General features: G+C 36.9%; 1 long non-coding RNA gene across 1 annotated transcript; it reads left to right on the top strand.

Annotated features, from left to right (window-relative positions):
* The first annotated feature begins 64,929 nt into the window (after positions 1-64,929).
* On the top strand, positions 64,930-136,349 carry LOC129046416 (uncharacterized). Its single transcript, XR_008507638.1, has 4 exons — positions 64,930-65,012; positions 68,553-68,688; positions 134,073-134,187; positions 136,332-136,349. It is a non-coding gene; the product is annotated as an uncharacterized LOC129046416 (long non-coding RNA).
* The last annotated feature ends 7,830 nt before the right edge of the window (positions 136,350-144,179 follow it).

The following is a 144,179-nucleotide window of genomic DNA, read 5'->3' as shown; positions in this document are numbered from 1 at the left end:
AAAGAAGACATACAGATGGCCAACAGACACATGAAAAGATGCTCTGCATCACTAATCATCAGGGAAATGCAAATCGAAACAACAATGAGATATCGCCTCACAACTGTCAAAATGGCTAAAATCAAAAACACAAGAAATTACAAGTGTTGGTGAGGATGTAGAAAAATGCACCATTGGTGGCAATGTAAACTGGTGTAGCCAGTGTGGAAATCAGTATGGAGGTTCTTCAAAAAATTAAAAATATAATGACCATATGATCAAGTAATTCCACTACTTTTTATTTACCCAAGAATAAGAAAACACTAATGGTTTATTACAGCATTATTCATAATAGGCAAATTATGAAAACAGCCCAGATGTCTATCAATAGATGAATAGATAAAGAAGATGTGGTACACACACACACAATGGAATATTACTCAGCTATAAAAAAAGAATGAAATCTTGCCATTTGCAACAACATGGATGGATATAGAGAGTATAATTTAACTGAAATAAATCAGACAAAGACAAATAGCATGTGATTTCACTCATATGTGGAATTTAAGAAACAAAACAGAGAAAAAGAGATAAAACCAAAAAACAAACTTCTACTATAGAGAATAAACTGATGGTTGCCAAAGGGGAGGTGGGTGGGAGGATGGGTGAAATAGGTGAAGGGGATTAAGAGTATATTTCTCATGATGAGCACTGAATAATATATAGAATCGTTGAATCACTATATTGTACACCTGAAACTAACGTAATACTGCATGTTAACTATATTAGCATTAAAATTAAAAAAATATATTCTCTTGATACTCATCTATGACAAAGTTGCCATTGGAGTATTTTGTGAATAGCCTGATTGTTGAAATATTATAATTATATGTATCCATACATTTTTCATTCTGTCCTTAACCATCATAATTTAAGAAGTTATTTCTAAAAGTGCTAGTAAGCATGGCTGGGAAGTGGAGGTTCATAAAATGTACTTTGCCCCTCAATAAACCATGGAGCTGTTTTTTTGGTTTGTTATCATTCTGTCTCATCAGAAGAAAAAATGTTTTGCTCAGTTCAGCTGTAGGCAGTAAACATGCAGATACTTATATCTACAATCTGATTATTAACTCTGCTCCCGATCATAATGCCATTGACTTTGGAGGAGTCCTTCCTCTTCTGTTATGATATTTTTCTGGCCCTTTGAGGTAGGAACCTTTCTTCTTGGTCAAATTGGGGATTAATTAAAGACCCAAAACATCTTTCTTCTGAAATTAGTGGAATTTATCTGAGAGAAGTCCCACAGTAAACAAGATACTAACCAAACATAATATCCGAATAAGAACATTTAATTATGTTTAAGTGCTATTTCTTGAACTTAATTGATAAGGGATCTATTTTTCTGTTGCATACCTAATATCATTCCAAAACTACTTCCTAAAGAACACATGCACTTTAGGAAATACACTTTGGCATAGCGTACAGATAGCACACCTAGGCAATGATCACTCAAGGAGTAATCCAAAGCTTAAAGATGAGGGCAGAAAAAACTAGGAGTTTTTCTGCTGTAGGATAATTGAATTATCCATTCATAAAACAGTAAAAGATGGTGTGATAAAATTGTATTTATTTTGTATGTATTTTGTAATAAATACAAAAAAAATGGTGTAAATAAAATTGTATTTAAGTAAAACCTAAACATTCTTGGCATTTAAACAACCACAAAAATATTATCCTGTGGGGTAGCCATATTGAAATAGCCTACATTATAACATTTAATGCAAACTTATTCTAATGATACTTCAATGGTTTGAAATTTTTTAATTGCCTTCCTTTAAGAATGTTGTATTCCCAAAGAGTAGCAAAGAAAGGAGAGATGCTATATTATTGTCTTCTATTGATTTATATTTTTTTTCCTGGCAGCATGAAGATATTTAAATAATTGAAAAATTCAGGATTTACTTTAATTCACTTGGCACTGAAGACATTTCCCAGTTTGTTGGAATGTGAACGAAGACAATAATACCAGTGGGCATTCTATAATACTGTCAAATGCCTATGAATGGAAAAGAAAGCTAACCCTATGAGCTAATTCCATAAAATGGATGAGTGGATACTCTGCAATTCTGAATGGAGAAGATTTTGGTTATTAGGATGCATACATAAGTAAAACATGAAAAAGTAGTTAAGAATCAAAATAAAGTCTGTTTTCCTCCAATATGTTGTGTTTTACTCTACTTTTGTAAATAAATGAAAATATCTCCCATGTTCCTAGCACATAGTAAATAATCAATATTAACTATTACCTTTATCATCATTATCATGAGATATTTGTTGTACTTTTTGTAATAACAGATAGAACCTGAATGACCATGAAAGAAAAGTTGAATTTGTAACACTTTGAACCGAATCTTAAACTGATGGAACCCTGATGCTCTCCTGCTGGTGCCACATAACGTTCACTATATTTATTGAGCACTGGGTTTGTGCTTTAAGGAAGCGGCTGCCATTGGTCTCTGCTGTGTTATCTAGAGCTTTCCAACATGTCACCAGGCACTGACCTATCGATGTACAAAACTTGTTCTCTATGTGTGAAAAAGCTGCTCAGAATATCTGGGAATGTTCCACACCAATCACACATGACATGAAGCCTTTCTTCATAGCTTCATTCCATCATTTCACATGTGATTCCTTCATGTCAAACAAGCTTAGTTTACTTTTAATAAAGTAAGCTAGCAATCAAGATTGATGCAAAACCTTCTAACAATGTAATTACTGTTATGAAAGTCAATCAAGGGATCAGGGACTGAGTGACAAGGTGTTCTGACAGAAGGATATTTCAGTATTTAACAATGCCTCTCTGCTTCATTCAAGAAGTTATCTCCCTGCTGAAAGTGTTGCGAAAATGTCAAGTGAAAAAGTGCAAAGGAAAGATGACTCGTCCCAACATAAGAAGTTTAGAAACAGGATCAGACACCTGTTGGGGAGTGACTGAAATGTATTCTCTACCACTCTGTCTTATATTAATGTCCTCTCCGAAACCATTTTATAAATATGAATGAAATTGTCCATAGATTCTTCTAGAATATCTGAACCTAACTTTTTTAAAACAAGTCCCATGAAAGGAAATGGGAAAACAGCATTCCAATATCAATATATGAGCCCTAAGAGGACAATTTAAATATGAGAAATATTGTGTGGGAAAGTTAAATATCCTTATATATTTATTAAAAACTGCTTGAATTCAGAAATGAATACTAAAAGAAACAAGGTAGAAAAGAATTGTTAGACTTTATATTTTAAAAAAATAATGCAAAAAACCCAAGTCCGGATTATTTTACTATGTCCAAGATTTTATCATTTACGCTATTCTTTGTAACATAAAAAGTTTAAAACAAATTTTTTCTGAGTTTGTAATAAATTATTCTGCAGTATATTTAATATTTATTATAGACTACACTGAAAAAAAAATGAATCTCACCAAAATCTCAAGTCAGGACAAAAATGAGCTGCTTAAAGAAATTACTTCTGGAGAAGTGTAAGAGGCAAATGACCAAAAATTGCAAGATTTTCTAACACCCTAAATAAAGCTATAGGTTAGATAAAAATCTAGATACGTTGGACTGAAATAAGTGGCCTTTTTAAAAAACATAATAACTTTAGCGCCTGCCTCACTAAGTCTGACCTTATCTATTAATCCCCCTAATTACTTTTCGTCTTTTCTTCTCTGAGAGCAAAAGCTAGAGATGGTTTTCTCTTCAGTTTGGGCTTGAGCTAACCCAGGAAGCTGAGGGATGCAGGAGGATTCTATGCTGTTTACTAGCTTTTTCTAATGAAGTCTTCGAAAATATCCTTTGTATTCAGATCCCTGGTTAAATATGTACTCGGGGCCAAAGCACCTGCTGCCCGATTCTCTAATTCACATTATAGCATTCGAATCAATTCTGTAGCCTTCCTGCTTGCCCTTAAAGTCCTGCTCCAGGTTATTTGCTCTGACTCTGTTTTCACAGCATGCTTAATAGGACAGGCACAGAAGCTTTCAACGGCCTTATTTAATCCTTTGCTGGTGCAATTCCCAAACAAAAAGTATTGTACACAACTTGAGACCAAATTAAATTTGCCCTTCAGTTTGTAAAGGCCCTAATGGTTCTGAGATGGAAAGTTGGAGCGAAATTGAGTGCCTCTACTTTTATGTCATATATTATAAGCTACTGGAGTTATAGTTTCTCCATATTCTGGTCTTTGTAGAACTGGTAGGAGAAAATTCAGTTTCTGATGCAGGATCTATTTTGTCCATTCCTGACCTCTCCAAGAACTTCCAGAGAAGAGAGATGAGTAGGAAACGCTGGTGCTCTGATCATTTGTGTGTGGACCTGAGGTCATTTTCTGAGTACGAGCTGTTGTTCACTCCTCAGAGATGTAGCCAGCAAGGTATAGAAAGGCTCTTTCTTTTTGCCAGAAAGATAGATTTCTTGCGCCATCTTCCCTAACCAAAAAAAAAAAAAAAAGACAGAGCTAGCTGATTCTATTTATCGAAAACTTGAAAAGCATGAACAGCTATATATCCTTGACCTAGATTTACCAACTAACTTCTTGCCAATTTATACTATCTACCTAGATATTTACACATACACTTTTTTTCTGAATTATTTGTAAATGTTATGAACATCACGAGCTTCACTCAAGAACATTTCAGCATGCACTACCTAAGAATAAGGACATTCTTCATATAGTCACATACTCTTAGATCCAAAAAATTTTAAATAGACACAATATTATTTAATATACATATTCCATACTCAAATTTCCCCAATGTCCCAAATTTTTCTAATTGAGGATCCACTCAGGATTATGGGTTGCATTTGATTGCCATATCTTTTGTCTCCAACTTCCATAACACTGAACATTTTCAAGAATCTTGGCAAGTTGGTAAGTAAAACAACTTACAGTCTGTCCAACTGCTTCCTCAGGATTAAATAATTTTCCATGGAGTGTGCTTGGGTGGCTCAGTTGGTTAAGCAACTGCCTTCGGCTCAGGTCATGATCCTGGAGTCCCAGGATCGAGTCCCATATCAGGCTCCCCACTTGGCAGGGAGTCTGCTTCTCCCTCTGACCCTCTCCCCCTCTCATGTTCTCTCTCTTTCTCATTCTCTCTTACTCTCTTCTCTCTCTCTCCTCTCTCTCTTGCTCTCTCAGCAAAGATTAAATAAATAAAATCTTTAAAAAAATAATTTCCCATGGATACTATGTAAATAATGTTGTATATTTCCCATTACATCATCTTAGGAAGCACATATTGCCAATTGTCCCATTATTGATGATGCTAAATTTGGTCACTTGGTTGAAGCCATATCAACCAGATCTTTCCATTGTAAAAGAACTTTTCTCTCTTTGTGTGTAATTAGTAAGTAATCTGTGGGGTGATACTATGAAATCATGTGAATATTCTTTCCTAGCAACAATGTGCTCAATGGTTTCACCATCCATTGATAATCTCTGCCTCAGTTAATTATTAAAATGGTTATTTTTGAATTTTGCCATTCTTCCTACATTTATAAGCTAGTATATTTCTGTAAAAAAAAAATGCCATTCTTTTTCCCTTCTTTTCCTAGCATAACACTACGGATGCAGGAATCAGTTTTTATTCAATAGATTATAACACTGAATATATATAAAATATATGTGACTACACACAAAGATGATTTTTATATATTAAAATTATCAATTCTGAAATCCACACCTGAGTTCCTTTTTAATTATTTTAAAATTAGTGGTCAGAACCAATATGGAAGTCCTAAAATATTTACTCCATACTAGTAGAGTTGTAAGATTTTCAAAACAGACATGAAGAGAAATGAGGTCTTTGTTTCTTGGAACTCAGTATACTAATCAGATGGCCAGTTGGTTATGGGAATTTTCACTTATGGAGAAAACAGAACTAAGCATAGAATTTGGCAATTTGGACCATGACAATTCCCTGCATTTTCAAGAAAACAAAAGTCTTCCATATTGAGAAGTCGAGTTCTCTGGGAAGATAAAAATAAGAAACTGATTAACTGAATTGAAGACAGAAAAAAAATTCAAAGAACCAGCCAACACACTAATAAAAGAAACCCAGAAGCAATCAAAATACATAATTTGACTTGTACAATCTTATAAGAATGCTGATGGTGAACGGTGCATTTTTAATAAGAAAACCAGATGTGACATATATATTATCCCTGGCCTTCTTGGCCTGTTGCAAGTGCATAGTTCCCAACCCAACTGCTCTATCAAGATGGCAGTCTTCCTCTGTATCATTTTAGGTAAGTCCTGAAGGAGGAAAAAGCAAAAGGGGGTAGCTTTTCTCAATTAACGAACTTACACATTTTTCACAGAACAATTCACCTGCTTTTAGAGTCCAAATCATTTCCAAAATAATCTTTCTCTCTTAAAAATACTACAAAAGTTCTAAAGTAATGCCCTTAGTTATGATTTTTTGCTTTGACTTTCATGTACCAGAAATGATTCTATCATTTTCTCACTGTGAAATAGTATTTGAACCATAAGTGTAAAAACTTGTTTAAAAAAAATGCCAAAAAAGAAAGAAAAAAGGAAGGAACGGAGGGAGAAAGGGAAAGAAAACCATCCTTCTGTCTCAAGGTACCTACAAAGTCAAATCAAAATGACAAAGTCAAACAACCTTACTGGGTAGGTTCAAGTCATTGCAGTGAAAGGCAATGCAGGCGTGATTTCTTTCACACCAGGGAAATGGTATAAACCATTTTTGAAATTCGCAGAAAGGGAAGGATACAAAGTAAGCAAGAAAGCTTAACTATGTACAAGGCAGGCACAGATGGAAGAGTTCTAGAGCAGTAAATGAGTAAATTCTGGAGAACAAACTAAGATAAAAGGTCATGAAAAAGAAAAGGTTATGTGAATGTGAATCACTCGGAATTGAACAAAGAACAATTTGAGGCAAGAATAACCAAAAATATAATTTATTGGGTCCATACCTTGCACCAGCACTTCACACAGTTATCTTATTTAATCCTCATAGCAGTTCTGCAAAATAGTTGTTATCAGTCCCATTTTACGAGTTAGGAAACTGAGGTTTGTAGAGATTCTCATATTTGCTTAATTTTCTAGATGAGGAATGTGTGTCTCACAGAAGATAGTTCTCTCGCTGAGTAACATTCCCGTGGAGAATGATGGGAGCTTGGGTTCTGATTCCAGCACATCCCTTCATCTAAGCCCAGCTGCATCAACCAAGTTGACAATATGGAAACATGGCTGATGAGTGGGGTTCAACCTAGAGATAAGGCTAAGGAGAAGAATGGAATTTCACAGTGGATCCACAGCCAAACCACATAGAGAGCTGGACAAGAATAGCATGGCTACTAGCGTATTCAGCTGGCTTCCCGAGAAAAAGAAGTCTACTATATCCAGAAATGAGGCCCCAAAGCACAATCTTTAAAAATTGCTTAATACAGGCATACCACCTTATCAATAGGGAAAATGATGTAATGTAATGCAGTTCAAATTTAATTAGTAAAAATCATGCATCATCAGGTTCCTTTTTGAAAGATGCTTTGACATTGCACATTCTGATTCCTACTTCCTTTCCTGGGCTGTAACTGCTGTGTCCTTGTTTAAACAAATAGCAATGAATGCCATGCATTCAGGGAAATGTTTGCAGTGAATTAGGGTTTAGGATTGTTCTTTGCATTGGTCCCATTCCAGGAAGCAACTGACTCGTTTCATAATGGAACCGTCCTAAAAGGATAAATCAGGGTGACCCACTTGGAGGCTTTCTAAAACAATGGCTACATCTGCATTTCTAAAAAGAAAAACAACCCCGAACCTACCAAATCAGAACCATGCCCAGAAACAAAAATATCTGCCTCAGAAAAAAGGGTGAGTCCTGGGAGGCATTTTAGTAGCCTGTCACATCAAGCTGATGATAATTGGTTTTAACTGGCACTCCCACCAAAGCCATATCATTCATTACCTTGTCAGAATAAATCTACCTGCTGTGTCACAGGTTCGATTAAGAAGCCCTTACCCTTTTGTAACAGCATCATAATCTGAATTTGTGTACACTCCTTCATACACAATGGTTGTTTTCAGATTACATATTGCTGGGACGGGCCGTTCTTATTGTAAACAGTAGTCTTAAGGAACTTAGGCTGGCATCAGGATTTATCCCCCCTCCCCCATAGCAATGTCTTCAAATTAATCCCAGAGGGTTTGGTATCCTCGCCCACAAGAGAGATAAGTTGTTTAGGATTGCTAGCATAGTGACTATTGTTTTAATCATGCCCTGTCACCATTCCCCCAGATTTTTACAGTCTAATTATTTTTTTTTCCCCTTTGGATTTTTAAGACTTCAAAATGTGTTATATCAAGGCTTCAGGATGCTTTGCTCCACATGGCAATGAAAGTGTTTACTGAGTTTGGGTTGTTTGTGCCCATAAAATGCAGTAGAAATCTGAACTCTGCCTCAATTCCAGAGCATGGCCACCAACTGGCCTCTGCAGGAGTCCATGTGGTTGGAAACAAACACTAAAGTTATTTGGACTTGGAAGCTCCTGGAAAGGGTTTTAACTACTCCAGAGGGTGGGCGGTTTGTTTGGCAGATAAGGCCACTGGATAAGAGGCTCTCTGATGAAATTCCGTCTGCACCAAGATGTGGGAAGAGGGCTAGTACTTAGTGAGGGTGTCCTCTCTGCCAGGCATGGCCCATAATAATTGTTAAAGACAGCCACCACCTCCTGCCACGTGTGTGTGCCATGTACTTCACAGTCGGCCGACACAGTTCTCCAACTGATGTAGGGACGGTTATTCCCATTTTTTCTTTCTTTTTCTTTTTTTTTTTCCAGTGAGGGAACAGAGGCTGAGAGGGTTAGGTAAGTTATAGAAGATGACAGACTTAATCAACTGGGAAAGGGTTTCAAATTTAGGTCTATCTGAATGCAAGTGTCCTTTGTAATACACTATGCTGCCACCCAAATGAGTCATTTTTCATAACCCTTCCACACTCAGAAGAAAGTTGAGGGGGAAAAGATGAGGCTAGTACAGGGCAAAGCTTTGGAAACATAAGTGGCTGGGAGCAGTAGGACTTGGAGGTGTTCCAGAAGGCCTCTGTGTCACAAGAGCCTGCTGAGACATTCGGCTGTAGATAGTCAAGGATCCCCGTCATGTTTGAAGCAGCCCTGGGCAGATGCAGAATGGAGAGCGGATCAGAGCATGAATGACAGGGGACTCTGCGACCAGCGGGTCAAGAGAAGGAGATCCCCAATAAGAAAATTCTGGGAGAGTTGGCAGGAGGGTAGAGTTGATAAATGTTTGACATGAAGTCAGACGGTAGGGCAGCACTTTGAACCACAAACCCTGCCTGCACCTGTGAATGCATGGTCAAACGTTCACATGAAAAACAAAACACAACAAAACAAAAAACCCGCTAGAGAAAATATGATCTTTTAGTTTGAGATTTCCATAAGGATGCTGGTTCTTACATTCTAGATGGAACATCTTGTTCTTTAACAAATAACACAGGTCTGAAGGTTACTTTTCAAGTGAGTGGAAAGAGTTTAGGAATACAAGCTAACTCTCTCTAGCCAGTCAACAAGGATAGGATATTTATCTAAGAAAGAATGATTGATCTACGGTTCTACCTTGAAGCAAATGAGAATGATTTAAACAACCAAAGCTTTCATTCAAACAGAGTCATGCTTTGTTTAGGACCTATCATTTTTAGACATTCTGTCAACTTTTATTTCTCTTATTTTACTAAGTCCCATGATTGAGTACCAACATAGAGAATTTTTCTGTATTGATTCGTTGGTTTTATTATGAAAGCTCCTTATGAAAATGCTTTTGCATCTCTTATAACAAACATTGTGTTTATTAACTTTGAAAGATACTCTTTTGGTTAAAACTGTGACACACACTGATCACTTTAAGTTATGAATAGCCGAAAGTAGTGCATAAATTTCAGACAAGTACACATAAAGTTATTTTCTAAGTAAACATTCATTTTTTGATTCAAAATACTTATTGAGCAATTGTTACATGGGTAACTCAGCACAAAGAAGTGGGAATACAGCAGTGACAGACCAAAGACTTAGCTTCATGGAGACTGCCTGCTAGATGGGAGACAGATGGTAAAGATTTTTTTAAAAGCACTCTAAGTAATAGTCTGAATAAAAACAGAAAAGGGAATAGAGTATGATGCTAGTCATTGCTTTACTTGGAGTGGTTGAGAATGGCTTATTTATTATCATTTTTAAATTGTAATTTTTAATTAATTAATTAATTAAAATAGGCTCCATGCTCAGCATGGTGCCCAATGTGGGGCTTGAACTCATGAGCCTGAGATCAAGACCTGAGCTGAGATCAAGAGTCAGATGCTTAACTGACCGAGCCAACCCGGTGCCCCGAGAATGGTTTCCTTAAATAAAGCACCTAAATGGACTGAGGATGCCAGCCTTAAAGAGTGAGAAAGAGGAATTCCAGGGGATGAAGAATAAGTGCAAAGGTCTTGGGGTAAGTATAATTTTGTAGGGAATGAAATGAGGGAGGAGAAGAGTGGTAGAAAATAAGGACAGAATTACTCTGTGATATGGAAATCACAGAGTAAAGCCTTTCGATTTTGTTCTAGATGTGGTGGGCAGCTTTAGGAGGGTTTTGAGCTGGGAAGTGACAGGGTCCAAATTGTGTTTCAGAAGGAACAGTCTGGTTGCTCTGTGGTCAATAGATTTTAGGGACACAGGAGTTGGTATACTCATTAGGAGACAATTGCAGTTTGTGTGGAAGAGAGGTAGGAGGTGATGACAGAAGTGATAAAAATTTATCAGACTGGTGACACATTCAGAGAACGGAACTGAGATAAAAGCCTTTTCCTACAATAATTGTTGTTGATTCCTTCATGTCAAAGGAGAAGAAAATGGAGAGGGGAGAAAGAGAACACATTATCTAGAAGTTTCAGTTATTTATTTTAGATAGTATTTTCTTCTTATAGGATAAGATCTTATAATAAGGACACTCAAATCAGTTTTTGACTCTCTGTAAGGCTGACACTCCACTGATTATGTCTCAGGCTAATGTGATACACTTATTTTTCAGTATAAGATTTATTTATTTATTTGAGAGAGAGAGTGCACTCCCATATGTGAGTGGAAGGAGGGGCAGAGGGATGAGAGAGAGAGAATCCTCAAGCAGACTCCGCACTGAGCATGGAGCCCAACACCGGGCTTGATCTCAGGACCCTGAAATCATCACCTCAGCCAAAATCAAGAGTTAGACACTTAACCAACTGGGCCACCCAGGTGCTCCTTATTTTTCAATATAAAAAAAAAAGCTGCTTGAATAAGAGTTAATAATGATAATACCAAATTACATTTATTGAGCACTTCACCATGTGCTGAACACCATGTTAATAGCTTTCTAGAATTTATTCACTCTTCACAATAATCCAAAGGCATAGTTATCTCCATATTAGAGATGAGTAAACTGAGGCCCAAAGAGGTTAAATATTTGCCCAAAGCCACAGAGCTAGAGAATGACACACCTACGAATCAAAGCCAGGTCTGCTTGACACTGAACCCAGTCTAACAGCTAAGCTGCTCTGTGTATAAATGTATTAAAACACACACAATAATGACAACAACTGAAAATCCTCAAGTGTTCAGCTATTCCAAAGGACATTTTCAACTGACATACACCATATTCTTTTGACCATTTGACAGCATATAAACACAGTCATCTTTGTCTATATGAATTTTTAAAAAAGACTTATTTTTATTTTAGAGAGGGGGGAGGGCCAAAGGAGGGAGAGAGAGAGAGAGAGGGAATATTAAGCAGACTCCCCGCACAGCTCAGAGCCCAACGCAGGACTCCATGTGGGGGCTCCACACTGGGGCTCCACGCGGGCACCGACTGAGCCACCCAGGCGCCCCTAACTATACGGATTTTTACTCAGCAGGTATTAATTAGGGAAGTTGATTTTTCATAGAAAAGAAGGTAACTCATCAGATGTGAGGAATGCTGAACTTTTTTTCACTTGGTTATATTCAGCACTCCATGGATTTGATTTTTCTTCACTAACTAACTAATGATCAGGTTAATGGTAGATGAAACTTTGAAATGCATAAGCTTCTTAAATACACACAGGAAAAGAGATAATATCTTTTGAACTTTATGTTACAGTTGGCAACAGGAAACACAAACGACATACTTTACAAAAGCAAAGCAAAATAAATATATAAATAAGTGAAAGGAAACTTATATGTAATTCTCAAAGAAAGGTGTTGAATCATGAGAAGCTAAAGCTTCATTTGAAACCTTAGAACTGAGTTTTCTATTTGTGTCTCTCAAATGATCTTCCAGGGAAATACACTGTATGAAGAGTCTAATTTGTTGTGCAGGCACAAGATCATTCCAGCATTCAATTATAATATTTTTAAAAACTGTAATTAGAGAGGTCAATTTTTTCCAAGGGAAGTGGGTGAGAGAGATTAGAACACTAGTGCTCCCTGTTCCCTCCCTGCCGGGTATAAACTTGGTGGGGCTGCTTTTCCTACCACCCTGTAGCCATAGCTCTCTCTGAGCTTCAGTACCTCTGCTTCCTCTCCTGGTTCCTCCATGCTAAAGAGTGGTAAAGACGTCACTGTTGCTGGTATGTCCTTATCCTTGCTGGTTTCCTTAAAGCTGCCTACACCCCTGGAAATCATACCTTCATTCAACTCCCTTTAATTCAGCCATTTGAGTGGGCTCTCCCTTCCCTGACTCATATGCTGGTCTGCTGAGGCATATGCCAGGCTTGTCTCTTACAAACCCAAACCACTGTTCCCCAAGTCTAGCCACGCTCCTCTTCTTCCTGTCCTTTGAACGCATCAGCACTTCCATCACTTCGTGTGCCCATGTGTGTTCTTTCCTCATCTCAGATGTCTCTTTACTCCTGTTTCTATCAAACCCCTATTCATCCTGTAAGAGTGATTCAAATACCATTTTCTCCATAAGACCTTTCCAAACCCCACAAAGCCAAACAATCTGACTGAACAAAACTACACTCTTTTGGCTCACAGAAATTGCTCTATGGATCCTAACAGAGAATGCTGGAGGGTCTCACCATGGCAGTTAAATGCAACACCTGGGGCATGTCACACACCACTTGTGTTCACAACCCATAGACCAGAATTAGTTGTGTAACCTTGCCTTACGCCAAGAGGCTGGCAAGTAAAGTCTTCCCAGGCGGCAGGAAGAAGAGGTGACCGAGATATGGGAGAGTGCTGGAAGCCTTTACTACTTATCTAGACTTTGAAAAAAAAAATTTTTTTTAACCAACTATTTTTTTTTTACTTAAATGAATGTATTTAAACAGCAAATTGCCTCTGTTCATGAAAAGCTTCTATTAGTTCAGTTATATTTATATATTAAAATAAAAGAACTGTATTACATAGTTCTTTTATTATCTTATTATATCTATTATCTATTATATCTATTATCTTATTGTATTTTATCTATTATCTATTATATATATTATTATATCTATTATGTCTATATTATTATATGTATAGTATCCTCTATCGTGTGTATATATATATGTAGTTATAACCATAGTGAAACAAAAGAATAATAATTACAAGGGCGCCTGGGTGGCTCAGTTGGTTAAGCGACTGCCTTCGGCTCAGGTCATGATCCTGGAGTCCCGGGATCGAGTCCCGCATCGGGCTCCCTGCTCGGCAGGGAGTCTGCTTCTCCCTCTGACCCCCCTCCCTCTCATGCTCTCTGTCTCAAATAAATAAATAAAATCTTAAAAAAAAAAGAATAATAATTACAAGACTAATATCCTGTATATCACTTAAATAACATCCCGTGTGCCATCCTTTGAAAAGCACCATTCTTGTGTCAAAAAGCTAATATTCACTGAGCACCTGGCACCTGGCGGCAAGTGTTCTAAGTATTTCCTATGTATCCATTCACTTGATTTTCCTAACAACCTGCAAGTGGTAAATGCTCTTTCTTATCCTCACTGTACAGACGGAGAGTGTGAAGTCCAGTAATTTTCCCAAGGTCACATTGGTAGCAAGTGGCAGAAGCAGAACGTGAACCCTGACAGCCTGATCCCAGGGGGTTCATTTCCACTTAATCTCCATAACCTGTGTGAGCCACAGTAGTGGTTAACTCCCCTTGCGTCCTCATCACTGGCCGCACTGGATGGGACAAATTATGAGCCGGATTCCTTTTGGCTTGCTTGCTGAATGAATCAGGAATAGTCCCCTTCCTTCTAGTTTCTGACAAAATACACTACTGCTTTGATTTTTAAGGTTAGTAACAGGAAGGAACTTAACAAAAAATAAAAACAGGACTAAATAAAACAAAGGGAAAGTTACAAAGTTTCAAAGTTCAGAAGTTCTCACCAAAAGTGTTTTCACTAGCAGTGAACCGTAAAGTCTTATTTCTTTGATTTCTTCCTAATTCTACCATTATAGCTTATATTTGAGAATCCTGGAAGGCCCCTCTGTATACTTGAACACGAAGCCAAAGCTATGTTCTGTTTTCCCTTCAAGTCTTTATTTCTTTGTCCCCCACCCCCACCTTCAGTTAGAAATTTTAGAGAAAGGCAAAGGACTTGTGTAAGTAATAATAATAATGGCTAACATTTATTAAGTGCTCACTGTGTACCACCGAATTAATCACTTAAGTTTCTACTTAGATCAAATAAGATTCATTCACATTTCAAATAAAAGCCATCCTTTTTTTCCCCCACACAAAAAAAGGTATTACGAAGCATTTCATTAAGACAAAAAAAAGAATCCAGAGAAATGAGCTGGAAAGTAGCCAGGAATAGTGGTCAGCACTTGGACTAGAAGCCCTAAGAAAGAGTATTATCGGATGTCTGTTGTGGAGGTGGGAGGTACACATGACTTAGCCTCAACTAACAGAATAAAGTGAGAAGTAAGGTAGGACCAGGACATAAAGGAGTGTTAAGCAGAAAGGTGGAGGGATAATGGGAAGGAAATCCCAAGGTCTAAAATGTGTATGTTAAGGCATTCTTTCAATTGAGTAATATTTAAAAGAGTCTCATGGTAGCCACTAGCCATTGCCACTAGCAATACAAAATAAATCTTTCTTTTATCTTAAATAGTAGGATTTGATTCTTCATATGTTTTATGACTTCTGATAAGAAAGATTATGTTTTCATGTAAGCATGTCATAAAGAATTGAAAATGTGCACGTTTTAACAAGATGCTCAAAAATCTGAAAACTGGAGTTTTAGTAGGTGTTTTGCAAGTAATATACTGGAACCCTCTATCAGAGAGTTGGAGACAGCACATGAAAATAACAAGGTTCATGGGTATGTAGCTCGTGAAGCTTGTCTTCAGAGAAACTAGCCAGTGATTGATAACTGGGCATATTCTTTAGCAGACTCAATATGAGTTTCAATAAATTTAAGAATTAAGAGTCTCAAGTTACAAAATTATGTTTGATAAAATTAAGTCCTTTGAGAACTAAGCCAAGTTTTGACTCACACAGTACTAAAATGAATTTTTCCTTAGCAGCCAGGGGGCAGGGTGTACTGGGGGTGTGTGAGATAGTTGTCCATGAAAGTATTTGATAAAGCTAATCTTTAAGGCCTAAGTGAAGCCTCTTAGATCATACATATTTAAAGTCATGTTTGAAATCATGGAAAGAATCAGCAATAGCTGATATTGTATTTCTCAGTTTAAAAAAATGGCTAAAATGCAAGGATTATTTAATTAAAATAAAAACAAAAGACTAAAACTCAGAGAATTTCCAAATCGAAAATATTGTCACAATTAGCTACACAACAAAACCCCAAAAATATTTTGAAGGGACAAAGTTTAGTCATGGTAAGACAGCCCAATTAAATTTCTGGGAAGAGTGGGAGGCCCTCTACTCTGTGCACTTTTTACTCCACATTTAGAAAATGTTAGAAGTGTGGTCATTTGCTAGTGGTAAGTGATATGCAGGAATCAGGCATTACAAAGCAGGTGTTTATGATGGATGGCACTAAAATCTTGTTCTTTCGTAATTTATTCATGGCCCCAGTATGGAAATCACTGGTCCAGCAAAGCAAGTCCATTCTCCAAAATTTGAGGACTTACTCAAGTCATAATTCTATCATGGTGTCCATTAGAAGAAAGCCAACATGTGGAACTTGTTCTAACAGTGTTGGAGCAGATTGCAAACATGAATCAATGCGGCAACCCTGGCATTAACAAAAGGAGGAAGAAGATTCCCTGACAGGGTGAGAGCATACTGTGTAACCAAAGCCAGGAGTCAGACTGCCTGGTCCAAGCTAGGATCTTGGAGGAGAAATAACACAGTGAGAGATGCTGTCAAAGAGAAGAAAGGGTGACAATATCCTCTTTCTCTCCTCCTTCAGCTCTCTTGACGTGATCTGACAAAATCGATCCTAAAGCCAATTGGCAAGGGAACCTGGGAAATACAATTTTTAGAGGTCAGATCCTACACTAGAGAAGAATTCAGAGGAAGGGCAAATGGGCAATGATGGACATATCTTCCTCTCCATGTGTTTTTGTTGCTGCATATATTCTCATTATCCTCAAAAGGTGTTTTTTTAAACTAGAGGTTTTGGGTTATTTTTATTGAGATATAATTGACATATAACATTATATTAGTTTCGGGTGTACAACATGGTTATTCAGTATTTGTAAATACTGTGAGATGATCACCACAGTAAGTCTAGCTAGCATCCTTCACTACACAGAGTTACAATTTTTTTTCTTGTGATGGGCACTTTTAAGATATATTCACTTAGTGATTTTCAAGTATACAACACAGTATTATTAGCTGTCATCACCATGCTATATGTTACATCCCCGTGACTTATTTACTTGATAACTGGAAGTTTGTACCTTTTGACCCCCTTTGCCCAGTTTGGTGACAGAAGCTTCATATGGAGACAACCTCAATGTTATTCTGCAAAGTGAGAATTCTAATGGAAAATGGTGCCAGAACTCAAATGGGAACCATTAGACATCTTCAAAAACTTTAACACTAAATGTGGAGGAAATCAAGTATCCTAATGAAAAAGACTTGCTGAGGATTAGGACCGAATGGAAAAGATCACCAGGACTTATGTTCCCAAGAATTCTCTTTAGGCTTTTCTCTTCTACTCTTTTCTGGGAGTTGGAATAGATATGTGAAAATGAGACTCTTCTAATATGTTGAAAAAAAGCCCCACCATTTTTAAAAAAGAATGAGCACTTAACAATATGTCAAGCATGTAAAGTGAGTTTGTAAACATTAGTTCATTTAATATTTACAATACATTTGGCTGAAAAAGCCCTCATTGACCACTTTACAGATGGTAAAACTGAGTCTTAGAGCTTTAAGGATCTTGCCTAAGGTCACACATCTGATAAATGCTAAAGCCAGAATACAATACAAATCCAAGTCTCAAAGACCTACAAAGTCTATACACTCAACAGTTAGCTGTAGTGCTAATACATGTGTGAAAAATTGGTAAATTGTTATTGGATAGAAATGATTTTTTCCAAGTATATGTGACCTGTGTGAGCAGAGGTAGCATGCTTACTTTTTATCCTCTACAACAGCCTCAGGTTCCTTATCTTTTCGTGAAGACACTACCTTTTTTAGTTGTAGATGTAGAACTTTGTTAGAAGATCCTCAAATTTTATATTTAAGAGTATATAGAAAAATCATTCTTCCCTTAGCAACTAGAACGATGTTGAAAAGAGCCATCAAGCTTCTCACTTGGATTCATATTACACATTCAAGAGCCTAGATGTGTAAATCAACAGCAGTATTTGAGTATATGCAATCAGATTGAGCCCTTAGCTTTCATAGGAAAAAAATTGCTTTCTTATTTAATACTTAATAAAGGCTAGTTTAGTATAATCTCTATGGATATGGTAAAAGTGATTACTTCACTAAAAAAAATTTGGCTAAAAACTAGAAAAAAATGAAGTATTATTTTCTTCATACATTATATTTGTTAAAACAACGTTCTTTAATACTTCAGGAAAATTAATCTAAATATTTTAAGTTCTAAAGGTAAAACTGATATTTCCCAATAGTAGTCTTTCTTAGAGTAGTTCCTTTCTTTTTGGTCATTGTCTTCAGTTGAGTATATTGCAACATATTTTAATGCCCCAAATGATATCCATACTAAGAATGATGTATAAAGGTGACTTCCCATCTCTGTTAAAATTTCCTTTAGCAATCAAGTATTTGACATATCTGAAAAACTGATTCTTCTCTGGCTGTTCAGTTTTTATTACCATCTTTCCTTTATTCTTTAACAAGGTTTCAATTATACTTGTAACATTCCCTACTGTGACATATAATAGAAAAGCAATTGGCCTTTCATTTTGTCTTTCCAGTCTTTCTTACCATAGTTTAATAGTCAAATAATAATTTTAGCTATCATTAAATTGTGTTTTGAATTTATAAGCTGATATTTTGCTTACTCCTTCCCTAGAGTTGTTCATCTACAGTAGACATCTAAATACTTTTAAAACAAGCCTAATAATTCCTTAAAGAAATCAAATTGGAACCAAAGCAGACAAATCACTAGGAAAACTATGTAGGTGTGGTTCATGTCTAACCTACAGTCATTATATTAAATCATGATGTCTTGGGCAGCTGGTTGAATTTATATATTAAACATAAATTTTCTAAGTGACACTTCTTCTAATGCACTGTGATTTTACTTCTCTGAAATTCAAGTCCTATTTCATTAGAATGTCTCAAATAACTATACTATAAACTCACACAAATTTTTATCAAATTTAAGGTTTATGGAACATGTCATCTAGAAGATGTAAAAGCTGTATTGTTCTCATTTCTTTTTTTGTGTGTGTGCCTGCTATTTAAAATCCAAAGACCTATACTTGGTAGAAATGGAGGGTAAAGGACTGGATGTGAACATATTAGAAATCTAAATATGAACAAAATTACCTTGTATTCCACTCAAATGACTGCATCGTGTTTTTATTAAACTATTGAGAGAGATGAATGTATTTCAGGATGTGACTAATCTTTCTGTGAATACAGAATATAGAATAATTTATATATTTTCTCTTTAAACTAATATTAATTCAGAGGCTATACTACATATATTATTTTCCACATAATACTTTTACAAGTGATTGAAATTCAATAGGAAAATGCAATTTTTTATTGAGGTATAATTGACATAACTATAGTTTCAGGTATACAACATAATGGTACAATATTTGTATGCACTGCAAAATGATCACCACAATAATTCTAGTACCATTTATCGCCAAAGTTACAAAAATATTCTTTTTTTTTGTGATGAGAACTTTTACAATTTACCCTCTTGGGAACTTTCAAGTAAACATTATAGTATTATTGACTATAGTCAGTATGCTGTACATTACATCCCCATTACTTTTTAATTCTATAATTGGATGTTTGTACTTCTTGACTCCCTTCACCTTTTTTGCCTACCGTCCAACCTCCATCCCCTCGAGTAACCACCATTTTGTTCTCTGTATCTATGAGTTTTGTTTTTTTGTTTTTTAGATTCCACATATAGGTGAAATCATATCATATTTGTCTTTCTCTGCCCAACTTATTTCACTTAGCTAATTCTCTCAAGGTCCACTCTTGTGCTTGTAAATGACAAGATTTAATTTTTTTTTATGGCTGAGTAGTTTGCATTGTATATATATTTGCCACATCTTCTTTATCCATTCATCCATCAATAGACACTCAGGTTGGTTCCATATCTTGGCTACTGTAAATAATACTGCAACAACATGGAGGTGCACCTATCTTTCAGAATTAGTGTTTTTGTTTTCTTTGGGTAAATATCTAGCAGTGGAATTACTGGATCATATGGTAGTTCTATTTCTCATTTTTTGATGAAACTCCGTATTGTTTTCCATGGTGGCTTCATGAATTTACATTGCCACTTACAGTGCGCAATGGTCCCCTTTTCTCCACATCTTCACCAACACTTGTTATTTCTTGTTATTTTGACAATAGCCATTCTAACAGGTGTGAGGTGGTATCTATTGTGATTTTGATCTTGCATTTTCCTGATAACTGGTGATGTTGTGCATCTTTTCATGTGCCTGTTGGCCATCTGTATGTCTTCTTTGAAAAAATGTCTATTCAGGTACTCTACCCATCTTTTAGTTGGACTTTTGTTTTTGTTTGCTATTTAGCTTATGAGTTCTGTACATACAGCAGATATTAACCCTATACAGGATATATGATTTGCAAATATTTTCTCCCATTCAGTAGACTGTCATTTTGTTGATATTTTCCTTTGCTGTGCAGAAGCTTTTCAGTTTGATGTAGTTCCATTTATTTTTGCTTTTGTTGCCTTTGCTTTTGGAGTCAAGTCCAAAAAATCATTGCTGAGACCAATATCAAGGAGCTTACCACCCATATTTTCCTCTAGGAGTTTTATGCTTTCATTTTACATTCAAGTCTTTAATACATTTTGAATTGATTTTTGCATGTAACAAGATAGTAGTTTAGTGTCATTCTCTTGCATGTAGCAGTCCAGATTTCCCAGTATTACTTATGGATGAGGTTGTTCTTTTCCTGTTGTATATTCTCACCTTATTTGTCATAAATTAATGGTGGATTTATTTCTGAGCTCTCTATTCTGTTATATTGATCTATGTGTTTTTATGCCAATACCATAGTGTTTTGATTACTATTGCTTTGTAATATATTTGAAATCAGGAAGCATGGTGCCTCTAGATTTGTTTTTATTTCTCAAGATTGCTTTGCCTATTCAGGGTCTTGTGGTTCCATACACATTTTAGGATCATTTGTTCTATTTCTGGGAAAAATGCTGTTGGAAATTTGATAGAGATTGCACTATATCTGTAGATTGTTTTGGGTAGTAGGGACATTTTAACAATATTAATTTTTCTAATCAATGATCATGCCATTATCTTTCCATTTATTTGTATATTCTTTAATTTCTTTCATCACTATCTTATAGTTTTCAGTGTACAGGTCTTTTACCTCCTTGGTTAAATTTATTCCTAAGCATTTTATTATTTTTGATGAAATTATAAATGTGACTGTTTTCTTAATTTCTCTTTCTGATAGTTTGTTGTTAGTGTATAGAAATGCAAGTTTTGTTTTGTTTTTGTATATTGATTTTGTACTTGGAACTTTACTAAATGCATTTATTAGTTCTAATAGTTTTTTGGGGGGAAGTCTAGGGTTTTGTACATATAAAATCATGTCATCTGCAAATAGTGCCAGTTTTATTTCTTCCTTTCTAATTTGGATGATGCTTTTTGTTTCTTTTTCTTACTTAATTTAAACTCTGGCTAGGACTTCCAATACTATGTTGAATAAAAGTGTTGAAAGTGAGCATTCTGTCTTATTTCTGATTTTAAACGAAAAGCTTTCAGCTTTTCACCATTGAGGATATTAGCTGTGAGCTTGTCCTAAATGCCCTTCATTACGTTCAGGTATGCTCCTTCTATAACCACTTGGTTGAGAGTTTTTATCATAAATGGATGTTGAATTTTGTCAAATGCTTTTCTGTACCTATTGAGATAATTATATAATTTTTATCCTTCATTTCATTCATGTGTATCACACTGATTGATTTGTAAATGTTCAACGTCCTTACATCCCTGGAAGAAATCCCACTTGGTCATGATGTATGATCTATTTAATGTATTTCTGAATCTGGTTTACTAATATTTTGTTGAGGATTTTGGCATCTATGTTCATCAGGGGTATTAGCTATAATTTCCTCTTTTTGTGGTGTCCTTGTCTGGTTGTGGTAACAGCATAATGCAGGACTCATAAAATAAGTTTGGAAGCATTCCCTCCTCTTCAGTTTTTTGGAAGTGTTTAAGAAGGCTATTCAATCTTCTTTAAAAGTTCAGTAGAATTCACCAATGAAGGCATCTGGTCCTGGGCTTTTGTTGCAAGGTTTTGTATTACAGATTCAATCTCCTTACTAGTAATTGGTCTATTCAAATTTACTATATTTCCATGATTCAGTCTTGGAAGATTGTATGTTTCTAGGAATGTATTCCTTCCTTCTACGTTGTCCAAATTGTTGGCATACATTGTTCATAGTAGTCTCTTATGATCTTCTGTATTTCTGTTGTGTCGGTTGTAACTCCTCTTTCATTTTTTATTTTATTTATTTTTATTTATTTGAGACCTCTTGGTGAGTCTGGCTAAAGGTTTGGCATTTTTTTTTTATCCTTTCAAAGAACCAACTTTTAATTTTATTTTTTCTATTTTATTTTTAGTAACTATTTCATTTATTCTGCTCAGATCTTTGTTATTTCTTTCCATCTACTAACTTAGTGCTTCCTTTGTTCTTCTTTCTCTAGTTTCTTCGGGTGTAAAACTAGATTGTTTACTTGAGATTTTTCTTGTTTTTTGATGTACACCTGTGTCATTACAAACTTCTCTCTTAAAACTAATTTTGCTGCATTCCATAGATTTTGGTTTTTTATATTTCCATTTTCATCTGTCTCAAGGTATTTTTAAATTTCTCCTTTGATTTGTTGACCCATTAGTCATTCAGTAGCATGTTCTTTAATCTCCACATATTTGTGACTTTTGCCACATATTTTTTGAGTTTTCTTCTTGTAACTGATTTCTAGTTTCATTTCATTGTGCTCAGAAAAAATGACTGATATGATTTCAATCTTCTTAAATTTGTTGGGACTTGCTTTGTGGCCTAACATATCTATTCTGGAGAATGTTCTGCATGCAGTTGAGAAGGATGTGTATTCTGTTCTTATCGGATACAATTATATAAATATATATATAATTTATATAAGCCCATCTGTTTTAATGTGTCATTTAAGGCTGATGCTTCTTCATTAAATTTCTGTTTGGATGATCTAGCCACTGATTCAAGTTGGGTATTAAAATATTTTATTATTATTATATTGCTGTGAATTTCTCCCTTTAGTTCTGTTAATATTTGCTCTGTATATTTGGATGCTCCTATATTGGGCACATAAATATTTACAATGTTATATTCTCTTATGGGATTGACCCCTTTATCATTATGTAATGTCTCTATTTTTTATTACATTCTTTGTTTCAAATTCTATTTTGTCTGATAAAAGTATTGCCACTCTCATCTTTTTCTATCCCCTCATTTTCAATCAGTGCATGTTCTTAAATCTGTAGTGAGTCTCTTGCAGGCAACAAATGGATGGGACTTGTTTTTTTAATTGATTCAACCACTATATGTCTTTTGATTGGAGAATTTAATCTATTTACATTTAAGTAATTATTTTTAAAAAGATTTTATTTATTTATTTTAGTGAGAGATAGAGAAAGAGCGCACATGAGCAGGGGGAGGGATGGGGGAGAGGAGAAAATCTCAAGCAGACTTCATGCTGAGCACGGAGCTGGGTGCAGGGCTCAATCTCAGGACACCGAGATCATGACTTGAGCTAAAATCAAGAGTCAGACAAAACCAACTGAGTCACTCAGGTGCCCCCATTTAAGTAATTATTGATAGGTACATATTTATTGCAAATTAATTAATTTTTTATTGGGTATTTTGTAGTTGCTCTCTGTTTCTTCTTCTCTTGCTCTCTTCCCTTGTGGTATGATGACTTTCTCTAGTGTCATGTTTAGATTCCTTTCTCATTTTCTTTTTGTGTATCTACTGTAGGTTTTTGCTTTGTGGTTACTATGAGGCTCACATACAGTATCATATATATATATATAGCAGCCTATTTTAAATTGATAGCAACTTAAATTTGAACACATTTTAAAACTCTACATTTTCCCCACCCCTCAGGTTCTATGTTTTTGTTGTCACATTTTACATATTTTTATTTTGTGTATTCCTTAATGAATTATTGTAGTTAAAGTTATTTTTAGTCTTTTGTCTTTTACCCTACATACTAGCTTTATAGGTGACTAATCGACTACCTTTACCATATATTTTCCTTTACCAGTGTGAATTTATACTTTCATATTTTCTTGTTACTAATTAGTGCACTTTCTTTTCAGCTTTAAGAAGATACTTTGTCATTTCTTGAAAGGCTAGTTAAGTGGTGATAAACACTTCAGCTTTTGCTTGTCTAGAAAACTCTTTATCTCCTCTTCAATTGGGAATGATAACCTTATTGTGTAGAATATTCTTCGTTCAAAGTTTTCTCCTTTTGGCACTTTGAACATATCATGCCATTCTCTTCTGGCATGCAAAGTTTCTGCTAATATTCTTATGAAGCTTCCTTTTTATATAACAAGTTGTTTTCCTCTGGCTACTTTTAAGATTCTCTCTTTATCTTTAACTTTTGACATCTTAGTTATAATAGATCTGGTGTAGATCACTTGGGGTTCATCTTTTTTTTAAGAAGCCTCCATGCCTAGTGTGGAGCCCAATGTGGGGCTTGAACTCATGACCCTGAGATTGACCTGAGCTGAGATCAAGAGTCAGATGCTTCACTGACTGAGCCACCCAGGCACCCCAGGGTTCATCTTATTTGGAACTTTCTAGCCTTCCTAGATCTTGAAGTCTGTTTCCTTCCATAGACTAGGAAAGTTTTCAACAATTACTTCTTCAAATATGTTTTCTGCCTCTTGTACTCTTCTGGGACCACCCTGATGTGAATGTTAATCCACTTGATGTTGTTTTCCCTTAAGCTATCTTCACTCTTTTCCATTCCCTTTTCTTTTTGCTGCTCTGATTGAGTTCCATTGCCTTATCTTCTAGCATACTGATCCTTCCTTCTGCTTCATCTAGTCTGCTGTTGAACACCTCTAGTATAGTTGCAGTTCAATTATTTTATTATTCAGTTCTGTGATTTCTGTTTGGTATTTTCTCATATGTTTTATCTCTTTGTTGAAGTTCTCACTGTGTTCATTCATTCTTGTCTCAAGTTCTGTGAGTTCAATTATTTTGAACTCTTTATCAGGTAAATTACCCATCTCTTCATTATGGCTCTTTTTTTTTCCCCCTTGTGGTTTTATCTTGCTATTTTATTTTCAGCATATTCCTGTTTCCTCATTTTATTTGACTCTCTGTTTCTGTGTATCAGATAAAATAGCTACCTCTTCCAGCCTTGAAGGAGTGGCCTATGTAGGAATGAACTCTGTTGTTGAATCTTGCTCTAGCTCTTGGTTGTCTCTTGAATCTTTGTGATTGTTCAAGCAGCCTAGTTTATTCTTGATAGGTCCCAGTTGTTGAGGGTGTGTCAGATCTCTTCCACAGGTAGGGATCTCAGTCAGCTCTTAGTTTCAGGCTGACTATGAGCCAGACCCTTAGGCTGCAGCTTTTAAAGTACACAAATATAAATAGCCCTGTGGGACCACAGTCATAAACCATGCTGGCCTCCAGACCAGGCAATCTGTCCCCTGTGTGACAGTTGCAAAAATCAGGGCTCCAGACAAAAGTATAAGCTCCTTTCAGGGAGGTACTGGTGAGCTGAAGTAAGTCTTAGGGAGAACACAAAGATGGTACCCCCAGCCTATGTTCACTGAAAGCCTTTAGATGTGTGGCAAACCTGAACCTGCCCCTCATTCTGAAGCTCCAGGACAAGTAAATAGGCCTTTTTTAAGGAAGACTGGGAGTGTGTTTCAGTCTTTTATCTCTATGACGATAACTACCTCCCTGGTTGTTACAGTCCTGTGGGACTTAGAAATGCAAGCCCTCCCACCCTCCACTGGCCCCAGAGCCAGGTGAGCAAGGAGAGTCCCTTGTATGGTCTGCACATGCCTGGCAGCTTTAGCAAGTCAGCTGGTGTGTGCAGGAAGCACGCAAGTTTGTTAACTTTAACAGGCAATGGGAGACTGGAGGAAATGTGTGTGTCTGCAAGCACAAGCAAGGTAGAGGAAGAGTGCAAAAATGGTGCCCACCAGTGCCTCCATTTGGGAGAGGGTCTTTGTAGGTCCCTGTCGCTCCAGTAGACTCTTTAAGATTAGCAAATAGATCTCCTTCACAATTAGCCTAGGCATTTTTCAAACTGCTGCTTTCGCACTGGGACTTGGGGCAGTAAGTCTGTGTGAGAGCCCTTTCAAAGTACTATCTCAGTTCCCTACAGCCCCTTTGAGTCCACTGGATATAAGCCCTGTTGTTTTTCTATTCTTTTTTTCTCTCTTTTTTTAAATTGAAGTACAATTAACATACAATATCCTATTAGTTTCAGGTGTATGTCATAGTGATTTAATATTTTTAGACATTACGAGATGATCCCCGTGATAAGTCTAATTACTATCTGTCACCATACAAAGTTATTATAATACCACTGACCACATTCCCTATGCTATAGATTATATCCCCATGACTTATTTATTTTACAACTGGAAGTTTGTACCTCTTAAAGCTAGATGCTTTAGGGGCTCATCTCTCCAGTGTAGGTTCCAAGAGCTTGAGTGCCTGCTGTAAGGCATAAACCTCTCATTTGTCAGGGAGATGCTCCTACTTTGGGAGACCCCTCCCACTTGTAGGTCCCTGTGCTGCACAGGTGGGGTTTTTGGCAAGAGCACACCTCTCCCTCTCCTACCTGTCTTGATGTGGCCCTTTTGTCCTTTGTTGTGGAGGAGCTGTTCAGATAGTTTTCAGGTCTTTTTCAGAGGGAACTGTTCCATATGTAGCTGTCTATTTAGTGTGTCCATGAGAGGAGGTGAGTTTAGGATCTTCCTTTACTACTAGCTTGTACTGCTCCTGGAGAATGCAATATTGAAGTCAGGAAGCAGCACAGTGTAGAGGAGTGGGATGGGAACTGTGGGAAGCATGGCAATATGTGTAACAGAATGTCCATCATCATCCTTATTTTTGCTTTTTACTTATTATTAATACGCTTTTGTTATCCCAACTTCCTTCTAAGGATAATGCTTTTAAGTGGAGGGCCCTTTTTAAGCTGAACACCTTAATAGGTTTGGTTGTGCAATCCTGAAGCTAGGAGTCAGAAGAGATACATTTGTCTGTATAGTACAGGAAAAAAGAGGTAAAGAGAAGAGAATGACCTACATAGTGTAATGACCTACAAATGTGACCACTTGTTTTGACTCCAAATCTGCTGTAAATTCTACTTAACTTATGAAAGCTTCATAGGCATGAATCTAGGCAGAGACGACTGAGGGGACTGAGTTTTATGTCTGGACTGGATGTAGGATATAGAGGCTGAGGAAGCCATGAAAACATAATCCCCTAGAAATGAGAAGAATCATGGGCCACGTCATAGAATATCAAGGTTTTAAAAATCATGCTATCTAAAGACCTTAAAGGAAGGGATTGCTAATACCTTGTGAGTTTCCAACAGGTGTGGAACTTTGTCTACCTTGTCAGCATAGCATTCTTTGTGCTGCCTGCATAGAAAGTAATCAGTATGTATTTGTTACATGAATATTCCTCCTTCAATTCAAACTGTATACTTAAGAGTAAATTTCAAAAGTAACCAGTAACCATTTCTCCCTTTCTCTTTACTAATTTTCTATGCCTGTCAATCTGTGGTATTTCTTTCCTCATCTTAAGCATGTAATGACATCTTGCCAAATTACCCAGATGAAAAATAAAGAATTCAGTCAACCATAGATTTACTATGCTATAAATTAAAATAAGAAGAATGCAGTGGTTTGAAAAGTATAAAGTATTTATTGTTATTAATCAATCATCAACATAGATCTGTATACAATAAAACCCATTTTTAATAATTTGCCTCTCACTGATTTTCCAGTCCTTTGTCTCCTCTCCTGACGTCAATACTAAAAGCATCAGTCAGGCTGTTCAAATCAGTGGAGATTTAAAGCAATGTAGAAAAATCCATAAAAAGGAAACTAAAAACTCCATACTCGCCCACCTGTGTTTCAGCTGCAAAGCTTCCAAGAAGAAAATCACAGAGGAAAAAGAGACAAAGAGATAGAAATGGAAAAAGAAGAAAGGTAGTCTATGGAATTGTCCCTTGAATCAGAAATGGAATATCCCCCAACTCTTTATCAAAGTTCTGCTCCAAAATTATATTATTTCCTGGTGCAGTTTTCTTAAATGAATCAGACTGCATAATCCTAAATGAAATCACACTGGGAAAAATTAAAGATTTTAAAAGTTTATCATCTCACTAGAAAACCACTGATGATCAAGATTAAGCCATTGGTAACTTCTACCAATATAAAGATTGTTTTACATTACCTTTGTCAAATCAGTGGACTTTCTAGTCTGTTAGACCATACACCTCTTCAAAATGAATTATAATGAAATAATACCACGGGAAAGAATATTAACATTTCAGCAATGCAATTTCTTAACCCAGATGGGAAACCACTTGAGCTTAAAATATAATGAATAAGGAAAAAAAGACGTAAAACTCTGCGCATTTCATTTAATTCATAACCCAAATTTCCTGATGTGCTTCCTTAGAATGTTTCCAAATCTCAGGGTTTTCTTAAGATATATTTTAGAACTATGTGGACGTTCATTAGTTTACATGCAAATCACAGGTCATAGAGCCATGAAGTTATTTCTTAAATCTTCTGTGTGGAAGAAACAGAGCATGCAAGAATACTCTAATTTGTCCTAAAAATTAAAGTCCTCAGTTCTCCCAATATGCTGATTATCTACTTTGTCCTTCAAGTTCTTTAAGAACATTGATTTCACAAGCTCTTGACCACCTATTCAATGTTCATTCTGCCTTGCTGTTTAGAATTCTTTTCTAACATACTTTAAATGATCATACCTTAAATTGGACTATTACCCTGTACCCATTCCTTAGGTGGCTGGCAACCCAGAAGAATCTATCCCTGGATTTATAAATTGTCTGCTCATATCCATATCTGTTTTTTCACAAAGTGAATGTTAACTTAAAAAATATTGGGTTTTAGCGATAATGAGATAATTTTAGACTTTCTTTTTAGACTTATAGAAAGTTGCCAAAATAGTATGGAAAATTCCCATATACCCTTCACCCAGCTGTTCCTTTTGCAGTAACTTACATAACCACAGAATATTAATAAAAACTAAGAAATTAACCTTGGTACAAATATAGTAACTAAAGTACAGAATTTATTTGGATTTCATGACTTTTTCCACTAATGTTCTTTTTCTGTTCTATAATCTAATTTAAGATTCCACATTATATTTAGTTTTGTAACTTATATGCCTCCATTCCTTGACGGACTTTTAGTCCTGCTTTCATAACCTTGATATATTTGCTGAGTATTGGTCAGTTATTTTGCATAATGTCCTTCAATTTAGATGGGGCTGGGGTTGGTTTTATCTTGATTATATTATACTCACTCTCAGGACATCACATCAGGGGGTCTATATCTATAACTGGTGAGGTTAACCTCGATCACTTGGTTAATGATTTCAGCCACAAGTCTCTATTATAAAATTACTATTTTACCCTTTGTAAATACTCAGTGCTTTGGGATAGATAATTTGAGACTGCAGATACTTTGTTTCTGCTTAAATTTTAGCATTTATCAGTGGACCTTGCCTATAGAAATTATTATTGTAGCTTTTTAAAATTGAAGTATAGTTGACACACAATGTCACATTAGTTTCAGGTGTACAACATGGTGATTCAACAAGTTGATACGTTATGCTATGTAAGTTCACCACAAGTGTAACTGCCATCTGTCACCATCAACACCATTATAATACCATCGACTATATTCCTAGGCTGTACCTTTTACCCCGTGACTTATTCATCTCATAACTGGAAGTCTGTGTCTCCCACTCCCTTTCACCCACTTTCCCATTGCCCCTCACCCTCCCGTCTGGCAACCACCAGTTTTATCTGTATTTATGGGTCTGTTTCTGCTGTCTGTTTATTCGTTTTGTTTTTTAGATTCTGCATATAAATGAAATCTTATGGTAGTTATCTCTCTCTGTCTGACTTATTTCACAGCATAATACCCTCTAGCTCTATTGTGGCATTTTCAATGGTGATTTTCTATTTCCCTCATCTTTCCATGTCCATCAAATTCTTCTGTAAGAGAGTATAATCTCTTCTTGTTTGTTTCAGTATGGATCTTTGTTTTATTCTTTGCTATAAACCAATATCATTATTTATATTTTTGCTAAACTTGTTCTTTGTCTGTTGGAAGTGCTTTTAGATTGGCCTCTGCCCTTTTGACATACTTCCATCCTTTATACCTTCCTCCCTTGTTCTCCCTCCTTTCTCTCCTGTCCTCTCCCCTCCCCTCCCTCTCTCCCTTCTTCTTTGGTTTTGCACTTCCATATTTAATGGCACCACAAGATACTCTAGACTTATTTTCCCCAGCCCAAATCTGGAATCAACCCATTCTCCAAAGAACCCTGACTTCTTTTACTTGAGAATGTCATTTACAAACCAAGATTTGGATACTAGATAAGGCTCACTACTAGTGGGTGTCACTACTTCTCATCTCCCTCAGTGATTAGAGCTAAATCCAAAGGATTAAAATAAATCCATGACTCCATATTGGTACAATTCTGGTTCAGAAACACAGATCATTCTAGTCTTCATCCTTCCCTTATGAAACTTCTTTCTCCAAAAGTCAGTGATCTGGTTTTTATTATCAAAAATATATTTACTAATTCTTAAGTCCTAGGATATATATAATTTTAGAATTGCTAGCCCATACCCCTGTGAGCAACAAATTTACCAACTATAATATAGGATTTGTGTATAATAGTACTTTTGGTTTTCAGCCTTGTATTTTCTAATCAAAATGCTCTTTTCCAAAGCAACTTTGGTCAGGTCCATTCTTCCCCATCCCCTCAATATGGCTGTACTTTTTTTTTTTAATACAATTAGGTTCATTTGTCAGACCTCTGTTAATCATTCTGCCTCTACCTAAGAATTAACCTTGTTGGTTATTTTTTTATTTGCATAAAGTAAAATACCGTCTTTGTAGTATAGAATTATATAGTGTTATGGGCTGAATTGTGTCCCCCACCCCCATCCATATATTGCAGACCTAATACACAGTACCTCAGAATGTGACTGCTTTTGGAGATGAGACCTTTAAAGAGGTGATTAAGTTAAAATGAGGTCATTAGGGTGGGGCCTAATGCAATCTCCCTAGTATCCTTATAAGAAGAGGGAATTAGGACACACAAAAGGCAGTAGGGGTGTGTGTGCAGGGGAAAGACCATGTGAAGACACAGGGGAAATGTGGCATTCTGCAAACCAAAGAAAGAGGCCTCAGAAGAAAACAAACCTTCTAACACCTTGATCTTGGACTTCTAGCCCTCCAGACTGTGAAAAATAAAGTTCTCATGTTTAAGCCACCCAGCCTGTGGTATTTTGTTACCCCTAGCCGACTAACATGTATGCATTTTGACAAAATAGAGTCATCTAGTCATTACTACAGTTCCACACAGAACAACAGTTCTGTGACCTCAAATTTCCTTTATGCTGACCCTTTATAGTTAAATTCTCTATGCATCTCAAAATCCCTGGCAACCATTTTTCATTTCCATAATTTTTCTTGTTCTAAAGTGTCACATAAGTAGAATCACATATTATGTAGCCTTTCACTTACCAAAATGCACTAAAATTCATCCACATTCCTGCCAAAATAGTTTGTTCCTTTTTATTGCTGAGTTTAGCTCCATTTTACAAATGTATTGCTATTGTTAAATCCATTCACTAGTGAAGTACATTTTGATTGAGTCCAAAGACTAGAAATAAAGTGGCTACACACATTCACATACAATATATATTTTTTTGTGAACATAAGTTTTCATTTCCCTTGAGTAGATATCTAGAAGTGGAATTGATGCATCATGTAGCCTATGGATATTTAACATTTGAAGAAACTGTCAAACTGGAGTGCCTGTGTGGTTCAGTCAGTTAAGCATCCAACTCTTGGTTTCAGTTCAGGTTATGATCTCAGGGTCCTGAGACTGAGCCCTGTGTCAGCCACCATGCTCAGTGGTGGCGGTCTGCTTGGGATTCTCTCCCTTCACCCCTCCTCCCACTCTCTCTCTCGAATAAATAAATCTTAAAAACAAAACAAAACAGTCAAACTGTTTTCCAAATTGCATATACCATTTTGTACTTCCACCAATAATGTGTGGAAATGCCACTTGCTTAATGTACCTATCAGCACTTAATGTCAATTTTTCTTGTCTTTTTCTTTTTGCCATTCTATTAGAGTTATTTGTGGTATTCTTTAATATCCTTTTAACACCTGTGGTGAGATCCCCTCTTTTGGTCCTGATATTGTTAATTTGTGTCTTGTCCCTTTTTTCTTGGTCAGTCTGGCTAGAGGTTTTAAATTTTATTGATCTTTTCAAAGAATCAGCTTTTGGTCTCACAGATTTTTTTTCCTATTATTGTCCTGTCTTAATTTCATTTATTTCTACTCTTACCTCTATTACTTACTTCTGCTTGTTTTGGGTTTAGTTTGCTCTTCCTTTTCAAGAGTCTAAAGGTAGATGCTTACATTAATGATTTGAAATCTTTCTTCCTCTCTAATATAAGAAATTTATGTATATTTCCTTCTAAGCACTGTTTTAGCTACACCTACAAATTTTGATATGTTGTGCTTCCATTTTCCTTTAGTACAATATGTTTTTCAATTTCCTTTAAGACTGCCTCTTTGATCCATGAGTTATTTAAAAGTGTGCCATTTAATTTTCAAATATTTGAGGATTTACCAACTATTTTTCTGTTCTTGATTTCTAGTTAAATTCCATTATGGCCCAAAAACATACTTCTCATGTTTTTATCTTCTTTTAACTTTTTGATGTTTTTATAGCTTAGAAAATGCCCTCTCTTGATAAATGATTCATTTATAATTGAAAAGAATCTGAATTATGTGTCTTGGGTGGAGTGTTCTATAAATGTTACAAAAGTTTATAGTTTTCTCCAGGCCTTCCAGATTCTTATTGATTACTTGTTCTACTGATTACTAAGAAAAGAGAGTTGAAATTTCCAACTATTTTTGTAGAGTTCTCTATTTTTCCTTTCAATTCAAAGAGTTTTTGCCTCATTATTTTGATGTTCTGTTGTTCGTTGCATATACATTGAGGATGCTATGTATTACTGGAGAATTGACTCATTCTCATTATGTAACATCCTCTTTGTGATAATATTCCGTCTTCTAAAGACTATATTTATCTCATATTAATACAGCTACTCCAACTTTCTTTTGTTTATATGGTATACCTTTCTGCATCCTTTATTCTGTATCTTTTATTTGAAGTAGGTTTCTTGTAGATAAAATTTAGTTGGGTATTGCTTTTTCATCCAGTCCTGACAATCTTTTGTCTTTTTTTTTTTTTAAAGATTTTATTTGAGAGAGAGAGAATGAGAGACAGAGAGCAGGAGAGGGGGAGGGTCAGAAGGAGAAGCAGACTCCCCACTGAGCAGGGAGCCCGATGTGGGACTCGATCCCAGGACCCCGAGATCGTGACCTGAGCCAAAGGCAGACGCTTAACCCACTGAGCCAATCAGGCATCCTCTTAAGAAGATATCTACCCTTCATTTTGGAAAGATATTTTTTTCAGAATATAGAACCCCAACTTGTTAATTTTTTCTTTCACCACTTTAAATCATTCAATTGTCTTCTGACCATGAGTCTGCCCTAATTCTTACTCTTCTACATGTTATGTTTGTTTCTTCTCTGTCTGCCTTCAAGATTGCTCTTTGCTTTTTGTTAACAATTTACATATGATATGCCAAGGGATTTTTTTTGCCTTCTTTTTGGATGTGTGATTTGTTGTCTGTCATTAACTTTGGGAAATTCTCTTTTATTCTTCATGTATTTCTTCTGCTTTATTCTCTTTCTCTCCTACTTCTGGGATTCCAATTACACATATGTTAGAACATTTGATATGACTACTTTTAGATGTTCTATTTTTGTTTTGTTTTGTTTTTTTCTTCCTCTAACTCTGTTTTCTTTGTATGTTTCAGTTTGGGTTATTTCTTTTTTTTTTTTTTTTTTTTTTTAAGATTTTATTTATTTATTTGAGAGAGAGAGAATGAGAGAGAGCACATGAGAGGGGGGAGGGTCAGAGGGAGAAGCAGACTCCCTGCAGAGCAGGGAGCCCGATGGGGGACTCGATCCGGGGACTCCAGGATCATGACCTGAGCCAAAGGCAGTCACTTAACCAACTGAGCCACCCAGGCGCCCCAGTTTGGGTTATTTCTTTTGACTAATCTTCAAGTTTACTTTCTTCTTTCATTTTGCAGAGTCTAAAGGTGAGTCCATTCAAGGTATTCTTCATTCATTTACTTCTTTTAAACTTTGTTTTCACTTTTCAACATTTCCATTTCATTTATTTTTATAGTTTCCATCTCTATGGTGAAAGTATTCACCCTGTTATCTGCCTTTTACATTAGAAACTTTGACCTTTTGGGGCGCCTGGGTGGCTCAGTCGTTAAGCGTCTGCCTTCGGCTCAGGTCATGATCCCAGGGTCCTGGGATTGAGCCCCGTATCAGGCTCCCTGCTCGGCCAGGAGCCTGTTTCTCCCTCTCCCACTTCCCCTGCTTGTGTTCCCTCTCTAGCTGTCTCTCTCTCTGTCAAATAAATAAAATAAAATCTTAAAAAAAAAAAAAAAAGAAAGAAATTTTGACCTTTTATGTATAGTTATTTAAAATTCCCAGAGAGATATTTCTAATGAATGTGTCATATCTAAATCTGATTCTGATCCATGCTTTGATTCTTGGGAGTATGTATTTTCTTCTCTTTTTTATGACTTATAATTTTTTTTTTGAGAAGTCAGTCATTGTGTGAAGGACATTAGAGAATAAAATTGATTGATTTTATTTCTGAAAATGAGAGGACACCTTTCCTTGTTCAAGGTCTGTAGTATATGGGTTTGTGTTAATCTAGCTTTGAGGACTATTATTGCTAGAATTACACTCATTGCACTTCAGACTTCAGGTTTCTGTAGTGATATTCAGTGTTTATAGTGGGAATTGGTTTGCCACGCAATATATACACTGCCCTCTGCTTTAGGCCTTCCTTTTGCAGTGTGCCTCGGAGAGGATTTCTTTGCATGATTTTGTTCCTCCTTTTCCTCTCCCAGCAGTACTTGACAGTTACTTGATATTCAAAATTTGTTAGCTTGGTGTTGTAGGATGGTGATGGGGAGGTAAGGAAACCTTCTCATTTTCTGATTAAAATCAGCCTTACTCAGGCAGCCTTGTTCCAAGTTTCAGGTTATGGTCTTCTTGTTGTGCCAGGTCCCCAACTCCACATAGTTCTGAGCCCAGTATTTATTCCTGTCCCTCTTCCGGGGTGAGGTTGCTTTTTCTGTTCCCTTTTCCTGACTGTAATGAGTTTTTACCAGTGTCCTAAGGATGAGGTTGCTTGTTGCTCTTCTAATTAAAGAATAGGCATCTTATTTCATAAGTGAGGCAGGAAAGAAGAGTCTTACGGGGTTTCTTGCCTTTCCTGCATGACTGTTGTTCTTATCTCTGACTTTTACACCACAATGAAAACTTTCTTAGGTCTCTTTCGATATTTTCTGTGAGCTCTTATGGGTTTATGGGGAAAGAGCCTGTAAAAAGGCATGGCCTCCACCAATTTCTGAAGTATCCAGAGGTTTCACACTCTAGTAAGTCCACAGTCAGCCTCTGTCAAATATCCGATTGTATCGACCCTAGGTATATATATGCAAGGACTTGTCTGTCCTTAGATTTTGGTCTAGTTGTTTGCTTGCCACCTCAGCTCTCTGATGGGATCAAAAAGAGTTGTGAATTTGAGGTTAATCTGGCTCTTACTCATTATAAAGTTGGGAATGACACTGTTCCAGCTTATTACATCCTGGAGTAGAACTGCTCCTTTTAGTAAATAATCACACATTAATATACTTTTAATTGATTTTTCTTTAATTAGAAAAATCACTTACATTTACTTTGAAATCAAAGAGTACATACTGACATTTTTTAAAAATGAAAGAAAAACAGTTACAGATGCTAAAGCTCAGTAATTCTGCACATCTGGGTGAAAAAATCAATTTATTTTGGCTTAATCTGGACTTAACTGTAATTTAAGTATAAAGCAGAGTGAGAAGAATACTCATAATGGTAGAACTAGAGCTAAGAATGAGATAAGGGTGATTTTAGAATGAGGGTGAGCAGATGCTATTTTGTCATATGGGACTAAGACTGAATTCCCAATAGCTTCTCAGTCCTTACTATATTGTCTTTAGTAACATGCGATGGCTGGGGATTGGCAAGAAATTTTATTATTCCCAAGTATCCTCTCTTTTCTCTTTAGGAGAGTACATTTTCCAGACCATATATTCATTTAATTTTTTAAAGAACATTTGCTTTCTACCTAATGACACATACTATATTTAATGTTGGGAATACATAATGAAAAATAGAGCCTCCTAAAGCAGCTCAGAGAATAGAATTAAGGAGAACATAAACATAAGTTATGTGATAAGTGATATAATAGAGTTGTGTGCAACAAGATTTAATATCCCAAAGAGAAGTGACATAATGGGTAAGAGAATGGATGCCGGAGTTAGACTCTGTCACTCACTAACTGTATACCTTGAGCAAGTTAATTAACTTCCTCAGTCCTCTGTTCAAAATGGGACTAAATGTAGTATCACCTGATAGAGATGTTGTGAAAACTCAATGTGTTAATACTGGATTGAACCATATGAAATTGTCAAATATCAGCTCTCTTTGATATGTAAAAATGGCATTTTCATATGGTTTGACTTAGAAGTGCTGGGTACAATGCTAAAAGGTGGTGTAGTGTGTTTGTGTTCCCTCCCCTACACTAAATATATATATTTAAGTCTGGACCCCTGATTCCTGTGCATGAAGCCATATTTGGAAATAGGGTCTTTGCAGATGTAATCAATTCAAGACCAGATCATACTGGATTATCATGGGACCTAAATGCAATGGCTATTATCTTTATAAAAGAAAAGAGAGGGAGATATGGATGTAGAAACACAGAAGAGACACACAGGGAAGAAAGCCATGTGAAAGTGGAGGCAGAAATTGAAGTGATGCATCTATAAGACTAGGAACAACAAGGATTGCTAGCAACCACCAGAAGTTTCCAAGAAGAAAGGAAAGATTCTTCTCTAGAGCCTCAGGGGGAGTATGTCCCTGCTGACACCTAACTGCAAACTCCTAGACTCCAGAAGTATGACAGAATAAATTTCTGTTGTGTGAAGCCTTCAAGTTTGTGGTAATTTGTTTCATCAGCCCTAGGAAACTAATATAGGGAGCAACTGCTCAGTAAATGTTATCTACAGTTTATCATTGAAACACAGAAGTGAAATAATTCATTTCGTCAGAGGAGGAGCTGCTAAAGAAAGTCTTCAGTGGTGATTATTTAAGAAGAAGAAGGGAATGGCAATTTAGATGAGGAAATGTCATAAGCAAATGTATTTAGAAATAAATGTCTACCTCTACAAATTTGATTGGAATGTTCAAGAGTAATAGAGCAAGGTGATTGTAGACATGAATGGTCTTTGATGGACTTCTTATGCTATGCTAGAAATATAGTGTCCATGCTACTGGTAATAAAGTTTCAGAATCATTTTTTTAATATGAGAGTTATGTGATATAACTAGTATGTTATAAATATAAATCTGAAAGTTTCAGAAGGCTATTGAAATTGTCATGGCTTACTTAGGATGATGCAATCCTATAAGGAGAACAGGCGAAGAAGAAGAATGATTTACGTGTGGAATTTATATAATTATAGGCTAATTGGAGTGACTTAGAAGACTGAAACTATGATTATTTCCAGATTTCTGGTTTAGAATATGAGTAAAGTAACATTTACAAAGAGATGGAATTCAACAGAAAGAATTGTTTTCATGAGAATAGTTAGAGAAAAACAAGTTGAAGAAAATATCCAGTTGAAAAGGTCTAAATAGCCTTTGGACATGTGGATCTGAATATGTAGGGAGAAGACTTCATTGAAGTTACAGACATTAGTTATTAAGTTTAGATAGAAGTTGAAGAATTGATAATAGTTGTGCTGACCCTGGAAGATTTAACAAAAGGAAAAAAATAAGAAGGTTGAACAGAAAAAGAGGAACCTATTTGAAAACTAAGAATTAGGAGTCAAATTTACAGCCTGAGGATAGGGAGATGATGGAATGGTAAAACTCAAAGGAGAAAATTTCAAGGAAAGGACTATATGAACTTCTACAAAGTGTCTGTATCAGTTAGGATGGGCTGAATTATGCTGTGGTAACAAACAAATCCAAACTCTTAATGACTTAACACAGCAAAGATTGGTTTCTTCTTCATAAAAAGCACAGATCACTGGGGGAACAGAAATTATCTACGTTCCTCAGGGACTGAGCTTATGAAGGCTCCATCCTGACACGTGCTTTAGGGAAAACGAGGGAAAGGATATGTGGTGAACCACACACTGGCTCTTCAACCTGCCGTATATAGTGACATGTTACTTCTACTCACTTCATTGACCAACCAAGTCACACCCTAATGTCTCAATGGCAAACTTACCAAGAGGATGGCAAAGGACAATTTTACCACAGTCCAAGAAGAAGAAATAGAATATTTGTGGAAAAAGTCCTAAGGAAGGGGACTTGAAAGAAAAAAAAGATATGGAAGAGTTACTCGAGGAAATAAGAGGCACTGGTGATGAGATACAAGCAAATAAATTACTGGATGAAATGGTGCGACGAGATGGGAAACATCCATTTCTAGTGGATCAGGGCAACATATTTATGAGATTTTCTTAGACATTTTCAGTGGCTCTGTCAGAGGAAGAAATGAGACAGGAAGTTGGATTGACACAGGGTTGTAATTGATTCACAGGGTCAGTCAGTTAGGGAAGTAGGTTTGCCTATGACACAATAATTAACAGAAAGACCACAAGTTCTAGTTTGATTGGAGAAGGAATAAAGATATAATGGGACAGATAAACTTGAAAAATAGAGAGAGACCAAGGAGCTAGAGATCATGATGACATTGGAGTGCAGATTAAGAGATCGTGCAGGATCGAGAAAGATACAAAACTTTTTGTAGTTTTTGTAGTTTGAGAGGTAGGCTAATGAAGTGCTCTGCCAAGGGCAAACAAAGAAATTAAATTAAAGGAATTAAAGCTGGAGTGGTGGGGGGTGGGAGGGATGAGGTGGCTGGGTGATAGACATTGAGGAGGGTATGTGCTATGGTGAGCACTGTGAATTGTGTAAGACTGTTGAATCACAGATCTGTACCTCTGAAACATATAATACATTATATGTTAAAAAAAAAAAAAAAGAAGATAGCAGAAGAGGGGAATAATGAGGGGGGGAATCAGAGTGGGAGATGAACCATGAGAGACTATGGTCTCTGAGAATAAAACTGAGGGTTCTAGAGGGAAGGGGAGGAGGGGGATGGGTTAGCCTGGTGATGGGTATTAAAGAGGGCACGTTCTGCATGGAGCACTGGGTGTTATATGCAAACAATGAACCATGGAACACTACATCAAAAACTAATGATGTAATGTATGGTGATTAACATAACATAATAATAAAAAAATAATAAATATACCTTTAATGTACTGATTTTAATGAATAAACTTTGCCAAAAGTGGGGGAAAAAAAAAAGAAGGAAAATAAAAAGCTATGTGGCTAGTTTCCTTGAATTTCTTGACTCTATTTGAGAATCTCCCCTTTGCTCAGACCTTGGATTTCGCTTCCTTTTAGGGTGGTATGGTCAACTGTATCATTAGACCTTATTGAAAATCAGTGTACCTCAATAAACACAGTTCAGCATTGGGACAAGAGCAATCTGAGTTTGACGGTTGCTCTAACGATTATTACTGAATTCACTTGGGCAAGTTATTTCACCTCTCTGACCTCTTCTATAAGGCCTCTTGTATTCTTCATGTATAAGTTATGATTTATTCAACAAATATATATTAATTATCCAGCTAATAATCCTAATATGTGCCAGGCATTCTGCTTAGCCTAAAATAGAGTGAACTTGCAAATACAATAATTTTGCCTTTTATCATTGAAGGCCCAGCTGAAAAATAACCCTTGGATCTCTGATCATATTCAATGTGGCAAACAGTCCTTTTTTGCTTCCAGAATCCTTATTATGTTTAGGCAGCAAAGACCCCAGACTCAAAAGCTCAATTTTGATTGATCTCAATCAATACTGGCCAATTAGTTTTCCTTTGTCAGTGTTTGATCTAGAGAGGAGTATGTGGCCCAGCTCAGGCCAATTAGATGTAATAGGTACCAGCTAGAGGGCTTGTAGGAAAAATTTTCCTAACTAAAAGAAAAGGCCAATGAGAATGGGGCTTCTTTTCTCCTCCCCATCCCCATTCTTCTTAGCTGAGGTTCTGTCATGTGAGAATATGACGTTAGAGCTACTGCAGCCATTTTGAAACCATGAAGGAAAAGCCAAAAAAAAGTACCAGTTGACTTTTCTGATATTATTTAGTGGCTGGACTAAAAATGTACATCCAGATTTCATGCAACATGCAATAATCAAGTGCATTTGATATCTACATCATTGCAAATTAGGTATACTGAAACATACAGTCAAACATATGAAATGATTCACTCAGTGATAATTAATGGCTCCCTCCTCTGTATTCTTTCAGTGTCTTATTATTTATTTAACTACTTCTTAACTTGCCTTCAGCACAATGTGTGTATATGTGTGTGTTCTTTGCTAGACTGTAAACTTTCTTTAACGAATTATTTTTGGCTTTTCCACAACTAAACCAGTTTCTCTCTTAGTTGGGAGTCTCTCCCATCTCATAAAATGACCACTCATCCACCCAGAGCTACAACTTCAAAACATCAGAATGATTCTTGATTACTCAGTTTCCCTCCCATCCACAGCCAATCTATCTGCAAAACCTGTCAGTGTCTAATATCTATTTCCATGGTCACTCAGCCCAAACCACCATCATCTCTGGCCTTGGTTATGGGCAATCAACTCCTAATGATGGTTAGGTCTAACTATCCCCCTCTGTGAGTCTTTCTCAACAAGGCGGTCAGAGTAACTTTTGAAATAATAAATTAAATCATATACCCTTTTACTCCTAAAATCTCTCTGATAGATTCCCATTGTATTTAACATAAAATGCAAAGTCCTTGCCTAAGGAACAAGGCTCTAATATTCTCTCATTACCACATTCCACATCCTCTAGTCACATGGGCCTCCTTCTTGTTCCTCAAACCACAGAGCCTTTTCCTGTCACAGTGAGTTTGAACTTGCTCTTCTGTCTGAACCACTTTCCGCAGTGGCTTCTCAAATAGCTGTCTCTTCATTACACAAGTCTCACCTCAAGTGGCACCTTTTCAGAACATTGTCCCTTGGTCAGCCCATGTATAATAGGAATCCCTATTCCTCTCTAACCATGACTTTACCTTATTTATTTTATAGCTCTAGATGCAGATGATCTAATATTACATTGTTTCCTTTTGCTTTTATTTGTTGTTTTCTGTCTCGCCCAATTAGAATGAAAGATCCATGAGATAAGAAAGTTTTCCTGTCTCATTCATAATACCATATCCCAGCACTTAAAATGGTACATAATAGCTGCTTACCAAACACTAGTTGAATGAATAAAACTTTGTGTGCTTTTTCTCCTCCTTGTCTACTCCAGTGCTCAACATACTTATATTTCATGGCTACTCAATAAATATCTATTTGCTCAAGATAGATATATTGAACATTTTGTATGCAAAGCTTTGTGTAAGGCACTGAGTATATAGTGGTGAAGAAGAAAGAGAATTAGAATTCTTGTTTCCTTCCAGTTGTGCTGCAAAATATTTAGGAAAATTCTTTGCCTACCCTCTGTAAGTTGAAGGACCTTGATTTCTGCTGATTTCCAAGGTGTGAATGTAGTTCAAGCCCAGAACAGCCTTAATTTTTATGCTTAAAATACATGTACTTTTTTTTTCAATGTCAAATGAATCACTACATTTTCAACACTTGATGATCCTTATTATCGTGAAATATTCTGCAATTAACAAAAATATTTAGACAACATTCATTTGTAGAATCATAATATAAAGTATTCTCTGTTTGAAAATGAAATCTTGCCTAAGGCTAGTTCTTACCAGGAGTTCTGTGCTTCCACATTACATATGCATTAATAGTTTGTCTGAACTCAACAACAATTTTTAATTTTTCCTTGGCAATGCAAGTGTTTCTCTTACATTCATAAATCTCAATGATCTTTTCTGGTTGCTGATCTCAAGTCCACAGACTTTCATCTCTTTTTTTTTTTTTTTTAATTTATTTGACAGAGACAGTGAGAACAGGAACACAAGCAAGGGGCATGGGAAAGGGAGAATCAGGCCCCCCGCGGAGCGGGGAGCCCGATGCGGGGCTCGATCCCAGGAACCCGGGGATCATGACCTGAGCCGAAGGCAGACGCTTAACGACTGAGCCACCCAGGCACCCCGACTCTCATCTCTTTTTAACACTGCTTTTTGTTACAACTCCTATTAACTCCTTACTTCTAAGAGAGTTGTTGCTTTCAACTAACTGCTCTTTTCCAATAAAGATCACTTTCCTCTGAGAAAAGTAGGAACTGTATATGAAATGAGCAATAGTGCTAATTTCTTTTCAAATAATCCAATGATTGAGCTATGACTATAAATGATAGTAGAAAACCCAAGAAATATACAAAGAAAGGGAAGCAATCTCATTTTATTATTCTTATCCCTCAGATTCAGTATTATCTACAGTTCAGTATTTTAAAAAAAGCTGACTACACTGAATTAAAAGTTTCATCTGTAAATCAATTCAGAGGATTCTTGAAAAGTCAACTTAAGATGATTTATATTCAAGGGTGGAGAGAGATTAGGGTAATGCATAAATAAAATAAATATATTTATAATATAAAAAGCAAGAAGAGAACAGATTTATAGTGGTGATTAATAATGAAAAAGTGGCAGAAGTATCATAAAAAAACCCATCACAGCCATCCAAGAAAAAAATCAACAAATACTGGGACACTAGTTGTTCTGAATATCTGAAAATAATGGGAGAGAAAGTTGGAAAGCTACAGATATAGGCATTAGAAACAGCAGTCTCAAAGGCACCAGTAGTCCTTGCAGACAGTGAATAAAACCTATGGACAACAGGAAGGAAGCTTATGTAGAGCTTAACCAATGTCAGAGGTTAGGTAAGTAAATTTGACAATGAAACTGAGGATGAACAAGTTTCAGATAGTTGTGGAATGTGGTTATTTGAAAAGCATAAAGCAATCACACATTTTCCAAACTAAATAACTTGAAGTTGTAGGAAGAATAGCAGAGCAGGATATTGGATTTGGATTCAGTGTAGACTTGTATTAGTAAACTCCTACTCATCCTTCAAAACCCAGCTCAGATACATCATCTCCTTTGAAACTTTTTGTGATAGATTAGACTGTTGCTCCTAGATCTTTAATCATACATCCATTATAGAATTTCCGTCCCTGGATTGCTCATGTGACTTGGCAATACTTCTCACAGGCATGGGTGGGGTAATTTCCTTGCCCCATCAATGTGGAGCTTGGCCATTGGATTTCCTTTGGCCAGTGGAATGGGATGGGAGCAGCATCTTTAAACATACTTTTATGATTTGGCTTAGCCTCTTGCATGAGTGTGATTTGCCATGAAAAGAGCACACCTCAGTCATCACTCTTCAGCCAGGTCTAAGATGAAGATACATGGGGCAGACATGACCCTGATGGGAAGCCTGGAGTCCAGCCTGGCCCAAACATAGCAAGCCAAGATCAGCTGAACTTGCAGAACTATGAGCAGGAAAGTTACTCTTTGCTTCTGTAAGTCACTAAAATTTTAAAATTTTTTAGTAGGTCGAAAAATTAACTACTTCATCTTTCCAACACTCTCACATATAGAATTTTTATTCCCTGTAATGTGTTCCTGCGGGACTCTGAATCTACATCCATTACAGTATCTACCACACAGTGATAAACTCTTGTGTTCAAATATCTGTGTCTCCTAAAACACTGTAAGCGACCTTACTCTAAGGACCTACCTTTTTGGTGTTTTTATTTCATTGCTCTCAAACTAATTAGCCAAAGCAGACAACTGTGTGTTTGCAATAGAGCTGATTTCTACTTGTGAATATTCAAAGAACAGCAAACATATTTGTAAGACAAATCCAGTCTGAGATGTTCTGAAGCATCCGTATCTTATCTATCACATATTACTTTATTTCAAGCTTTTTAAAATCTCCATTTCAAAGAAAAAAAAAAAACACAGAGAAGAGTTAAATAAATCATGTGGTATTGCAAAAAAAATATTTGCATGGCATTCATAAAATTAGTACTGTCAGTTTAAATGCTAAGTCAATCCTAACTCATTCTCATTTATTGGAACCTATTAAAAAGCTAACAATTACTCTATTCCGGCTCTATTTTGGCATAACATATTTTTATGTTGCTGAATAAATTCTATTTAGACATTAGTTCATATGAGCTATTTTTGAATAGATAAAAAGCAATGAAACCAGTTCTCAACTGAGAAGCTTAAATTACCCACACAACTGAGTAGCTGTGGATGTAAATACATGTTTAGATGAAAATGTGAAATTTGTCTATATCATTTAGGAACCCAATTTTAGACTGAATTCTGAACGTATGGTTTAAAAAATTATAATAGAATTTGATTTATAACAAAGTGAATAAACTGAAAGTCACAAAACTCTTAAGCCCCAAATTGTCAAGTATGATAATTTCTAGTTTTAAACATGACTCCATTAGGCTATCAGATAGGACTCCTGTTTGTTAGCATTGTAAGACAATATAATATTTATATACATAGGACAGTTCCAATACATCATCCAATGAGGCACCCTTACTTTTTGTTAAATAGTAATGGGCACTGTGCTATACCAAGATGTCCCCCTTAGAACTGTAGGCTTTTCGTCTGGGAGTTGCCCTTAGCTGAAGAGGACCTCCTCATTCAAGATCACATACCCCTTCTCTGTGGCAACCTACATCCAATGACTGCCTGATGCTGGCATATAAAATTAGACCCCAAAACCTCAAACTGGGACAACTCTGAAGGACTATCTTTAAAGTTTAGAGTTCCAGTGGAGTCAGTTGGAAATCTCCGTTGAGATTGTATCAGAGCTCAACCTCTCCCTCTGCCTAGTGGTGCTATCTTCACTCTCCCATAGTTGCTGATCCCAAGTACACTTCCTAATAAACTTCTCAGTGTCTCTGTCCTGGGAACCTGGACTACAACACAAACTGTGTCTAATAAATGCAACTCAACAACATTCACAGAAGTGAATTGAATCAACCTTAATTGAACTTGGAGTTAGAAAAAAGCCCTCCAGGAACTCATAGTTTTAATGAAGAAACAGATATGTAAACACATAGCTATCATATAATGAGGAAAGAGCTAGAAAAGAGATGAACTAATCACTACCCCATTTTAATTATTACCTATGGAAGCACTATCGACTGCCCCATATATGATGTGTCAGTTAAAGCCATAGTACAAGTTCTGGCTAATGAAATGAAAGCAGAAATGACATGTTCCAGGTCTAGGTAGAAGCAATTTTGAAGTAGAGGTTCATTTCCCACCTCTCTTTCTCTGTAACGGCAAATTGGAAGGCCCAAATTGAGATTTTGGCATTATGAGATAGAAGTAGCCTGATCATTGGAGTCACCAGCACTGCCTCACGGTGGCCTTTTGGTAGAAGGAAAAACAGAAAACTCTCTGATGTGTAAAGCCTCAGGTTCAGCGAATTTGATAGTGTAGCATAACCGAGCCCATTCCGAATAACACATGGCTGTTTATCTGTGCCCATTTGACAAGGAAGATAAGAATTAGAGGAAATTTCCCAGATCTATGATAATTAAACTGAGCACTGAATACTCGGTAATTCGTTTCTATGTGAGGAAAAGTTTTGTTTTTTTTTTTTTCCTTTAGAAAGAGGAAATAGACCGAAGACCTAATCAGAACTGGTGGGTCAGGAAGCAACAAGTTGCCATGAGTTTTTAAGAGTTTGAACTCTTAACCCAGGCTGGAAGACTTCCATCTGTCAAAACTGTGAAAATGTATGCAGTTTTTGTGTGTAGGCACACTTTTCTGGAATAAGTAAGCAGAGCTTAGAGCACAGTTTAGGTGAAATCCAAAGGCAAGGAATGGGAGGGTGGATGGGGAGAGAGAAAAATGGCTGAAATGAGGCCAGGAGGCTGAAATTTATAAGGGACTTCACAAGTCCACTAAAGGAGTTTGGATTTATTTTAACCTCAGCAGTTTATTAAACTGAAGGTAGTACTGTGCAATTTCTTCTTATCCAATTCATTTTCTTAATTTACTGATCAGTCCAAAGTAGGGAAAATATCTCCTATGACTCTTAGGACAAAGTCTAATTTTAACTTGGACCTTGAGGCTCTCTAGGATCTGGGTCTTGCTAACTTCTCCAATTACAGTAGTTGGTGCCTGAACCTTAAAGATGTACTAAATGAATTTGAATACTTACTCTACCAATAGCTGGCTGTGCATCACTGTCATTATCTGCAAAATAAGGATAATACTACTACTTACTTGGAAAGTTGGTAAGGAAAATTAAATGAACAAATCGATGTAAACTATTTGTATTTTAAAAAGTGCTTGCCACATAGTACAATCTCAAAATGTTGAGTGTTTTCTATGTTGATCCCTCCCCCAACCATCCAGTCTCTGGGATAATGCCTATTCATCCTTCAGATTCATAGGGTGGATGTTACTTTCTTCCCAGAAGGTTACAGTGGTCCTCCAAAACTAAGTTAGGTGATTGCCTGTGCCTTTCCACAATACCTTAGACTTTTGAACAGACTGTCCTATAATGTAATCATATCTTTACTTATGTATATCTGTACACGAACTCTGAGAAAAGGGACATTACTGAAGAATTTTTAGTAGAGGAATGACAGGGTATGCATGTGTCTAAGGAATCAGTCTGGCTGCTATACTGAGAGTAGATTCCCTGGGAGTAAGTCCCTAGAGCTGGCATGACCTGTCAGGAAGCAGCTGCAGAGATCTAGGTGAGAGACGATGAAGACGTGGACTGGGGTAGCTGTGGTGGTAATTGTGATATATGGTTGGCTTCTGGATATATTTTGAAAGTGAAGCCACAGTTTTCTGATAGATTGGATGTGCTAGGTGAGATAAGTAGGAGTCAAAAGCAATTCCGTGTTTTTATCCTGGACATCTGGAAGGATGGAGTTGCCATCTACTGATATAGGGAAGACTATGGTGGAACAGCTTTTAGGAAAAAGAAAAAAACAGAAATAAGAGCTTAGTTATAGACTGTTGTATCTGGGACATTTATTAGACATTTAGCTGGAGATGATGGGTAGTCAGTTAGATATGTGAGAATGGATTTCAATAGAGAAGTAGCTGGGAGATGTAAATTTGAGGGAAGTTATCACTACATAGATGATCTTTAAAGTTTTCAGATCAGATGAGTGAGTGTAGGACACAAGAGGACCAAAGCCCAAGCATTGTAGACCTCTGACATTTAAGAGATCAGGGAGACAGAGAATGATCTAGACTGTAATAGAGCAATAAGCAAGGTGAGGAAACAGCATATGGTGGTCTCAAAATCAAGTAAAGAGAGAATTTTGAGGAAGAGCCTGTTTCTTTCTTTCTTCTTCTTTTTTTTTTTTTTAAGATGGGAGAATCAGGGATGACCCAATAAAGAGCAAGGATTGATGATGTCAGAAAGAGGGTGAGAGTTGTTGCAGTGCTTTCCATGGGTAGGCAAGAGAAGATAAACTCTGACACATAAGTGGCATGACTGAATTTAGGCAGGAGTATGGGAAGTTCACCTCTGGTGATAAAACAGGAAAGCCCAATCAGGGATATGAGGCTGGCAGGTGGGAAAAGTTGGCGGCGGGGGGGAAGGGAGCACAGGGGGGTGGAATCTGAAGTTTCCCCTCCTTCTTTCTTTCAGGTTTTTAGTCATCAGCCGAGCCTCAGTTTCACACTATATAAAACTAAGATATTAGATTTCAGCATATTTCCGTGATTCTGTAAATGGGTAATAATTTCAAAAGCACACACTCAAAAAGATTCAAGAGCTCACTATCAACTCTGCGTATTTGATTAGCAGGAATGAGCTTATAAAGCACAGTTATTACTATTATTATATTCTGAGAAAAAGAAAAATGTCCCATGTTTTATTATATTTTGCTAGCATGATATCCCCACAGTTTCTGGCACATTTATGATTTCTAGAGGAACAAGTGCAGAAACTGTCTTGGAGACTGACATAGCCCATCTGCTTTAAAAGAGCTTGTATATAAAATGCCATATTTTCTCTGAACATCCTCTTACACTGAAGCAGATTTTAAAAGTTAGTAGTATTAAGAAATGATCTTTTGAAGTATTCACCTATGTAGAATCATGAGAAGCTTTCTTTAAACAAAATTAGTTTGATTGTAGAAAGCTGGTTAGTTCAAATTTTCTCCCCTAATGCAGGATCATTAGTGCTTAGCTAATGACGCATACCTATTTTGCCTTTAATAATGAGCTAAAAAGTTAATTTATAGTAACACAAGAAAATAGAAAGGAATGCAACCTCTATTCCAAGAGGATATGCTTTCCATTTCAAAATGCTGGTGTTCCAGACACAGGCTCCAATTAGGAACTGAAGCAACTAGAGACAAATACAAGGGATTTTCAAAAATTATCATACAAGTATAGTGTATGAGGAAAAAAACTGCTGCTTTAAAATGTAATGGGTTTTTGTAGTTCTTGAAATTTTGATATTCAGTGTTTTTAATATTCCAGGTAAGAGAGTCTCATGACTTCTATGCAGATGAACTGTCTGCATTTCAATTTAAAGTAATGATGTGAGCAATTTCACTTCATTACTTCCAGCTCCGATATGTTCATAGTGTCCATGTTAATGTCTACCAACAAAACATGAAAAGAACAAAGGCTTCTAATTTGTGTAATGGGCTTGAGTGAGATGGTAGCTTTCACTTCATGGATGAACACATTAAGTGAAAAAAAAAAAATTGGAACCCAGAGTCATATGGTATGTCAACATCACATGCCATTCTCAAGCAAATATACTGAAGAGAAGTAAAATCCTTTTCATTATACAAAGAGTGTCTTGTCAATATGCAGTTACTAGGAAAACCCATTCATGTTGCATATTTGCTATGTCAATAGGTCACATATTTCTATCTTACTGAGTCTCACTATTTTTTCATATGAATGTACTGTGCAGAAGCACAGTAAAGTTGAAATTTCTAATCTTTCAAACCCAATTTGTGGTCCTTTTCTAAATAATACCAATTGAATCTGCTCAGGCTAAATGCTATAATGAGTTGTGTGAAGGGAGCTAAGTAGACCAAATGCCTGCAATTGGTAGAGTAGTATATAGATTCATACAGTGTAATCTGCTAAGGCATTTTACTAAGTATTGGGTACAGTTTTCAGGCACTTCAAAGCTTAACACCCAATGTGCATTCCAGCAGATAAACAAAACACAGATGACTGCCCATCTTGTCTTCTGATCTCACTGTGTATTTTTTCCATGATGATAAGTCAGCTATTTGAATTTGTAGTATATTTGTATTTGTTCTTTTCTATCAAAAGTATGTTCTCTTTCCAGATTCAGAAATTGCAGCATGTATTGTAAATTACTTTAAAACAGGATGATTCAAGGTTTGTTGTAGGTAATTTCAGCCATCACCTAAAACATAGCAAGTATATCTGAATATAATAACAACAGCAAGATGATAGAAAGCTGGTTCAGGTAAATATTTCTTTCAGTAACTTTCATGCTAAACAGATCATGTTTCCAAATATTTCCTTTGTTTGAAGAATGTAATAGACATGACTTAAATATTTTGTATACCATATTAAATAAGTTGTGTCTTTATGAACACACATACAAAGATATAAAAAGGAAAGTTCTGTCTAAGCCTATAGTCTTTTTTTTTTTTTTAAGATTTTATTTATTTACTTGAGAGAGAGAAAGCATGAAGGGGCAGGGTCAGAGGGAGAGGGAGAAGCAGACTCCCCACTGAGCAGTGAGCCCTATGCGGGGCTCAATCCCAGGACCCTGAGATCATGACCTGAGCTGAAGGCAGATACGTAAGCAACTGAGTCACCCAGGGCCCCTAAGCCCATAGTCTTAAATTGCATAGTTAAATTAGATTCATTGGGCATTGCCTATTTATTTATTTATTTGAGAACACCAGCGCATGAGTGGGGGCAGGCAGAGGGAGAGGGAGAATCTCAAGCAGGCTCAAGGCCCAGCACAGAGGTCAATGCGGGGCTCAATCCCACAATTCCAAGATCATGACCTGAGCTGAAATCAGAGTCTGATGTTCTACTAACTGGGCCACTCGGGAGCCCCAAGGCACTGCCTATTTAAAACCAATACTGTCTGAGATTTCATTTTTTTGATGGATGCATAATATTCCATTATATGAAATCTTACCATTTGCAACAATGTGATGGAACTAGAGGGTGTTACGCTAAGTGAAATAAGTCAATCAGAGAAAGACAATTAACATATGATCTCACTGATATATGGAATTTGAGAAACAAGGCAGAGGATCATAGGGGAAGGGAGGAAAAAATGAAACAAGAAGAAACCAGAGAGGGAGACAAACTATAAGAGACTTGATTTCAGGAAACAAACTGAGGGTTGCTGGAGTGGAGGGGGTTGGGAGGGATGGGGTGGCTGGGTGATGGACACTGGGGAGGGTATGTGCTATGGTGAGCGCTGTGGATTGTGTAAGACTGTTGAATCACAGACCTGTACCCCTGAAACAAATAATACATTATATGTTAATAATAAAAAATAAATAAATAAATACAACCAATACTGTCCTTTAAATCCCTTAAATAGTATGTGTGTACTTGGAAACAGATAATCGGATAAGTTGCTGGTGGTGGTGTTTCTATAGGATGTCAGAACATCTGCATATAAGTGAAAAAAAATTGGTGAATATGTCAAACTATTTCTCCACTCGACTCATGCAATCACTATTTCATTTTCAGATTCATTCATTCATTCAAACAACATTTACTGAGTGATTATCATTCTCCATGACTAAAACTAGAGAGTGCAACAAAATAAAGTCTGGCTTCATGGAGTTTACATGAAAGGAGACTGGAGGAAGACAGCACAAAGTTTCAATATCAAAGGTATTTATGATTGCAATGGGCATTAACCAAAACACTAAGGTAGTGTTTGAGTGGTACAATTGACAAAATCACAAATCATCCTTTTGTATACACTAACACAGAAAGCTAATGATTTGATCAGTACATTTTACTTTTTAGTAAGCTTCCTTTTTAAATATATTATGTAAAAGTATTTTTAAAACAAACGCACAAAGAACTCTACAGTTCAATAATAAGTAAACATGCAGCGCAGAAGGGGGAAATGGGCAAAATATCTGAACTGACATTTTATCAAAAGAAGATATATAAATGGCAAATAAGCATATGAAAAGATTTGCAATATTATTTGTCATTATAAGTGAAAACTTACTTTATTTCTTTTTAAATATTTTATTTATTTGACAGAGAGAAAGAAAGAGAGAGAGGGAACACAAGCAGGGGGCGTGGGAGAGGGAGAAGCAGGCTTCCCGCGGAGCAGGGAGCCCGATGTGGGGCTCGATCCTGGGACTCCAGGATCATGACCTAAGCTGAAGGCAGACGCTCAATGACTGAGCCACCCAGGTGCCCGTAGATATGAAAATTTCAACAAGATACAAGTACACCCCTATCCGAATGACTAAAATCTAAGAAAAAGTGACTATGCCAATTGCTGGTGAGGAGGTAGAGCAACAGAAACTCTCACTGAGTGAATGCACAATGGTACAGTCACTTTGGAAGACAGGCAGCTTTTTACACATTGAACATAGTCTTACTGTGCAATCTGGCAAACTGCAACACTAGGTATTTATCAAAGTGATTTGAAAACCTCTATCCACATAAGAGCCTTCATGAGGATATTGAGAGCAGTTTTATTCATAACCACAAAAAAACTGGACAATCGAGATGTCCTTGAATAGGTGAATGGATAAACAAATTTGTATATCCTGACAACGGAATATTTTTCTGTGATAAATAAGGAAAGACCCATCTAGTCATTTAAAAATACGGATAATCTTAAATGTATATTGCTAAGTGAAAGAAGCCAGTCTGAGAAGGCTACATATGATTCTACATGATATTCTGGCAAGGCCAAATTAGAAATATGATAAAAAAAGATCAGTGGTTGCAAGGCATTCAGTAAGTGGAGAGAAACTTGACCACGTAAGGCACAAGGGATTTTTGTCAAGGCAATAAAACCATTCTGTATGATCCTGTATCCATTTGTCGAAATCTGGAGATCTTTACAGCACAAAGAGTGAACCTTAATGTATGCAAATTAAAAACATATAATTGAGGAGGTTGGGGGATTCAAAAATAGAATGCAGAATGTGGCAAGATAAACCAACTGTATTACAAATGAATGAAAAGATCTCTTTGAAGGGTGTGATACAAAGAGGTCCTGACCTAAATAACTTCAGAACTGAGTGGAATAAAACTCAAGTGGCTAAATCTGTGTCCCAGTGGAGTATGAGTTTCAAAATTCTGAAAACACTACAAATGTATATTGGAACTGAACCATGAAGCAGACGGACGACAGATAGTGGGAGCCAGGTTTTTCACTGTTGTGAGTGGGGAGGGAGTTACAGATATATGAGGGGAGAAGGCTGGAATGATCCCTTTGGTGATGGATTAGAGTTGGAGACATCAGTGTGAAATACATGTTTAACTTTAGATACAGATGGCTACATATGGAATATTTATAAATGTGTGTACATACACAGGTTATAATGCTCCCATATATTATGTTGCTCTTTCAACTGAGAGGGCCTTGTACCAAGAATATCTCAATAGTAAGGAGCACACCTATTGCTCAGATCTTAGTTTCTAATACCATTCTCAAACAAAAGGAACCAAGGATTCTTGGAGAAATAACTGCTTCTAGGACTGATATAGGAAGTATTCAAGTATTTGTATGACCAGAACTTAAGGAAGTACTCAAAATTTTTTTCTCTTAATTAATAAAGCTATGTCAAAGGGATAGAGCCTTGTAAAAGAGTTCTCAATGGCCAGAGCTGGAAAAATTTAAGCAACAATATAAATAAAATAATACTGGATTATAAATTGAAGTATTAAATAAATAAATAATACATAATACATAAATAAACAATAACCAAGAGTCCATGATGATATGTCACTGAATAAATAAACAAAAGGGAGAATAGACAAATATTCCTTATAGAATAATTCCAAATAATTTATGTAGGTACCCCATCCTTAAGAAGTAGAATATGACTTGGCTCTCCTTATATGTGGGCTACAAATAGTAACTTCCTTCCAAAGAGTAAAATATGGAAAGGAGGAAATAAAAATTTAAAAATGGAGAAATCTGACAAATACTATCCCAGCCAGGTGATCAAGATGAACAGTAGTGATTTTAGATTGATAGTGTGTTCCTTTGATATGGTCTGATGAGAATGGCACCTTATCTCTGTGGTTTTCCTCCCCAAATCCCCTAACTATAGTCTAATTGTAAGGAAAACATTAGACCAATTCCAAAAGGGGGTACACTACAAAATACCTGATCAGTACTCCTCAAAACTGTCAAGGTCATCAAAAACAAAGAAAGTCTGAATGACTGTCATAGTCAAGAGGACCCTAAGGATAATATGACAGATACATGTGGTGTAATATTCTGGATAGGCTCCTGGAACAGAAAAAGGACGTTAGGTAAAAACTAAGGAAATCAGAGTAAAGTACGGTCTTCAGTTAACAATAATAAAAAAATTTTTTTCCACTTTACTTTCAATGGATTCATCTCTACCCTTCCTTCTCCCATCTCTCTTACGTCCCAAGAATACAAATAGCTGTATAATCACAGATACCAGAACTCCCAGCGAACTGAGATTTTTCAGGAAATTGATTATTCTTCAGAGGATGAGTTCTTAATGATAATACTAAAAAAATTCCCTACCCTTTCAACATGATTTAATCTTCTCTTGATGGTTCAGAGTCTTTAGGGATAACAATTGTTGAATGACTTACAAGAACTCTTTTAGGGCCCATTATCCTAACTCCAAATACTTCTAAGACAGAGGCAACATCCCTTTTTAAAAAGCACGTATACATAACAGTGTGCCTGGGTGGCTTAGTCGGAGAAGTGTCTGACTCTCGATCTCAGCTTAAGTCACGATCTCAGGGTCACAATATCGAGCCCCACATCAGGCTCAGTTCTGGGCACAGAGCCTGCTTAAGATTCTCTCTTTCCCTTTCCCTCTGCCCCTCCCCCTCCATTTGCGCGCCCACTCTTTCTCTTAAAAAAAGAAAACTACACCTAAGCAAAGGTACTATTCTCTTCTGTGAGCACTGAATTTGATGTGTCGTTAGCTTACCACAGTCTCTTCTATTTGGTTTCATATTATGATTCCTTCTCACTCTTGGGCTCTGTGTGTAACTACCTGGCCTTCCCTGAAAATTCCTATGATGCTGCGTCTTACAACTGCTCCTCGCCTCTATGTGTTGCAAACACAGCAGGGGACATAAAGTCTCAGGCCCTTGGGATACCCCAGTGGAAGGCTTGGTAACTCCAGACCCCCACCTGTCCTGGAAAGGGCAGTATCTATACCTCTGCACTGGCTGTTTTTTTCTTTCCGGGAAGATTTCATTTAAGATAACCTACATGGCATGGTCCCTGCTCAAATACTTCTTGATGACTTTATATAAAATAACATCACCTACTGACTGTCTAACCCCTTTCCCTGATCTATTTTTTAAAGCACTTATTGCCACCGAATTCACATACTCACTTGTTTACTTGCTTATTGTCTGTCTTCCCCATTTCAATGAAGTTCAGTGAAGGCAGAAACCATTGCATTCCTGTTCCTTGCTCTAAACCCCATGCTAACAGAAGTGCCCCGTCAGTGAATATTGATTGAATAAATGAAGATTTAACTTTCTAGGGTCAGGGTGTTCCTGTATGTTTCTGAAAAATTTTTGGAAATCTCTTCTTCTAATCAACTTCCTCTACTCTCACAGTAGTTACAATCATTGATAAATAAATAATAAACCCTGACTGAGGGTCTGTAATGATCTCAGATGAGGAAGTATCTGAACTGTGTGCAAGGACTTTATGACATCAATGTTGGCCACTCAGAGGCCTTAAAGTTCCCTTGGCCATATTCTGGAGATTTTATGTAAAGCTGCCACATTGTTATGCTATGAATACAATAGTTAACTGTTACTTTAATTTAATCCTGAACAAAACCTGTGTAGTACAGGAAGTATTCTTGGGGGAAAAAAAAGTGCAATACATTCCCAAACCAAAGAGATGCTATTTAAAATTTTTAAGTATTACTTAAAAAAAAAAAAAAAATCACACATCCATGCCTCTCCTCTTTAGAGAGCATAACCAAGAGAGGATTAGATTAATATTGACAAATGCCACTAATTTTATTTCCTGCAAACATTTTCAAATCATGAGTAATATGCTGCTATCTACAGAAACCACAAGATAACAGATTTTTTTTCTCGAGGCCACATTGCCCCTACAAAAATAGTTTTAACAGGCTAAACTGTCATTCAATTTAGAGTAGTGCAAAATGCATTTCCCTTTGGCAATAAGCAATTTTTTCATTAATAGCCAAGACTGATCACTGTGAAGTTCCTTTATCTTTTTATACAGTGCTGTGCAGCTCAAGGTAGTATCACAAGGTCAGAATGAATATAAAACCCATCTTTATTCAAAATACATTAACAAAGACAGTAGGAACATTCTGTGCATAGCCCAACAATGAAACACACCAAAATGTCAGAACTGCTTTAGTTATGTGAGAGTACCAATTGTTCTTAACACAAATCAAATGTGTAACAAAAGAAATAAAATTACTTTTAGCTTCTTCACACACCTATTTATCTTACAAAATTTAAATTTTCAGGGGGCTTGAACTCCCAGTTTTATCTTCTCTTCTTTCCTGTCTAGGTTTGAAGATGGTTTTTCTCACATCTTTCCTTTTGGAAGGGCCCCCATTTGGCCATTCTCATGACAGTGGGTCACATTAACAGTGAATATTTCCTTAGCTGAATTCCTGTTGGTTGAATTGTCTCGTTCTATTTATAATGGAAAAATGACAATAAAAAAATAAAATGTATCCAGGCAGCATCCTCTTTAACTTCAGCTGCTCAGTCTCTCCTATGGGGACGAAGTGACCCAGGATGACAGTGTTTCTATTGATTAATTACTTATAGGGGTCATCTTTACATAGTCAGATTTGGAATGGGGGTCTCATGAACTCAAAGAATGTTTATAAGCATGCTAACAGTATAAATTCCAGCTCACACAGTAAGGAGAGTAGAAAATGAAGTAAAGTGGTCATATAGAAATACACATTAGCACAAAAATATGAAATGCACATAACTAGGGTTAATATCTGAAGCAGAATTACACTAAGAAAATTAATTTTTATTTAGGACTTGCTGTCCACTATCACAGAAGTAGTTTACTGTCCACACAAATTTATGCTTCATTGCCATGTTGATTGAGAGACAGTGGCCCAGACAGGGACCATTATTAGTAGGCTGCCCCTCCCCTTGTACCATATTCCCAAAGATATGGTGGTCAACAATGGAAAAAGAAATAATATAGATCTTCTAAGAAGGTTTTAAGGAGCAGGTGGAGCTTCTGTTCACTGGTATATATAGATACACCTCATTTTATTGTGCTTTGTAGATGCTGTTTTTTGGTTTTAATAAATTGAAGGTTTGTGGCAACCCTGCATTGAACAAGTCTGTTGGAACCATTTATCTACCGAGATTTACTCATGTCTCTATGTCACATTTTGGTAATTCTTGCTACATTTCCAGCTTTTTCATCATTATTATATTAGTTGTAGTGATCTATGATTGGTGATCTTTGATGTTACCATTGTAATTGTTTTGAGGTACCCCGAACTGCCTCCGTTATAAGACGGCAAACCTAATCGGATAAATGTTATATGTCTTCTGACGGCCCCACTTGCCAACCATTCCCCCCTCTCTCTCCCTCTCCTTAGGCCTCCCTATTCTGTGAGACGTAACAATATTGAAATTAGTCCAATTAATAACCCAATAACAGTCTTTAAGTGTTCAAGTGAAAGGAAGAGTTACATATCTCTCATTTTAAACCAAAAGCTAGAAATGATTAAACTTAGTGAAGAAGGCATATCAAAAACCAAGATAGGCTGAAAGCTAGACCTCTTACACCAAACAGCCAAGTTGTGAATGCAAAAGGAAAGTTCTTGAAGGAAATTAAAAGTGCTAATCCAGTAAACATACAAATGATAAGATAGTGAAACATCTTTATTGCTGATATGGAGAAAGTTTTAGAGGTCTAGATCGAAGATCAAAAGAGCTACAACATTCCCTGAAGCCTAACCTTAATCTAGAACAAGGCCCTAACTCTCTTCAGTTGAGTGAAGGCTGAGAGTGGTGAGGAAGCTACAGGAGAAAAGTTGGAAGCTAGTAAAGGCTGGCTCGTGAGACTTAAGGAAAGAAGTCATCTCCGCAACATAAAAGTGCAAAGTGAAGCTGCAAGTGCTGATGTAGAAGCTGCAGCAAGTTATTCAGAAGATCTAGCTAAGCTCATTCATGAAGGTGGCTACATAAACAATAATTTTCAATGTAGACAAAACACCCTTATGTTAGAAGAAGATGCCACTTGGGCCTTTCATAGCCAGGGAGGAGAAGTTAATGCCTGGATTCAAAGCCTCAAAGGACAGGCTGACTGTTTTGTTAGGGGCTAATGCACCTGATGACTTGAACTTGAAGCCAATGCTCATTTACCTACCATTCCAAAAGTCCTAGGGATCTCAAGAATTATGCTAAATCAGTCTTCCTGTGCTCTATAAATGGAAAACAAAACCTGTGTGACAGCACATCTGTTTACAGCATGGTTGACTGAATATTTTAAGCCCATTGTTGAGACCTGCTGCTCAGGAAAAAGATTCCTTTCAAAATATTACCACTTGTTGACAATTCACCTGGTCACCCAAGAGCTCTGATGGAGATGTACAATGAGATTAATGTCGGTTTCATTGCTGCTAAGATAACAAACCTTTCTACAGCTCATAAATCAAGGAGTAATTTCAATTTTCAAGTCTTATTATTTAAAAAATATATTTCATGGGGCACCTGGGTGGCTCAGTCGTTAAGCGTCTGCCTTCGGCTCAGGTCATGATCCCAGGGTCCTGGGATCGAGCCCCGCATCGGGCTCCTTGCTCAGCGGGAAGCCTGCTTCTCCCTCTCCTTGGGGCGCCTGGGTGGCTCAGTCGTTAAGCGTCTGCCTTCGGCTCAGGTCATGATCCCAGGGTCCTGGGATCGAGCCCCGCATCGGGCTCCCTGCTCGGCGGGAAGCCTGCTTCTCCCTCTCCCACTCCCCCTGCTTGTGTTCCCTCTCTCGCTGTGTCTCTCTGTCAAATAAATAAAAAAATCTTAAAAAAAAAAAAAAAGATTTAAAAAACATATTTCATAAGGCTATAGCTGCCATAGATAGTGATTCCTCTGATGAATCTGGGCAAAATACATTGAAAACCTTCTGGAAAATGTTCATCATGCTAGATGACATTAAAAACATTTGCGATTCATAAGAAATCAAAATATCAACATTAACTCCATTTCAAAGGAACTTGGAAGAAGTTGATTCCAAACCTCGTGGATGATTTTGACTCTGACCAGACTTCAGTGGAAGAAGTAACTAGGGATGTGGTAGAAATAGCAAGAGAACTAGAACTGGAAGAGGAGTCCGAAGATGAGATCAAATTGCCACTATCTTGTTATAAAACCTCAATGTGTGAGGAGTTGCTTTTTAAGTATGAGCAAAGAAAGTGGTTTCTTGAGGTGGAATCTACTCCTGGTGACTATGCTGTGAAGATTGTAGAGATGACAACAAAGGATTTAGAGTATTACATAAACATAGTTGATAAACCAGCAGCGGAGTTTGAGAGGACTGACTCCAATTTTGAAACAGCTTCTACTGTGGGTATAATGCTTTTAAACAAAATCACATGCTACAGAGAAATCATTCATGACAGGAAGAGTCAATGGACATGGCAATCCTCATTGTTGTCTTATTGTAAGAAAATGCCACAGTCACCTCAACCTTCAGCCACCACCACCCTGATCAGTCAGCAGCTGTCTATATCAAGACAAGACCCTCCACCAGCAAAAAGATTTGACTCACTGAAAGCTCAGAAGATGATTAGCATTTTTTAGCAATAAGGTATTTTTAATTAAGATTTTTAATTAAGATATAGACTGCAGTATAGCATAAACACAACTTTCATATACACTGGAAAACTGAAAAATTCATTTGACTTGCTTTATTATGATATTTGCTTTATTGTGGTGGTCTAGTACTGAACCTGCAATATCCTCAAGATATGCCCGTATAAAACATGATAAAGTCCTCAGGGATGATGGGATTATAAAATGGATGGCTCTGGAACCCCCTGAACTACCATGTGAAGAACTGCCAGCCAACCAGAAACACCTTCAGGAGAACATGACCTGAAGGAAAAACACACTTCTACTGCTTTAAGCCATTGTAATTTGGGGTTGGCTTCTTAGAGCTGCTAGTACTAAAATGCACCCTTCTTTCTATATGGTTTAGGATTTCATCCCTGGCCCAGATCTCATCCTTTCTGTTCCTACTATATTCAGGTCTCTGTTCTTCAAAGGAGAATTATGTGACAAGTCCAACTTCTACGGATTTTTCCTTTCCCTGATTTCCCGTGTCTTGTCTATGCCGTATACTAATGGTTCCCAAACCTGGAAGGATATTGAACTAACCCTGGGGAATTATTACAAAAACCCTTATGTCCCACTAGACTTCATATGCACTTTTAAAAGCTCTCTATATCATGCGGACATACACCCAGATTTGGGAACTACTGGCATATAAGAAATTTAATGGTTTTCATATTTCATTGTTTCTGTTCTCAGCTTTGTTCGGGCGAGTCAAGGATTTTAAATGAACAAATCTCTACTCTTATTCACCCTTTTGCACAGGTACAAAGAGTTGCCTATGTGTGAAGCAGCTTCACCTCAAATCAATACTTACAAAAACTTTTTTTTTTGAGAGAGAGAGAGAGCTTGCTTGGGGGGCGGGGGCAAAGGGAAAGGGAAAGAAAGAATCTTAAGCAGGCTCTATGCCCAGCGCTGATCCTGATGTGGGGTTCTATCTATCTCATGACCCTGAGATCATGACCTGAGCTGAAATCAAGAGTTGGATACTTAACCAACTGAGCCACCAGGTGCCACAATACTTGGAAAACTATGGGGGGTGACCACCTGCCTCAGCAAAGGACCCCTCATAAGGTTCCCAAAGGTGAATTTCACAGATACTTCCATCTTAAGACAAATCATCTTATACATACCTTCAAATCGCAAATATCCAAAACATAATTTTATTAATTAAAAGATGGATTGAACTTATTCTCATGTTTACATGTTTGTCTTCTTCTAGTAAGTGATAATCTCCTTAAAGACAGGATTCTATCTTAAACTTTCTAATATAATTTGTGTCTCCCCAGACTTTCCAAGTTTATGGAACTAAAGGAGTAGTGTTACTCCTTCCTTCTCCTCTCCTCACTTTTAATGTGAAGCTTTTACCTTCACACAAAATCTCACCCATTAATTTCTGGGAGTCTGTCATGTTGTGTTTTGTATTTCCTTGAGAACTCAAGTTACCAAGGTACTTAACAGTTGAAGGAAGAATCTCCTCTTGGGCACCACAGTGGCACTATTTTTCACTGTAGTATATTATGGAGAACTTCATTGTAACAGCTCTTTCTCTTTCCATAAGTTAAGGCCAGGGCTCTTAAAGGTTGGCCAAAAGATCAATATTTGAGAGATACCCTATAGTCCTCTCTATTTTCCTCTCTACAGGAAATGAACTCCCTCCTTCTAGATCCTTTGCTTCTACTGTCAAAACCACATATGCAAATAAACTTCTGACTACTTTAACTACAGAAGGAGATGAAGAGACACTATTTCATATTGAACACACCAAATGTTAATACATAAATTAAATATAAATTTATCTTGTTAATGCTAGTGATTTTAGTACTGTTATGTCTCCAAGTTATTTATATCATAAACAATTTTTCAAAATTGCATAAGACATGTTTTATAGTAAAGATATTGGTTTATTTAATATGTCTGCTATATATCTATAAGATATGGGTTTAATTTTATAAAATAATAGCTCCTCTATTAAATGTGAATAGAATCCTGTTCACAAATCTAATTCTTGCATTTCTCTATTGGCCATAACCCATATATAACATATGTATACACTCTTAGGGACAGTCATAACAAGGTTACACTTACTTTTTATTACCTTCAAGTGGGCTATATATTTAAAGTTATCTTTAAAATATTAATAATTTGATATTTTAATGCCAGAGCTTCAATTTTTCTTTGCTCTATGTCCAAATGAATTTCATTCCATGTTGAATTTCTTTGGAGTGTTTCCTATGTCTATGAGACTTATCCTCATTTTCATCAGCTTTATAAGCCTTGAGATAAATTCAAAGCTGCAATGACTGAAATGTAGTTTAAAATTAGGTTAGTTGGTTTCTCATTATAAGTCCCAGGGTCTTCCAAAGTCAAATAATAGTAAAGTTGGCTCCCTTTTCTAAGTTAACATTCCTGCCAGAGATTTAATAATTCTTTCATAAATAATCCCTCTTTTAGGGAAAAGATTCCTGTTTCACTAGGTTAAAAAAAGATCAAAACAGAAACCATCATTTTTGCCCAAGATCATGAAAGAAAAAGCTCATTTCTAGGCTTCTAGTTACTAGATATTTGTCCCACCATTTTAGTAGGCTGTTACACAGGTGTTGGCATACATATCCCAATTATTTGCATTTATTCAATTAGGAAATAGACATTGGTTCAATGAAGGAGTCTCCCCTGACCAGAAACAACATTTCACCAAGTATCATTTTAAATATTGTCAGCTTCTTCTTATAATGTGGCCATTTACTGATATGTGGCATTTGGCGTGTAGCTAAATATTTGTTTCCTCATCTCATATTTACTATGATTCTTAGAGTCAGGATTAATTTTAGTAAAAGCTATGAGGTACCTCTCACACTGTCAGATTATAAGATTCTCAATAAGTATTAGTTATTATCGCCTTTCTCCACATTCTAAGAAAGTAATTACACAATTTTATAACTAAAGTGTCTAGATTTTATAACTGAAGTTCAGATCCATTAAAATAGACATTATTTATGCAACTGCACCTGTTGGATTTAAGGATTTTTAGCACATTTTCCACCAGTTTATTTAACTATTGCTCAGCAATTCACTGCTTTCTCAGTCCCTCATCTGACAGCAGAATAGAGAAATCTTCCACTTTGTATTAAACCTATGGAGACTTTCCTTTGTGGTTTAAGAATAGCCTGACATACAGGCTATTTTTAAACACTCATGTTAGTTAGTATCTGCTCTGGAACATATTAAAAACTAAACTCTGAAGAGAAAACAACTTAGCAGCTATATCTCATGACTAGTGAAGTTTAGCGGTAGCCACGCATTTTAGTGGAAGTGAAAATAATTATAATCTTCCTCCAAAATGGAGGGACTTATCCTGAATGTGCTGGGTAGATATGCATAAAACCAAAGAATCAATTTCTTCTCAGAAACCTAGAGAATACTTCCAAATGGACAGAGAAAAATATAAAGCTATGAAAAAAAAAAAAAAGAAAGAAAAATATAAAGCTATGAATGGATGTTATAAGGAGTCTCATGTCCACCACTGGGTCACCGTGAGAATAAAGGGTAGGAGAAAAGTTATAAAATTTCAGCTCCTTGTATGGCCTGCCCCCAAATTTCTCTCTTATGCGGGGCTGTTGGAAAGTGTTATTATACAAAAGTCACATTAGCCAATGCATGTGAAAGTTCTGCAAACTGTGTTCCATATGATTAATTGTTCATAGGACATGGGAAGTTGAAACATGGATAAAAATATTTTGGTGACCTTAAAAATCTATATAAATTTGAGTAAACATACAAAACTCTTGGACTAGTGATCCTAAACGAAGTCTCAAGTTTCATTCAGAATTGTAAAATCTGTTTCTGTCCCAAATAGTAATTTCCAATAATCTATTCTTTCCTCTGTGCTTAACACACTCACATGCATATATGCACACAAAGTCATTATTACTTTTTATGCTGTACTTCGGAGTGGAGTCAATAACTGCCTTCCTATTCCTCGCCTGTCTTTAAAATTCTGCTGGCAGCCAGCTGCTGCTATAATCAAAGCAATGGGACAGTTCGGGTGTTTGCAACAGCATGGTATTTTGTTATGCAATTGAAAGATAAATATGTCTTTATCTTTCCAACTATCCAGTTTATTTCTGCCAAAGCGTGGTAAAAGTGAAAAGGAAAATATGGGTGAAAAATACTGGGAAATGTAGCAGATACAGAGGGTATTGCTTAAGTTAGAGATGTCCTAATTTGGAAATTTTATTAAGCCAGGTTGGCTGGCCATTTAAGCGATACCTTACAAAATCATCATTCCATTTTTTTAATTTATTTTAAATTTTATTTTAAATTTTTAAATTTTAAAATTCCAAGATTTTATTTATTTATTTGAGAGAGAGAGAGAGAGAGAGAGCACTGGGAGCAAGCACAAAAAAGGGGGAGGGGCAGAGGGAGAGGGAGAAGCAGGCTCCCTGCTGAGCAGGGAACCTGATGCAGGGCTAATCCTAGGACCCGGGGATCATGACCTGAGCCAAAGTCAGACGCTTAACCAACTGAGCCACCCAGGTGCCTCTGGTCATTCCATTTGGTTAAGGGTGACCTTAGTTTTGCAGCCCCAGAAATGTGATTTTGTCATTGCCCCTCTAAGGAATAGACTTCTGGGAACTGATTCATGCTAAGCATAGCTATCAGATTCTGAGTGATTCAGAATGTCACTGAATTCTTTACAAAGAGTAGTATGAGTATTCAGATCTGCTTAGTAGTTATTTCTGTTTCTCAATATATTGCTCCCTTCTGGAAGCAAATCTGTAAGAAAAGTTAAATTATACTAGAAAGCTAATTGGTGAGCATGGGAAAGAACAAGTGAAGCTCAGTTCAGCCCAATTCTGGCTCCTACTATCTTCCAGATATTGCTGAGCACTAGGTATACAAAGATGAATAAGACAAGAGTCTACCCTCAGAATTTCAGTGAGGCAGGGAACCAAAACATAAACATTATATCAGCCAGTGTTCTTAGTGGGAAACCACCTATAATTTTTTCATGCAGAATAGTTAATTTAAACAATAATAAGCTGCTAGAAGGAATTGTTAGAACGTGATATTAGGGCCATATACAAAGGAATAATGCCCCCAAATCACACAGGAAAACCAGTATATAAGGACAACATGGTCACCATCTCTAACCAGAAAATATTACACCTTGCCCTCTTGAGACTCACTGGCACAGTATATACACTGCCACTGTCCCACTACCACCACTCCTCTGCCAGTGTGACCCCCAGGAGTCTGAGCTGCTTTCTAATAGCAATGCGAGAGACTTCCTCATGCTCCCTGAAACTATTGGGTTGGGACAACTAACTGGTAGAACCTAGGTCACATGCTTGCACATTATCTCCAAGAGAGCCTGGGTAAGCTAACACGGCACTTTCAATTTCTATAAGACATTAGGCTCTGTTTCCCTCCATATGTATGTATTTTCTAAGCAGGAGAAGAAAGTTGAATTCTGGACAGCCATCAATAATGATGAATGTCTTCCAGAATTGACCATTGTCAATATAGTAAGTAAAGTATAAAAGTGGAACTATACTTTGGTTTCTAGATGGAGACAGAGCATACTCATCAAGGAATTGGCAAGATTATTTTCATAGTCGTGGCTAAAAGCTATGATAATCTTATACATCTATCTCCATTAAAATCAAGACAGGCAACAGCAAGAACTCATATCAATCTAGTGCACATGTAGTTCAAGATATTCTTGCAAGGAATAAATTCTTCTTCTTATTTTGCAGAGGTAAATGCCAAATTTGGTCAGATTAAGCAATTGTGCCCAGATTCCCAACTGACAAATAGAAGAAAATGGTGCCAAGCCAGGTATGTCTGATTGTAACAAATCTACTTTTTATGGTATATCAAATGTGTCTTAGGATGTATTTGGTCTTGGTTATTCCATCCAGAATTGACCAGAGTCGGGGGACTGTCTCACAATACTACACACATAAAACAAACTGACAATTTTGAATGCCAAATATTGCAGATCAAATACTCAGTCAACATGCCCTCTTCTCTAGCCAGTGTTGAAAGTCCAGTGACAAAATCTTATAATAATTCTTTTCTGGACATCGTGTAGATACCCTTTCTTCCTAGCAAAATCTTTATATATACACATAAATACTAACTAGATGGATCTTCTGTTTCAGAGCCCATCACATTTCAGTCACAAGATAAAACCCAGGCACCTTAATTAAACTTGGGTGTTTCCCAATTCTCCTCTGACCCACATTTACAAAACGTATCATAGGGCAGGTAACTTACATGTGGCTAATCTTTTCCATTACATATTGATTCAAGTTCCAGAAAATAAATGTACTTTTATCCACCTACATATAATTGCACTGAAGTGCATATAAACTTGAGACATGCACATTTGCATAAATGTCAACAAAACTATACTCCAGAGCAAAAGCACATCACCTCTGCCAACAACCAACATGATCATCTGCCTATGAAATCTCAGGTCCCTCCCTGTTCCTTCTTCCACTGTTCTTCTGTACCAGAAGTGTCTGACCCCTTATGAATTATACTTCTCAGCTTCCCCTTCCCAGTGGCTTCTTGTAGGTTCTGATGATGATACACACTGACAAGAATTCGGAAAGCAGGGAAAGGGAAGAAGGAAGGATATTTCTTTTCTGACTCTCTTGGATTTGCATCTGGTGAACCCAGACTCTACTAAAACTCTGATAACACCTCTCTTCCCTTTTTTGCCCAGCTCATGGAATTTTAATGGTTTTCAGATGTTGTTGATCTCTGGGCTGCTTCATTGTCCCCTATTTGCCCTACTGATTCTCCATCATCTTTGTAACTAATCTCCACATTATATACTCTCAATTAAGCTACTTGGTATGGATCTTCTTTTTCCTGAGTAGTCTTTGACTGATATTTCTCGGGTATTATGCTGAGCGAAATAAGTCAAACAGAGAAAGACATGTATCATATGACCTCACTGATATGAGGAATTCTTAATCTCAGGAAACAAACTGAGGGTTGCTGGAGTGGGGGGTAGGGTGGGAGCGATGGGGTGACTGGGTGATAGACACTGGAGAGGGTATGTGCTCTGGTAAGTGCTGTGAATTGTGCAAGACTGTTGAATCTCAGATCTGTACCTCTGAAACAAATAATGCAATATATGTTAAGAAAAAAAAAAGAAGAAGATAGCAGGAGGGGAAGAATGAAGGGGGGGAAATCAGAGGGGTAGACGAACCATGAGAGATGATGGACTCTGAAAAACAAACTGAGGGTTCTAGAGGGGAGGGGGGTGGGAGGATGGGTTAGCCTGGTGATGGGTATTGAGGAGGGCACGTTCTGCATGGAGCCCTATGCACAAACAATGAGTCATGGAACACTACATCTAAAACTAATGATGTAATGTATGGGGATTAACATAACAATAAAAAAATTTTTAAAAAAAGAAATAAAGAGAAAAAATTAAACAATGATGGGATAACAAGTGTTGAAAGTTCACGTAAGAAAAAAGGACAGTTATAAATGACAGAGTATGAATCACTTAAGCCTTGAAAATCCTGTTCCTGTGCAACTGACAATAATAAGCTTGAGAAAAAGTAATAGGAAAAAAACAGAAAAAAATTGTTTGATTGGCTCAAGATCAATATCAATTAATTTAGGAAGCATATAGAAATTTGAGAATATAAAGCCTGAAAGAGGAAGTAGTCCTTTTGGTCAACCTACCATCAGAAGTCTTACACTATTCCTCAGGCTGAAGACCCACACAAGTCTGCAATCTTCAAAATGAGTGTCAAAGCAGCAAGAGAGGATGCTGCAGTTGCTGAAGCCCTCCCTAAACACTTCCAGAGACCACCAGGGAGAGAAGTCACCTGCCTCAATAGATGTGCAATGTAGAATAATCTGAGTTGAGAATGATGCCCAATAATATGCAAATAAGCAAAGTAGAGGAGGGTTAGTTTTAAAAACTTGATGGAACACTCATCTTCAAATTTTATGGAAATGGCTATAGGGATTGCCTGTAAGGTTGAACTCCTCTTGATGACTTTGGTCTTATAAAGAAAACATTCATCAAAAAGTACTCTTAAGGTATCTCACTCCTCTTTTAGAGGAAAGTCACAATGATAAAATAGCCAGCAATAAAAAATAAAATAAAAGTTCAACTTAAACATTTTTAGCCTTAAAAAAAAAAAACACAGTAAATTGTTGGGGATCTGTGGCCTTAACTTTCATGTTAATTACTGTTTAAGAGCACTTTGGAAGCTCTACAACATGCAAGAATTTAAGAAATGTGGATGTCATTAACCAGCTACTCAGCACCCATCCTCAGTTGCAACTTGGTCAGTTCCCTCCTCCTATGTGAATAGAATAACACCCTTAAAGTCATAGTTTAAAAAACAGACATACAAAACCCAGCCACACAAAAGGTAAAATTTTATTTTATTTTATTTTTTTAATTACAAGCAGTATGAGGATACACATAGGAAACATGTGACCTCTCCAGTTGTGATTCAGGAGAAAGCCAAGAACCTCTCCAAATAGTTCTACAATATGAAGATTCAAGAATGTATCGGGGGAAAAAACACTCAAAAACTGGATTAGGATGTTTCCTTCACTAACACCAGTGGCTTAAAGAAATTTCTTTTGATGTGATTAAGAATAGTAATGGAATTGAATCTTAGATATAAACAAATCTGCGTATTGATACTAGACAGAGATGGCTTCTTAATCCTAAAATACTTACTTAACTCATCTGATTCATGTAACTCATTTGTTTCCCTTTAGCCAGACAAGGGCATTTTCTTAATAACTATATGAAAAAAATGGATTGTTCCACTTTAGTTGGCTCTAACTTAAAAACCTATGAAGTTTAATGTAAAAGAAATTTGCCATAAACCAGTATACAACCTAAAGGTTTTCAAAACAAAAGTTATTTCTCATTTCTTTACTAAAAAGTCCTTGCCCATCCAACATTGTATAGTTTTAAAACATACTTCCAGTTTAAATAGCACAGTTATTGAAATGCAGTATATCTGGACTCAGAATACATCAGAGCATTATACACAGTGAGTGCAATGGAAGAGGATAATCACCTTTGGGATTGCAACTATTTTGACGCTACCTAAGTCAGGCAAGAACACTGCTGTTACAGCTACATACTGTGGCTATTGCTAGAAATTCTGTCTGCATTTAGCAACTGGGAATATGAAAACAAACATCGTTCCAACTAAAACAATAGTCAAAGTAACCTTTTCAATTGAATTGTTTCTTGCAATAATGAAATTGTAGTACATGCCCCTTGGTTTATTTGCAATCATTTCAGCATGCATTTTTCTCACTGAAGCCACTTTACACATCTTTAATAGAAATATTTTTTTTTCTTTTTTTAATCAGACTACTTGGCAGTCTTCACAGTTCCCTGGGCCCTTTTATTTATCTTGAATCCTGTATCTATAAATGACACAAGAAAGCAGAAGCTAAGAGAGTATTACTAAGAAGACCAGAAGGTGAAGGGATCTCATGGATTCAGGTGCAGTAAGTCTCTTGAGTGTGATGTTCCTTTGGTCCACTGGCTACACCTGACTGGAACACTCTGGACGATTATCAAAATTCATAGTGATATCCTTATGTTTCCAGGCCAACCTTTCACAAAGACTTGGGTGGTGAGCTTAACAGCAAACCTGGCTTAGTTTTGCTGGCACTTGCTATTTTGAGAAAATACTCAAAGGTCCTTCCTGTCGTAAAACACTGGATAGAGGAAAGCTAGGAAAAGTCCAACTTTAATTTCATGAATTTGCACTTGCAAAAACACATATCTTCACCAAAATTAAGAAGACGTGAGAATTTGGCTCCAAGCAAAATTCCACTCCTGAGACAGCAGGATTGAATGCAGATTTCTGCTGTGGGCAAAACCTCACTATTATTTCTAGACAATAGGGCTTTCTGTAGTGAAAATGGTGGCGCTCTGCACATAGAATGGCCACGAGCCAGTTCCCAGTTTTCTCCAGTGGATTTGCCAGATTGGCTAAGGGAGAGAATATTTTCACACAGACTGGTAATATGTCTGATGAAGCTTAGGGAAAATTAATCCAGTTAACCTTTTTTTTTTTTTTAAGATGATCTGAAAGTTCAGAGAAAATATATTAAATCACTTCCAAGGGGTACAGTAGAGACCCAACTTTATAATCTGCAGGGGAACCACCCTCAAGAAAGCTCTGCATTTTTTTAATGCCTTCAGGGTGATATAGATCAGTGCTTCTCTCACGTTATTGCTCATACGAATCACCTGAGGATCTTATTTAACTGCACATTCTAATTCTGGGGGTTGGGAGTGGGACCTGAGAGCCCCCATTTTAACCAGTTCCACATGATATTGAGGCTGTTGATCTGCCCACCATACTTTGAATAACAAGGATTTCGATGAGCATATGATAATTCACCTAAGCAACTGGTTCACAAATACTCAATACACTTAATTAGTTAAAAAGTATAATTGACTGAAGAATAATGTGAATGAAAAGGTACTTAAGTACCTAACACAACTCAGCAATAAAAAGGAGTAAACTATTGATTAACACAAGTTGACTGGATCTCTGGGACTTAAACTGAGTGAAAAAAAAAAAAATCCTAAAATGTTACATACTATGGTTCCATTTATATAAAATTTTGATAACAAAATTTTAGAGTATAAATTAGTGGTTTTCAGAGATTAAGGATGAGGGTGGGAGAATGGGAGGAAGGTAGGTGTGATTATATGCAGGTTTTGAATTAGGAGCTAAACGTATACAGATGAAGAAGGAGATCAGTCTAATATAATGTCCCAGCCTTATAGATGACAAAAGTATAGTTCAGACTCTTGCCCCTGTTAAACAGCTGAATTCTCCCTGAGTAATACAGTTAACTTAATTTCTAATTCACTTTCCTTTCTACCAGTTAATACAATGATTTATTGCAATGCAAATCATTTTCAAATTTCAAATTTTACAAAATTTAAGACAGATGAAAATGTACTCATCTGAAATGTACATCAACTCTCTAAGGCTAGCAAATATTTTAAATTTATAAAAGGCATACCCTAACCAAGAAAAAATTAGGTTTATAATCCCACATGAAATCCTCCTTAGAGGGTGCCTGGGTGGCTCAGTTGGTTGGGCGACTGCCTTCGGCTCAGGTCGTGATTCTGGAGTCCTAGGATCAAGTCCCGCATCGGGCTCCCTGCTCAGCAGGGAGTCTGCTTCTCCCTCTGACCCTCCCTCCTCTCATGTGCTCTCTCTCTCATTCTCTCTCTCAAATAAATAAATAAAATCTTTTAAAAAAAAAAATCCTCCTTAGATAATTATGTCAAGTAACAATCACTGTCTCCCATGATCTCTTACAAGGGAGTGTTGTGATAAATTTCCCATCTTAAATCCATCTCTAAACTGTAACAAGGATCAATATGGCAGACTGTATTGGCTGCTTACACCACAAACATTTCCCTTCCTCCTTTTACCAATACCTCAGTCTGTTCTGGCAGCTCATGTCCATATCCAGATTAATCCAGGCAAGACAACCTTGTGCTGAAGTTTCCATCTACCTATCCAAATCCTACTTCCTCACACTGTTCCCTCCCCCCACAAGGTTGATCTCTATGGACAATATTGATGGACTCCTTTGTCATCTGGCTTTGAGTTGGATTTAGCCAATGAGCTAGCTGTGGTCAGACAAAGGGAAATGAGTAAGGCTGGGGTATTTCCTCTTCCAGTTCCTTCCTCATGAAGTCACTGTGCACCAACTACATCATGTGACCAAAGACTATAACTCCAATCAGTTGTTTCTCTCCACACAACTCTCTTTGTCTCCAGTTTCAGTAGCCACTTCCTCCATGTGTCACTTTAGGGCAAGGTGAGAATGTAACCCCCTCCTCTTAATAGCATACACTTAACAGTGGAAGCACTCTCTCTGTGGTTTCTCATCTCTTCAATTATCACTTTGTAAAGAGTTCTTTAAATTATCCAATTTGAGTATGCTTTTTCCTGACTGATACATAGGGGTTTTTCTGTTTGTTTTTTCCTTACCAGATGTTCATATTCTCAGCTTCCTTTCCAGTTGGGAGTGGTTAGGTGATCTGATTCTCTCCAATGAAATATAAGGGGACATCAGATAAAGAATTTGGGGAATGGCTTTACTCCCTGACAAAAGACATAGCAGCTTGGGAATAGCAGCTTACCCCTTTCTCTCCCTTATTAATTTAGATGTTTGGGGGTAAGTACATGATATATGGAGTGACCAATCTGTGACCATGAAATATCAACCTGAGGATAAAAGCCAGCACACACAGGAAGGTGAATGGGGAGAATGATATCAATAGTTTAGGCTTTGAAGACAGTACTGCCTTATACTGACTGCATTTAGATTTCTTGTAAGGCATGCAGTATGCGCCCTTAAGGTTTAAACTTTTATTAATCAGATTTTCTTTGTGTGCAACCAAATCATTCCTAACTGATGGGGTAGTCGATCTTTATTGCAAATATGACCTTGCCATTTCCCTGCTTAACATATTCTAGTGGTCATCATCATCCACAGAATAACCTCCCAGCATAGTGTGCAATATCCTCAGGCTTTTATCCTTGACAGCTTCTCTACCTTGGCATGTTGCCCTTTACCTGGTACACTGTTAATTCCAATCTCCTGTGGTTCCTCACAGCGTGGCATTTCTAGCCTCTGTATCTTTGTTTGTGTTGAGTCTCCTTCCAGAAACATCTTTCCTACCTTCTTTCTCTACTTTATTCATCTTCCAAGAATACAGTGAGCAAAATAGGTCAGTATTTGTTATTGAGTACCAAAATCTACTCAGGATTATTCAACAAGGGAGAGTGACAGAAACAACTTTGGGTCGTTCACAGAAAGCTGTGAGACTAAGCTTAGAAAACAAGCAGGAAGAAGAGAAACTAACAGCTGGAGACAGAACAAAACTCTGGTGAAAAATGAGTCCAGCAAGCCCTGCTGCAGACTTTCTAAGGAACGGGCACCTCTGCTTACTCAACAGCCAGCTATAGACAATGGAAAACTCAGTGTTGCCGTGGCTGCCTTCTAATACCAGAATGAAGATTTCATGATCTAAGCTTCTTTGCCTCACCAACTTCCAGTACAAATCTAGGGAAGGTGCATTTGATTGGCTGAGCCTAAGTCAACTGCTGATTCCCTAACCAAGAAAGTCTCTAGTAACTGTACTTGCTTTGGAGGGAGGTCTCAAATTAAAACTACATATCAAAAAATTTACCTCCTATAAGAAAAAGGTTCAGATGATGGGTTACCAAAAATAATTATACACATCCAGTATAATTTCAATAAAATGTGCTAAATGCAATAGTAGCTATACAAATGAATTCAGTCAAAATACAGAATAAGTAGTTACCGCCAAACCAAGCCTGTACAGAGAAATAGTGAGAAATATTTTCTATTTTCTAATAAGCTGCATAAAAAATACACAAAAATAGTTAAAATTAATTTTAACATACTTAACCTAACACATTAAAATACTGTTTTGACATTCAATCAATATGAAGTTATTAATGAGATATTCTTACATTATTTTTCAGTATTAAGTCTTTGGAATTTGGTGTGTACTTTGCTCTTTCAGCACATCCCAAAATGGTTATTAACCAATTTCAAGTGCTCAGTAGCTACATGTGGCTAGCTGCAATTATGTTGGGTAGCATATATCTACATAAATACAGCAATTAGGAGAGGAACAGTGACATGGATCATCTGCCCAGTGAGTAACTGTGAATTATATGTATTTGACTTCAGAATGCCAAGCAGACCTTGCTAATTATTGTTTTGCCCTGGCTTAGAAAGCCATCTAACATGAATTACTTAGCACTCTGAGCTATGAGAGATAAAGAAGACATATAAGGTCAGGGTAACTGAGATGGGGAGCAAGAGCAGGGTTTCTGGAAGTTTTGTCATTTAAATTGCTAAGTTTCAGGTACCTTGTGACAACTGACCAGTGTGGTCAGAATGCTAAGTTTAAGTTTTGAAGCTGTTTGCATTTAGGTTGAGGCCAAGGGGAGCGAATGAAACCTAATAAGGAAAGAGTGTAGAGATATAAAAAAAAAAAAAAAAAGGTCAATGATGAGTCCCTAGGGCATGTCAACATTAAAATTAGAGAACAAGAGGACTGAGAATAGTGTTCATAATGGTAAAAGAACCAAGAATAACTAGGTTCTCAGAAGCCAAGAGTCTCAATTACAAAATGATTTTCTTCTTGGGAAGCTGACTGAATTTGGAGTCATTTCCCAATGTATGTACATAGGTTCCACTAAAAATTCACTATTAAAAAATAACTTTAATTTTGCTCTTACAATAACCTTATTTGCTCTTGGTTAGCACTCATTTCCGTTTCACACAGAATCTCTTCTCAACCTGTCATGTCCCTTTAGGCTCCCACCTACTGCTTCCCTCCTGCCCAATCACTCCATGACCCTGCCTCCCTCTTCGAAGAAAAGATAAAAACCTTCAGGCTGGAACCCTGCTCTTCCTCAACATCTTCCCTTCCACAAATTATTTCAACCCATATTCATCCTTCCTTTATTGGAGTTTGGAAATGCCTAATAAATAACACCACTGTTCTCCCACTGCCCAGACTCCACCACAGTTTGGAGCTAATTGAAATATACATACAGAAGGCAGGTAGAGTACAAAAATCATTTCAATTAGTGCTTACACTGTTAGGGAATATGGCTTAGGATTGTGGCCAACTGGGCTTGAAGTGCCCATTTAACTATCATACTATCTTTTTCATTTGTAGTCAAGTTTCTAAAAACCATCTCCACTTTCTCAACCCATACAATTCTCAATCCAAGGCAATGTGGCTTCTGATCCACTTATTCTGGTAACAGTCTTCTTACAGATGTTCTCAATTCCCTCCCCATTGCTCAACCCCAGGGAGACCTGCCAGTCCTTATCGCATTTGACTATTGAAGGTTTCACACTATTGGCCACTGCTTCCTTTGTGCAACTCCCTTCTAGTTTTTTTCTTCAAATTCTCTTGGCTGCTTTTCTTCAGCTTCATTGGGCTCCTCTTTGTTTAGCTATCTGGTAAATATTTGCATTTCTGGGGCATTCATCTTCTGCTCTTTTCTATTTTATTCACTCCTTTCTGAGTCATCTTATCTAACCCTGAGATTTCAGTCACTATGTGTTACCTTGTCTCCCTGGCTTTAGTATTGCCTGTTCTGAATACATTCTTCACAGTGACCTTTCTGCAAACCAGTTGTGATCTTGCCTACAATTTTTCTTTGGCTCCTCCTGCAAACACATCCTCCTCCTCATATTTTCTTGTGGCAGAATGGAAACCAGTGTAACACTTCTGGCTAATCTCTGCCCCCTCTTTCACTACAAGAGAGGAAGGGTGATTCACTTATCTCTCTGCTGAATTTTGACAAAGAAGCTGGTCAGCTTCTTTGAGTCAGCACCTTTGGAATCCTCTCGTGACTTTGGTGAGGATGCATTCTGAGCTGCTACCCTGCCATGCAGGAAGGCCTGACTCTGTGGGAGAGGGCAGTTTGGGAGGAAGTTTGGTGTAGGACAGTGTTTAAGACACAAATCGAAGTTATGTTTTGCAGACTAGCTTTTGTCAATAACAAAGATAACAATTTCATTGCCATTTTCCTGACTCCTCTTAATAGGTTGATTGCTTTGATAGGGAAGTCAAAGTTCTATCTACAGGAAACAAAAACAAAGGGAGAACATTTAGGGAAATTCTTATTTCCCATTCCTTGGGTTTCCAGACTTTCTCCACATCCTTATTCTTCAGGGAAGGAACATGGATTCACTTTTTTAGTAGGTAAGTTTGGTAGGAGAGACTGGACACAGATGGCATTGCCCCTTCTGGGACTTTAGTTTCCACCCACCTGCAGAAAAGGAACCTCTGGCCTGCTAATTCCCAGGCAGAAAGAGGCTGTTCCCTGTGGAAATGGACTGCAATTTGGGGCATAAGTTTACATCAGTAGAGTGTTAGCAAATCCATTTAGCCACAGAAGTAACTTTAAAAAAAAAAAAATGTTTCTCAATAAGAAGACTGATATTTTGGTATCTATCTGATTCCTGTATATGTCTTTCAGTTGGTTCCAAATTCAGCCAGAAAAGGAAGGTTACTTATTGGATTCTTTCAAATAACTGAAATTTCTCATACATTTACATTTCTTAACATGAAGTATGAGATATCTTCTCTTCCCTCCATGATCTATGACATAGGCTAATAAATAATTCAACAAACACTTGCTGGGCACCTACTAATTTACCACTATGCCTGGCTTTAGAGACAGAAAATAAATGAGAGGTGATCCATGCCTTCCAAAAGTTCCTAGCTCTGTAGTATAAGTTTGTATTTCCAACTACATGTTTGGGGTATGGTTCCATAATGCATTTTTTAAAAAGAAGACTGAAGCTATAAAAGAAAACCCATCAAAAGCATGACTCATGTTATTATGATCATTGCCATGGTGCTAACTTGATAAGGAGGGTTATCCTTATCCTTATCCTTGATAAGCAAGGGCTGGGGTAAACTCCAAAGTTATAGGGCCAGGAAGAGGTGAATAAAGGAGGCAGAGAAAATGAGAATAAGATCTCTTTGGTAGAGCACATCATAATCTAGTTAACACCAGAAATAAGATGATAAAAATGCATAGCCACTTGCAAGTGAGTGCTGATGAGGAGCATATAAACATTCATCTTCAGTACAGGCTCGTAATATAATCAACAGAATCACAGCAAGCTTATAAACTGACAAGATGAGACCATCTTGATTATTTTAGCCATTGCTCCGGACATTTTATAGGCCACAGAGAGATATGTGTCCTCATTTTGCACAGAAAAAGATATGGACAGACTGGAAAAATTATCATATGAAACAAGTATGTGCTGGTAATTTCACCTCAAATTTTATCCTGCTATTAAAACTTGGTCTCAAATAAAATGGTGCTTCTAAGATCTAAGAGATCCTAATGTTGTTCACTTAAAATAGTGTGAAACAGTGGACATGACATGGCTCAAACCTATCTTTGGGCTTCAAAACCAAAGACACTTTAAAGAAAATTCACAGGACCCTGGGAAACATGAACAAGGACTATCGCATTAATTTAGAGAGTTAATTCTTTTCATTCTCTTTGTACCTCATTTTCACAAATTGTAACTTCACTCATGTAAAAAAATAGTAATCAAAACAGGTGATATGATTTTTTTCTATGTTTTAAATTTTAAAAGTCCCATCTGTCACTAATTACACATTTATTTCATTATGCAGCACTATGAAAATAATTACTTGAGGTTTTTTGTTGACAATTTAGGGTTTAAAGTAAATACTAATTATTTTTGTTATAACTGTGTATTAAATTAAATAATTCACTGCTAGACATTTTTTGGGCTTCAAATAATTTTATTAGAACCACATAAGACAGCAATTATATAATTAGTGACACATCTGCCAATCTTTTAAGTCCATGTTATAAAATTTGAAGACATTTTTTTTCTTTTTATTTGTCCTTTTTTAGAAGCACAGACAGATACCTCGTGTGCACATTCCAGCATTTTATAATGATGTATGTGGCCTGTCCAGCCAGCTGGTCCACTCAGTCACTCTATCAAAGTAGCAATGATTCTAAGTAATTAACTAACTCTCACAACTATCACGGCCTTGACTTGAAAAAAAAAAAAAAAACTATCTGGATAACTGCAGTGATTTCTACTTTAAGTAAATTCTTTAAGAAATTAAAATATCTTTCCCAAACTCCAACCAGAAGTTGCTGTGAGTTCCATTTGGAACTTGTGCTAATAATATTTTCTGGAATAATAACAACAGGTTTGGATTTAATTAAATATGTTGCTCACTGAAGCATCTGTTTTAAACATTAATGAATGGCAGCTCCTATGGGATATCCAAATGGAAGTGTTTTCACTCCATAACACTATCCTAAAGTGTGTTTTGGAATTTTCAAATAATTAGTTGGTCTTTGTTTTGAGAGACTTATCCAGAATAAAAAAGCAACCCTTTCCTCAAATCATATTGATAGATGGAAGCCATTTAGGGAGAGACAATCAATCATAAAAGCAGTCTCTGAAAAGCTGTTATGCAATCTACAGTATTAAGAGTCAAGTTTTTCTTCATGTTCACACATAACTCCCATTATCATTCATGAGAGTTATTCCCTTATCATAAAAAGAACACATCCCTTCCCAATTAGACTAAGCTGCTTTGGGAAGAAAGCCATTAAAAATAGCAGACATGAAGCTCCAAAGACTACAACTAACCTTGCAAGAATTGGAAGCCACTTTTGAAATAACTATTATTAGCTTGGTTTGATTGGAAACATTATATGAATAGAAAATTTCTGAATCCATGGTTATTCACCACTGAAAGGAAATCATATGAGTAAGACTTGTTTATAAAATGGCATTATTAAAAATAAGTTGCTAGACCAAGTTTCATAGAGACAGTGATTAAGTATTTCTTATCAACCAATGTTTCTTCCCTACATAGACTAGGACCAGGCATAATAGGTACATACAGATATTTGTTGAATGAATGACTGAATAAGACTAATTTATTCTGTTCAATTCAGCAAGCATTTGTTGAAACTCTACTTGATGCTAGATCCCACTAAGGACTAGGGATACAAAGATTTCATTTACTGAATATGTATAAAATATAGGAAGAAAGAAAGAGATTCTTCTGTCAAAGGGTACACAATCTCCCAGATGAAACAAAGATATACTTTTGTTAAAATGTTGTCCATGCAAAGATAAAGGAATGCACAGGGTGGTATAGGAACAAAGCACTTATGTGAGGTTATGGGAGGTATGGTAAGGTTTTGCTAAACTTTATATTACTGAGACAATTTTAATTAGCAGATAATATAAAATATTCTTAAATATAATCATAAGAATTAACACCTTGGTTTTGGAAAATACATTTTCAAAAGAATGAATGGAGCCTTTGACTACACAATTGGCCAACAAAAAAACTACTAGATTATTATGAACTCTTTGGGAGCATGATAGGTTGACACTTTGGAGACAGAATAAAGAATGGTTACGCTAGAATGCTTAACTGAGGAAAGCCAACAATGGTTATGTACAGATTTCCTTAGACTTGGGAAATGTTTATGATTTATAGCATGTCCTCACAGAAAAGACAATGATGTGTCAAATTTGATTTCAGAGCTTTCAAAGCATTGGATGCTGGCCTGATGTTCACAATTTCAGCCAATGGCAGGATAAGCCATGCTAGAAACCCTGGGCAAGTAGACATTTAGTAAGGTATCCTGTATTGAGCTCTGACAGATTCTCACAGGGGAGACTCAGGGGATTGCCTCTAAACCAGTCTAAGGCCCTCACACACGGCTAGGTTCACAGTGAGAAAGTGGCCCAGAGGGTTCATTGAAGGAAAGACTCATGTGTACCTAATCTTAGTTTCATCATCCATAAAATGAGAGAGTTGCATTTAATTATCTGTGAGGTCACTACGTCTTCGTTGCTTCCCTTTCTTCTCCTGAAAAGTTCAAGTGTCAACAAGGGTTCACTGAGTCTACTTCCTTATGTCTCCATGGTTCTTTTTCTTTTTCTTCCTATCATCCTGAACACTGAGGCATGCCTTCAGGCCAGATACTGTTATCCTATTAATCTTTGTATCTCTGCGTCTAATAACAGATTCTGGTACATACTAAATGCTCAATGAGAACTGACTGAATGAAGGAAGAAACTGGGTAACATCTAATAACAAAGAAATTGCATGGGTTTCTTTGAGTGATTCCAAAGCAATGTAAGATACTATCTTCCATCTCCAAGGACCCATCATCTACTCTCCTCAGGAGATAAGGCCTTTTCACATGTAGCAGTAAAGAATATAAACTTGTCATTTAATCCTCGTAAGAACTATGATGCCATAAAAACAATAATAGCACCTGGCATTTATTGAGGGCTTATCATATGCCCAGAATATTAATTGGATTATTTCATTTAATCCTCACAATTATGATGTAGATATTAAACCATCTCCATTCTATAAATGCAGAAATGTGGACCTAGAGTAGTTAAGCGACTTGTCCTAAGTCACAGCTGTGCCAAGATTTGAATACAGGGTGTTTTGTTCCAGAACCCATACTTTTAACCCTCTGTAATTAAAAAAAAAAAAAAAAAAGAGGGTCTATTTTGCTCTAAGTGTTAAACACACACATGCACACACAAAGTCCCTACTGGATAAACTCCCTCAGTGGGCATGTTTTGTAACTCATGGCACTTCCCCATCTGCCAAGGTTATTACACCAGCGGTACATGCCTGATCCAAGAGCAGCCAATATTGTTTGGCCAGCAACTACTGAAATTGCCTGGTACCAGATCTCTGATCCCTAGGGCCAATATTGACCAATTAAATCAATAAAATTCTCTCATTTGGTGATAGACATATGAACAGAGATAGAACTACTGGTAGGGAAGGGTAAAAACTGAGAACACACCGATAAAAGCAGACAGCAAAGGCCTGTAGCCAATAAGATCAGTGAGTAAGTAGGGGAAAGTGTGAGGTAGCTGGTTGGCACTGGGATTAGAATTGGAAAGCCACAGAGGGAAAAGCAGAAACACAGAAAGGCTGATTCACATTATCGAAAAACTGCAAGAGGAAGTATCAACAAAATCCTCTTAGAGTAAAAGCTATAGATAAACCAAAACCTAGAAGGCTGGATCTCAAAGGATGTTTTAGTCATTGAAGAAATTGTTCCACGTTCAAGCCCCAGGGAGACTGGTCTTCCTGTGAGGCTGGACCATACCATTGTTCTTGGGTTTCTAGAATGCTTGGATATATGGTTTAGATGCCTGTAGTCTTATTATTACCTGCATTAATTTCCTATTGCTACTGTAACAAATTACTGCCAACTTAGTGGCTTAACACAACCTAAATTTATTATCTTACGGTCCTGGAGGTCAAAAGTCCAAAATGAGTCTCAGTGGAGTAAAACCAAGGTGTCAGCAGAGCTGTGTTCCTTCCATAAGCTCTAGGGAAAAATTTGTTTCTTTGACATCTTGAGCTTCTAGAGACAGCATCCATTCCTTGGCTTATGGCTCTTTCCTATTTCTTCAAAGCCAGGAGTGTAGCATCTTCAAGTCTCTCTCTGACTTTGACACTGACTCTCCTGACTTGCTGGTTTCTTATAAGGACACTGTGAGTCCATTGAGCCCATGCAGAAAATTCAGAGCCACCCCTGCAACTCAAGGTCAACTAATTAGCAAACTTACTCCAGTTAACTATTCTTTAATTGCCCTAGTTAAAGTAGCAGCCTTAATTTCCATTTGCCATGCAATATCACATGTCCAAAATTTCTGCTGTTTAGGATGTGAACATCTAAGGAGGGGCCATTAATGTGCCTACATACTACCTATCTTAGAATAATCTTGATATCATTTAAGTACTTGAGACAACTTGAGTGAGTCTCTGCTTTCTGCAACCACAGGATGATATTTTGCCAGTTTGAGAAGGGCTTCTGTTGCAACTAAAAAAAGTCTTGCCTTAAAGGATTTCAACTCCACATAATAATTCATGTCATTCTACTACCTGGTTTGCTTTTTCTCCCTCCTGCCTATTCCTCTCTCACTCTTCTAATTCTCTATTGTGAAAATCCATCTCACTCAGGGCAAATACTATTATACAAGGCAGCATTAAATAGGTGGTAAATGAGGTCAGCAATAGAAGCAACATGCTAGGGAAGCACAAAGAAACTACTTCTACAGTATAGGATGATCTTGGGAGGTTTCACAAAGGAAGAGTGTGCTTTTAAGCTAGAAAATGCTGGTGGACCATCCATAGGGAGAAGACTCATAACAGACAGGTAGTTAATGGTAGAGCCAGATATTTTACCCAGGTCTTCTGATTTCTACTCCATTGTTCTTCGTAAGTGTTTCTGTATCTGTGATGGTGTGGGTGTACTGAGTGGCTTCAGCACATATTTGTTGAATGAACAGAGTGAATAACAAACCAGAGAAATTAAATAAATGGATGAGTGAATGAACAGAATATGGTGGAAGGCTCAAAGTAGATGTAAAATATGGATTAAAACAGGTTCATGCTAATAAAAAGTGAGTGAGAGATCTAGATTTGCAGATAATATTCTGCCATGAAATAAATGTCCTATATGTGGGCATTTTAATTAATCTCTTGAGTCATTGAAGAAATTGTTCCACTTTTATTTACAAAATGGGGTACTAATTTTATTGCATTATTCCACTATTATTGCATTATTTCAAGTACAAAATGATGCACTACAAGAAAATGCTTTTAAAGATGAAAAAAGATAAACAGGTTGGTAAGTAGGTGAGTAGATTATAGATAGGTAATAGGTTTTAGAATGTTTCATAATTATTAACATTGCTTGAATGATATTTTATATTTGTCCTTTATGACATTAAAAGCACTTTCACATGTATTCCTTCAATTCTTTGAGATAAATAAAAACAAATCTGGAATCTAAGAAACATGAAAATATCATTAGTTACTGTCATGGAAATTGAGGCAGATTCACCAAGGAATATGAAGTATGTTTAAGAGGTAATTCTAAGATCTTTAAGAAATTTATCATTTATCATTTATAGAGTTTTTTAAATAGGATTTATTATTTTCAATTAAGATTTATTATTGTTAACATTATGCCTACTCTGATATCACAATAAATGCCATTAGCAACATTTATTAAACACTTTCTAAATGCCAAGCGCAATGCTAACTTCTATATATTAATTAAGCCACATAATCTTTACAATAATCCTATGAAGTATGGGCTATTATTAGCATTTTATAGATGATCTGTAAGTGGCCAAATGAGTTGTGAATGAAAGACTCTACCACTAGAGTCCATGCTCCTAACCACACTTCAACTGAGATAAAATAATTATGGCCATTATTATCATCATTGTCATCATCATCATATCATCATCATTGTCACAAAAATAAGAATTAATTACAATTATATTGCCATTCCCTATACACATACTCTTTAATCCTCACAGGTACCTGCAAAAGTTATCATCCTATTTTATTATTGAGTAGAGGTTCAAAGAGTTTAAATTAATTGTCCAAAGTCTCACAGCCCACAATAGATTCAGGAGCAAACTCAGGCCTATCATTTCATCAGGTGAAGATGCTCCTCAATGTTCCACGTTGTTTTATTAGTTTCTGCAAATTTGTTTATTAGTTTTAGCAAAGAACAGAATGTCAAATCTGTTGGCTGGAGATCTGTCAGTCTGGCTTTAGGACTCTATTCCAGTGGATTTTGAAATAATTACTTTCTGAATATTTCAGAACTGTACTCAAAATACTCAGTTAGAACTTTAAGTGACATGTTAAAATTAATTGTTGGTGAATAATCATAAAGCATAATGATGAGTGTTGATCTAATCAAAGGTTAGCCAAGATAATACTTTGACTTTATGTTCTAGTTTTTTTTTGTTTTTTAGTAGCTGCAACATAGGATCTGTAACTGACATCAATCAAGTTTTCTTTATGTATTGAAATAGTTGTTGGTGGTAACTCCCTGCCCAGAATTAATATGAAAATCCTTCTGTGTTACAAAATAAATTTCTTTACTTTTCCATAAATTAGTTACTATGTTTATCTTCATGAACTCTAAAGTAAAATAATATAGGTGAGCAACACATTACCTTTTTCATAGTTCGGTATCTGTAACAGCTTAATTAAAGGAGGATGGGTTTTGGTGTTAACCAAATTTGCATGTGAATCCTGCTCAGGCAAGTTATTTTATATGTCCCTAAAATGAGCACCATCAAGCTCATAGAATTACTGACATCACTGAAAAAAATAATGGATGCAAAATGCTCAGTATAGTACATGATGAGTGAGAGATAGCCTAATCACTAAAATCATTATATGTGGCGTGCCTGGGTGGCTCAGTCAGTTAATTGTCTGCCTTTGGCTCAGGTCAAGATCCCAGGGTCCTGGGATCAAGCCCCTGCATCGGGCTCCCTACTCAGTGGGGAGTCTGCTTCTCCCTCTCTCTCTCCCCCTCCCCCCGCTCATGCTCTTTCTCTATTATAAATAAATAAAACCGTTAAAAAAATAAAATCATTGTAAGTTCATTTCTTGATCTTTCTTTAGCTTTATTAAGTTATTCTCTACCTTCCCTAGTATTAAACTGTTCCTCCTTGTTCTTTGCATTTAATTAAATGGATATCACCATCCACCAGAATGTTTAAGCCAGAACCTAAATAGCCATTCTTTATAAACCCTCTCTATCACCTCCTTCTAGATATAATCCATTGCAAATCTTATAATTTATCTCCAAAATGTAACTGATTCCATTCACACATCTCCATCACCATCACTAATACTTTTTTATAAAACATTCAAAGTTTATAATATAATAATTACACAGTGTGCCTAATATATGCTATTTTTTTCCTAAATATTCAGAGGTCTGCGTGGTAATCTCTTAGAGTTCCAAGATAGTATTTCAAAATGCAAACTTCAAAAGATATATATATATATACATATATATGTAAAATTAAATCTCTGAATTAAATATCGTAAACATCAAACATTAGACAGATAAAATCTTAATTATAATATACCCTTTATTTCATCTCACTTAAATGTAACTATATAGTATATTATTTTTTTAAGTACTTGACCTTAAATAAAGCAAGAGTATTAGACTGAATTGTTTTCAGTAGCCAGGCCTTTTTTTGTCTTTAAGTGATCTATCAGAAATGCATTTAATTACTATAACATGGGCTATATGTATGTAAAGGCTCAAAATGATTTGTAGGTTTTAGAATGGAGGAATCCACAATCGTACAATCTAAAGAAACCAGCCCCAAATGATGATTCATCTTTGATCTCAATCCCCAGTTCTAAAATTTTCTTATTTTCAATAAAAAGGAGGGATTAGCTAAGGTAGCCATAGTTTTTACTGCTTTTCTTTGCTCCTGTACTCTCATATCTTGAGCTTATTTCTAGATACAAAAATGGATTTCAAATACTTTGAAACAACCATATGGAACTTGTGTGAACACAGATCTTATAAAAACAGCACTTTGGAACTTGTGACATTGGTCTTTCTGGAAGTTATAAGCCTAGAATAGCTAAGTGGTAAAGAAATGAGAAAAGTTCTGTAACTGGAACAAAGTGATATTATAATAGATTTTGGAAGAAGCTTTATTATATAGAGCTCTTTCTAGTAATGGAAGAGTTATGGTTTCCCATCAAATTCTCCCACAAAAAACTTCAAAGAAGTCTTTGTTGATTTAGTAACAATACAGTCTTTATGTGGGATAATCTAGTACAACAAAAGCCTTAAACTAACTGAGTCACTGGAGTGTTTAAACTTCTAGAGGAGACAAAATTACACCTAATTTGGATCCTAAAAGTTGCTGACTGAAACATGGATGGGCAGCCTAAAGACTTGGACTGAGTTTGTTCTGACAGAATAAGTTAGTTTAGAAAACTGGTGGGAAATGATAGCAGGACAGAGAATAGGAAGAGGAATTGGAGAGAAAGAGTTACTCTAGAAGAGGTCTTGTGACAATATATGTGCATGTATATGTGTGTGTGTGAAGCTTAAGAGCCATTAAAAATCAGCATTATCACCAATGGCACTCAATTTAGGGTAAGGGACGAAGGGTTTTACAGTTATAAAAATTATTTGGGGGAGTTTTCCAAATGTTTCTATCTCTCAGAGATTAGGACATACCATCTGGGGAACATACCAGAATGCTGGTGAGGGGGGAGAGGGAAAAAGTAGGAAAAGGGGCATTTGTGAGTTCAGAAAATTCCGTAAGTGATTCTTATAACTTCTGATCGATAATTCTGGTAGATACTTTTATGAAGAGTCTCTAATAAATCTACAAATCAATCAAACAACCCAAAGCCTCTCAAACACTATACAAAGCTGAAAGATTTGATAATGAGACTCTGATTATATAATCTTACCACTTAGGAATAGTACACACTCCCAGTTTATGGGTGTGGTCCAGTTGTAAGTAAAGCAAATACAATGCATGATTTATATGAATACATCTGTGCTAAAGAATTTTTTAATTCAGCAATCACTTAGGCTGAGCCCTAGGAGAGAGTCCCACCCATTTTAGTAAGATTTGCGGATTTTTAGCTTCCTGATTTATAACCACAGATCCAATTAGCTAAAAGTGATGTTCACCTTTTCAGTCATTTACTTGTCAACATTGCAAGGCAAGTCCTAGTAATTAAATACTGTGCAAATGTCTCAGGCATCTAGGGCTGGTGGACCATTAATTCAACATTTATGAGCAGGAGATCAGTCTGACTACAACTGCGATAATGCAGGCAAGATGTGGTAAAGGCATGGGCAAAGCTGGTTAGTGAGGGGAAGATGGTGGAAATACTTAAGTATTTTGAAAACAGAGACAACAGGATTTGCTGATGGTTCAGATGTGGCATGTAAGAAAAAATGTTGAGGATGACTCCAAAGAAATTGAAAAGATAAAAGAGCAGGTTTTAGGAATCCAAGTGGCTTAGGGGCTCAGTCTTAGACAAATTTATATTAAAATGTTTATTAGACATTAAAGTTAGAGATGTCAGGCAAACAGTTGGATACAAATATCTGTAGTGAAGGAGAGAGGTCTGGATTAGATACACTCATTTGCAAGTCATCAGATACAGGGTGGTATTTAAAGCCATAGAACTGGATAATGAAGATCTAATTCTGCTATGACAGCAAAAATCTACCACAACTCAACCTTTCTTCTGATTACAACTAAAAACTCTAGAGAAAATGCCACAAATACCCACTCGAGGACAATAAAATGTACACAAAAGCAGGCAGCAGATGGAAAGGACTCAAAAGTTGGAGAAGCAAAATATATGGAGGTAAACAAAAATAAACAGAACCTACGGGATCTATGTGACAATATTTACTGATCTAACAGGAGTGATGTCGTCCCATAAAGAAAGGAGAAAGAGATGGAGGAAAAAATTATTTGAAGAAATAATCGCTGAAAACTCCCCAAGTTTAGTAAAACACATACATTTATAGATTCAAAAACCTGTAGCAAATCTCAAACAGTATAAACTCAAAGAAATCTATGCCTGGATACTCATAATCAAACTGCTGAAAATCAAAGATGAAGAAATAAATGTTGAAAGTAGCTAAGGAAAAATACCACATTACATACAAGTACAAAAACTGAAATGACTGTAATCAAGTAGAATCTATTCCAGGAATGCAAGATTGTTTCATATTTGAGAATCAACTGATGTAATTCACTGCATCGAGAAAATAAAGGGCAAATAAAATCTCTTCAATAGATGTAGGAAAAAGCAGTTGACAAAATTCAACATTCATTCATGAACAAACTCTAAGCAAACTAGGAATACCAGGGAAAATTCTCTAATTAAAGAGAAACTACAAAAAACATATAGTAATGTCATAGCTAATGTTAAAAAATTGAATATTTTCCTCCCTGATATCAAGAACAAACCACAGATGTAACTTTATCACTTCTATCCAAAACTGTACTGACAGCCCTAACCAGTTCAAAAAAATAAGAAAAGAAAATTCAAATGATAAAGATCAGAAATTAAGAAGTAAAACTTTATCTGTAGATATGCTTTTTAAATAGAAAATCTCAAGGAATCTTTAAAACCAAAACTAGAACTAGTCGCCCAAAACTAATATTGCACTGTATATTTAAACTAATTAGAATTTAAATAAAAATTTGAAAAAAATAAAAATAAAACCAAAACTAGAATAAGTGAACAAAGTTCACAAAACACAAGGTTAATATGCAAAAATAAATTACATTCTTATATATTAGCAATAAAAAACTGAAAAATGAAATTTCAAAAATACAATTTATAGCAATGACAAAAATTACTCTTATGCTGTCTACTTAGCATTAGGCTAATAGAAACATCCATGATCTTTACACTAAACAAACAAACAAAAAATGGTGCTGGGAGAAATTAAAGATGGCCTAAATAAATGAAAATATATACCATGTGTATGAACTAGAAGATTCAAAATTAAGATGGCAGTTCTTCCAAACTTTGCATGTGGAGTCAACACAATACCAGTCAGAAACCCAGCATGATATTTTATTTAAAATAATTTACAAGGGCGCCTGGGTGGCTCAGTTGGTTAAGCGACTGCCTTCGGCTCAGGTCATGATCCTGGAGTCCCGGGATCGAGTCCCGCATCAGGCTCCCTGCTCGGCGGGGAGTCTGCTTCTCCCTCTGACCCTCCCCCCTCCCTCTCATGTGCTCTCTCTCTCAAATAAATAAATAAAATCTTAAAAAAATAATAATAATAATTTACAAAATAGGGGCGCCTGGGTGGCTCAGTCGTTAAGCGTCTGCCTTCGGCTCAGGTCATGATCCCAGGGTCCTGGGAAGCCTGCTTTTCCCTCTCCCACTCCCCTTGCTTGTGTTCCCTCTCTCACTGTCTCTCTCTATGTCAAATAAATAAATAATAAAAAAAATCTTTAAAAAAAATTACAAAATATTCCAAAATACATATGGAAATCCAAAGGATATAGAATAGTAAAGCAATTTGAGAGGAAAACAAAACAAAACAACACCACCACTTGATTTCAAGGGTTATTATGAAACTACCATAGTCAGGACAGTTTGGTAATGATCAAGAGATTGACATATATACCAATGGAATGGACAGAGGTCAGAAAACACACTTACGTCTATTACATTTTGACAGGGTTGCTAAGTCAATTCAATCGGGAAAGGAAAGATTTTTCAACAAATCGTGCTGGATCAACTGGATATCCATATGGAAAAAAGTAAATATTGACCCTTACCTCACATCATAGGCAAAATTGTACTCTAAATGGACATTAGGCCTAAAGTAGAGCCCAAACAGATAAAACAAATAGATGAAAACATAGGATATAATCTTTGTAACCTTAGCATGGTCAAAGATTTTTTAGATAGAAAGAAAAAAAAGAAAAAAAAAAGAAAATAACTTGGACTTCCTTAAAATTAAAAGCTCTATCCTATGAAAAATGTCATCAAGAAAATTAAAACGCAAGCCACCAAATGGGGAAAAATTTTACATTAAATATATCAGACAAAGGACTTGTTTCACAACCACACAGGAAACTCTTATATTTCAATAAGAAATAAGCACAACAAAACAAAGTGAGAAAATGCAAATGGAAAAAGATTGAAAGAGATTCACAAAAGGAAATAAGTGAATGGCAAATAAGCACATGGAAAGATGTTCAATCTCATTATTCATCGGGAAAATACAAATTAAAACCACAATTGGAAATCACTATAACCCATTAGAATAGTTAAAAAAAAAGAGAGAGACCATATAAAGCAGGGGTCAGTAAACTTTTTTTGTATAAAGATCCCAGATATTTTAGGCTTCACTGGACATATGCTCTTTGTCAAAACTGTTCAACTCTACAGTCATAGTATGAAAGCAACCATAGATGATAACTAAATAAATAGGCATAGCTTTATTATTTAAAAAAACAAGTGGCAAGCCAGATTTAGATCTCAGGGCATAGGTTGCCTTAATATAAAGTCTTGGCATGGACATAAGTAACGGGAATTCTTATACACTGCTAATGGGAATATAAAATGGTACTCTCATTTTGAAAACAGTTGGGCAGTTTCTTAAGAATTTAAGCATACACCTAACATAAAACCCAATCATTCCACTTCTAGGAATTCAGCTGAGAGAAATGAAAGCACAGGTTCAGACAAAGACTTGTACACAAAATGTTCATAGTAGCTTTATTTGTAATAGCCCCAAGCCAGAAACAACCCAAAGATTTAACAAAGGTTAAATGGATAAATTATGGCATATCCATATAATAGAATATCAGTTGGCAGTAAATGGCAACTAACTATTGATATATACAACAACATTGGTGAATCCCAAAATCATTATGCTGAATGAAAGAAGCCAGGCTTTAAAAAAAAAAAAAAGAAGAAAAAGAAGAAGTGCATATCGTATGATTCTAGTGACAGAAATCAAATGAATGGTTACCTGTGGATTACCGTGAAATAGAGCAAAGATTACAAAGGGAAATGTGGAAATTTTTGAGGGGAGATGGAAATGTTTGTAATCTAGATTGTGATGATCATTTTACAGTGTATACATATGTCAAAACTGATCAAAATTATACATTTTGAATATATGCAGTTTATTTTATTTCAATTGAACTCCAAAAGAGTTTTAAAAAGAAATGGATGAGACCACCAAGGGAATAAAGAAGAGCAAAAGTCCAAGACTGGTCCCCAGGGTACTCCAATATTTAGAGAGGGGGAGATGAGGAGCAAGGACCAAAGGGGACTGAAAAGGAACAACCAATAAGGTAAGAGGAAACCTAGCAATGAATGAGGGGTTCATAATCCAAGGATACCACGTCTATCAAGGCAAGAAGCATGATCAACTGAATGAAAGATTGATGTTAAGTCAAGTAAGGACTGAAAATTATCATAGGAATTAACAACATGAAAATCACTGCAGACAATGAAAAGAATAATTTTCATGTAGGGGTGTGAAGGAGCTTTGTGGCAAAGGAGAGCAGAGCAATAGGATGATAGCTGAGGGATGTGAGAGTCTGGAGAGTTTTAGTTAGTTCATTTATTATTTTTCCAAATAGTAGAAAACATAGCATGTTTGCATGTTAATAAGAATGAGGGAGTGTGAATAGATACTGAGGTGATACCCATGAGTAGGTGAGAGAGGATGGATCTTGTGTACAAGTGGAAGGGCTGACCTCAACTATGAGCACAGAGTACATCCAAAGAGAAGCAGAGCATATGAGAATAGATGCAGGCAGATAAATATGGTGATGGGCATTTGTAGAACAGTGATTCTCCCCTGTATAATATTCTAAAATATGAATGCCTAGTTTCTCCTCTACTCAACACCCTGAGTTTATTATTTAATTGGTCTGGGTTCCAAACTAGCTATTGCTCCTTTTTGTTCTTGTTCTTTTCTTTTCTTTTCTTTTTTAAAGATTTTATTTATTTATTTGAGAGACTGAATGAGAGAGCGAAAGAGCACATGAGAGGGGGGAGGGTTAGAGGGAGAAGCAGACTCCTTGCTGAGCAGGGAGCCTGATGCGGGACTCGATCCCGGGACTCCAGGATCATGACCTGAGCTGAAGGCAGTCGCTTAACCAACTGAGCCACCCAGGCACCCTTCTTGTTCTTTTCGTATGCAGCAGATTCTAGGTGCATTCCAGATTGAGAACCACTGTAACATAGAATTCCTTTTATGACTGCTCCAGTGCTTTTCAGTAAAATAGGAAGCAAACTCTTCAGCTAAGAGGAAGTATTGTAGCTGCGGATGATATACAAAAGACACAAATCTAATTTCAACTGGGCAACTAAGAGTGATATGACATCCTTGATGTAATGAGAGAAAGAAAGATTAGGGCAGAATTGAATAAGTCTCCAGAAAAACAATAAGGGGAAGGGAAGAGAAACGTCAATGCAGCATCTATAACAGAAACACAGTAAGGAGTAGAAAACAAAGGGGATATTTGGCAAAGATATCTGGAGTTTCTATGGAAGGCTTAGCAAGAATGTGTTGTAGTGGAAGGAGTCACCGAAACTGGGTTATTATCCTGGTTTCATCACTTGAGCACTTCCCTACTGGAGTTCAATTTATTATATGTACAGTAAGGATTGTAGTTAAATTTTATAGTATCTAATAAAACGTCTGCCACCAAAGGCTGGGCTGGAGAGGGGTAAAACATTTGGGGGGCAATTATGCGAGTTTTATGTGCCAATCTAAGACCACTGATTTTTTTCTTTGAGGGAGGTGACCAATTGAGGGCATTTGAATAGAAACCTGACATGATCAAAATGATGTTTTAAGAGGATTCATCTGGAGGTGGCATGAAGGGAAAGACTGGGGTAAGGAAATTATTGTTGATCTAAAAGTGAGGCAATGAGTTTGCAGTAAAGTGGTGGCAGTGGGAATGGAAAAGAAATGATGGATGCAACATAAATTTTAGAGTAAAATTCAACGAATTGGATGACTAATTGAATGGAGAGAGCAAGGGCTCAGGGATGACTCAGCTGTACGCTTAGTTGACTGGGCAAAGGGTGGCAGAGTGAATAAGAATCAGGGATCAGGACAGAAGTTGGGAGGAGGAGCTGAATTTAGACGGAAAGATGATGAATTTGTTTTTTGACACAGTTGTGGTTTTGTTGGCTATGGACCTGCCAATGAAACACCCACCAGGCAGACAGTTAGATATTTGGAGCTGAGCTCTAAGCTCAGAATAAGGCATGACCAGAAGATGAGAATTGATGATTAGCCACCAAAGGTGTTATTGTTACAACCATGGGAATAAAGACTCCCACGAGGGCCCACAGTGAGAAAATCTGTGAGTGAAGAGGACACTGTTAGGCCTGGCATTGATCCTTTAGTTGCTGGAGCGTGGGTTGGAGAGTGGCCTGAGAGATTCCAGGAGAGAGGCTGGTGTGGAAACAGGGGGCTCACAGGGCTCCAGGACGTGGCTATTTAGCAACTTGATTGGAAATATTTCTTAATAGCTTGTGTAGCTATATCTGCACAGGAAGGCTCGATGTCAATCCCAAGTATAAAACAAGATCAAGTATTGGTTTATATCAGGTAAAGGAGCAGTGGCATCTTCCTCTTTGGGATTTCTACAGTTGTGGGCCAATGCAGCTGTGCTGAAGACAGCAGTTATGTACCTGTAATGCAATACTGGAGTATAGGGAGGATCAAGAATTTGCATTTCCAACAAGCACCCCAGATGATTCTGAAATACAGCAGCATAATAGCAACAATTGGGAAAGTTAGCTGGGTGCTATTTTCACCTGTAGGAGCAGAGCAGAATGAGGTTCACCCTTCCAATGCCAGTAAAAGAACATCTGAATTCAGGTTGATCCACAAAGAGTACTTACTTATACACCACAAGCCCCAGTGTCTGGGGCGACCTTACTAGGACCATAAGAGGCTTGAGTTTCACAGTCAATATATCTGAATGGTGGGATCTGGGGAGCCCATTTTTGTGAGATAAACATTATGAGCTGTTGCAAATACAAGCGAGGGAAAGAGCAGTAGATCAGGCTGCCTTTGTTTCCAGGTTAATCTTTTCACCAGTTGCATCCATTAGATTTCCCACAGACCGTTTTTGTTCTTGTGGGTGGTAAAGGGAAGGAGGCCATTCTGGAGACCCGAAGCCACATTTATACGTGGTATAATTAAAACACAAATTAAGTTTAAGTCCTAGAAAAGAAAGGAAAAATACTCTTCATATCAAAAGTGTGCAGATGTACTATAGCTTTATGTAGTCTGAGTCAATGTCAGCGGAAATAAAAACACTAGAGTGTCATAGAAATAACATTTGCTAAAGGAAAATTGAGCTGGCAGGACTGATCTAATTCTGATAAAAAAAAAAAAAATACTGGTTTGAATTTACAGGCTAAGATGGTTATAAACCACTCTGTGATCTGCCATATTTTCCCTAAGTGGTAGTTTTCTAACTTAGAGACTCAACCCTGTGACTGAATAAATAGTCTGAATCACTTAGCGGGTCAAAGCTAAGATGTGTTGGCAGAACTAGCTCTGCGGTGGCATACATGGGCCGTTATCAGGGCTGCACACTCAGAATTTAACAGCACATCCCACAACATGTCCAAAAATGCCAAGAAAGCCTGTGAGAATCACTCGATACCACCTAAAAGGGAGGCCACACTTCTAAAGGATTTAGGATTTTCAGACTGCTGTTCCCAAGGCACCAATAGCTTATTGGCTCCATCTGAAGTAAACATAATTGCCAACCTTCCTGTTGACCTTAGCACTGTTTCCAATCGGGCTCAGATATAAGTGTGCTATGCAATATTAGAAACATAAACTCTCCCCGAGCACACAACCAATGGCCTGATCACTTGTTTTCGTTGTAAGACTTGGAAGTATGGAAAACCTTTTTTTTCCCCCTACTGTCTTGTTCCATGTGACAACTGACAAAAATCAGTTTTGTTCATTCTGGCAAAAACAAAGAAAGTAGAGGCAATGCATTGTAAGAAAGTGGGTTTCAATGGACTTGGACAACTCCCTGGAAACTTGAAGTTATGCTGAATGAGGTTGGAGCCCTGGGACTGTGTTCTAGGTGAACGAGTGTTACATTAATATTCTCCTGGAACTGGTAGCACAGAACAGAATCTTATGGCCCCTTGCACACTCAAGTAGAAAGTAGGTTTCTGTAGTAGTTAGGGTTTCTTAGAAAGAGATTTCTCTTCTGGTAATATGTAAACATAACAAAATCTTATAGGGAGAAGGAAATTGAATACCTATTAAACCTTTAGGATCAACATACACCTATAATAAGTGGTATTCATTTTATCAGATGAGAAGCTACCCTAAAAATGGCCCAGCAAGGTGGGAAAGTATCCTAGGAACAGCAAATGTTTTTCATGTGGGCCACGCTTCCCCCACAGCGGATGCCATCAACTGATTATGGCACTCTTTCCCACTGAGTTTGGATGAGCCATGGAATTTTTCTCAACATAGTGTCCAAGAAAGTCACTATTAATCAATTGGTTTTGGTAAATGAAATGAAACCTGTGTTTTATCTTCAATTTAGCATATTTTGTAAATGTCCTTTAGGGAAGACACTTTGTTAGCATCATCTCATAATTCTTTTCCATATGGATCTTACAAAAAAACAAAAAACAAAAGAATTCTTATATGTAGTTCACTTACTCATTTCTTCAACCTACATCTATCGGGCACCTACTATGTGCCAGGCACGGTAGTTTGGAGAAGATGTGGGAGTAGCAAAGCAGGCAAAAATTCCTACCCTGTGAGAGCTTGCATTCTAATGTTTATGAATTTAGGAACATTGAGCCAACTAATACTTATATTAGTCTCTTCTAATTTATTAAAGTGGCCACTCGTTAACAGAGCTACTCAGAGGAACAACAAAGGCGGAGCACATGTGAACAATTTTTATTTCATACCCAAATATAACCTACAACAAAGCTAATTGGACACATGGTTAGTACACCCTCAGTATTACCCAGCATGAAAACAAAGGATAGCCAACAAGCCCGTCAGGTACTCAACTATGATCAGCATTGCATTTATAGCAAATCCAAGCCTCTCCTGTGGTTGGTCTGCTGGGGGTGGTGTGATGGGGATTTCATGGGGTGGTGAGGAGGAATATAGAATAAATCCAGAATAACTTATAAATTGAACTATTCAGATAATCTAACACTTGAAACTTGCAACCAGGAAATAAATTTAGGAAATTCATAAATATGTGTATCTTCTAATATAGCATATATTTTTTTTTTATTCCTATCAGGTTAAAATATGACAGGATCCTAAAGTCTCTCTGCCCATACAATACATCTGTACCTCAGTGAGTCAACACTCCCTTGCAGGAAAGCCTTCCAGAGTTTTACTCTATGTAACTGCAGCCCAACACAAGAGGCCCTAATGTATAGGACAGTATACCAGCTAGACAGATTACAATTGTTTAGATTTAGATTACAATCTACAATTGTAATATACAAGCTGAATATTTAAATTTCTGCATAGCAAGGCTGCCCTTGGTCTGGCTTTCATCTTTCTCCTATATCACTTTGCTGTTTTAAGGTAAGAAATATTTGACAGTTTTATCAAAAGAAGGCTGACAGTCCTAAATCAAGAATTTTAAATTTTAAATGTAGTTCTACATTCCTTAGGTCGGGGGGGGGGGAGAAATAAGTTTTTTTCTAGCATAAAGATATATTCAAACGGAGAAAATGCTACTGATGGGTTCATATAGTCGAAATTGTTCCTTTGAAGCTCTGAATATGCATGCAAAAGGAATCCCATATAAAGAAAAGTGGTTTCCTTTAGAAAATGAACCCATCTTGTAAGCTGAATGCTTTGAGTTTGGGTAACTTGAAGAAACTTCCTTTGATTGAAGTCATTTAAATCTGGGTATTTTTTTTCCCCCATGGATTAAAAGATCTCTGAATTTTCTTTATGTGTAAGTTATTGTCTAAGACAGGATTTTGTGTATTCCAGGGTAACCACATCCTTACAGAGTAAAAATATTTTTAGTTTTTAGCAGCAACATGCTACTTCATATTTGTTGAAATTGTTCTGTTTAAAATGCATTATAGAAGGAATTATTTTCTTTTAGTTATATATAACTTGTGGAACTTTGAACGCAGTAAGTTGAGCACTTGGCCAGTATGAAATAAATCTGTGTTTTTAAAAATATATCCCACTTGGGTAATAACAAAACATGAAATGTTGAAAACTGTAGGGTAATTAAAGCCTTTGCGAGCCAATGAACTCTAACATCATATAGATAAATTATTGTCAATAAGCTTTCCTTTTTCAGATGGGAATTTAAAATGTTAATTATTAAAAAATAAATAAAACATTAATTATTATTTTGCTTAATAGATACTTAATGGTTTCTCTATCTGGTATTTCTATGGAAACTTGTGGCTACATTAAGAAGGATATGGCTTGGGTTCCCAGGTTCAGAGGAAGGGTTGACCTTCTGGCTTCTCCACTTGAATTCTTTAATGGCACAGATCACCTTTTCATCTTCACAAACTCACATATGTGCCCCCACAGATCTGGCATCATGCTGGGGGCTCAGCATTTGACAAATGGCAGCTATTTTACTCCATGGTCTCCACACATATATGGAACCAAAAAAAAAAAAAAAAAAGGATAGAAAAAAGGAAACGCAAGGTCTAAGTCATTGGTCTCTATCACAGCATTTCAGCCCTTAGCTTCTCTCTCTGCTCAACCCGTTTCCAGACAACATCTCACTGTGGCCCATGCATCAGGAACCTCGGGGGCTGGAATAACTGCATGGAGTCAGGGTAACTCTGGCACGTGAGACAGCAAAGCTGAGGTATGAGGTGACCTTGGTGGCTCAATCCAGTTGGAGTGCAAGGCAACCTTAATGCATTTTATAATCACTAATACCAATAAATCTCATTTTTATTTTAATGACTCTTAAGTTGGGTTTTTTCCCCATCACCACAGAAAAAGTCCTAATACTAAAATGGCTGATCTTGGCTTTGTTTTTATTGTTTGTTTTTTAAATAGCCAGGATTTGTAAAATACAATCTCTCTTCTGGAATATTTGTCCAATAAGAATTATCTATTGATAAATGTAAACTCCGTGCTTTTTTTTTTAAGTCCATGCTTTTAATTTATTTTGTTATCATTGCTGTTTGACAAAACCTGAAGCCAGATCTAGACAAATAAATGAACAAGAAAAAAATGAAACTGTGGGCTAGAATATGATAAGGCCAGTTCTGGACTTCTTCATAAAGGAATTTCATAATTATGAAGGAATGATTCCTTTATGAAAGGTACAGTAATACCCAATTAAAATAAAAAGTGGTTGATCCAGTTATTTCATATATATACCCAACCAGAGTACTGTTTCTACTTAATAGGATCTTGTGTAACTATTTAACTATTGAAGGTGTGTTTTCTAGGATAAAAATCCTGAACACAATAATCACTTATTTAAATATAACTCCAACAGAATAACTATGAGGTTGATTTAATTTGATGATTTGTGCATGTGTGCAGGTGTGTGTATGTAAATCAACTATTTTTTATCTGTTATTTTTCATCCTACAGCCATATCTCCTTACCACTTTTCAAAGGCAGTCGTATGTGGATCACTCTGAACATCATATGTATTCTCCTTTCTGCATAATGTATGGCTTCCATGGAAGTGCAGCATAAGGAAACCTCTAATTTTGAGTGATATATAGAATGTGGTCACCATATACAAACACATGCATAAGTTTCCATTGTAGATTTAGGTCATCTGCAGCCATCTGTTTGTTTTTTGTTTTTTATTTTATTTTGCCATCTGTGTCACAAAGTTTATAAGTTAACACATTTTGCTAATGCATGTGGATATACACCCAAAATGTGGAGAAAATTGAAAAAAAGTTTTTTAATGTCCTGAAAATGACAAGGAACAATAGCAATAGCCAGATAGAAAATTAAAAAAAGGAGAATTCAAAATACTGCCTTAGTTGATCTTTTTTTTTTTTTTTTTTAGTTTCAAGCAACAAAAAGTAAATCCAGAAAAACTTCAGCAGAAAAAGTTACTTTTTCCCCCCATGAGGAAGAATACTGAGAGACCTTAATAGGAGTTGATGACTGACCAATCCCTGATGAAGCAGGGGCCCCAAGTTGCTTCAGGGACCTAGCTGTGGTGCTCAGGAGATATTTCTTTAATAATAACAATGACAGTCAAAATAATCTTAAAACCTAACATCTATTGAATATACAATATGTCACACTTTAAATGAATTCCCTTATCTATATTTCATACCAGCTGTTTGAGAAAGTTCACATTATTTTTCCTGTTTTCCAAATTAAAAAACTAAAGACAAAGAGGTTAAATAAATTTCACAAGACTACAGTGCTAGTCAGTAGCAGAGCTAGGCACTGAACTCAAACTGGTATGACAAGCCTGAGTACTTAACCGCAGGATTGCATGGTTCCCCTTCAAACAACTCCTAGTTTCTGCTGCTCAGTTTGAAATAACAGAATTTGGGGAAAAACATTCTTTTTTTGTTTTTTTTAAGATTTTATTTATTTATTTGACAGAAAGAGAGATAGCGAGAGCAGGAACACAAGCAGGGGGAGTGGGAGAGGGAGAAGCAGGCTTCCTGCCGAGCAGAGAGCCCGATGTGGGACTCGATCCCAGGACCCTGGGATCATGACCTGAGCCGAAGGCAGACGCTTAACGACTGAGCCACCCAGGCGCCCGGGGAAAAACATTCTTATAGCTCTAGCTTGGATCAAGTATCCACCTTTGTTTGGACCAACTTTCTAAGACAAGGGCCAGGGGTTAGTATGTAGAAAATGGTGGCTCTTTGGGGGATTTGTGGGGAGCTAAGCAGCCATGACAAGGGGTACCTCTAGTGTATCCCTCCTACCTTCATATCCAATCTTCCCAATCAAATGTGATTGTCCCCTCCTAGGGCACTCAGTGAACTTTGCTTCATGTGATAGGCTTGTCTATCGCCTCTAGAAATGTTCTAGACTGCAGCAAGTTTTACCTTTCTATTACACATCCCTGCTGAGTCTACCAGGTAATGGCCCACAGTAGATCATTTGAACACTTGTTGTTGAATGAAAAAAGTAACTATGATTGGCAGATGAATGTGAAGAATGCCATAACTTGGAAATCATAATTTGAAGGCCAGAGAGTCCCATCCACAAAGGCAAATGGAGGGGAAAAAAGTATGTAGGGAATAAAATATAATCTATGCATCCATTTAAAAATCAACACATGAAAGTAACATTTTTAGTTTCAGTTTCATGATTCAACCTTTCCAGTGTAAATAATTTATAAGAGAAGTGAGACAAATATCAGGCTTGTGGGAAATATAAATTAATCTAGGTCTAAAATTAGAAGAACCCTTCCCATAGACAGATGATAAGGGGACAAAAAGGGCAAGAGGAATTTAATGAAAACAGTAGGGGAACCACAGAACCACAGAAGCTAGCAGGCTGATGGCCATTTGATAAAAGAAACAGAAGAGTCAAGATTCCAGGGTGACCAGAAGTTTATACACAGAAAGACAAATAACACAGGACAAGAAAATGGATATCAAAGGACATAGAATTTGCAATATATTTGCTTTGTAGATCTGGTTTGAAGAAAAAGTGGGAAATAGGCATAGATTGCATTCAAGCATCCAAATCTTCCTTTTAGGCTCTCTGGCACTTCCTCCAACCTTCAGTACCCAAAAGCCTCTGGTCTTGCATTTTCCTCTGTTCTTAGTGAGGGATGGGATCAGGTATCTCTTGTTCACATGGTAATGTAAATGAGTCTGTCTGGATGTTACCATTTCTTTAATGGTGAAAGTAAAAGCGAATTCCAACTGCAACAGGGAATTGGGTAGATTTAGAAGTGTCAGGATTCCTGACTCAGATATCACATAAAGATGACCCTCTGTTGAATAGAATTCTGTGTAGGGAAGAGGCATATTCTCAGCTAAATTCTATTTCTCAGAACAAATATAGTCTCATGGATTACAAGATATTTTGGTCCTACTCAGACACTTAATACTGTATGACCTTGGGTAAGTCACTCAACCACTCTGGGCCTAATTATTCTCTTTCTAAGCCTCAGAAATAGGGGCGCCTGGGTGGCTCAGTCATTAAGCGTCTGCCTTCGGCTCAGGCCATGATTCCAGGTCCTGGGATCGAGCCCTGCATCGGGCTCCCTGCTCGGCAGGAAGCCTGCTTCTCCCTCTCCCACTCCCACTGCTTGTATTCCCTCTCTTGCTGTGTCTCTCTCTGTCAAATAAATAAATAAAATCTTTAAAAATAAATAAATAATAAGCCTCAGAAATAAAACCACTTCCTGGGGATATTCTAAGATTTAAATTTATATAATTGGGTAGCTCACTTCTTGGCATTTAGGAAGTATTCATTAAACAGTAGTTTTTGTTTTATATATACTATTACTGATATCATTGTTGTCCTTCCATTTGGTGAGTGGTCTCCAAAGTGGGATGTTGCAACTCAGAATGGGTATGAATGTTATTAACTATTGAGATGTAGGATGAAAACATACATACTTATATATCAGTGTGTGTGTGGGTGGGTGTGTGGGTGTGGGTGTACACATAAAACCTAATTTAGGGGCACCTGGTGGCTCAGATGGTTAAGTCTATGCCTTCGGCTCAGGTCATGATCTCCAGGTCTTGGGATAGAGCCCCATGTTGGGCTCCCAGCTCAGCAGGGAGCCTTCTTCTCCCTTCTCCCTCTGCTTCTCCCCCTGCTTGTGCTGTTTCTCGCTCTCTCTCTGCCTCTCAAATGAATAAATAAAATCTTTTAAAAAAAAGACCTAATTTTTAAAAAGTTAAGCTTTACTAATATTTGAAGTATGGATTGACACTCATGTTCTTAATTGATCTCTATATTGCTATTCATTCACCTCACAGGAAAAAAAACCACCCTGTGTCTCTTGAGACAAAATGGGGTGCCCACAGTGTGGAAGGGTTGATGTGGTGTCTCCCTTGTTTGCCCTCTGTGTACAGTGACTATGAACTATGTAATTTCATTTTCAAAAAGAACTCATAAAATAAACAAGTGCCTTGAAAGAATTCCTACAAAGAAACTATGAAATGAATGTGGTATTAAAGACACATAAATTTAAGAAAATAAGAAAATGCCAGCATTGGCATGTCCCCTATTCTTTAGATGAACTCCTTGTCTGCCATCCTAAGTCATTAAAACAGTAATGGCTGATAAGAGGGCATCAGCAAAAGAAATTGTCTATCGGACACTGACATCTACTTTCATTAACAATGCACCACTATAAAGTAAAATAAAATTTATCTTAAAATGTTTGTCATCTCTTACTTTAATTTTTCTATTGTTCTGAATGTACTTTAGAAATATTCAAACATTAGGGGTATAGTCTTAAAAAAAATTTTAAGGATGCAGCACTTAAAAATGTTTGGAAACCATTTCACTAAGTGCATAAGTTTCTTGCATTTCAGGGATCTTCAATGGCAGGAAGAAGAAAACAATTTCAGTTAAACCTGGAGAAAATTTTAAATTTTGATTCTGCTTTGATATTAAATATGACTATTTATTCCCAGGTAAAAGAAATCATTAATATTTCATTTTATTTTATTCAATTAGTTATTAAACACAGTCAACACTCAAAAAGCATAACGTTTATTATTTACTTCCCCACCTTCTAGAACTTAGTCCTTTAGGTCTAGTTCCCAAAGGTGTCTCAAGATCATTTAATCTTTCTGCCCACCTCATGCCAGGCTGCTGGGAAGCTTTCTAGAGCCCAGGAAAAACCCTGATCTTAGAGCCCGAATTTATCTCTAGAAAATTCAAGGAACAGCATGGGAAAATAAAGATTACCTTCCTAAAATAGTACCAGGACAATACATTGACGGGTTCCTCAATATTCCACAACTCCTACATGGCTAGGAGGTGATCAATCTATGCATACAGCTAGAGGGATCCTAGCTCACTCCCTTTCAAATCTACCTCCAGAGCAATTTATTCATTCTCTAAGAAAGCTCAGAAGGCTTTGCATAGTTGTGTTTTGTGTCCATGTGCTTCTAGGCTCATGGGAAGGATATTGTTAAATAAAAATAAGATACACTGGTATTTCTATTCTGAGGCATCACTTCTCTTGGTTGAGTAAGGACTCAAATTCATACAATATTTTAGACGGGCTTTCATATTTCCTTCTTCTCCCAGCCATGGCTTGAAAATGCTCTTAAAACCAAACCTAGATCCTTGAAACCCTATTTAACTGGGTATATTTTTGAAGCAAGAATGCCCTTTCAATTCTGCTCTGTCGTCAACTGACCCTGAGATGGGCATGTGTGCATCGCAACTTCTCCCTGTGAGCCTGGGAGTCCCCGTCAGGAAAATAAGCATCAGAATATCAGAATGCTCCCATGTTTCTGAGAGACATCCAGAGCAATTGAACATTTGCCTGGCGCTGCAGAATACTTGGGTGGAAGGCAGGCAGGACATGCTGCTAATATTCCTATCAGTGCCAATTTCCAGATGGAACTCTGGAGCTAAACTGAGTTCACTGCTTTTCAAAATCTGTTCGGTAAGTGCTCCCAGGTCTGGTATGGGCTATGGGGCTCATTTGTTTTTCCTGGTCACCATGGAGCTGCTAGTTTCAATCACAGAGCATCAGAGCAACTAGGAAAGAACAGTAAGTGCCAGAACCCACTGGCTGTCTTTGGAGAAGCGGAAGGGTGAGTAGCAGGAAGCAGTAAACCAAAACCATAGCTGCCAATAAATGACCTAGACACTGTTTTCTTGGCATTTCTGTTTGAGTTCTTCATGGCTAAGCAAATCAAGACAAATGGGGGGGGGGGGGCGGTGCTAGGGGAGATGAAGTTTTCTCAAGGATCCATTAAGGTGAATCTCTTAGCTATAAAATAAGTGAAACTCTGGCAGAATAGCAGAGACAGATCAGAGTGTAGATTTGGAATCATTTAGGCTGGACAAACATTTCAAATCTCGGTTGCTCATTTGTAAAATGGGTATAGTAATATTTACCTAAGGCAATTGTTTAAGTGCAAAGCACAGTGCCATGCATACAGGGAGCCCCTGTGACTGCAACTTTTGTTATTCTCGACCTTGTAAAGGATAGTATTCAACATTTAAACAAAAATATATAAGATAATCCAAGGCTGTTTAGAGGCTTTCTCTATATTTCACTCCATCGTGCAGGAGACATGACATTTTAGGAGAAAAGCTGTAGGATATTTAAAAGTATTTAAATTTCGAAGCCTGTGAAATTCCAGCACTATCTAATTTTAGTGGCTGCTAACCTCTATACATCTTGCTTTGCTTGGTTAGAAATCAACTGCTTTCCTTGACAATAATCATTTTCACAAACACACTGGATGAAAGGTGATCCGAGTGAATGTTCAGGAAATCACTTTAAAAGCATGATTAACTCCCCCAGGATTACAAAGTAGGCACCACTCCACCCTAAACTGTATGGTCAGGCTAGGATTAAGGATAGAAAGTCTCTTGAGCAATGTATCAAAATTCACAAAGCTACAGGACAGAAAAGGCAACATTGTAATTTAACCTTTGGAAATCTTGAGCGAAAATGCTTTCTGGCTAGTCCTTCCTCCTGGAGAAGCAGCTAGGCTTCTTTGTGGTCCTATGCTTCTATTGATAATTATTCTCTTCCTCTCCAACCAGCCCAGAGCTGCTATCAGTAGCTTAAAATCCCATCCTCTCTCTCAGAAATTTTGTCTCAGTGGAACTGGAAGATTACTTTCCTGCTATTTGAAGTTCCTGTGTCACTGAAGTATGCTGGCCCAGGGACTTAAAAGCCAATCCTTTCTTTATCACGGTTAAATGCATGATAAGCAGAGAAAGGTTTTGATATTCAAACTGGCCCATTCTAGAACCTTTTTTTTTAAATAGTAGTAATCATTTTATTAGTTATTAATGTGGATTTTCTTTTTTTTATTTCTTTCATTGTTATGTTAATCCCCATACATTACATCATTAGTTTTAGATGTAGTGTTCCATGATTCATTGTGCATAACACCCAGTGCTCCATGCAGAACGTGCCCTCCTCAATACCCATCACCAGGCTAACCCATCCTCCTACCCCCCTCCCCTCTAGAACCCTCAGTTTGTTTTTCAGAGTCCTTCGTCTCTCATGGTTCGTCTACCCCTCCGGTTTCCCCCCCTTCATTCTTCCCCTCCTGCTATCTTCTTTTTTTTTTTTTTTCTTAACATATATTGCATTATTTGTTTCAGAGGTACAGATCTGAGATTCAACAGTCTTGCACAATTCACAGCGCTTACCAGAGCACATATCCTCCCCAGTGTCTATCACCCAGTCACCCCATCCCTCCCACCCCACCCCCCACTCCAGCAACCCTCCACATGCAGAAGAATGAAACTGGACCATTTCCTTACACCACACACAAAAATAGACTCCAAATAGTTGAAAGACCTCAATGTGAGACAGGAGTCCATCAAAATCCTAAAGGAGAACACAGGCAGCAACCTCTTCGACCTCAGCCGCACCAACTTCTTCCCAGAAACATTGCCAAAGGCAAGGGAAGCAAGGGCAAAAATGAACTATTGGGACTTCATCAAGATAAAAAGCTTTTGCAAAGCAAAGGAAACAGTCAACAAAACCAAAAGACAACCGACAGAATGGGAGAAGATATTTGCAAATGACATATCAGATAAAGGGCTAGTATCCAAAATCTATAAAGAACTTATCAAACTCAACACCCAAAGAACATTCTAGAATCTTTTAAAGGAAATGCTCACTCCAGTCTTTTAATAAAATGAAAAGGTTCTGGATTTAATAATATGAAACAGAAAAATTATTCTATTACCCCAGAAACTTCCAGCTACTTTGTTCATATATTGGTTGGATGGTAGGGGCTGGGGGTAGGGGTAGGGCGAGCATGGGGATTTGTCCTGTTACATCTCTGAAAATGCAGGTGCCTCCTTTGACTCTAATACCTCAGAAGAATAATATGAGGGAGCTTTGGCAGGGCAATTCTTGAATCTCTCTATAGTATATACAGTATAAAGGTAAATGTCCTTGGATATAGAACACTATTTCCAGGGCCACTGTGAATTCAATGACTAAAGCAACACGTCCCTTACTGGACTTTGTTCTTTTAATTTCTCTCTCTGCCTCCTCCCTGGCCCCATATATGAGGATGGGGAGCAGAGGACATAGAACTGATGGATGGAGATGTGGTGGAGAGAAGGAGGGTGGTGCAGCTGATGTCTGATACATCAATTCGATTCACTATTTTATCACCCAGAGAACAGAATTCCAAGATTTCTCATCATGCCCAGAGAGTATTCTCTTTTTTTTTTTTTCCATAAAAGGAATCTAAGAGGCTTTTAGAGGAAACCAGCACTTATGTGTTTCAATGAACTGAAAATCTACCTAAATGAATGGTGAGAGAAAAACCTAATATACCGTAGCCACCCAAATTTCACGTAAACAAATTCCTCCTTGAAGGCACTGGGCTGTGTAACACAGTAGAATCCCTATTTGACTGCCAGATTCAAAATGAAATAAGAACAAAGGTAACATTTCCAGGCTATGAAATGGTATTGCTAGGAGACTTAAAAAATAATAGTAATAATAAAAGGAATGAGTAATCAAGTCATTAGATGTTCCGTAACTCTGATACTGCAATCCACATGTGTACAACTGCAACCATTTCTTGCTAATTCTGACCGCTCTGATGTTTCAAAGGCCCATTTATTCATTTATCTCCCTCTGTGGCCAAATTACTATCACTTGCAGATCTCTCTCCTCAGTTTTGTTTCTCGCATTTCAATCATGTCCAATATACAAACAGAAGGGGTGGGTGTTTGGATCAATGTAGCTTAATTATAATCCGGCTTCTTAAATCTTGCTCATTTTCTTTTTCATTAATTCCAACCACACGAGACAGTTGGGCACTGACTGTTGCACGTATATTCTAGTCACTAATTTTTTTGAATTACAGCTCTACGGCTTGCTTGTTGATTTTGAAAGCAAAGGAGAAAGTCCTTTTGATTTCATTTTAGATTGCACAACTAAAATGAGCTTACAAGCATCTTTTTCTCTCTTCCCAATCCTCTTGCTTTCATTGTGAAGACTACAATAAAATAAAAACACAAATGTAAAGAATTATTGGTTTAAATGTTTTTGGTCTGTCTTTCAAGCTATCTTTTGATGTTTGCCTCTAGAACTCCAATGTTGCAGTCACCACGGCTTGAAGTATTTCCCCCACCGCTTGTGCCATTTCAAACATTCTCTTAGTATTAAAACAAATCAGAATCAGGAGGTATCTAATTGTGCTGGTTTTGATTTTGTTAATACAAAGTGAAAGATTAAAATGGAGCAGTAACAGCAAAAACATTTCTTAAAGTGGCAGTCACGGCTAACCATTAAAGACAAAGAAGCTGAAACACCAAACCTTAAAAACTTCAAAAAAATGAACCAAAAAAAAAAAAAAAAAAAAAAGGTTTTTTTCCAGGAAAGTACAATCATGACAGAGGGTGGCTTTATAACCTTTTTATAAAAACGTTACCATTTGGCAAAAGGCGCTCCTGCGAAGGTTTTCAAATAAATCCTAACTGGTTCCCCCTACAACATTTACAAGCTCACATATTATAGCTGTCACTTTTGGTGGCAGTTGGCAAGTTTTGCAGTGGTCTGGGTGCTTCCCCGACATGCCTCTTCTCTGGTCTTGCTTTCTCAACTCTTTGCGTGCTCTTCTGATTCTCCAGTTACTTCCAGGGCTATACCCCTTTCTATAGCTCCATCATCATCACATCTGCAGGGCAACAGTCCCAGATGTCCCCACCCCCCACCCCAAGATCCTTCAGAGAATCTGAAACTGTGCATCATTTGAACCAAAGGGATCTGTTCAGACTGTGCTCTTTTAAGCTACCCAGCACTTCCTTTTTGATAATGATAATTATTATTCCAGATCTCACAGAAGACTGTTGCTGGGGATGCTGGTATGAACAGGTAGAACTTTCCCTGTTTAATGCATACCAAAGTCAGTCATTAGTAGAAATTATAGCAAAATCTCCACCTTCCCTTACAATCTTAATTTCAAATGTTTTCAGGCATTATGCCATGCCCCTTCTCTCTAGTGATCACTCTCTCTTCCCCTAAGCAACTGGGTGGGGGGGGGGGAGGGGGGATAGGCAGGCTGACTTGCCAAGGTAAGAGAAGTCTTTCCAGGAATTGCTGAGTCCATGGATTTTACCCACTGGCAGAAAGTTAAGAGGGAGAGCTTCCTTCATATACTTTTGTGTTTACCTTTCAATGTAAATTGATCACTGGTAAGCTGAAGTCTGATGCACACCTTGGCATGACATGGTCACCTACCAACCTCTGAGGCAAATTTTTCAATCCCCAAATTGGGAAATGTGGTTTCACCACAGGAAATTGAGCCTTTGGACGACGTGTCATAATTAATACCAGTGATGCATTCAATCATAATTGTATTCATTTAACTAATGGGAAGAGTAATGTTTGCAGTGAAATACAATGGGGAGACAGGAACTGGCCAGACAGGTAGGTGGAAGAGGACCATTTTGAAAAAAAGGAACAAAAAATATGAAGACAGAGATGGAGGGGTGTGTGGCACATTTATAGACACTACACGAAGCTCAGTATTACATGATTGCAAAGGGCCGCAAGATGAGTGTCAAGGATGAAAATGGATACAGAGGCAGGGGACAGATCATCAAAGGCTTTGTGTATTGAGCCAACGAATGCAACATTTCATCCAGTAGGAGAGTGGATGAAGAAATTTGAACTGGAGTGGGAGATGCCCTGATTTGTACCTTACAAAAATGGCTGGGGGTGGTGTAGGAGAATGGACTGGAAAGGGGCAAGGCTGGAAGCAAGAGCACATGCAGAAGTCGAGGTGACAAATTATGGAGGGTCTCAACTAAGAATGTGACAGTGGGAATGCAGAGAAAGGGCAGACATTTTGGGAAAATGTTAGGAAGAGAGAATTGGCAGAGCTTCAGGACTAATAAAATGTGAGCCATGACAGAAGAGGCTTTCATAATTAATGGAGACTACGTTGACCCTCCGATATAAAGCTGGCCATCTGCCTGTATATCAAATCCATTTCCCTCTCAGGTACTCAAGGACTTTGCTTCTCTGAGTATACAACCTCTCTATCCTTATTTTATCTCCCTTTACTGAATCATTCCTATCAGCACACAAACATGCTACAATAGCTCTTAAAACAAAACAAAACAAAACAAAAACCTTTCTACACCTCTTTTCCCCCCAAGCACTGCTTGATTTCTCTGCTCCCTTTTGTAGCCGAATGTCTTGTGTGAGTTGTTCATAACTGTTTCGCATTTTGTCACCCGCCAATCTCTCTTGAACTCACTCCACACAAGCTTTTGTCCCCAACACTATTCAAACTTCTCTTGCCAAGTGTCCAGTAAAAATAACTTTGACTCTATCGCACAGGGCACACCTAAAGACAGCGTAGGCACAATTCAGTGCAGTCTTGCTCAGAGATGCGTAGTATTTATACTCTGGCACCTGCAGCAGTGGTTAAGGGCCATCTAGGAAGGGTGGGGAGATAATAAATTCCTGAGCATTCCTGGCTCTCTTTGTGAGAGGCAAAGCAGGTTGCTGAAACTAGAGGCCAGTCCTTTTACAAAAGACGTAGGTGTTGGCTGTTAGAAGAGAGTACAAAAGCCAGTGTTCACAAAAATGGCATAAGTATCAGAATTGCCTGGGAATTTGTTGGAAATAGAAATACCCTACTTCTCCAAATTACAAGCCCTCCAGGTGACTCTAATGTACATTATGGTTTGAAGACCACTTCATAAAATCTTTGTGATGAAAGCATAACTACATTATCCTTTTTTTATAGATAAGGAGAGTCCAGGAGATTTTGACCCCATTATTTTAACACCACAATAGTGTGACTCCACATTTGTGAATATAAACTTTAAATCAAAATTATAACATGGATGAATTTTTTTTTTAAAGATTTTATTTATTTATTTGAGAGAGAGAGAGAGAGAAAGAGCACAAGAGGGGGGAGCGGGAGAGGGAGAAGCAGACTCCCTGCTGAGCAGGTAGCCCAATGCGGGACTCGATCCTGGAACTCCAGGATCATGACCTGAGCCGAAGGCAGTCGCCTAACCAACTGAGCCACCCAGGCGCCCCATGGATGAATTTTTAATCAAGAAAATATTTCCTACAGCAAGCTATATTACATCAATTTAATTTCTTGATGATTTTTTTATACATTACACTTAAGTCTTTTACTACTCACTTAAATTAATTAATATCACTGGGAATAATACAATGCACTATTACTTTATAAAGAAAGTTTTCATTGGTCAATAAAAACTTTCATTTTGTCTAAATCGAACTTTTATGGTCATAGATTTAGCTAGACTGAAATTTATTTTGTGGTGATTATTTTTATAAAGTCAATTATTTTCCAGGCCAAATTTTACAAAACTACATTTTGTCAATAAGAGTTCATTTCTCAATTTTTAGTTAGTAGCATATTTTATAGTGACCAGTTTGAAATATTATCCATTTTATTTCATGTAGATTAGTTCTACAAGTTAAAAATTGGATAAAATACTCGATGCTTATCCTTGTTTCTCAGTAAACCATGCCATAAAAATTATCATCATCACAGAAGTACCCTATTGTCAAAATTCCCCACCCATCATAAATTATTTAGTGCATGCAGTTTTTCCATAACTTCTTATCCTTGAGAGATTACCTTAAATGTGTATTTCTAATCTCTTCCAGAATTGACCTAGTATGTTTTGTCAATGTAGAATGTGAGAAGCTGTGCTCTCAGAATTCTGCTGGCTTAAGACAATGTGGAACTTCAACAAAGTGGTTTATTCTTGTTGTTTACTGAGTGCAAATAACAAACAGATTTAAAAATACAGAGGAAACAAGGGGATTACTGAAATTTTCCACAACGTATGCACCCAATCTCATGACTTCCCTCTCTCTCTCTCTCACTTGCTTTGGCAGCAAGAACAATTATAAAATAAAAATAATAATTAAATTTAAAGCTTATGCAGTGTTCTCCGTATGGCAGGCATTGTTCAAGTCCTCTATATTTATTAACTCATTTAATCTTCTAAATTACCATGAGTTAGGTACAATAAACAGCACTTTATTGATGTGAAAATTAAGCCTTAGAGAGGTTATGTAAAACCCAAATTTCCAATCTAGACAATCTATAAGTAGAGACCGTCTCTTAATGGCTATGTTATACTTCATAGACAAATAAGAAAGAAAAATAGCCAGCTGATTCATTTTCCAGGGATGACAGCTCCCTCTCATTCTCTTTCCTCTTTTCCTTTCTGCTCTCAGTCTCTTCTAACCAAGCTTCTTCCTCTTTCCACTCCAGCCAACTTCCTCTAGCTCCTTTCCTTCTCATATCTTCCAAACTCCTTCCAGGATGCTTTATAATTTTGTGAAATAAGAAGATTTCCCCCTTCTTTTAGGACTTCTCTAATATATATCTTCAAACACATCTTAAACTGTTAAAGAAAATTTCTCCCTATTTCCCCTCCCTCTTTCTCTCCCCCCCTTTTCACCCCTGCAATACAAATAAATCTAGGTAAAATCCAATAAAAAAGATAGAAATACATCCTTGGTTAATCCCAAATAAGAAGGAAATAAGGAACAGAAAAAAATAATAATTTGTGTTACAAACAAAATTTAAAATGATAGACAAAAGCAATATCAATGTCCACAATAAATGTAAATGGGCTAAAGATTCCACTTAAAAGGCGGATATTGTCACATCGGCTCAAAAACACCAAAACAAACTATATGATATTTATAAAAGTTACATTTTAAATAGAGAGACACAACCAGGTTGGAAGTAGAGGTAGAAAATGGTATACTATGCAAATGGTAAGAATGAAAAGCTTGTGTGGCTCTATTAATATCTTTTTTTTTTTTTTAAAGATTTTTTAAATTTATTTACTTGAGAGAGAGAATGAGATAGAGAGAGAGAGCATGAGAGGGGGGAGGGTCAGAGGGAGAAGCAGACTCCCTGCTGAGCAGGGAGCCCAATGCGGGACTCGATCCTGGGACTCCAGGATCATGACCTGAGCCGAAGGCAGTCGCTTAACCAACTGAGCCACCCAGGCGCCCAAGCTCTATTAATATCTTAAAAAAAAAAAAAATTCAAAACAAAATTACCAGAGATAAGATATTTTCATAATAAAGGATAAATTTATCAAGAAGATAATACAATCCTAAATGTGTATACATCTGATAGCAAGGCATTAAATTACACGAAGCACAAACTGACATAACACAAGGGAAAACTATACAAATCCATGATCATAGTTGAAGACTTTAATACTCCTTTGTTAATAAATGATAAAAAAAGTAGACAAAAACAAACAAAAAAAGATATAGAAGATTTGAACATTATCAACCAATTTGACCTAGCAATAACTAGCAGAAAATACATGTATACATGTATTAATCATCAATAGAAAATATATCCTGGATCATGAAACATGTCTTAATAAATTTTAAAGGATTAGAACCTTATAGAATATATTCTTTGACCAAAACAGAATAAAATTAAAACTCAGTAATAATATATCAAGAAAACCCCCAAGTATTTATAATAAGCAATATACAACTAAAATGGCCCATAGCTCAAAGAAGAAATCACAAGGAAAATTTAAAAACCTTAACTGAATAATAAAAACAATCCAAATTTGTGGAATTAAGCTAAGCAATTCTTAGGGCAAAATTCACCAGGCTTTCATGATAAAAACCTTTTGCAATTAAGAATAGAAGTGAACATCCTCAATTTGATAAAAAGCATTTTAAAAAAACCTACAGTTAACATTATATTAATGTTAAAATATTAAAGATGATATCTGCTCTCTTCACTTATATTCAACATTTTTAGGACCTAATCAGTGCAATAGGGCAAAAAAAATACAATTTAAAGAGGTAAGTATTTCTTTAATTTGCAGAAAACATAGTTGTTTATGTGTAAAATCCTAAGGAATCAGCAGAATAATAAATTTGACAAGTTCTCAGATAGAAGATCTGATTTTAAGTTACTATAAAACTACAGTAATCAGGAGAGTGACATGAGGAGAGACAAATACATTAATGAAATAGGAAAGTTTGGAAACAGACCCATCCTTATACGATCAGTTGATATTTGACAAAGGCACCAAAGTAATTCAATGGAGAAAGAACAATGTTTGCAATAAATGGCATTGAAACCATTGTATATGTACAAAACAAACAAACAACTCCTTTCTAATTTAAGAGGACTGAGAGGACTAAATATGAAAGCTAAAATACATTTAAAAAAAAATCTTTCTAATAGTGGAAGCAGGCAAAAATTCCTTTCAGAAAATGACGATGATGACGACGACGAGCAAAAAGAATTTCACAAAAACAATTAACTCTAACATTTTTTCAGTTGATTGATTTGATTTATGTCTGCATACACCTAAGTTTCTGTTATTCTCTGGAAATGGAATTTCCAGAAATTCCTGGAATTTCTTTTATGTTTGATTTATAGAAACTTGTAGAATCAAATGCTGACTGGGACTTTCTGTATTGTCTAGGAATTATAGTTAAATACCAAAGCTAAGAAAAAAGTCTTTAAGTACCCAATTCTAAGGTCAGTGAGTTAGGGAGGGCCATTCCTTTGGAGGACATACTCTTCTTCTGCCCAAGTCAATATCCCAGGAACAGTGGGAAAACTGAAAAAGGAGTGAGCTATATGAAGGCCAAATGAGCAAGACTCTAAGAGTCACTCATAAAGAACACAAACTCCTGGAACAAAGGGCACCAGCATGTTAGTCCCTGGCTGAACAGTGGGTTTCATTCTGTGGAACCCCAGAGTGGAACACTGACAGGCAGTTCTTAAAAGAGTAATCTGAGAAATTAGGAGGATAGGACATCATTCTTCTCAGATCCTCCAACCCCACAATGGAAAATAGGGGGATACTTTACATATGTCCCTAGAAGTTGGGAGATGAACTGAATGTAAAAATTCTTACCTATTTCTTGCCTGGGTCTATTGGCTAGCCATTTCCAACTAAGTTTGAAAGGACTATAGTGTAGCCTATAAAAATAAAAATAGAGCAAATTGCATACCATTTCAGCACTTTGTGGCCCTCAGAGGGAACAAGAAAGTACCACATTGATTTCAATGGAACTCCTTGAAAAGACACTTGTTAAAGTCTCTCCTAAGGGAAAGAAGGATGAGGTGTAAGACCACATTCCCTCCTTTTCTCTAAGTAGCAACACTATGGGAGGAGAGAAGCATTAAATTAAGCTTGAGATATTTTTTTAATGAAATATTTCAAAATAAAGAGAACTGAGTATTAATTACTGTATGAGGTTGTTTTGTAACCAAAATTACTGAGAAAAATTTAAATGGAGCCAAGCTTTTGTGTCCAGTATGCAGACAGATACAGGAGAAAATGTAAACCATTTCATATTTACACCCCAATGAGTGGATTCTTTAATAAACCTGTTATACATTTCATTGTCATTTCATGGTAAAATACATATGATCTAAAGTCACACTGCAGTAAACTAAATTTCATATTATTTTTTAAAAGATTTATATATTAAGGGGCACCTGGGTGGCTCAGATGGTTAAGCATCTGCCTTCAGCTTAGGTCATGATCCCAGGGTCCTGGGATTGAGCCCCGCATTGGGCTCCCTGCTCAGCAGGGACTCTGCTTTTCCCTCTCCCTCTGCCCCTCCCCACTACTTGTGTATACTCTCTTTCTCTCTCTCAAATAGATAATAAAATCTTTTTTTAAAAAAAGATTTATATATTTATTCAAGAGAGACTGCAGTCATGTGCATAAGCATGCGGTGTAGGTATGGTAGAGGAAGAGGGAGAGAAAGTCTTAAGTAGACCCCATGCTGAGCACAGAACCCAATGCAGGACTAGACCTCATGACCCTGAGATCATGACTTGAGCTGAAACCGAGAGTCAGAGACTTAACTGACTGCATCACCCAGATGCCCCCTGATGTTATTTGAATTAGGGGTTAGAGCTATAGGCTGACATTCTTATATATTAAATGGGGGTTTCCTCAAACCATCATTGTGCCATCAATGTGAGTAATACAAGTAATTATTTTTCTGGAGAGACATTTTGACATGGTAGATTCTAGGAGTTAGGTGAAAAATTTAGAGATGGCGGCCTCTACTCATGTGTATATCTCTGTAAAACTCTATGAAAGTAACTTTAAAAAGATATTCAAATCTTAAAAAAAAAAAGATATTCATTCTCAATAATTATATTTGAGTTCGCCATAAGGAATAATTTAGTTCCATGAAGGTTGGCTTTTTTGATCATTTTCAAATGGAGTCTTTTATTTAAACTAAAAATCAATCAAACTCATCATATATATTGAGATTGATTTTTAAGGCCACAAACCTAACTAGCAATCCTACTACAGTTTTTGAAGAGTTGAAATGTACTTTACATTTCCATATATAAATGTCTTGCGTATAGAGAACTAAAATCATACTCAAAAAGGGAAAACTTCAATATTTTATCTATTGTATGATGAATTTTACAATTAAATCTAAAGTTTAAAAAGCTTCCCAAACTGTAAGTGTTATGGACACTTTAAAAAGTAAGCTATTCATTGGGGGGAGATAAGTGAATTTTTCAATTGAGAATAAAAAGTTGATTTTTCCAGGTTCATTGTCAAGCATGAAATGATCAACAGCTGCAAATGAGCAGATGAGCCTATGTTTTATATACATGGATAAAATCAGGAGACCTAGATTGTGTCTGTTTCTGTATGACTAACAAAATGCGCTTATGAAATTATATTAATTAAATCTTCCTGGTGAGCCTACCTCCAAAAGTTTGTTTCTTTAATGGACAGACTTAAATGGACCTTCTTCTCAGGACTCTCATCAGTATTTGTGGAGAAGCTCTGACCAGAAATTACCTCTTCTAAATGGTGCTATAATTGCTCTTCTGTAGCATGTGTTAACATAATTGATATCTAGGGCGCCTGCGTGGCTCAGTTGGTTAAGTAACTGCCTGCGGTTCAGGTCATGATCCTGGAGTCCCTGGATCGAGTCCCGCATCAGGCTCCCTGCTTGGCAGGGAGTCTGCTTCTCCCTCTGACCCTCTCCCCTCTCATGTGCTCTCTCTCATTCTCTATCTCAAATAAATAAATAAAATTAAAACAAAACAAAACAAAACATAATTGATATCTAGGGGGAAGCCAAAATTGGACGAAAACTTAAAAAAAAAAAATCAAGTCAGTCATCTGGATCATGTTAGTGTCATGAGGACATAAACTGAGGTCTACTTTGGTGAGAGAACAAAGTCCAATCTGGCTCTAGAGTAAGCAACTATGTAATTATTATTTTTGAAGAATGTACATTTTCATATACATAGATTAAAAATGGCCCCCCTCATGCATTTCCTATATTATTTGTCTGTCTCCCCACTCCCTTTCCTGTCTGTTACAGTACATTAGGAGTTTTCATGCCACAGTCCATCCCATAACTGCAGTCTTGAGCCTTCTACTTAACACATGGGAGGAAAGGCATGCATCACTGTACCTTGAGCTAATGGGACAACTGGGTTTGGTCCAACTATACGTTTTGAAACCATAACAAGGACAAGAAAGGATTCCTTATCAGGAGGGGTAATCTACCTGAAATCACTGTTTTTTACTTGGTCTCACTTTCTGTATAAACACTCAGAATAAAAAAGAAAGGGGCCCCTTTTAATTCCAAATCCAAACTTTTCCAAGAGGGTGCCTCAATAAAAATTTTAGAATTTTATGCCCTATTAGGAGAGTACACTTACTTGCTTCCTTTGAAAAATTATTTCCTTTTATCAGATAAGGCTGTGAAATAACCATTCTCAGGAGAAAAAAAGGCTGGAACTAGAAAAGGAAGAAGTAAGCATCTTCCTGGTCATTTAGGTCAGCAGAATTGATCCTGGCGATCAAAGGGTTGATGGATGTCCTCTCAAGAACACCCTCACATCTTAATGAAACATGCAATCTAACATATACTCTGCACACCAGCAACACCAGGCTAATGACCCATATTTAGGAGTACCTCAAGCATTAGGTGAATTTTAATCATGGTTATTATTCATATCTTTGTATAACTTCATATTTGCTCCTCAAATTACTGGAGGTTTTTAACGGTTTTTCTGTGTGGGTTTATAGATTGTTGCATCAATGATATTTTCTTCCCCTTTCTATACTTCAGCAGAGTTCTAAGAAAATAGTAGATCCATGTTGGTTTTGAAATGGAATTTCTACGTTTGAAATGGAATATAGTACATAGTGAGGTTTCAAGTTAAAATATTTCAATAGTTCAGTCATCAGTTATGGTATAGCAATTGTCCAAAGATAGGAGATCAACAAATATAAAGCATTGCCATTTTTTTCTTCTTTACCACCTTGCTCTAATAATTAGCATTCATGGTTCATTTTTAAGTACTATAGGATAGCATCACCCAGATTAACAGTTTTGGAATCCTGAGCCACAATATTAATTGCCATGTGGTTTGGAGACTAAAGAATGGCTCCACTGACTAAAATCTGTAAAAGCTTAGATTTCTACCAAAAATTCTTATAGATTGTATTAAAAACCTATCAGGGGAAAACCACTAGTCAGAAAATTTTATTCTTGGGCGCCTGGGTGGCTCAGTTGGTTAAGCGACTGCCTTCGGCTCAGGTCACCATCCTGGAGTCCCAGGATCGAGTCCCGCATCGGGCTCCCTGCTCAGCAAGGAGTCTGCCTCTCCCTCTGACCCTCCCCCTTCTCATGTGCTCTCTCTCTCTCTCAAATAAATAAATAAAATCTTAAAAAAAAAAAATTTTATTCTTTTTAGAGCTAAATCAGAAAAATTAGCTAAATGATGTGATATCAGAATAGTAGTTATGTGAAAAACAATTCAGCAGAAACACACACCTCAAAGTTTGTACATTTTTTTTCCTAGTAGCTTTTCTGCAAAGAAAATGTCACTTAACTTTCCCAAAATACACTGGAAGAAAGGAGAAATATCAGGGGAAACCAAAGTCTGCTTGTTTATTAATCAGGCTTTATATATATATATATATATATATTTGCATAAATTTGCTAATCTCTATTATGATGGATGTTACCAAACCTGGTGAGTCATCATAACAAAGTGAGGTAGGCTTAGGAATCAAAGACACAGTTTAAAGGATAAACCACATTCTGCAAATAACTTTTTTTAAAGGTGGTTTTCTTAAGAAAAGCAGTGTTAATCTATTTTTCTTTTTGCAAGAAGATGGGAAAAGAGATTCAATTTCAGTGAATATCTATTTCAACAGAAAAAGTCCTGTACTGAGGTCTGGTTTAAAATATAAATGAAAATATTGTGAGGATATCCATAACAAACCTATTTTATTAGCAGACCAGAAGCTAAGAAAGAAACACTTATCACACTCCTGCTAACATATTATTTTAAAATTTGTTTGAGTGGTTTTTTTTTTTCCTTCCCATGGAATAATACATAGTAATTAAAGCCAGCAAGTCTCTGATTAGTATGAAAATGTTACTCTGTTATTAAATTAAGAGTAATAATGTCTTCTGTGCACATAGCAGGCTAAAACCTGAAGGATCCTCAAGAGGTTGTTTGCATGTAGGGTAAGGACTTCATCAGTAGGAGGATAAGGAAAAGGATGCTAAGAACAGTGGACCTTTCAAAATGGCAAGGACAGTTTGCTTACTTGGGAAACTGGCAGGGCATAGTCATGCAGAAAAAAAATTGGCAGATCTGGCAATAACAGCCATAAGACTCAGGATCTGCCTGGTGAGGAAGTTACTCAACACCATTCTCAAACTACTTTATTTAATAATTAAACTAAATACAACCACTGACCAAAGTTTCCAGCCATTCTCTCAGCCTCTCCTATTGCCATATTATTTATTCCTGCTGGCCTTCTGAAACCAGTTAGGAACTAAAATATGCAGTGGTCTTGAATAACCACTGTGTGTCTGTTGAATCTGATGGTTTGTCCTTTGATCATATACTGATAACCTTTCATATATTCATAAAGCAAATAAGTAAGAGCAAGCCACTAGGTTAGAAAGAATGAAATTAAGTCATTCCCCCTAGGCATTTTCATAGCATCATTTACCTTTCCTTGCAGCGCATTTAATAGTTATAATTTTACATGTATTTGTATCATTCTTTACTAAGTAATGGCTATATCACAATTGCATAGCATAGTATCTGATTTATTATGGGCACACAATAAAGTGTTGAATAAATGAACAAATGGATAATCAAGTAGATTATTTTTAGTGCAGAATGCTCTTCTACTAGATCTTAAGGCTTATAAAATTTGGATATGTTCACTTCATCAAAAAATATAAAATTTCACTAGCCTAGGACATATTGGGAATCCCTGCACACCTCAGGCTTTCATTTTTCTTTGCAGTGTCCTTGACCTAAATGTTTGCTAAGCAAATTGATTATATGAGCAAGTTTCCAGGAAATGTAAACAGTATTTCACAGAATGTTCAACTTATTAAGGTCAAAATCTTTTCAAATTACTTGGAAGGCAACAAATTGAATTTAAATGTTATACTATTCATTACACTTTAATCTAATTCATAAATCTGTAGGTTATTTCCAGATAACCCTTCCATAGTATTTGCCTCTAGTTTTTTTCAGGGTAAAGAGCCGCCAAGTTGCATTTCAAGAACCACCTTTCACTGAATCCAGATGGCCTTTTCTTCAGTTGGTCTGGAGAAAGTTTTAATATGTTATTTATTTAGATATGTGAAAATAACTCTCAAAAGGAAGAGTGAAAAGAACAAACAATCCTGGTGGTTGATATATACAATCTGGGCCAAATGGATCCCAGTCCTACATTTTGGGTCTCTATAAAAGACTACAGTAAAGGGGCACCTGGGTGGCTCAGATGGTTAAGCGTCTGCCTTCAGCTCAGGTCATGATCCCAGGGTCCTGGGATTGAGCCCTGCATCAGGCTCCCTGCTCGGCGGGGGGCCTGCTTCTCCCCCTCCCTCTGCTTCTCCCCCTACTCATGTTCTCGCTCTCTCTCTCTGTATCTCTGTGTCTGGAATGAATAAATAAAAAAATCTTTAAAAAAAAATAAATAAATAGTAAACATCTTAAAAAAAAAAAAGACTACATTAAAAATGAACCTAGACTTGGAATGAACTAATCAAGAAATTGTTCTATATAGATCAGAGGTATATTATTCTAAGTGTGGCCCATCATCTGGAAGCTTTATAGAAATTTATGGGTGCTGTCCCAGATCTCCACATTCAGAAGCTCTGTGATAGGCTTAGGAATCTGGTTTTGAACAAGTCTTCTAAGTGCTAGAGTTTAAAAACTGCTAGACTGGGGCACCTGGGTGGCTCAGTTGTTAAGCTTCTGCCTTCAGCTCAGGTCATGATCCCGGGGTCCTGGGATTGAGCCCCGCATCTGGCTCCCCACTCAACGGGAAGCCTGCTTCTCCCTCTCCCACTCCCTCTGCTTGTGTTCCTGCTCTCGCTATCTCTCTCTCTGTCAAATAAATAAATGAAGTCTATAAAATAAATAAATAAATAAATAAATAAAATAAAAACTACTAAAGTACTGGTCACCAAAGTTGTGTGTCAGTGGTGTGTCATTACTTGAGAGACCAACAAAGACTAGAATTTGTTATATTATATATATTATAATATATCTGCATACATATTTGTAAGTGGGCTCTATTCCCAGACAAAAAGAAGGAAGAGGAGGGAGAAGAAAAAAAAATACAAGAAAGTAGCAAGAGTTTAGCAGGGATGATTAGGATTTTGTAGCTTTGTCTTTAAAATGAAAACTATTCAAGGAGTAGACCTTAAGCACATTCTTCTGGGGTAGGTGTCAGAAAGGCTTTAAAAGGCATGCAGCTAAGGAAATACCTATTATCAACCTAAATGAGGTCTGGTGGTTTTAGAGCAAATAGAGACTTAGGCACTCTGGGGAAACAAACAAATGAGGAAGTAAACAAGGGTTTAGGTTCTGCCTAGTGTCTAGGAACAATTAGTTTGGGTTGTTGCAGGGGCATTTGACAACTTAAAGTAGGTGGAGCAAGTCTTCCAGCATCAGATTTAGCAGTTTAGGATAAAGTCCCTGGTAACAAAGAATCCCATTCCCAGTGACTGGGTGAAATTGACTTCAGCTGTTGGCATGTAGCTAGAGTAGAACTTGATTTGAAGCCTAGGGAAACGTCTTGAGAGCCTACAGAGTATGATCTTCCCTTTGTTATTTTTTTCCCCTGTCTTGTGTTGTATTCTGCCTTCGATTTAAGAAAAAATAAATAAATAAAAGGGGACCGTAATTGAATTAAGAACAGTGAATCCCAAACTGCACAGTTCTTCACGTGAGACCAAAGGAAGATTTGGTTTTGATCTTAGAGTAACCAGATGCCTCACTTTTAAGATTCCTCTGACTTGACACACACATACCCTCACCCAATCTTAAAAAACAAAACAAAACAAAAACTATATAACAAATTCGAAGAGGAGGGAGTGGGTAGAAACAACAAATGCTTCCCTTTTCCGAGTGTGGGAACAGAAATATTCCCTTCTCTGGTCTAAATGTAAGTTTGCTTGCATTGATTTGTGGTGGAGCAAGGAGGAAGTCAGAATGCTAAAAGAGTGCAGAAAGACAAAGACATAAGTAAAATTCGGATGGGTTTTGCATATATCCATTTCTATTATTTTGTAAAGCTGAGGAAAAAAAATTCTGCCAGTCATTAGGATGTTGAGAAAAATACGAACATTTTATATCAAATGAACATTTGACTCCCTTTCTGCAGGTTTTAAGATGGCACTATTCACATGGGCCTTGTCTTCTCTATAGTAGGATATTTGGGGGTGATTATTTACAACAGAGACCTTAGTTCTCATGAATGCTTATCCAAGTGTGATATTACAACCATTATTTTATCTTCTGCACTTCACTGTGCTTATATCAAGATTAAATAGTGAAACAAAAAAAACAAGCCTTCTTGACTAGCAAGGTGTCCCTGACTATGTATTATTTATTTGACCACCTTATCACTTATCACAAGTTGATCTTAAAAGTTCCAAATAATAAGTCACTCCCAAAAGATGAGTTATTTTTTAAAAATGAGCCTTCCTATCTTTCATCCCCTCCCTTTGCCATCAGCCAAGGTAATAAACACAAGGCTCCAGCAGCAAGAATACTTTTTGTAAATCTCCAAGAATGACAGACCAAAAACAACAACAACAACAACAACAAAAAGACCCTGAAATGTTCCCAGAATTCTAAAGAAACGGAAGCAGACAATACACAAAATATTCCTCCCCTTTCTCTTTGTACTCAGTTTTTTTCCAGCAGGCGTGCTGGAAGCCAGGGTCATCACACATTTATTGGCGACTGCTGAAAACGTATCTTGAAGGCACAGCTGATCTCTGGTGGTCGTGTGTGTTTTCTGGATCAAAGTTTCATGTGTGAAATCAGATGAAATAGGTTTATGAGGTTTTTGACCCAGATATTCCATTCTAAGTTTTGCCAAGACATTATCTGCTTGGATCCTTCACAAATTTGCTTAAGTTAATAAACTGAGGTTAAGTGCACGCTTGACACTGATACATGCTATTGTGTTCTGTCAAAATGTCACATGTGGAGCTGAGCTCTGTGTGTTTTCTATATATAAGTTCATTTGTTAGTTTTCTGAGATCAAGCTTATTCAACTTGAGGTAGAACGGAGTACTTGCCATTATCCAGTGAATTTCATCTGATAGACTAAATTTCACAACCAAGATTCACTCATAAGCACTGATAATCCAAACTGTCAATGATCAGCCACTTTAGAAGAATGTTCCAATTTTAAATCTCTTTGACAAAAGCTATCATTAAGATTCAAACTTCAAGATTTTTAAATGGAGTGACTTCTCATGCACTAAAGTTTCCAACCATTGCTAAAAACATTCCAATAGTAGCTTCAGCCATGCATCCTTCATAGTCTTTACCACTAAAAATTATTCCATATTATCACTCAGGTTCTTCCAATGGGACGTGTGTAGTCTATTTTTTTAGTGGAATATTTTTTTTTTTAGTCTCATAGGCATTTTATGTGAGAGTAGATAGTAACTTTGCATATGATGGTGAAATGTTTAGTTTGCAAAATACCATGTTCATATAGTGCAATGCTTAGATAGGATTTAAACTCAACCTTAATTCTCCAAACTTCATAAAATTCCTAAATCTTAAGTATTACTATTAGTCTGCTTATACTGATACAACATTTGGGCAAGATATTTGGTATATGTTTTTAATAAACTGTGACAGAGCAAAATTTCCATAAGCCATGTACAGGCAGAAGATTGCAAATCTTCAATTTGGTGACTGTAAAAAAATAATAAACTCTTGTTATATAAAGAACAAAACTGAGCAAAGACTGAATTTTAGATTAGCACTCTACTCATGAAGACTGTTCTCAGCACTGAAGGGGCTTTGGGTAAACTGCTTCCTCTCTTCCCTGTCTTTATAAAACAGATTAGTTACTTGCTTACTTTCCACTTCATGTTGTGATGTATAAATCTGGCCTAATGGTGTCATGTCTTGTGAATATGAATGTAGATGAAAAAGTTAACAGGGAAACAAAAATCAGCCCTTCTTCCCATTCCAAGGTTTGCCTTTAACTGGCTGTGGCTTATACAACCCAGCCCCACTGAGAATCCTACTTCCTCTAGATGGCTCAGGCAAATTTTAGATATTTTTAGATAATTAACATAGGCTCATTTTGGAAAAATTAAAAAACACACATCCACATAAGTAGATAAATAGGACATGAACTTCATCAACAAGCAATAAAGAATTTCATATTCTTTATTGGCATATATCATTTCAGAATTTTTCTGTCATCTAACATTTAAAAATAGTTGCAAATTTTCCCATTGTATAGATGTATCAAAACTGATTGCACTAATCCCCTATTTTAACATTTAGATTATTTGCAGTTTTTACTATTAAAAATCAACATGCAAAGAATAAATCTGGGGCGCCTGGGTGGCTCAGTTATTAAGTGTCTGCTTTAGGCTCACGTCATGATCCCAGCATCCTGGGATCAAGCCCCACATTGGGCTCCCTGCTCAGCGGGAAGTCTGCTTCTCCCTTTCCAACTCCCCCTGCTTGTGTTCCCTCTCTCGCTATGTCTCTTCCTGTCAAATAAATAAATAAAACCTTAAAAAAAAAAGGAAAGAATAAATTTATGAGATAACTGTTGTGGACATTCTTAATTTCTAATTAAGATAAATTCAACAGAATGGAAGTGCTTTAGCATATTGTAATTTTCTTCCAAAAAGCTTAAACCAATTTACCCTAACAGTGGTATCTAGGAGTGTATTTGCCTGTCCCCTTGACAATGCTGGTTAATAGTATTAAAAAAATCAAACAAAAAACACAAAAATAAACATTATCTTAAGCCATTTCTTTCACTCAGAAGAAAATCATGTAAGAAATTTTTTAGGTTGGTTTGGCTTTAGCTAAGAAGAAAATTTCAGAATCAGATGTTCCCATAATCTGGGAATTGGGAACATGGGGGGTCAAATCTAGGACAGGGAGAGAAAACATGGTCTCTGGGTTTAAATAGGAAGACTTCATGGAGTCAAAGTTTTGACATCACCAAGGGCAATGACCTTAGCACTGAGAATTGCTCTTTTCAACAACTACTACTAACTAGCTGGAGAAAAGTTAGATTTTTCCACAAACCCCCTCCCTGCAAATGTCAAATAAAGATAATGTTAGCTAAATGAGAAGTGGCTGATTAGTTGATAAACAGATTGGCATGTAAGCCAAGTGTCTGCCGTTATGTGTCCCCAAGTCCACCATGTTTAGGGGGCACTCTTTACTCTTAAGATAGCAAGGTTTGTATTTCCATCCCATGTAGTATAAAAAAAAAAATCCCAAGGTTACCCCCATTTCCCTGAGGACTCTTAAGGGATTATAGTTCTCCTTCTCACCTACTTTTTTCATTATTATCATTTTGGCCTTTATCTCTGTGCCTGCAATTTCTGTCATAGCTCTGTGCCATTTCACCCCATTTATCGGTCCAAAATGACACAAAAATTAAGGTTTCACAGGAAGCTTAGTATAAAAGGAGAATTAAAGTATAACTCAATATATGAAATAGGCTAATAGCAATTATCACTGACCTAAATATTCATCCACTAACCTTAACCATTTTTTTTTCCACTGAATTTGAACAGGTGATTTACTGAGGTAGACCCTGAGGGGTCTGCAAGTTAGCAGAGATCTGGCAAAATGGCATTCTATCGGAGGTTGTTTCCAACATGAGAGGCCACAGGATGGTGGCAGAACCGATGACAGTAGCCATATTTGTAGGCAGTGGTGGAGATGAGAAAATGGGCAAGGAAAGCACCCAAAAATGTTGTGTGCCACACCAAGTATTTGGAATGCATCCCGGGAAGGATGGGAATTTACCGGAAGGTTTGCAGCAGGACAGGACACGATTAGATTCTTGCATTTAAAAAAAAAAAAAATTTCACTCTATAGGTAACATGGAAGATGCAGGATCAAAATCTAGAGTATTCGTAAGAAAACTACTGCCAAAGCCCCAGGAAGAAATAATAAAACCCTAAATTAGAACTGCAATAGTGGGGATGTGGAGAATATCTTGAGGGGTATTTGAGACCATGATGGGCCCTGATTCTGTAATAAAGAAATAATAAAGTATTATAAAAAAAATTAAGATTTAGACTCAGCCCCTTCAGACACAGCTACCAATTTATGAGTTCCTTTTATAAGACAGATTTTTGCATTTAAAAGCATTTATTTAGAAAAATGATCAAGAGAGTGGCCTTCTTCCTTAAATGTCTATTGACATATATGATGAATTCTGAGAGAATCAAAATAATTCCTTCTGGCTTTTTTTTTTTTTTTTTTTTGGTAAATTGTGCCCTTTAAACTGAATCCAGATCTAACAATTTCAGGCTATCATGTAAGAGGGAAAGCATAAAAGCATTTTGCCAATGCCACCCAAACTATCCATCTTTTGGACGATCTACCACTAAGCAGGCAAGAAAGAAAATCGGAGAGCAATGCTTTTAAGATGAGAGACAAAAAGCAGATCAAACATTTTGGGTTGAGGTTAGTGCTGTCAGCTCCTTTAAATACTTGACTTGCATTAGAAAGATCTGTAGTACAGACTAGAAGGCTGAATCGGGTTCTAAATTTGGAACCCTAGCAGGAAATTATATTATACTTCTGTGATTAATTTATGCAAAAGTGGAATCATACCGACTCAGAGCATGGGCTGGAAATGGAGTCCCTCGGTCTCTCAACTTAACATCAGTCTGCAGATTATCCGACCCCCTCCTCTGGTGAGGGAGTTTGTGAACATCACTAAGTCAGATGTCACCTTTACATGGACCTTGTCTAGAAACTGGTTTTTTTCCTCCAGCTGGTATATGGTTTCCTGCCCTTTATTTAATGTTTCCAAGGTGATGTTTCCAAATGGATGAGACACGGTTTCCTGAGCCTGAATTTGAACAAAATTGGAACTGTGTTAACTAGTCCTACGGGCTCTAGCTAGAAGCCTTAAACATTTAAAATCTTGATCTTGGCTCTTATTGTATTAAATTAGCGTCTGTGATTAGCAACCTGAGAACACTGTTGCATTTTGGCTGTCCTTTGAATCCCAGTGTAAATCTATCATTAGAGCTCATAGATTTCAGGCTTTTGATGCAGGGACGGGAACACACAAAAGCTTCTAACAACTACTGGAAAAGTGAAACAGTGGCTCCCAGCCATGGTTCTTTTGCATTTCTGCCGTGGTAATGTGTTCCCCATTGATCTTGCAGTTCTTATACTCTGAGGGGTATTTGTAGTGCTCCAGAAAGAAGAGCATCTTGCTCCTCAGCTCTTAGTTATCAGAGTTTTACATTATATACATGTACTCAGAGCACAATTTTCTATTTATGTAGCACACAAATATCTTAAGGAGTTGCTCAGAAATCTCTCTGTAAATCTTTTCCATATTATATTCACTCTATGTGTTTCTCCATTTCCCCAATATAGGGATTTTCTTTGAACGTGTGCAAAGGATTTTAGTATCTGCTCTCTTGAAAAATATGTTACTCGAGTTTTACTGAAAAGAAACACCATAATTAAATTGCCACATAAACTTAGTTAGCTAAACCCTGCAATACTCTTTTGAAACAAGATGGTATTGTTATCATAACAGTTTTTATGGCTACAGTAGCCCATGCTACCACACATCTGGTATTTACCCAGACAGTCTGGGATCCCGTGACCTGCTCTGGTGCCTGAGACGTGAGGCAAGTCTGGGAATGGTGACGGTGGCAGTGGCAGCCATGTTCAAACCCCCTTTCTTTCACTTCCGTTCCTCTCTCTTCTCTTCTCTTGCCAGATCCTTGACTATTCCATCCCAGCTGGGAAACTAGATAGTAAGGTACTACGGAAGGTACTCAAGTAATTGCTTTCATTCTCCATCACTATTTTGGAAAGCTTTCAGGGACACCCGAGCTCTGCTTGACAGCTGCCAAACACATTCATAGGATACCTCCCTATTGTTCCTGCTAAAGAATCACGGATTCCTTAAAACCTCAAAATTCTGTTTCTCAAGAGCCCAATTTAAAAAAAAGTAAAACTAATGGATATTAACTCTGAGCCAGATCCTGTGTTAAGTAGGTGCTGAGGAGATATAATGAACAAGATATAACTCCTCATCTTGACTTTCTTCGACAAACATATATACCATCTGTAGGGTGGTCTCTCAGATTTGTGAGACAGAAGCATAAAAGGACAAGTACCCACAGCCTAATGTGCCCGCTCTGACTTCTAAGGAAGCAGCAGCGTTGTTTGTTCATTAGAATAAATGATGGGAAAACAGAATTGGAGAAGGCAGGAAGACCTGAAATATCTGCACGAGGAGAAGCAAAGGGGTCCTCTAAAGAGAGATAGATCTGGAAATAAGGGGGAGAGTAGGGTAAGGGGAGAGATTAATGAGAGCAGTTCAGGGAAACTTTGGGGATAGACAATGTATCACCCTGAGGGAGACTGATGACTAAAAAGGCTTTTGAGGATCTGTTGCTGTGCATCATACAATATAATGTTCCGTCTGGCAAGTTTAAAGGGCCACATTAAAGATTTAAATTGACTGCAATGGTAGGATTTTACTTCCTCTGAATACAATGCTGTGAAAAATGTCTTTTCCGCATTCCATGTGGTCTTGATTGGAATATAAATCAAGATGCCTCGCCACACGGTTCTTCTCACCACTATGACCAAGGTAGGTTCATGGCCTCTACTGGTGACCAAGATGGCATTAATGTTTCCCTCTTAGAGCATTTTCCTTATTAAGCTTGTAATTGTATATTCTTTCTCTAATCCTATGAGATGGAAATCAATTTTCAAGCTTCTTGCCAGTTTACAACCCGAGACTCTTTCTCAAGGTTCTGGGAGCCATTGGTTTGAAGGGTAATCATCAAGGAAGAGAGCACCCCCATGTCCCAGTCTCTGTGGTAGGGTGGGAGATTAATTTTGGTGGGAGCCCATGTTCCAAGTTGTAAATTACCTCCTGTCATGAAGATACAAGAAAGTTTTCTTTTGGGTAAAGCCAATTAGTAAATACAAACAGCCTGCAATCTACTCCTCACCCCACCTCTTAAAAACCTTACTGCCCTTTGTTTCAGCAGAGTTAAGTTCAGACTAAATTCTGGCCTCTCTCCCCTACTGCAATAGCCTTGAATAAAGTCTTCCTTGCCTGTTTAATTTTGTCCAGTGGAATTTTTACTGTGACATTGAGCTCATCAGACCCTTTGTTTCCTCTGGGAACTTAGATCCTGAACAAAATAATGCAAGGACACAAATCATGTAGAAATGAGATATCCCAATGGTAGCAATTTGAATATATGACCCTTTGGTTCTTTCTCCCTAGATATCAGGACTTGCCCTCATTCACTCTCCTGCCCCATATCCTGCCAGTGAGTTCTCTTTTGCTGCCCAGATTTGTTTAGAAGCTACTCACTAAAAAACATTAAAAAAAAAAATTAAACTTAAAAAAAAAGAAACTACTCACTGATGAAGGTGGGTTATCTACATTAATCCTCACAATAAGGATATTGGAAATAGCTACTACAGGTAAGGAATAGGAGTCCAATATTGAAGATGAAGAAGTTTGGGGTTCTTTGAAGTTTATTATTTTTATAAAGGTCACCAGAATTCTAAAAACACATACTCTTTTCAGAAATGATCATTAAATTAAAACTCTCAAATATAGACCACATCAGATTACAAAGAACAAATTTATCTCAAATGCAGAATTTTGCTTTGTTTTGTTTAATAAACATCTCCCTTTTCTCCTCCCTACACTCTTCATAATGACTTTAATAAAAGTTACTATCTCTAAGAACACCTCTTAGTCTGTCAATGGGTCATATTTTCTTTCCCTAAAAGTTTCTGTTATAAGCAAAAATGTTTGCACGAGAAAGCGAGAGAAAGAGAAAGAAAAGGAGAAAGAGAAAGAGATTGATTTAGTTATGACGATTCATGCATTGGTCAATATCAATTCTTATTTATATTTGGGTAGGGAGGGGAGATTATTACTCAACTCCATGCCTATCTTGGTTTCTATAAGCTCATGTCCATCAGTTCCTAATCAAGAACCTTCATGTCTCCCTTTTTCTTCTAACCTTTCTTGTCTGGCTTTCAAGTCCCCATATGACACATTTACATATTCCAAGTTGAACAGTATTCCGACTTTAACAGACATGGCCTCTATTCTGTTAGATAGCTCTCTTCCTTTCCTCCACATACCTCTTATCATTATTTATTTTTGCTAATTCTGTTCCTTTTATTTGAAAATCTATTCCAATACTCTCTCAGTTGCATTAAGGTTTCCAGCCACTAGATCACTCTTTACAGATCTATCTCTTTCTTGAACTTTAATTGTATTCCTGGTCAGCACAATTTATCCATCAATTTTTCTCTAATTGTTACAAGTTCATTAATCTTGTTTCTTTAAGAACTGTGCCATAACGTGGTACCTTTATGGTGAACTGATGAACAAAAAGACAGATAAAAAGCCTTAAACAATGATCATTTTTTTAGACAGGACTGGGTAATGAGCTATAAAGAAGGTATTAAATGGATGAATGTTACCCTTTTCACTTGAAAAGAATAAAGGATATCTAAAAATGCTATAACCTACCATATGCCTTAAGAAGTTTTTTTCATATTTAATAGGATGAAAAACAAGAGAATTCTCTTTCACAGGTTAAAGACTCCTGAATTCTGACAATTATAGCATCTTCATTACAACCCTGGGTAGTAGTGGTTATTAACTCAATTTTGTCATCCAGGCAATTCAAGGAAGTTAAGTAATTTGCCCAAGATCAAATAGCTAATACAGAGTTGAGGATTACATTCAAGTCTGTTACTTAATACCTCCATATTCTTGCTTCTACCTGTAGTAGGCAGAATACTAGACCTCCATAGATGCTCATGCCCAATTCCTAGAATATGTGAATATGGTATGTTACATGGTAAAGGGAAATTAAATAGAAGATGATATTAAGTTCACTAATCAGCTAACCTGAAACTAGAGAGATTATCCTGGATTATCTAGATTGGCCCAATCTAGGGTCCTTAAAGGTAGAAGAGGGAGACAGAAGAGTCAGTGTCAAGGTGATACAATCTGAGAAAGTCTCCACTGGTCATTATTAGCTTTGGAGATAGAAAGGGGTTATGAGGCAAGGAATGTGGGCACCTCCAGAAACTGGAAAAAGAAAATGGATTTTCCCAAGAGCCCCCAGAAATCAACACAGCCTTGCCACACCTTGATTTAACCCAGTGAGATCCATTTTTGGACTTCTGATCTCCAGAACTTGAAATAATAAATTTATGTTCTTTTAAGCCACTAAGATGATGGTAAATGGTTAAAGCAGCAAAAGGAAAGGTACTATCCAAAATAACAGTTAAAATATTTCAGTGGTTTAAGAGTTTTTAACTAATCATAGAGACACATGATCTTGATTCAAAAGATTCTAATATGTACAGTTTAACTGAGGGCCATCCTGAGGCAATAAGGATATTGGAAATAGCTACTATAGACTCATACCAATGGATTTGCTTTTATTCAACGATATCAATCCCTAGATTTAGTAGTCTCTACTAATTAGAGATAGAATGGTCGTCTTTTTTTTTTTTTTAAGATTTTATTTATTTATTTGAGAGAGAGAGAATGAGAGAGAGCGAGTACATGAGAGGGGGGAGGGTCAGAGGGAGAAGCAGACTCCCTGCCGAGCAGGGAGCCCGATGCGGGACTCGATCCAGGGACTCCAGGATCATGACCTGAGCCGAAGGCAGTCATTTAACCAACTGAGCCACCCAGGCGCCCGAGATAGAATGGTCTTCTAATGCAATACACACTGCCTTCCAGAAAACTTCTAAAATCACCAATTTATAGCTAATACAATGAGTGAAGATTATATATATATATATATATATATATATATATATATATATATCACAGAGAAATTCTGAGTTATACAGTAATTACATTCACCAGGCTATGTGTCTCATGCAAGTGAAAATATTCATACATCAGCCTAAAGACCTCCCAGGATACCCCAAGTTATAACAGTTATACAATGACCCTAAACATTTAATTAATTTAATAAGTACTCATTGAACATTCACAATAGGTGCTTGGACTACATCAGAGATATACTGTATTTCCTAGAAAATTTGTTTTTCTTGGAAACTTAAAAATAATATTGTTAAAACCCATTTAACTTCTAACCCACACAGTATTTCAGGAACCATAATCCTAACACCCCTAAATTCTATTCCACTAGTTGTATTGAATGCCTGGCACAATGATTAAGAAAGTGGGTTATAGAATCAGACAAGTTTGAGTCCTGGACATCATTACTTTCTAGCTGAGACATTGGGCAAGGTGCTAAAAATAAATTTCAATTTTCTTTCCTGTAAAATAGGAATAACAATTTTTGTTCTCCAGAATTACTGACAGTTGTAAGGACAATACATTATATATAATATCTGACACTGTGTCTAGTACATATCAATCAAGTATTCAATAATGATCATTACCATTATACTTTTTTGTTGTTATTTGTCTATTACTATAGGGCTCTATAAACAGAAGACAGAATACATCCTCACTGAGATATAGAGGTAATTCTGCCGTGATACTTAGCTTGCTGATTTGTAGCTTACCTGCGTCTATAATTGTAACATTCCAAATTGATTTTGAATGGGTCTTACTAGCTTGTTTGTTTTTACCCTAAATCTAAGCAGTCTGATCGTCTCACTCACCGAAAATAGTGTCTACAAGCAAATGGGGGTAGGGGGAGGGAAGGAAAAAGATATACCTTCTTAGAGATATCCATTAGGAAAGCCTTTCTACCGGTTCAAACAATGACCCATCATGGTTAACACCTAACCTTGCCTTAGGTTAAGAGCAGGCATTCACAAGTCCAGGTAAATATCAACAGTTTTCCAACAAACTCATTAGTAAGGAATACAATTTGGGCATTCAGGCTGTTTTCTATGGTTAAAAAAAAAAGCTACAGTTATTTTAAAAACATGTTCTAAGATCATTTTTCTAAGCAACTGGAAAGAAAAAATTTAAATATCTGACAACGAAATGTCATTAATATAATTTATAAAATAATTAATATAGTTGATTACATATCTGACACCTAAATCAACATTTCTATTATCTCTCTCTCTTTTCTGGTTTCCCCCTAGTGATTTCCAAAGAATTTTTTTTGTGTGATATTTCAATAAGGCAATTTTGGTTTTATGTACATATTTTTTTATTGAGCAAATAATTATTAGAAATGTTTCAACTGCATTGGCAGGATTAAGTATACTTTTTTTTTAAAGATTTTATTTATTTATTTGAGAGAGAATGAGATAGAGAGAGAGAGCATGAGAGGGGGGAGGGTCAGAGGGAGAAGCAGGCTCCTCACTGAGCAGGGAGCCCGATGCGGGACTCGATCCCGGGACTCCAGGATCATGACTGAGCCGAAGGCAGTCGCTTAACCAACTGAGCCACCCAGGCACCCATTAAGTATACTTTTTAAAAAACATTTTAAAAATTAGTCACAGAGGGGCGCCTCTCATGCTCTCTCTCTCTATCTCATTCTCTCTCAAATAAATAAATAAAATCTTTAAAAAAAAAAAATTAGTCACAGAAATACAAACATATTTATCATTCTTTGTCTGGGATAACAGCTCCCCATTGGGACCCAATAAATAGCCTCTAATGTTTATTTGATCAATAAACAATTAAATTGGGATCCAAAGGTCAACAAACATATAGCAAGGATCCATGAATGTGTTGCTCTGCCTTGGAACCAGCCATTTAGCCTTGATGTACACACTTCCCAACTGAAAGCAGGCACTTTGTACATAAGCCACACACTGTGCTGATCTGAGAAACGGAGCTGGAGTCCCAGTTGACAAGGCACACCTACAGAGGCTCAGCCTTTCAACACATCTCCTCCTGACACTAACCAGGTAGGGAAATGGGTGGGGTGGGCTGGGGTGGGAGGTGAGCCTCCAGTCCCAGGAGTGTATCTCCACCTTAACAACATGTGAATGATTTAACACAAACCCACCCAGCACTTTGGAGTAAATCATTTCCATCTTCCACATTACCACTATCAAGCCAAAAATGTGGTATTTGACTGTTTGGACAGATACTGAAGACACTGATATTTTCAAACAAAAGTTCCTGAGTAAAATGTGTAAGACAGACAGAAGAGTGTTTTCATTCAAAATCAAAGTCATTCTTTCTTTTCCTTTCTCCCCCACCTTCTGTAAATAAAGGAGGCTTTAATTTGTGCCATCCAAAAGAACTTTCTGTGATGATGGAAATGCTCCATATCTGAGCTGTTTATTACAGTAGCCACCAGCCATGTCACAAACAAAACTGAAGCTAATATGACTGAAGAACTAAATTTTAATTTTAATCAATTTAAAATTACATAGTCATATTGTTAGTGGCAACTACATTAGATAGCACAGCTCTAGATATTTAAGATTGCACTTCACATTTTGAAATTTGGAATTAATGGGAACTAACCAAATAAACATTCTGGAAATAGAAGATAAAAATTGATGTGAGAAAACAGAAGGGCAAAAAAAAAAAAAAAAAAAAAAATCACATTTTAGCTATAATTTTCAGTGCAAAGTCTAAGTGCATCTTAAATACAAACTAGTTCTCAGGCAACTGTAATTATTTTGTTCAAGTCAATTGGCTATTTTGATTAACCAAAAGTTACTATATACCATGGATTTCCCATTCGCAAATGATGTTACCCCCAACAATATCTAGTTCTTACAAAAATGCCCTCTAAAACTAAAACTAGCAAGAGTCAAAATATCATGGATGTACTCATCTGTTTCAAAATGATGACAAGAATGCTTCTTCTCAATATTGTACTCAAAATAACACTCCACCAAAATAATGTAAAAAGTTTCTTTTGCTTATTCCCTTCAAAATAACACACCAAAATAGCAAGAAGAGAAAGAAAAGACACTCAGACTTTGCCATCCCTGAAAATAAGGTCATTAGTAATCCTATCCTAAGAATTTAAAGATGGAAAGTGTAGATGGGAGAGAGGAGAAATGACAAATTATCTAATGGAGAAAAAGCCAATCATGCCAATAATCCTACAGGAGGCTAGAAAGAGGGAGAGGAGGCTAAGCCAAAGTAGAACTTTGCTTATTTCCCCTAAAGAATCCCAGAAATTCTCAGGAATTAGAGGCCACATGTATTACTGAGATCAGGAGTCAAGTTTGAGATGGTGAAACAGAAGGATTATCTAAAAGCATTATAGGTTAGACCCACCATGCTGTGTAGTTAGAGACGTCTCACTTACCTCCATGCAACCAAAGGATTATGCTCTAGGGCAATGTTTCTCAAACTGTGGTCTCCAGGCCTCAGATCTGGGAACCTATGAGGAGTGCATATTCTCCAGCCTCACTCCAGACCTACTGAATCAGAAGCTATGGAGGTGAGGTTCAGTTATCTGTGGCTTAGCTAGCCTTCCAGGTGATTTTGATATATGATGATGTTTGAAAACCACTGCTCAAGGGTTATTGAACAAGAGAAGCTCTGGTTTCAAGAGCCCAGACACAAGGTTACCATTTAAATTCAATACTGAAAACAAAAGAATAAAGTGAAAGTACTTACTAAAAGATTCCATCTCCAAGAGAACACCAGTCACATATGCCCTTCAGACTCAAAACTGTAGGCTCCCCTACTGACTAAACCAACTAGCCCAGAGAAAAATAAACAAAGGGTTGTGGGCTACCTGATTGCCCTGTAAGCCCACAGTGCTAACCAATTAGTTTTTAAGTGCCCTATTTCAGCAATGAAAGACATTGAATTGAGAAGATAAATGAGATGAGAGGGTCAGAGGCAGTAAATGTTAGTTTGTTCTAAAAGCCTTGTGGCACTACATGACTTTTTAAAAATTGTGCATGTGATACAAAAAATTAAAAGAATTTAAATCATGAATATATAACATTTTTGCAAATGCAAACAGACCTCCTTCTAAGAGATGTTTGATAAATATGTCGCTATGGAGACCTTGGAAACACTCAGACTTTATCAAAATGGTAATCTGGTGTATTATTTTTCTATTGCTGCATAACAAACTAACCCCAAATTTAGTGACTTAAAACGAAACAAAAAATAAAATATATATTTAATTTTGCTTATGAATCTGCAATTTGAGCAGGCTTCAGTGAAATAAACTTGTTTTTCCTCCAAACAGCATCAGCTGGGAAGACATGAGTCAGCACCAGAGAACCTACTTTCATCTATGGACTCCATGGACCCCTGCACAGCATTGTGGTTATGTCCATGAATAAGCATCCCACAAAAATATGGTATCTATATGACACATCCTTGGATGTTGCAATTTCTTTGTACTTCATTGGTCAAGTCAATTGCAAAAGCCTCAGTTCAAGGGGAGGGGCCACAGGATCCACTTTTAATGATGGAGTGCTAAGGTTCTAAAACAACACATAATACAAGAGATGTGTATCTATTTCTGGAAAATGCAATATGACACAGTCTCCCATTTGGCCACAATTTATAGTTTTCCCACACTCACCTGTCTTCCCTAAAGAATCCCCCAGTCTCATCTAAGGGCATTAGGCTTAAGCTAGAGGTCCAAAATCTCATGAGCTAAAACAAATCAGATCCAGGTGTGGATAAGCTCCTCAGGCCCAACATCCTCAGGCATAGCTTTTTAAGTACTATTATTCTCAACCCCAAACCTGAAAATCAAAGAGAGTTTATCTGCCCTTTCCATACCCAACACACAATGGTAGGATCAGCATAGGATCTGCATACTGCAGATATGGGTGTTTTGCAATTCGGACGTCCATCCAAGTACATGTTGCCAGTTCCTTGACTGGAACTCAGTCCAGCTCTTTGGTAGTTATTCTTCATACCTTCTGGCTACACCTTCTGGGTTCTTGGTTCTGCCTTATGAGTCATATTTTCTTTTCTACAAAAACTAGCTTGTGTTAGCAGTTTGCCTATTTCCTACACATAGAAATTTCAGAGACAAAGGCTTCTCTTCATTTCATACTGTCTCTGCTCATTTCAGACCAAGCAGATAAAATTCTTTAAAAAATATTGTAGGTTTCCTATGTATCAATTCATAAAACCCATATGAGTAAGGTCCTACCTATAAATCTGTAAATCTTTTTGAGTTAATTTCTTCTGTACCTAGTGTTCTCTGAGGGACTCTTATGGAACAAGATCTTTGAGATTCTTAGAAGCCTTCTTAGTTAAAGAAGAGAATTTGTAAATTATACACTGAGGTCCTTAAGGAGCCTATTTTCTATTTGAAAGGTCCTTAAGGAGCCTGTTTTCTATCTGAAAATTTCTATCAATATTTAAATATCTCTGAGGTCGAAATTGGAGGGGGAGACAAACCATGAGAGACTACAGACTCTGAGAAAAAAACTGAGGGTTCTAGAGGGGAGAGGGGTGGAGGGACGGGTTAGCCTGGTGATGGGTATTAAAGAGGGCACGTACTGCATGGAGCACTGGGTGTTATATTGCAAACAATGAATCATGGAATGCTACATCAAAAACTAATGATGTATGGTGATTAACATAACATAATAAAAAAAAATATTTCTGAGGTCTTAACAAAGGATTTAATAGTCCCATCCTTGATTTAATCTTGGGCCTGAAGGCCTCCTTAATTTAGAACTTATTGACTAGGGAGGTCAGGTGAGGAAGAGTTTTTTCTTCAAATACCCCAAGTCTTGAGTTTATATTCAACAGTTCATTCTTTAGCTAATTTCTCTTTCCTTACATTTTATCACGGCAGTGTGATGAAGCCAAGGTGCTACTTTCTGTATTCTTCTTGGAAATCTTCAAGTATATCACTGAGTTTCTTTCCTATTTTCTAAGTCACCACAGGCCATCAAGTTGCCAAAGTTTGTGCCACTACATACCACAGGTTTCCTTTTGTCAAACTTCCAATAACATTCTCCTTAGTTTCTTTTTTTTTTTTTAAGATTTTATTTATTTATTTGAGAGAGAGAGAATGAGAGACAGAGAGCACGAGAGGGAAGAGGGTCAGAGGGAGAAGCAGACCCCTTGCCGAGCAGGGCGCCCGATGCGGGACTCGATCCCGGGACTCCAGGATCATGACCTGAGCCGAAGGCAGTCGTCCAACCAACTGAGCCACCCAGGCGCCCCATTCTCCTTAGTTTCTTAAAAGCCCTCACTATCAGTCTCCTTTAGGCCACTTATGCCTCTGTTTACTCTCTCCTCAAGGCCCTTAGGCTTCACTAAGAACCTGCTGAAGGCCCTTGAAGCTTCTGCCTGCTATCTGGTCTTGAAGCCAAAGCCAAATGTTTTAGGTTTTTGTTATAGCAAACATCCTACTTCTAGGTGCCAAAATCTTTATTTGTCATCTATTGCTACATAACAAACTACTGCAGAATTTATTGGCTTAAAACATCAACAATTACCTGTTTTGCTCATGAATCTGCAATTTGGATAGGGCCCATTTCTCTGTCACATCGTATCAGCTGAGGAGGCTCAACCGGAGGCCAGAGGATGCAGTTTCATGATGACTCCTTCACACGACTGGTAAGTTAAAACTGGCTGTCAGCTGAGAATTCAGACAGGGCAGTGTGCCGGGACCTCAGTTCATCTCCATATGGGCCTCTCCACAGGCTGATTAGGCTTAAGAACAGCATGGGGTCAGGGTTGTAAGAGCAAGGGTCCCAAGAGAGTAAGGTAGAAATTTATGGCATTTGCATAGAAAATCACAAATTGTCACTTAAGTCAGATGCTATTGGTGGAGGCCTACATAGGTTCGAGGAGAGGGGACACTCAATGGGGGAGTGAAGAATTCTAAAAGAGTATAGGACAGGAGCTACTGTTGTAGCTATATGGCTCCAAATATTACAGATTGACTTTCAGAAATGAAGATATGGTAACAGAAGTTTGAGAAAACCAACATGGACTCTATGAAGAATTTCTACTAACTCATCCTTTCTGGAGTCTCTAAAGGGAGGATGCAGTATCTAGCCAACACATAAACTGATTGATGTACTCTTACAGATAGACTTTGATTGGTTTTGAACCACACTCCAGTGAAAGGCTTCTCTATAAAAAGAAGACAGCAACTAAATTTTGGCACTGAGCTCTCAGTAGAGTGCTAGTACAAAGTCAGTATCCATTACACGTTAGGCACTCTTGAATCTCACACACATGCATGTGCGCGCACACACACACACACACACACACTTTTGTGTGTGCCAGCCTACTATTTTTTTTTATGATTATTATTTAATAGGTAGTTTTTGACAATTACAAGAGAGCATAAAACAAAAATTAGATGCCTAGGTATAAGAAAAAGATGAAAAGAAAAAGATGAAATTATTACACCTTGTAAATGGCATAATTCTAAGCCTAAAAGTGGCAAAAGAATCAATTGAAAAATTATGAGAATTTTTAAATGCAATGATTACAATAAACTTATTAAAATGTATGGCGTTCATATATATCAGCAATGACCACTTTTTTCTTTTTTTTCTTTTTTTTTTAGCAATGACCACTTTTTAAAAAATTACAATTTAAAATGTTTCCACTCTTAGTAGTAACTAACCTAGACAGTTTGGCTGGGTACACTGTCTTAAAAAAATTGTTGTGGTCTAAATGGGAGAAAAAGGCAAAACATGGGGCATTGGAGAGATTGGAACAAATGAAGTGATACACATGAAGGCAGGGTCTCTGCGTGTCTGTGGCAGCCTGGCAGCAGGTGCTCAAGGAGACCTGAGCTAGCCCAGCTGGGGTTGGAGCTCCTCAGACTTGCCAGGTAAGCTTCCCACGAGGCCAGCCTACTATTTTGTAATCATGCAGTCTATTAGAGAAATATTCATTGAGGTCCTTATATTTGCCAACATTATATAATACAAAACAATGAAGTATGGTCCCTCTCTTTTTGATGTCACAGATTAATGGAGGTCACAGACAGGTAAGTAGATAACTGCAGTATGTTTCTAAAGGACCTTTAACCATACTGACTATATTATCAGAATCACAAACTAGAATATGCAGCTTAAAATATGACTTTCCCCTAACTTGTTAATTTATTTGTATAAAAACTTACAAAAGAGCTAAATGTACATATTTATTAAAATGACCCTATTGAAAAGAACAAAATTACATGAAATTATAATTCTTCCAGTAAATAAGCTTGTTATATTTAGCAAATAAAGATACAGAACACTAAAATTAGAATTTTGGGTAAAACATGAACAATTTTCCAGTATTAGTATCTCCTTTGCAATTTTGGGGACATACTTACAAATTTATTCATGGCTTATTTGAAATTTAAATTCAACTGGGTGTCCTATATTGTGTGTGTGTGGCCACAAAAATATTAACAAAATCAAACTAATAATAATAAAATGAAAACACTAACAATGTACTCTGGGAATTACAAATTTAAAAAAATACCAGAGTTAGAGAGTTTTGCTCATTTTGGTTTGCTATAACACTAGCTACATGTGGCTTAGAGTTAGATTAACTCAATCAAGGGACAATTGTCTGAATAAACAAAATCATGTTTAAGGCTGACTAGCTATAAAGCAAAAAACTTACAGAAAATTAGTCTGTACAATTCTTTCTAATCCATAAGGCAAAATTAATAATAAGATCTAAGGTCATGAGGCAATAAATAAGAGCAAATTCAGTACCAGGCAAGAAGATTATTTGCATTTTCTTCCAAGATCTGGCTCTACTTTCTTCTCTAGCCTCACACACACCATTTGGATCATCAGACTCCATTTCTCTAACTGTGGCTTTATTTATTGTCCTGACTCATAAATTTGGGTCAATACATTAAGTGACAAAATCGAAGAAAAAAAAAAAAAAAGGTAGGTTAGAATTGTCACCAGATGGACTTGAAATCAAACATAGGCAGACTCTGTCTCTTGTAATCAGAAATACTCCAGACTCAGGAAACAACTGTCTTATGCCTCTACATAAATTGAAGAAATGGAAATTTCAGCAAACAGTAATTTTCTGGATTTACTACATGACAGGAACATCAGGTGGCTGGCTAAAGAATGCAAGACACAGAAAATGAATAAAAATGTCCCCGTAGGCCTCCTCATCGCAGAAATAGGCTGCCCCATTACAATTTAAGTCTTCTCAGCTGGCAGAACAGAAAGGCTTATCACAGTCATTGACACTCTTCCAACCATCTGAGATGCAGTGTGAGTCCTTCCCATACATGGAAATCAGAAGCAGGTACTTCCTTTGGAGGTATTTTTTTTTTTTAATTTTTTTTTTTTTTTAAGATTTTATTTATTTATTTGACAGAGAGAGACATAGTGAGAGCAGGAACAAGCAGGGGGAGTGGGAGAGGGAGAAGCAGGCTTCCCACGGAGCAGGGAGCCCGATGCGGGACTCGATCCCAGGACCCTGGCATCATGACCTGAGCCGAAGGCAGACGCTTAACGACTGAGCCACCCAGGCGCCCCCTTTGGAGGTATTTATGGCAGGAAGCAAGTCTTGGGACGTTTTTAGTTCCTTTTAAATTAACAATATTTAATTTCTAAAATAAGAAATTTAAGAATATAGTGGTTCTAAATGACTGTATCTATGGTGAAGCCTCAATAAGGAGCAAAAAAAAAAAAAAAAAAAAATCACGGTGTCCTTCAGCTTTTGACCCTGTCACATGGAGCTCAATAGAAACTGTACCTCCCGCAAAGGCAAATCTCTCCAAATGCCAATCTCTCCAATTGAAAGAAGAGGTGGGTTATAAATACTGCAGTACTTATTGCAAAATAAGTAAGAGCAAGGAAAATGGAGAGAGGCAGAAATAGAGAGGAAGCTCATGACTTTTTGAGACTTCTTCACCTTCCTGCTTCAGTATTTTTCTCCAAGATTCTAGATAATGAATGAAGAAGAAAACAGAAAGAGCCAGAAAACACTAGAATGAAAAGACTGGAAGGAGAAGGAAGAGGAAAGAAAACCAGAGTTATAGAGCTATTTGGAAGACTTTAGCAAAGGTCAGATCAGAAACAAGGTACAACTGCTAGGTTATTTCGAATGATCTTTCCAGGGAGATCAGGGGAAGATACTCAGTAAAATGTTTTGCTTAGTGTGGTGCACTACATTACTGACTTGCCATTTTTCAAGAGAGCTTCATACTGTTACCAAAATAAATGAATAGATGCCATATGGATTTTTAGAAGAAGGTGAAGACAAAGTAGCACAGAAAATAGAGAGTATCATAATATCAAAATTGTGGGAAATCAAGGCTCCTAACAAAATTATTTATAAATTTAGGAACCACTTGACCAGATCCAGTAAAAACCAGGCAGAAAGGGACCAGAAAAGAATATGCATACAATTAAATTTGTTGATGTAGCCACATTCCTTTGAAGAACCTAAGGCACTTGTTCAACTTTTCTCCTCCTTCTGAACTCATTTTCTTAAGTATTATCATTCAGCGTTCCTATTAAATCTCCTTCCGATGCTCTCCCATGGTTTGTAGAATAAAGTCTAATTTCTTAGCCATAGTATTCCAAGTCTCCTATAATCTTATCCCAATTTCTAGGTTTTTTTTTCTATTGTATCTACTTAAGCCCATTTTGGAAGAAAGCTTTTCTGATTGTTTATCTATATTTCATATTCCCTCTTCTTGCAATATCTTTCCCTAAGGGAAGGGGCTTAAATCTAGGCTCCATTACTTCTTAGCTGGGTGGGCTTAGACATTACTTCATGTCTCAAAACCTCCTTGGTAAAACACAGCTAAAAATAATTTCTACACCATAGATACTCTGTAAACATAAAATAAAATAATACATGTAAAGAACTAGCACAAGGTGTAGCCCCTAGGTGGTACTTCTTGATAGTTGCTAGCAATAATTATTTTCTCTTCTATTAAAATCATTTGCATCTTTCATTCAGCTTCATTCCCCAATCTGTACCTTACTTTCTATTGAAATTTTTCTTTTGCTCCTCCATGCCCCATAAGACTTTGCATTTGGGTTTTATGTGCTTTCTACATTCAAACCTGTTTTATAATGAGTTGGGGCATATTTGTTTCCCACTAAAATTGTAAACTTAATTTTTGTTGGGGCCACATCTTGCTCATCATAGTGCCTCCATAAGAGAATATATATATTCTGTTATAATATGTTGAGTGTGGCACAAGGCTAGCTGCTGGGGAGAAAAGGCAATTAGACCTCAGCCCTGGCCTCAGAAAGCTTCTAGTCTAATGAAGAAATTCAGCCTTTTAGAACATCCTCTGCAAATGTTTGTTGAATTAAATTGAATTTGCTCTTCCAGTGTTTAATTTTTAAAGAAGTGCTATGATTCCAAAGCCTCTGTTCTACCAAGAAGCACAGCCTGAGATGGAAATTGTGTGCAAATGATTTAAAGTGGGAGTACTCTCGGAGAAAAGCTAGATAGGCAGGGGATGAAGCTAGACAGAGATGTTTACAGACTTTTAGCCTCAGCGTGATCCCATGGGGAACTCGGGAGCAAGAAATGTACCATAAAGGTTATCTTGCCCAGAGGCAAGGGAACTTAGATATTGTACTCCCTCCAGCCCCCTATCATCTGATAAAATTGATCATCAGAGTTAGAAGGAGAGCTTCTCAACCTTCCTGGCATCTCCATGCTAGACAGGCCTCATCACCTAAGTCAACGCTTAGTAGCATTCAGCGTTCCTATTAAATCTTGAATGAGTGAAGCAAGCCATAAAATCATGAATAGAAGAGAGGGAAATGTAGGGAAGGAATAAGGGGCTGTGGATATGGAAACTCACATAATTGCTGGGGGAAAGGCTACTTTTATCAATGATCTGGACATTTGGAAGAGAGAGATTTTTTTTTTTTTTCCCCTTCCTCCAAGGAGAGAGCATTGCTTCTAGGAGACAAGAGCTTTGATAGTACAAGTAGTGGAACTTGTTGAAGTTCCAGAGAGCTTGGGGGCAAAAGGTAATTTATGTGCTAATGGAGGAAAGGGGAAACTGTTGAATATGTACTAACTGGCCCCAAGAAGAGAAAACACGGAAACATCATATTTTAAATACGTCACCATCTACTAGGTCTCTTACGAAGTGCATGAAGGCAGGAAGTTTCTGGGACTAAAAAGCAATGTCCTAGTAGGAGGTCTCAATTACTGAGGATTTAGGTATCTTCCCCCCCTCACTTCTCATTTTGGTATTACTGAAGGTAAAATGCAGCTCCCAGCAGCAAGCGGTTTTTGGGGCTTTCTTTTGGGTTTGCTTGTTTTTATGTTTTTAATATCCATAGGGCTTGGGGTTTATTGAGTGGAACTCCTATTGTAATTCACTAGAGCCTTTCCAGATTCTCAGCATCTAGAGCAGCCAAGAATCTTGTGGTTTTCTCTGTTGTCCCATCATGCACTTCTGGGGGACCAACATGATAAAAGTCAAAAAAGCATAAAGGAAAATCCTTACACACAGTTTTAAAAAAAATCAATTACATAAGGACAGGATGAGAAATGCATGGCTTTACTACACTTCCTAAGGAAAAATAAAAGGCCTGAGGCTTTAGACCACAAGTTCAATAAAAGCCATGAGTATAACGCTACTGTTTTAAAAGCTAATGCAAACTTAGGCTGCAATGACAGAAATACCATTTCTAAAGCATGAAAAGTTATAGTTTCTGGGTTTTCTGCCCTCCTCAGGCCACATCTGGCTTATTGTATTCTTGCGATGGAGGAGAATATCCAGAGGAGAAAGTCCAGGGTGGGGAGACATCTGGAAACTAAGTCAAATGACTACTAGTTGAATGAACTAGAGATTTTTGCCTTGAGGGGAGGGGAGAAAAGAGGGGGCAATTAGGAAGAGACAGAATAGGTCTCGTCAAATAAAGGAGTTGCATTGGGAAAAATCCAGAAAGTATGTTTTATTTTATCTAATCTAATATAAAACATTATTGTTCAGAATAAGGGAGATTGGGGCAATGTTATAGAGAGGAAGATTGAAGCTTATGATCAGAAACTGTTTAGCAATTATAAATGCCTAACACAGGGCTGGACTTACTCAAAAGTATTGAGTTTCCTGTTACTGGAGGTGTTCAAACAAAAACTGAATGATAGTATGAAAGGATCACAACATGGCAAGGATGTTTCCCAGTTTTCTCCATTGGGTGATGGGTTGGACTCAGAATCTTTAAGGAATCTGAGAGTAGTATAGAGATTTGATAGCTGAATATGTTGGGGGGTAAGTGGGAGGAGGTATCAGCTTTCTTCTTACAATTTTGATTTACTGTGCATTACATATTAAACACAGACTATGAGCAATATACAGAAAATTACTCTTTGACCTACCAAGTATTGTTTAATATTTGTTAACTTCCTCTTCACAAAAGATTTTTTTTAAAACTTTTTTCTATATATAATTTTATTCTCATTGACTTACAACAAACCTAATATTACTATAAAACTATGAATTTTAGAATTTACTTTTATGCTCCAAATTTTATTACCCAATATAATTTTTCTGTTGGATGAATGTCTAAATTGCATCTGAAGTCACAGTATGTCAAGGCCATGGTGTTTTTTATATAAACAACTGACTTAATCACCATGACTGAATTAATCAATATAGTCAGATCAACCAGTTTGGGCACCCAATCTGACTGAATTTCTTAAACAATCAAATCATCAAGTATTTATTTATCACTTACTATGCTTAAGAAACTATAGGGAGGCCAAGCCACTGATGATATGCCTGGATAAACACCACAACATAAGAGCATGCAAAAAATTCAAACAAAAAAGTATCAATAGAAGCACAAGACAACAATAAATCTGCTATGGGGAAGTTGAAAATTAATCAGCAAATTGAATCATGTGTTCAGGAATTTCACATCTACCTTTAGAATAGGGTAGTTAGGTTAGACTTTAAAAAGGAAATGGAAAGGGATACATGCACCCTGATGTTTATAGCAGCATTATCTACAATAGCCAAATTATGGAAGCAGCCCAAGTGTCCATCGATGGATGAATGGATAAAGAAGATGTATATATATCTATATATATAGATATATCACAGATTATTATTCAGCCATAAAAAAGAAAAAGATCTTGCCATTTGCAACAACATGGATTGAGCTTGAGAGTATAATGCTAAGTGAAATAAGTTAGTCAGAGAAAGACAAATACCATATCATTTCATTCACATGTGGAATTTAAGACACAAAACAAATGAACAAAGGGAAGAGAGAAAAGGGAGAGAGAGAGAAGAAAAAAACCCTAAAGCAGACTCTTAATTACAGAGAACAAACTGATGGTTACCAGAGGGGAGAGGGGTGGGGGGATGGGTGAAATAGGTGATGGGGATTAAGGAGTA

Source organism: Mirounga angustirostris, unplaced genomic scaffold (genome assembly GCF_029215605.1).
Source record: "Mirounga angustirostris isolate CCGP_5_RB_7025 unplaced genomic scaffold, mMirAng1.0.hap1 SCAF_4, whole genome shotgun sequence".
Classification (NCBI taxonomy): Eukaryota; Metazoa; Chordata; class Mammalia; order Carnivora; family Phocidae; genus Mirounga; species Mirounga angustirostris.
The sequence above is the reverse complement of the archived record's forward strand: the minus strand, read 5'-3'. Positions and strand labels throughout refer to the sequence as shown.